Source organism: Notolepis coatsorum (assembly GCF_963971535.1).
Source record: "Notolepis coatsorum genome assembly, chromosome: 6".
Lineage (NCBI taxonomy): Eukaryota > Metazoa > Chordata > Actinopteri > Aulopiformes > Paralepididae > Notolepis > Notolepis coatsorum.
The window spans coordinates 53,748,556-53,892,734 of NC_140170.1; the positions used below are offsets into that span (position 1 = coordinate 53,748,556).

General features: G+C 45.6%; 2 protein-coding genes and 1 pseudogene across 3 annotated transcripts in view; all 3 read right to left on the reverse strand.

The window, feature by feature from the left end:
• Positions 1–26,450: 26,450 nt before the first annotated feature.
• Positions 26,451–103,840, reverse strand: LOC311229488 (uncharacterized protein CFAP97D2; the record flags this gene model as incomplete). The annotated part of the gene is made up of 4 exons (XM_084315566.1): positions 26,451–26,673; positions 37,944–38,062; positions 41,356–41,436; positions 103,748–103,840. The coding sequence occupies 4 exons, from the start codon at positions 103,838–103,840 to the stop codon at positions 26,451–26,453; spliced, it is 516 nt and encodes a 171-aa protein (XP_084171692.1).
• LOC311230676 (tripartite motif-containing protein 16-like) lies at positions 57,891–66,294 on the reverse strand (annotated as a pseudogene). The gene is made up of 3 exons: positions 65,914–66,294; positions 59,346–59,426; positions 57,891–58,865 (listed from the first exon to the last, which is right to left on the reverse strand). The product of its transcript is annotated as a tripartite motif-containing protein 16-like (transcript).
• Positions 103,841–127,729: 23,889 nt separating the features above from the next.
• The window catches only part of LOC311230101 (kelch-like protein 25), a 120,072-nt gene continuing 103,622 nt past the window's right edge, over positions 127,730–144,179 (reverse strand). The window contains 1 exon segment of the mRNA XM_084316258.1: positions 127,730–132,870. The gene's annotated coding sequence lies outside the window, so the exon portion shown is untranslated.

Below are 144,179 nucleotides of genomic sequence, written 5' to 3' on the forward strand. Positions count from 1 at the left end.
ATACAACCACAGTCTGACACCGTTGGCCACTGAGCAACTCCACTGGAGCAGTTGGGTGGTTAAGTGCCTTGCTCAAGGGCACTTCAGCGGTTGGTGTTAGGGGGATGGGAGAGAGTTATGAATTCACTTCCCCAGCCCAGATTTTTCCTGCCAGTCCCGGGGATCGAACCGGCGACCTTCCGGTCACAAACCCTCTTCTCTAACCTTTAGGCCACCGCTGCCCCTACTGAACTGCAGAAAAGGCACAATGAACTGCCGTTATTAAGCTACTTTGATCAGTGTTGGGACAACCCCTCATTCTATAAAAACAATGCAAAACACAGAAAAAGGCATTTTATTTTGACAATAGGCCCTTTAAACAGGATTTAGACAGTTCTCTGTATCTCAGCTGACATCTTGCATCCCACCACCACCCCATTCTCCAGCTTAACTTTCACAATACTAATTATTACAACAACAACAACAACAACAACAACAACAACAACAACAACAACAACAACAACAACAACAACAACATCAACAACAACAAAGGGGTGGGGGTGGGTCTCTGGCCAAAGGGTGATGCCACCCTTCAGGTACATCCTTATCACACACAGGGTTGATGCCACCCTGCTGCCTACAAGCCAAACCTTTAACTAATCCTACTTCATAACCATCATCAGCATCCAATCACAATCAGTCATCTGATAGTGGATTTACATTACTTGACAAAATAATGCACATGTAACTCAAAGGTCATGTAAATCATTTTTATTGTCTTTGAATTTTTGCAATCAAAAAAGGTGTGTGTGTGTTCTCTCACCCATGTCAAAAAAACATTATACTGAAATGTACTTTCTGAAAGTATACTAAAGTTGTATTGAATTGAAACCACTTAAGCCCTAGCCATATTTTCTGAAAATCTGCCTAAAGATACATACCTACGTAAATGGAAGATTGCTCCACTTCTACAAGGTCCATTTGCATGTTTTAGGGACATCTATGGATCTCAGGGAATGTATTCCCAGTGTCAGAAATATTGTGTCTGTTAGGCTGGAGTAAATTGTAATGAACCAAAGGAGAATATCAATTCTATTTATTTTATTTTAATTCTTTATATTTGACGGTGAATAACACCATGCTAAAAATTACCAGCCATGAAAAACTAGCCACTGAGCTCATTCAGTACCTTCTTGAGATCACGTGTACAATCTAAGCAAATGAATAAAGGGAAGATGATTAAACAGAAGGTTTTGTAGATACAGTACATCCGGACAGATGCAATTTGAAATATTATTATAGAATATCAGGCCTATAAATTACCTTATTATAGCCAAGTTGCACATCTATGGATCGGGCCAAATCTACTCTTTCCAATGGCCGAGTTCAATCTGGATTTAGTATCACCAGGCGTGCAGCAAGAACCGTCAATGAAATCTACTGTAAATACAGTTACTTTTTTATTATGAGATTCCTCCGCCATTTTGAATCGGATTGCAAGCACGTTTTTCGCTAGACGTTCACAGAAAGGTAGATAAACTAACTGCGTTCTAATTTATGCAAATAACATTCAGTTTTGTGGTAGATAATCCCAAATTTTTTTATAAATAATAATATCCACAAGTTGGCTTGAGCTGGGTAGTGTCGTTTTTTCGAAATTCGAACGCCATTCAAAACCTCTGGGTCTCCTCTCCTCATAATGACTACAAACAAAATGGCAGCACGCATTCAAAATGGTTGATATTCTCTAGATTCTGAATACATTCCCAAAACTAATATTTGACTAATAACACTTTAACCTATTGGTAAACAAACGTATTGCTAAAAATATACACTATGACTGCTGTTTTGACAGGGTTAGGGTCTTTACTCTTGGCTACATTTGGACGTGATGTCATTTGCGGTCCGCCGACAGACCACTCGGGCTAAAGAGGTTGTTGTACTTAGTGTGTTAAAATTTAGGATGTACTCAAATAAATAGAAATTGTACTTTTGAAGTATTGCTTATTGCTACTTTTGCTTACCAAAATAGTCCACTAAGTTTACTTAAGTACAACGTAGGTTTGGTAAACATCCTGGTTACTTATACTACACTCACAGCATATTACTAAATATAGCCTATGCTTCGAGTTAGTACATGAAAGCACATAGTAAGTACCTAAAATACATAGCAAGTATATACTCTCAGAAGAGTATGGGTAGAGATATAATTTTTTTTTATCCACTTTTTCTCCCCATTTTTTTAATTTTCTCCCCACCCACCGGCTTTCCCCCATGCATACAATTGTGTTAGTATGACGGCCGGCCGGCCGGTAGCAACGCCGAGAGCTGGGCTCGAGCCCAGCATCTCCTGCGTTAGTGGCGAGCGCCTTGCCCACTGCGCCACTCTGCCTCCCCGGGTAGAAATATACTTTTAACACAAAGAAATACTTTCAGTATGGAAAAATGTACAAATCTTTTACTTGGGCAGATTCATGTGTGTGTGTGTGTGTGTGTGTGTGTGTGTGTGTGTGTGTGTGTGTGTGTGTGTGTGTGTGTGTGTGTGTGTGTGTGTGTGTGTGTGTGTGTGTGTGTGTGTGTGTGTGTGTGTGTGTGTGTGTGTGTGTGTGTGTGTGTGTGTGTGTGTGTGTGTGTGTGTGTGTGTGTGTCACGCTCATTCATCTTTCTCAGAGTCCTGGTCTTCCTCCTCTGGGTCAGCGCTGGTCTCACCGCTGGTCTCACTGAGCTGGCTGCTGCTGTCGGAGGAGGTCTGGTCTCCTCTGCCGTCTCCAGAGGCAAACTGCACCCTCCTCTTGGACCCCTGCAGGGAGAGAGCTGTTACTGCACCCTCCTCTTGGACCCCTGCAGGCAGAGAGCTGTTACTGCACCTTGCACCCTCCTCTTGGACCCCTGCAGACAGCAAGCTGTTTATCATGCTATTCAAACTGCGCCCCCCTCTTGGACCCCTGCAGGCAGAGAGCTGTAACTGCACCTTCCTCTTGGACCCCTGCAGGCAGAGAGCTGTTACTGCACCCTCCTCTTGGACCCCTGCAGACAGGAAGCTGTTTATCATGTTATTCCGACCAGTAGGTCTGTTCTCAGCTACATTAGAGGAATACATAGCAATCCCTGTTGCTCCTTAGCTACATTCTTTCATCTACATCATTTCATTGAGATGTAATTAACACAAGGATTCAGTGTCCCCTAATGACATCACTGGTGGCCATATCCAAACTCATTAAAACTCCCAATAACTGTCAAACTAAATGAATGTGTGCAAAACAGTTTAGAGCCTTGGGATATGTGTGAGATTGTGTGTAACAATAACAATAACAATAACAATAACAATAACAACAATAATAATAATAATAATAATAATAATAATAATAATAATAATAATAATAATAATAATAATAATAATAATAATAATAATAATAATAATAATAATAATAATAATAATAATAACAACAATAATAATAATAATAATAATAATAATAATAATAATAATAATAATAATAATAATAATAATAATAATAATAATAATAATAATAATAATAATAATAATAATAATAATAATAATAATAATAATAATAATAATAATAATAATAAATAATAATAATAATAAATAATAATAATAATCAGGAGATCATTATCATATCATAAACCTAGAGATAATCTAGGTTTATTTCACACTATAACTAAATGAAAGACAGGGGAACACTGCAATGACAGCAACACAGTTTCCCCCTGACAGCGTTCACAAGCAGAAAAAAACATTAAATTTTTTTGAATGACAGCTAGTCTTCCTGGGGCTCAGAATACAATTAGTAATACAATTTAAATAAGGACAGAAATATAACGTTTTGTTATAGTCATAAGTAATTATTTACGTATCATATCGGCAAAAGTCCAAAACAAACACAGCAACAAAGGAGTTGATCCAACAATCATTGCTGTCGCTGGCATAAAACAATGTTTTATAGTTAGAGTTGAGTTAGTTTTAACATTTTCTTAACGGTTAAGACATAAAGGTAGGGTTAAGGTTAGTCTTCCATCCCAAGCAGGGGAACTTAAAAGTTTTCTGAAAACCTAAAAAGTAGTATTTTCTTAATATGTAAAATTATGTACTTATTTGTAATGTATACGCATGTTACATATTCTATACAATATGTAAATATATTACTTATGGCTATAACATAACGTACATTACGTACCTTTTTTCCTGTGGTTGATTAGTACTTTATTTACATAATTTAAGCAAGCTTGGACTGCTCTGTCAAGTAGGCCTATATTATTGCTGTTGGTCGAAAACCTTGTTTGTCTTTTCGGTAGCACTTTATAATAACACCCTGTTATAATACATTTATAAGATATTTGTAGATAATGAACTAATCATGAACAAACCATTTATATACATTCATAAATGATTATTAAATCATTTATAACTATATTTGTATAACATTTACAGATTAGTTCTACATTATTTATAACTCGTTATCAACATTGTTTCTACTTGATTTGTTCATCATTAAATAATGTTGTTTAATGTGTAGTAACACATTTGTAGATGCTTTGAAAAATGGATATGAAAAAACGACTATACTGTATCTCCATTTATTTTTCATGTTCAACAAATTATTTGTTAAGACATTCATACAATATCTATAAATCATTTGCAAATGCTATTGTGTGCCCTAATCTGAAGTGAAGCCTATTCATCATTAACAAATGTCTAATACAGTTAATTATTAGTTTGCTTTTTCATCACGTTACAAATGTTGTAGACAGCTTTCGGATACAGTTACACCCTTCTTTGTGACATCAAACAGTGACAGAATTAGGACTAAAGATAAATGCAATTTTATTAACATATAAAATACATGTGCATGACATATAGTGTAACATGGGGGGGCACTAGGACCCAGGAGTACCCTGGCCAGGTAGAGTATCTAGAGAGGAAGTCTCACGCGAGTGAGACTTGACGTCACGTGTGTTGCCGTCTGTTTGAATGGAAGCACGATACATGCAGAACCAAGTTATCCGTGCTGCTCCTGCCCCACGCTTTTAATAAGGTATGAGCAGGTTAAACACCTTTTTTGTTGGTAAATCTATTCCATCATTTCCGACCTACAAACAACTCTTATATGTTGTGTAGACGTACTTGATGTGGTGGGCGCTAACGTTACATTTGTTCCTAATGTGTGCTCAGTGCTCAGTATATTGCGGTATGTGATGATGACACGACACACAAGAGTAATAATTATTTGTATTTTCAGGCTGTATCGGCGCCTATACAGTCTGAAAATACAAATAATTATTACCCTCATGTTCATCAAACATGAAAACATGTAACATGAAGGTATTGTAGAACGTTATAGCCATATCATAATTTGAGTTCACACAACGGAACGGTTCACATAACATAATTTTGTATAAAAGAAAAGTAGCATACAAAAAAACAAACTAAACACATCCTATAGTAGAGGATGCAGTCAGGAGCTGCTTTCTATTGTAGTAGGCCTATTATTTTATACGAGCACGTCTCCTGGCATTCTTCTGCGCAAAGTCCAACACTCTTTAAATCTAGACTGCGCGTGTGTCGGCTCTCAATACTAGAAACGTTAATAATAATAATAATAGCTTCATTTTATATAGCGCCTTTCAAAAGACCCAAGGTCGCTTTACATAGGGGGGGAAATAACAAAAGTAACAAACATAATGGACAGACACAACATAATTTTGTGCTAGCTGTTCGGTAATTTCTTATCTGCCATAGAACTTATGGCGCGTTATGCGCACAATTTAAACCATGTACTAAAAAATTTACGGATTAGATTCCAATTCCAATGTAACCTGTAGCCTACTCATACTGGTTATGGCGAATAAAACGTTCTATTATTCTAACCTGTCTGGGCGCAGTGGCGGCTGCTGGATGCTTCGCCACTAGGGGCGCTATACCAAACATTTTGCAAACATGTACAAGGCACGCATTGGCGAATATTATCACCATTGCCATCGATCAATATATGATCACAGTCAGTCAAATGCAACCACGTTTCCAATAGCCCAACACAAACACGCACAGCTCTCTCTCTCTCTCTCTCTCTCTCTCTCTCTCTCTCTCTCTCTCTCTCTCTCTCTCTCTCTCTCTCTCTCTCTCTCTCGCTCTCTCTCTCTCCCTCTCTCTCTCTCTCTCCCTCTCTCTCTCTCTCTCTCTCTCTCTCTCTCTCTCTCCTCTCTCGCTCTCTCTCTCTCAGATCGATTCAATAAGAAACACATATGTATATATTGTCATTTTAAACAAGTTACCATTCATTGTCTGAGTGGTTATGCTCTACCCACGGCGAAATTAGAGAGAGAGAGAGAGAGAGAGAGAGAGAGAGAGAGAGAGAGAGAGAGAGAGAGAGAGAGGGGGAGAGAGAGAGAGAGTGAGAGAGAGAGAGCGAGAGAGAGAGAGAGAGAGAGAGAGAGAGAGAGAGAGAGAGAGAGAGAGAGAGAGAGCGAGAGAGAGAGAGAGAGAGAGAGCGAGAGAGAGAGAGAGAGAGAGAGAGAGAGAGAGAGAGAGGGGGAGAGAGAGAGAGAGAGAGCGAGGGGGAGAGAGAGAGAGAGCGAGAGAGAGAGAGCAAGAGAGAGACCGAATTAACTCACTGTTTACGTGGTCCACTCACTGTTGTCCCGACTCCCCAGACTGTTGATGTATATCAAGCCGGAGGGCTTGATAAAGTGTATAATCCGCTGTTGATGATGTATATCCAGTCCACTGTCCAGACTGCCATATAGCTTGTTAGCTGTTAGCAGTTAGCACCACACAACAAGTAGTTTGATTTCTTTGTCCATTTCCGCGTCGAACAGACTGCAAACTACCTGGCGTTCTATCGCCATGCTCTAAGACAAACTCTAACCTTAACCAACTTTGAAAGAGTGCCTAAGCTTAACCGTCGAAAGAACTTGCAGTCACGCTCTAAGACAAATAGCTCGCATCTCAGTCACAACAACACAACTATGATCTCTACCACCAAGCTAGAATTGGAACATAGAAATTGGATTCGGCCAATCAGAGATCGTCTCCGCGAAATGCTGCTACGGAAAAAAAAACTGACGTCAGCCAATCAGAGAGCGTCTCCGCGAAATGCGGCTACAGAAATTCTTGACGCTGCTGCCTAGACCGCTTCAAATCGCGCCCGGATTCCAACATAATAGTCATATTTCAACGCACAACGCGTTACGCACTGATTGGCTGCTACGGATACAGCGATCACACAGTGACGCGCACTCAGAGCGCTATCGCGTCTAGCCCGGGCCAAAAAAAAAAAAAAAAGTGAGTCACTTCCTGTTCAGGAAAACGAGTATTTATTATTTTATTTATTAACGTTATATTGTGCATTGGAAACACAAACATACTTAAAATGAGTAAATATTATTCATTTTAAACATGTTTATATTATTTATAGGGCTATAAAACAAAAAACTAAAAAATAATTTTTCTTGTTCTTATCTCATATAACCAGGGCAGGGCCTGAGGGGGGGCGGCCGCCACTGTCTGGGCGGCTGTAGCGTGGATGGTGTCCTGACAGGGATGTCTGTCTGCTGTCTGCCTAGACTCAGAGCTGACCGGGGGGTTGCTAGCGGTGGCCGGGCTGGGTGGGGAGCTTACTACCGATGCATCTTCAGTAACGATAGAGTCAGTCTACCTCTGCTGCCTGCTGGAACAATGATGTTATTTTTGGTAGCTTTGCCGTCTCCTGTTCGGCTTTCGCTCTCATCTTGTTTTTCTGAGCACCGCTCGGGTATTTGCGCTTCATTTTTACCGGCGCTTCCCGCTTTGTTTTGAACGCTGCCCTGCCTGCCAATGAACATTAGTTATCAGCCGGCTAGCCGTATCGCAGGTGAGCAAATAATTCGACAGCGTACACATGACGCAACAGGGATGGGGTGCTTAGCAACATAGCAGGGAGGGGGGGGGGGCCCGCCCTCTGCGCCCTGTTCCTGCTTTAGTACGAAAACTAAGATGATAGCCTACAGTGGGGGCGGGGCCCCCTAAACTCCGGGGCTCCCCCGCACCGCGGGGGGTGTGGGGGTCTGCCCTATGCCACTGGTTACACTATATGTCATGCACATGTATTTTATATGTTAATAAAATTGCATTTATCTATAGTCCTAATTCTGTCACTGTTTGATGTCACAAAGAAGGGTGTATCCGAAAGCTGTCTACAACATTTGTAACAGGTGATGAAAAAGTTAACAAATAATTAATTGTATTAGACATTTGTTAACGATGAATAGGCTTCACTTCAGATTAGGGCACACAATAGCATCTGCAAATGATTTATAGATGTTTTATGAATGTCTTAACAAATCATTTGTTGAACATGAACAAATAAATGGAGATACAGTAGTCGTATTTTCATATCCATTTTTCAAAGCGTCTACAAATGTGTTACTACACATTAAACAACATTATTTAATGATGAACAAATCAAGTACAAACAATGTTTATAATGAGTTATAAATAATGTAGAACTAATTTGTAAATGTTATACAAATATAGTTATAAATGATTTAATAATAAATTACGAATGTATATAAATGATTTGTTCATGATTAGTTCATTATCTACAAATACCTTATAAATGTATTATAACAGGGTGTTATTATAAAGTGCTACCGTCTTTTCTTTTGTCAATGTGATTTTATTAAAGTTTTAGACGTTACCTTATAGGGCTGACCCCTATTAATCAATTAGTCGACTAATCGGTCGAAAGGGGCCGTTGTCGACTGGCCAACCTCTTAGTCAAATATAATAAAAAAAAAAAAAAAAAAAAAAAATTATAATTTTTTTCAAAAGAAAATAGGCATAGAAGCGTGGCTAACGCTAATGGCACGCATACCAGAGGCTAACTGCCTAAGAAAACAGGCACAGAGGCACTGAAAGAGGATTTCACCCATCTAATGAACACACTATACTAGACAAATATCAAGATGTATCCATCAGTGGGCCAATTGCATGCTTTTGCAGAGGACAAGAAGCCTTCAGTCGACTCCTTCAGACATTAAGCACCCCCACAGCCCAAATGGAATGATAAAAAAAATAATAATAATTAAAAAAAAATTAAAAAATTAAAAATATTATATATATATTTTTTTTTTAAGTCGACCAATAGTCGACTAACGGCAAATTTTGGCCAATCCTAGTCGACCATCCAAATCCTTAGTCGGGGACAGCCCTACAACCTTATAATTGTTTACCACCAGTAGCCTACTTAGCCGAAATAACATGGCAGCGTTAGCTGTTTGACTGATGCAGTTAGCCTAGCAGAAACAACAGATAACACAAACTGTTGCTTCGGCACTCTCACTTTTATTTTTTTATTTTTACTTTTTCTCTTACCTTTGTCGGGGAGTAAACTACACAACTGACTGCTGCTGTAACGTGTCCCTCAAAAGTATGTAGCAGTCTGGAAAATATGGTATATTATTCAGAACTGCTGACTGTGTTTATATCCCTTTTTGTACACAAAGACATTCTAACTAGTGTCATTGATTCACACGAGCAATGACACAAACGTCCCCTTCCGAAGAGCATTGGAATACGGATTATAAATGACAGTACTGATTCATTTTCTACAATGCGTCTCCCCTTGTGACTGGCAGGCGGGACCTGCAGGGGGCAGTAGCAGGCAGAGAGTGGCGGAGAGAGCTGGGAGATGATAAAGGGAGGAGTCCAGCGGAAGTCGCTCTCTTCGGCAGTGAACTTGACAACGAGTAGTCGCAGCTAATGGGGCTCTGGATAGCCATGTTGCTGACGTTATGCCAGGGGGCCCCGTAAGAGGACAACGGGTGATAACGAGTACTGGCTAGTGGACACGATATCCTAGCAGTACCAGCGGTATTATATGAACAATGAGTGCAGAGCCAGGCACTAGCAATCGAGTTATAGCAGTTACAGTGTGCGGTATAGGTAACGTGCGGTTAAACAATTATCCAAGTCTTTAAGTACAGAGTTATAGTAGCTACAGTGTGCGGTATAGAGCGCGCGCCCCAGGACGAACGTGGGCCAACAACCAGTCTGCTCCGGCTGACTTCGACCAGACCTGCGACCGGCTGCCTGCGTTCAGCCTGCCCCGGAGGACTTCACTCAGATCTGCACCAGGCTGCCTGCGGCCGACGGGAGTTCCGCCCATCCAACAGGGGTCACCATCACTCAGTACATGCTCTCAGCCGGCGCTGCCTCTCTGCCTAGCTCCGCCTGCTGACATCCTCGCGAGAGCGTTCGACGCCATCTTGCCTCGCGGACAACAGTGGAGTGGCGAGGTGGCCATTTCGGATGAGTACAAATGAGCATTGATGCTCCCGATTCCATATACAGTACACAGTGTGGTGCAGCCCGCGGGCGAAAGTAACGTTGCTACTACCAGTTCATAGGGGTACCCCGAACAATATATGCCGGCATTAAGATAGGACTTTATAGGTATTTTGTGGGCTCACTCTTTTATTTCATTCCTTTTCTTTGAGCGTGATAAGGCGTGTATTTCATAAATAATTCCCGTTCATCCTCAAGGACGACCCCGCCCGAATGGCACCAGGAGACGCCGTCCAGGGACTTCTGGGCATGAACATGTGCTCGGTGGGGTAGACGGCCTGTTCCGAGGAATCAAGGGGATGCGCCTGGCGAGCCGAAGACGGGTCGACGCTAGGAGCATCGCCATCCGCCGTATCGTCACCACCATGGCCCAAGAGGCCCGAGAGTGTGCCACCCCGGGAAGTATGGGATACGTCAAAGTGGCCGGCTGAGAGCCAGTGGTTATTCCCCCACACAGCGAAGTGATCGTCTCAGGCCGCTGCGAGACGACAGTGGGGACGCGACGCCCCGTGATGCTAGAGAACACGCCAAGTGCGAACCTGCCCCCCGGAATGCTGGTGGCAAACGTGGTGACCTACGCTCGACAGGGAAGAGTGCCGGTGCGGGTGTTGAACCCGACCAACGTTGAGATGGTGCTCAGACCCAGGTCTAGGCTGGCGGAGCTCCACTGCCCCCGTCAAGTGCGACCTAAGGAGAGGGTGACCGTGGAGGAAGTAGACGGAGGCGTCCGAGTGACGGCGATTGAGGCTCGAGACAGCCCACCCGAAGTAGAGCTGTACGGGAGAGTCCGAGGACTGGCCGTGCCCGTGCAGGCGAATCTGCAAGATCTCACGCCGGCCCAAGTGAGCCGACTAAATCAAGTGCTGGAGAAACACAAGGCGGTGTTCTCCGTGGACGACGGAGACTACGGTTACACTACCACGGTCACTCACTACGTCCCCACCGGCAACGCGTCCCCGGTCAAGCAACGGCATCGCCGAATACCGCCTCACGTGTTTCAGGAGGTGAAGCGGCACGTACAAGACCTGGTGGACCAGGGGGTGCTAGTAGAGAGCTGCAGCCCGTGGGCGTCACCGGCCGTGATCGTCATAAAGAAAGGCGGCTCCGTGCGGTTCTGCTGTGACTACCGCCGCCTCAATAACGTGACGCACCGAGATGCCTACCCCCTACCTCGCATTGAGGAGTCCCTAGACGCCTTGGGGCAGGCCAAGATCTTCTCCTCACTCGACCTCATCGCTGGCTACTTCCAAGTGGCGGTGAAAGAAGAGGATCAAGAGAAAACAGCCGTCACGACGCCCTTCGGCCTCTATCAGTGGACCCGCATGCCCTTCGGCTTGTGTAACGCACCCGCAACCTTCCAGCGGTTGATGACCGCCGTGCTGGGAGACCTGGCCTTCGACGTCCTACTCGTCTACTTGGACGACGTCTTGGTGTTCGCCCGGGACTTCGAGGATCTACGAGACCCAACACGAAGATGGAGGACACTACGGAGGGCAAGGGACAGTGGACCTGATGAGGCGAAGTTATTACTGGATCGGGATGGCAGAAGAGGTGAAGAAATGGGTGCAGCAATGCAAGCGATGCGCATTAGCCCGGGACGTGTTTCCTAAAGCTCAGGCCCTGATGACCTTGCCATGTGCACTCCTCAAGCCCATGTCCATCCCATTGCCGTTGTGTCCTTGGGCAAGACACTTAACCTACTTGCCTCGTATGATTGTGTATGCATGTGAATGAATGTTGGTGGTGGTCGGAGGGGCCGTAGGCGTTGATTATTCGCCACGCTTCCGTGAGTCTGCCTCAGGGCAGCTCTGGCTGCAATTGTAGCTTACCACCACCGGTATGACTGTGTATGAACGAATAATGGACTCTGTGAAGCGCTCTGAGTCAGAGAAGAGCGCTATATAAATCCAATCCATTATTATTATTATTATTATGACCTGCACCAACGTGACAGCCCCCATGGAGGTCCTTGCTATGGACTTTACCGTGTTGGAGAGATCAGTGGGTGGCTATGAGAACGTACTGGTGCTGACCGACATGTTCACCAGATTCACTATTGCCGTACCGACCAAAGATCAGACGGCGAAGACCACCGCCGCCGCCATCATCAAGCATTGGTTCGTGTACTATGGTTGCCCTGCCCGACTCCATGCCGACCAAGGGCGTAATTTCGAGTCGAGCGTCATCAAGGAACTCTGCCGACTGTACGGAATCTCCAAGAGCCGCACCACGCCGTACCATCCCCAGGGGAATGGGCAATGCGAGAGGTTCAATCGGACGATGCACGACATGCTGCAGAGTCTGCCCGCAGAGAAGAAGCGAGACTGGAAAGAGCACCTACCCGAGTTGGTACTCACGTACAATTGCCATGTGCACTCCTCCACGGGGTACTCCCCCTTCTACCTGCTCTTCGGGAGGGACGCTAGGATGCCCCGGGATGTCCTGGGGGGCAGAGACGTCATTGAGGAGGGGGCGGCGGACCTAGACGAGTGGGTGCAGAGTCACCATGAGCGACTAAAGGCCGCCGCGGAGGCCGCTGAGGCCACGGCGAAGCAGGCGTCCCATCGACGCAAGAGAATTTACGACAGGAAGAGCAGAGGTGCACTCCTGCGGGCCGGAGACCGGGTCCTGATACGCGACCACCGAATCCGGGGCCGTAATAAGATACAAGACAAGTGGGAGCCTACGTCATATGTGGTGGTTAAGCAGAGCCACGAAGGGACGCCCGTGTTCACGGTCAGGCCCGAAGCAGGGGGCCCTGAGAGGACCGTGCATCGAGACCAGCTCAACACCTGTCCGTTTCCAGCCTCCGACCCAGAAGCAAGGGTGAGGGCCCCTCGACAGACTCCTGTGGCGCTGCGGAGCTCGTCCGAGTCAGACAGTGGAGATGCGTTCGGGTGCCGCCGAGAACCGCATCCTAGGGCGTGTAACCACCCCAGGCCCGTGCGGGACGCCCCGGAAGAGGCAGCGAACGCTGGGTCCGACGCGGAGTCGACCCCGTCGGGAGGAGACGGGGAGGAAGGCGGAGACGGAGTTGCAGAGGAGGCCGCGGGCGGTCCACCGATGGCCCCGGAGGGCGAGGCCGTGGTACATGACCCGCCGACGGACACTGAAGAATCCGACACGGAGTCGGAGGCGGGGGAGGTGGAACCCCCCAGAGTGGAGCCCGCTCTGCCCCAGAGGAGCCCCAGAGGAGCACCAGAGGTCGGCTACCCGCTCGGTATCGTCAGGACTATGTGCTCAAGAGCGTGTTCGCGGAACAGTGTGTCCAACTTCTGAAGGAGTGTGTAAAACTGTTGGCATAATGTGTAATTGTCAACCGATGTGTGAAACTGTTGGTCTCAGGACCGTTGTCATGCATGCGTGTGTTTTGTTGTTAACTTGCAGAGGACTTAGCAAGTTCAAAGTGGGGGGAAATGTAGCAGTCTGGAAAATATGGTATATTATTCAGAACTGCTGACTGTGTTTATATCCCTTTTTGTACACAAAGACATTCTAACTAGTGTCATTGATTCACACAAGCAATGACACAAACATCCCCTTCCGAAGAGCATTGGAATACGGATTATAAATGACAGTACTGATTCATATTCTACAATGCGCCTCCCCTTGTGACTGGCAGGCAGGACCTGCAGGGGGCAGTAGCAGGCAGAGAGAGGCGGAGAGAGCTGGGAGATGATAAAGGGAGGAGTCCAGCGGAAGTCGCTCTCTTCGGCAGTGAACTTGACAACGAGTAGTCGCAGCTAACGGGGCTCTGGATAGCCCTGTTGCTGACGTTATGCCAGGGGGCCCCGTAAGAGGACAACGGGTGATAACGAGTACTGGCTAGTGGACACGATATCCTAGCAGTACCAGCGGTATTATATGAACAATGAGTGCAGAGCCAGGCACTAGCAATCGAGTTATAGCAGTTACAGTGTGCGGTATAGGTAACGTGCGGTTAAACAATTATCCAAGTCTTTAAGTACCGAGTTATAGTAGCTACAGTATAGAGCGCACGCCCCAGGACGAACGTGGGCCAACAACCAGTCTGCTCCGGCTGACTTCGACCAGACCTGCGACCGGCTGCCTGCGTTCAGCCTGCCCCGGAGGACTTCACTCAGATCTGCACCAGGCTGCCTGCGGCCGACGGGAGTTCCGCCCATCCAACAGGGGTCGCCATCACTCAGTACATGCTCTCAGCCGGCGCTGCCTCTCTGCCTAGCTCCGCCTGCTGACATCCTCGCGAGAGCGTTCGACACCATCTTGCCTCCCGGACAACAGTGGAGTGGCGAGGCGGCCATTTCGGATGAGTACAAATGAGCATTGATGCTCCCGATTCCATATACAGTACACAGTGTGGTGCAGCCCGCGGGCGAAAGTAACGTTGCTACTACCAGTTCATAGGGGTACCCCGAACAATATATGCCGGCATTAAGATAGGACTTTATAGGTATTTTGTGGGCTCACTCTTTTATTTCATTCCTTTTCTTTGAGCGTGATAAGGCGTGTATTTCATAAATAATTCCCGTTCAGTGAATCCCTTTATTCTCTTCCCTATGCTCCCCCTTCCTTCCCCATATTCTCAACCGGGGACAGTATGAGTGTAATTCCTTAGAGAAGGTAAATACTGTGTTCCGCCCAGACGTGGGCAGCGTTTAGTCTGGGTACCTGAGAGCACTTGGTGCCTGGGTGTAATACGATAATTGATTCATGCCATTGATTCATGCCATTGATTCATGCCAGTGTAATTATTGTATGGATACCCATGGTGCAGTAATCACCAGACGTAGCATTGTTGTAACTAGGCTGAGTTACAATACATTCATCCAGAACGGGAGCACTGTGTGCGTGTCTTTTATTATTCCTAACCCTAACTTTAACCCTTTGATGCGGGTAATATATTTAACCTTAACCCCTTCCTATTCTACCTTCCATTTCTATTGTAAGGTTTCTGGTGTCACTAAGGGAGGGTACTGCTTGCGGGGGGAACCAAGTTATTTCTCTACCATCCGGTCATTAGGTGTGGGAGGGCAAAAGAGACAATCGTGGAGGGTGAGGGTGTGTTGGGGAGTACTGCTGACTGCTCCAGAGAGAGGGAGGAAGACCAGAGTACCGGACCAGGTTTGTAAATCCTGGGCCTCATACATCCCCACTGCCAGCCTCCAGTTGACGCTCCGGACCCCAAAGACAGAGGTGCAGCTGGCCAGAGTGCTACTGTGTCTCGCTACCTATTGACCGCACACCACAGTTCCCACGAAGCAGGGATAATCCACCCTGCTACAAGTAGATAGGTGATGTAACACATATCCTCTGTTTCACCCACAGTAAACATAACATTACTTAGGCCTTTCTAAGTTATATTTTCCAACATGTTATGGCACCAAACAAGACTCTGGCAGTTAATAAGTTGACTTTTGAGTGTCAACAAATGATTGTTAAAGGAAAGAAAGAAAAAAAAAAGAAAAAAAAGGAATCAAGTGAAATGTATGTTTTTTGTTATTGTTATTTTTTTATTTATATATATTTTTTATTTTATATATATATATATACATTTTCACACGTTTATTTTGAAGGCTAAACAGCTCTCTAAAAGTTTACTATTAGTAGCTTATTATTCTATGTGGACATAAGCCATCTGTACTGTAGTACTGCCAATGCTTAACGGTTCACACTTGATCTATGTTTGATGTTCATGTTTGATTTTTCTTGTACCAAAAGATCGCAAAGCTGGTCGTATCGGCAGGTTAGCCGACAAGCTATCTAGTAGGCTGGTTGGCTGTGCTAGCTGTATAACTGAGCCAGTTAACCTAGAATGGACTATCGATGACGATGACACTCGGAAACTGTTAGACTTCCACTTCTTGTCCTGGTGGGTGAGTAGGCTACATAAACACGAACACTATATAACCTTTTGTGCCATCCACAATAAGCATACAACCGTATAATTGTTTACCACCAGTAGCCTACTTAGCCGACAGGCTAAATAACATGGCAGCGTTAGCTGTTTGACTGATGCAGTTAGCCTAGCAGAAACAACAGATAACACGAACTGTTGCTTCGGCACTTTTATTTTTATTTTTACTTTTTCTCTTACCTTTGTCGGGGAGTAAACTACACAACTGACTGCTGCTGTAACGTGTCCCTCAACGTAGATAGGTGATGTAACACATATCCTCTGTTTCACCCACAGTAAACATAACATTACTGAGGCCTTTCTAAGTTATATTTTCCAACATGTTATGGCACCAAACAAGACTCTGGCAGTTAATCAGTTGACTTTGGACTGGAGTGTCAACAAATGATTGTTAAAAAAAAAAAAAAAAAAAAAAAAATGAAATGTATATGTTTTTTTTGTTATTATTATTATTTTTATATATATATATACATTTTCACACGTTTATTTTGAAGGCTAAACAGCTCTCTAAAAGTTTACCAAAAGTTTACCATTAGTAGCTTACTATTCTATGTGGACATAAGCCATCTGTACTGTAGTACTGCCAATGCTTAACGGTTCACACTTGATTTATGTTTGATGTTTATGTTTGATTTTTCTTGTACCAATGGTCACACACCTCAGGTAGTATAGAGTGGAGTGTAGCCACTGAGAAGGAAGTCTGCTTTTTACCTGGCTGTTTGCGTTTTAGTTTGCAGACGACCAGGTGGGATGCAGCTTAATCTCCGGATAGGAGAAGTTATAGTAGTGGGGGGGAGGGGGGAGGGAATGGGGGATTGTGTTGTTTTTTGTTTTTCTTTTCATTCGACTCGCTCTGTTTTATTTTTGTTTTTACGCTCACGCTCGGTACTCAATAGAACCTTAACAAGTGAATATGCATCTATTATAGTTTTCTACTACAAACGAATTACATTCAATCAGACTGCATCCTTTTTAGACTATGGCTAATTTGAATATCCTGATCTGGAATACAGGGGGTCTCAATATACCGCATAAACGCACAAGTGTACTAACGTGGCTAAAAAGGAAGCAAGTGGATCTGGCTTTACTAAGTGAAACGCATCTTTTATTGGCGGATAACGCAAAATTTGTTATGGTTTGTAACCGACCTCAAACGCAACGGCACAGACAGGAAGTTCAGAGTTAGCCAAATGCTAGGGCGTATTTATTTACAAAGTCAAAAGAAGGATAAGGTACAATAATCAAACAAACAGGGAGACTGCCTTCGGCAGAGTCATCTGCCGCTCTGCAGAATCCTCCTGGTGATAGTGGTGGGGAATTGGCATGTGACGTTGTAGCGGCTCTGCAGATACTCCCAGCAGATAGTGGTGGGGAATTGGCATGTGACGTTGTAGCGGCTCTGCAGATACTCCCAGCTTTCACTCAAGGTGGAAAACGGAGAGAGAGAGAGAGATATCAGAAACAGTCCAACGAAACACAGAGGCAGTGTGGTTCCCTCCTTCCTAGCTGGGTCCAGAACCAATTGACAGTGACAGTCTTCAGTGTTCCCCACAACACACAATTTAGCTGAGTTAGTGCAACAAAACGAAGTCTTCAGTGTCTCTTCCAAACACACAATCAGAATAATCCAGAACCAATTGATAGTGACAGTCTACAGTGTTCCCCATAACACACAACTTAGCTGAGTCAGTGCAAACAAAACGAAGTCTTCAGTGTCTCTTCAATACACACAATCAGAATAATCCAGAGGGGTTTGGTTCCACTCACCCAAGCGCAACGCGTAAAGCGGGCAAAACGAGGCGCAGCTCCAAATGGGGAACAAGGTTCTCAACAGCGTCTCTCCACAGAAAGGTCCTGGAGAGAGAGTAGACCAGGAACAGCAACGGGGAAAAAGCAGGCAAATGCAGTTGTATTCCAGAACGACCCGACAACGATAGAAGGAAGGTCCCGGTATATAAAGCCCTCTGGGGAGCTAATCACAAACTATGACAGCTGCGTGATGAAAGTGGCAATCGTTCAAAAAGCGTGCGGCGGGGAATGCACCAATCAGCACCATACCTCAGGAGAGCGTGTGGCGGGGAACCAACCAAACCTCACAAAATTGGCAAATAAATGTTATCATAACATAAGTTCTTCTTCTTTTAGCACCAAGGCCCAAGGGGTAGCCTTAATAGCGAAGAACATTTTGAATATTAAACTGTTAGATGTGTGGTCTGATGCAAATGGTCGAATCACTATCGCTAAAATAGAATGCTCTAACCGGAAAATTGCGCTTTGCATACGCCCCTAATTTGTATGACGCTAACTTTTATGCTGTACTAACTTCAGCTATGTTGAAACTACCTGATTACTCTTTAATAGTAGGAGCTGATTTTAATGCAGTTTGGGATCCATTGATCGATAGATCCAATCACGCGGAAAACTCTGATCAGAAGCAAGCTACCACAGCCCTACAGGCCTGGTCTAAGGACACAGGGGTAATTGATATGTGGCGTTCGCTCAACCCATCCGCGAGGGATTACTCCTTCTTCTCGTCGAGACATAAGACCTCTTCCAGAATTGATTATGTTTTTTCTTCCCCACATCTCTTTGATAGCTTTGATGTTGACTTATTGCCCATAGCACTTTCAGACCACAAAGGTATCCTCCTCAAAGGTTCACTCAGTAAAATAACATCCTGTGCCCCTAGATGGCGTTTTAACTCAACACTTCTGAAAAACGGAGAGTTTAACTTGCAATTTAAAGAGAAGCTCACTGAATTCCTACAGTTTAATGTTGGCTCTGTACAGGACCTCCGAATTCTATGGAATTTGGTTAAGGGTTTTATCAGAAGTAACACTACTCTCTTTGCATCTCCGCAAGGGACGTCTCTCCAAGCTAGAGGAACTGGAAAAGCTTCAAGCCATGTTGATCTCTTCCTTGCAGCACAACTACTCTAGTCGACTGGAGCTTCAAATTAAGGTAGTGAAAAAAGAGATTAACTCCATTTTAAGACAACAATCTGAATTTCAGATGCACAGAACAAGACAGCACTACTACTTTTACGCCTCCAGGCCTAGTCACCTACTAGCTATGAAGATACGTGCCAGTGAGCAATTTGCGGATATCCCTTCCATTAAGAACCAACAGGGGGAGGTAACCACCAACCCCAAAAAGATTAATAATACATTTCGCTCTTTTTATTCCAACCTGTACAAGTCAGAGGTGGTCTTTGATCATACCAAGCTGGAGGATTTTCTTGATCAAATCAACCTACCACAGATCTCAGAAGATAGTGCTAGGTTGTTAGCGGCACCTATCACGCTGGTTGAACTTAGAGAGGCGATTGCGGATATGCAACGGGGCAAGGCTCCCGGATGGGACGGCATTCCACCGGAACTCTATCTTGCATTCTGGGATTTACTCTGTCCCTTATTACTCTCAATGATCTTACACTCAATCAAAGAGGGCAATTTTTCTAGAGATGTCAATATGGCGCTTATATCTGTTTTACTCAATAAGGATAAGGACCCCACCGAATGTGGCAGCTACAGGCCCCTAAGTCTCCTCGGAGCTGATCTTAAGCTATATACCAAGGTTCTAGCCACCAGACTTCAAAAGCACATGACATCTCTAGTTCACCCTGATCAGACCGGCTTCATAAGAGGCCGCCTGGTTACTGACAACATCAGACGGTTACTGCACGTGATTAATGCCAGCAAGGATATTGCAGCCCCTACAGCGGTCATGTCCTTGGACGCAATGAAGGCATTTGACAGATTGGAGTGGTCTTACTTATGGGCAGTTCTCAGAAGGATGGGGTTGGGTGAGGGTTTCATTCATATGATCAAAGTTCTATACACTGAGCCATACGTGCACGAGCACTGAATAAATTCCACAAATGTACCTTTAATACCAGTATTCGTCTGACCACACCCCTCGTTAGCTTACCTTCATAAGCAGGTGTGTGGTCACCTGCTCTCCTCCTTCTCGCTTTCACCACAAGGAAGTGCCTCGGTAGTACCCCACTTGACGTGTTGTTAGTTGAAAAGAGTTGTGACGAGTTTACATTGTGCTTAGTTTTTTCTTCTCTCATATCTGTTATAAGGAAAAAGCTAAGTCATAATGTCTTTTTCGGAGAGTAGACCTACTCTTCACCTGTGGTTCTCCATTCCCGCCTCCGTCGTGCGTTTTGGTGCTGGGCTGCTGCCACTTTCGTGGTTGCCGACCCAGCCCAGGAGGCAGCCGATGGGTAGTTTGCCTCTCCAAGGAGCCGAGGCGTCGGCCATGATCTTAACGGGAAAGTTCTGTTCGCCACTCTTCTCTGTCTCGCGCTCTTCTAGACAGGGTTGTCCTCTTAGTCCCGGACTCTTCGCTTTATCCCTCGAACCTCTAGCTCAATACATAAGACAATCCCAAATTATATCTCCTATTTCAATTCAGGGCACACATCACCATATTAGCTTATACGCAGATGATGTACTCCTGTTTATGCAAAATCCCTCCGTCTCTCTACCTCATCTGCTCGGCGTGATAGATGAATTTGGCAGCCTGTCCGGCTTTAAGATCAACTGGCCAAAATCTGCTTTTCTTCCACTTAATGAGCCTGCAAAGGCTACCATCCTACCGGCAAACATACTTATGGTGGAGCACTTTAAATGTCTCGGGATTGAAATATTCCCCACTATTAGCCAGACGGTAAGGTATAATTACTCCAGTTTGGGTGACAGGATTACGAATGACTTTAACAGATGGTCCAAATAAAAAAATCCATTACAGGCCCGTGTGTCAATAATTAAAATGAATATTTTACCCAGAATTAACTTTATCAGCTCCATGCTCCCGTTACCTCCTCCTGTTGGTTACTGGCAGAAATTGCACTCTGCCTCGTATAAATTCGTTTGGAACAATAAACGCCCGCGCTTGAAGAGATCAACTGCCCAAAGGAGTAAACTCAATGGGGGCTTAGCATTTCCAGACTTTAAATATTATTTTCAAGCTTTCTCTCTGAGACCTTTGATCACTTGGTTTGACGCTCAAGCAGCTGTATCTTGGCGACCATTGGAGGAGAAGTTGGTGTCCCCATATAGACTTCAGGATATTGTGTATAACATATCAATTAAACAATGTAAATTACGATTTGGCCCTCTAATCACACATGTGATCCAAACTTGGCGTGACACTCAGAAAGTGGGTACAAACCGCCATCAATGGCACACGCATTCCCCTCTATTTAATAACAATCTTCTCCTTATTGGACAACAACCTATTAGGTACCCTAGATGGGAACAGAAAGGCATCCACACATTGGGGGATATCTTCGATAACTCTGGTCTCCGCTCTTTCCAGGATATATCCAACGGATATGATCTCCCCGGAACCTCCTTTTTCTTTTATTTACAAATAAGAGCAGATCTGAAGCAGGGCCGTAGCCAGGGTTTAGAAATTAGGGAGGTCCATTTATTTTTTTTGGCCCAGACCGGCCCACTATAATCGGTCGGACACCACCCAGCCAGGGTTTAGAAATTAGGGAGGTCAATTTTTTTGTATACAAACTTTATTATCTAGAGATCAACTTAAGGTCAGTCACTCACAAAGTAATTTACAGGACGTGGGGGCACTTACTGGTGAGTGGCCTAAAGAGTGCACCAAAGCCCTGTGGTCTCTTATGCATTTATAATTTGGTGAATGGGCAAAATGCATACCAAAATGAGTTATACAACCCAACCTATTCATTCAAAATGCATTATCTATAATAAAAAGTCACCCGTTGTTGGTAAAAAATAATTTTACTGAAGTAACATATTTCTCCACGTGATTTGATTTGATTTGAAATCTTTATTTCGAACATGCAATGAATACAAACAAACAATAACAAAAGCAAAACACAACTCAATCTAAAATCAATGGTATGCTTGTTTGTTTGGGTAGTTTGACCCGCCGGCCACTAGGGGGCAGCGTCTCATTAGTAGTGCTGATCAGCTTAGGTGACGGTCACTCGCGATGCTGACCAAATAACGTTATCATTCATATTATTATCGACATCACCATGGCAGAGATGGCACACACAAACTACCTCAGGTTCCTCTTCCAACTCACTGTCCCTCCTCTGCCCTGCTGCCTCTGCCTGGCTGGTAGTGGCTATCTGAGGCTTTTGAACTTGTTGCACTATTATTGTGGATGATGATGTTGAAGCAGCAAACATGTCTGTAATTTTATTACATTTTTCAGCATCCACCTCTAGATTTCTGAATTTTTTCCCCCCCGCAATTTCTCTGCACCCCCTTTGCGCTTCTTCTGTTTCTCCATATTTCTCTCTTTTCCGCATCTGTTCACGAGAAACAGGTGAGAGAGGGGGGGGGGCTTATTAAGAGATGTGATTGGGCCGCTTGGGAGGCGGGCCAGCATAATGGGCCGCTGGGACAGGCTAGTGGGCCGGTCGTTGACCAAACAGCCCACGCGCAGGCTTGTCAGTCACTGCTGTTCTGCTCGCGCATGCTTTGAAAGCAAAGCCACCTGCATGTCCCCTGCCTGGGCAGAAGCGACCAAATAGTGCTGTAGCAATGCAGGGGGGAGTACCTTTGCCAAACATCAGACATTACCGGACATTTTCAACTCCCGAGTGTACATTTATATTGTGATATTTCTATAAAAAATTCAAAAATTCAAAAATTCAAAAAATATTTTCTTTTTTTCATTATTTTTATTTTTTTGTTACAAATAGTTACCGAGGTCCGGACCTCTGTGACCTCATAGCTGGCTACGGCCATGCTCTGAAGGCTCATGGCGTGCCATGGGATGCTCCACTAGTGCATCACCGCTTTCACAAATTATTTTATGACAAAGAGACATCGAGAGGCTTCGTTTCTGACTTTTATCGCCATTTACTCATGACCTCGTATAAAGAGCTCCCCCTGGATACGATTTGGAGAAAGGATGTCCCGGAGTTGGATGTAGATTTTGATTGGGATGCAGTCTGGGAAAATGTTCGGTTATCCTCACACAACCCAGATCACCAACAGATTCATCTACATTTTATTCACAGGACTTATTTAACCCCTAGACGATTGAATTCAATGGGTCTCAGACCTGACTCTCTATGTACCTTGTGTCCAAATGGCAACACAGGTACATTTATGCATATGTACTGGGAATGCCCTCCTGTTTTTTGGGAAAATGTTACATATCAGCTCTCAGACATTTTCTCTCTAACCATACCTGTATCTCCTTCTGTATTATTATTGAATGATCTCTCTCAATTACCGACCTCTATACAGGTGAAAAAACTCATTTTGGCCGGCCTCACAGCCGCAAATTTTTTTATTGCCTCACGTTAGTTTCACCCAGACAGACTCTGTCCAAAGGTATGGTTTCTCACCTACCTTGACGTGATCTATTTGGAGATCCACGGCACGTGTTATAGGGGTTAGGGAATCTGATATCGCAATTTGGTTGGCTGCAGTGGCAAAGTTGAGGGAACGCATATAAGTTTGGACATTTTTGTTTTGATTCTTGTTTTTTGCTGAGTGGTGTATTGTGAGTGTGACTCATGTTGAGGTCCTGGGGTGAGCGGGGGGAGGGGGGGGGGAGAGAACGAGCGAGTGTCCATGTAGGATGATCACTGTACAGTTTGTATCAGTTGTTGTCTTGTCATGTGGTGTTGAGTTATTGTCTTGAGAAGTCTTTTTATGTATTGTTGTTGTTGTATTGTGATATGTTTTGTTTCATGTTGGAAAAAAAGAAAATAAAAATATTTGATCAAAAAATAATAATAATAATAATTAATTCATTAAAGAAAAGGCATCATCGGTCACTACAGTGACATTTTGTGTTAATAATGAATAACACCATATGCTATAAAACATAGCAGAACATGACATGTGAAGAGGCACAAAAAAAAAAAAAATAAAAAAAAGAGTAGGCACATAGAGAGAGAGAGAGAGAGAGAGAGAGAGAGAGAGAGAGAGAGAGAGAGAGAGAGAGAGAGAGAGAGAGAGAGAGAGAGAGGGGGGAGAGTGCAGTGCAGATAAAGTACCACACATAGTAAAAGTTACAGAAAAAGGCATTACCAGGGCGGCTGGGTGGCGCAGTGGGCAAGGCGCTCGCCACCAACTCAGGAGATACTGGTATCGAGCCCAGCTCTCGGCGTTGCTTCCGGCTTGGCCGGCCGTCGTACTAACACAATTGGCAGTGTTAGAGGGTGGGAAAGCCGGTGGGTGGGTCCTGGTCGTTATAAACAGCGACTCCTACAGTTCGGTCGGGGCGCCTGCTCAGCGAGGAAAAGGATCAAAGGGGGGTAGTGTGATCCTTCCACACGTTACACCCTCTCAGTGAGAGTCCGCACTGCCAGGTGAAAAGAAGCGGTTGATTGGCTACACATGTGTCGGAGGAAGCATGTGATAGCCTCCACTCTCCCAGACCGACTGTAGGGGGTAGGTGCCACTGCGCAGGGGAATTGGCATAACGACATTGGGATGGGAGAAAAACGGAGGAAAAACGAGGGGGGAAAAGATAATAATAAAAAAATAAAAAAAGGCATTACCGGTCACTACAGTGACCTTTTGTGTTGACGAATAACACCATATGTTATAAAACATAGCAGAACACGACATATGGAGGGACATGGGAAGAAAAGAAAGTAGGCACATGCAGGCCTTCATAACAGAGCAAAAAAATTAATATTCATTTCTAAATAATAATAATAATGCAGGACCTGTCGCAGAGGTCTTTATTCGGCATGCAACGACACTCAAAAAACTTTGTTTTTAACACACACGCATGCATTTTGCATTGTCTTTTAGGATCGCGATACTCCTCTGCGCTTAACCCATCCCGTCGTCCTTCCCCCCAAGGGCCACCGGGAGCAGACGAGGGCTGTGGCGTGAGCCACGCCCACAGGGACCATCCAAGTGCTCCTGCCCGTCTTCGTCACGGACACGACAGCGATCTGTTGTTGTGCATGTTTTTCCATTGGGTTTCTCTTATCGGGGGGGGGGGGGGGGGGGGGCTTGCGGGCACGGGGAGAACATGAAAACTCCACACAGAAAGGCCTGGGAGATACCCCACCTGGGTACCTGGCATCACGGAAACTTGGTCCCCAAGCGGGAATCGAACCCTGGACCTTCTTGCTGTGAGGCGACAGTGTTACCACTACGCCACCGTGCCGCTATAGTCTATATATATTGAATTAGGAACTGCTTTAGATAATTAAAGTAAATACATTTGAAAACAAAAAGCAACCAATGAAAATGTCTTCTGATTTGAATTTCCTTATTTCCTTATGGATAGCAGCAGTCTGTGTATCCATCTTTGCTCCAAGGGTTTCAATTGCCGACATAATCTTCGACCTTGTGGAAAGTGCGTCAGTCCCAGGCAACTCTTGGCTAACGTCAGCAGCCGTAGCATTAGCATGGCTACCCTTGACTCTGGTTTTGTCACGAGACATCGTCGTTTAGTGCATAAACCTTCGCAGAGCTCAGGACTTCACAACCTCACATGTCGAGCGCTAACCCAGAAGTCTCATGTTTGTCTTTGAGTGGAATTGAAAGTTGACTTGGTTCTCTGTTTGGAGCAGGTTTACCTGAAGGACCGTGAACCCATTCAAACCCCAGTGCAGCATATTGAGAGGTTTTCACCCTACAGTGGGGCTGTACAAAATGTCATTTTTAACATTCAAAGCTTCTATTGAAGTATTCGAACCAAGCTTCCAATGTCTGTCGTCATATTTTATGACGTAATCCAAAAAATATATATATATATAATTTTTTTATCCTCAAACTAAATCCTCAATTTGAATAAAGTGATTAATCTGATTAAATTTGTCATTTTTTTTTTATTAAATCAACTTTCTTTAATGAATATAACTCATCACTTTCGTCAACATAAATAATCCAATAAGGGCACGGTTGGTACGAAAGTGATTGTGACGTCTTGATGGAGCGCCGAGTGCCAACCGGATGCAGATAGGCTACATCATTTATGGTAAATGTTTTATTTAAATTTTGATGACTAGTCATATACTATAATACTATAATATTAGTGTAGCCTAATCTTTATCTGCAACTGTGAAGAAAACCCCCATTGGTTTAAACAGAATGAATAGACACATAAAAATATATATACAAAAAAAAGATATATAATATTATATCTTTAAATTTTTTTTATTAAAAATAAAAAATTCGAATGTTGATTTAGAATTCGAATGTCAACATTATGAACGAAGATTCGAAGCTTCAAACTATTCGGTCCAGCCCTACCCTACAGTGACCTCATACCACTGCTTTCTGGACCTGGTACCTGTGCATTGGCGCCGCCCCGCGGGTAGCAGGCGATGTCATCCCGCCTGCGCTCCAGCCGCTCCCAGTCGCCCAGCCACAGCTGCCGGCGGTGCTGGGACTCCCGGGCCGTGATGCGCTGGTAGATGGCCTGGTTCTGACGGGTCACCTGGAGCAGCTCCCCCCGCCGCTTCTCAGCGTTCAGGCTACAGACAGAGAGTTTACAGATGAGGTCCATTCTGAAGCTGGCTGGGATCTTAGTATTCAAACGAAGTATACACACTAAAAACACACCTGTTTACACTTACCTTCACGCAACACGGCCCTGCTCCCAAGTAGCCCACCCCCTGACTCTTTTCTTTTAAGCCACTAATCCCGTTGTTTTTGTTTTTGTTAATATTTACATTTACATTTAGTGTCATAATCACAGCAAGAGCGTTCTTCACTCCTCACTTTCACCACATGCCCTCCTCACTCCTCTTCATCCTCCCTTCCATCCACCACAGAAGCCTCACGCCCATATATGGTCAGCACCCCTTCACCCCCTGTCACTCAACTCAGCTGCACCTCATCCCCTGATTTGCACGCTGCCAGGCACCTCACTCCTCACAGCTGTATCCCATCCCCTGTTGATGAAGACCCTACTTCTACCGGATGACGCTAACCAGAAGTCGTCGTGGTGTTAGTATCATTACCTAGGTATGGCGCCTCAGTCCGAAGACCTGCTAGACATCCCTGTGTGATTATTCCCTGTTCTAACTTTCCTCTCGTGCCCAGGACCTCCGTGCCAGCGTGCCCCTGTCTGGACCCCCTGGAGCTTACCAAGGAGTTCCTGCTCCCTCTCTCGACACGGCCCCGTGTCTTCCGTCCGCAGTAGCACTGGAGTGCACCTGCTCCCCTTACCCCAAGAACATTCCCAATTCATATCTGTTGTACATTTCTGGATGTAACTCTTGCCTACTTGGGAATACTATTAAACAACCTGAAACGCTCCATTCTCCCCTCTCCTGTGTTCAGCGATTGGGCTCTGCTTAAAACCCATTCTCACAGAACACCACGACCAATGATGTCAGAACCAGCTACACTCGAGATCGAGGAATGGAGGACGTTTCAGAGGCAATCCGTGAGTATTATCAACGGCCAGACTGCTCGAGTAGACCAACTCGCCCACTCAATAGAGGCCGTCACTGCTCAGCTTACCGCTCTCACACTCGGCTCCGCGGAGCGAGACAGACAATACAGCCGTTTCGAGGCATACGTCACGGCTCAGCAAGCCCCGCCAGACTCCCCACCCACTGCTGCGATTCCCCTGCACAGAGAGCTCCACGTCCCCGCGCCGGAGCGTTATGACGGGAGCGTCTCCAAATGTCGAGCCTTTATCTTTCAGTGTCCGTTAGTTTTCGGGAAACAGTCACACACTTTCCAAAGCGAGAGGTCTAAAATCGCTTACCTGTCGGCCCTGCTCACGGGTGCTGCGCTAGAATGGGCAACCGCTCTCCACTTCAATAATTCTCCCCTCTGCGAGTCATATTCCGCATATATTGACGACATGAAAGTCTTCGACCACCCTCCGGGGGGCTTGGATAGAGCCGCCGGTTTATTCACGATCCGCCAGGGAAGTCGCAGTGTGAGCGAATACGCAATCGATTTCCATATCCTGGCAGCCGGCTCCGACTGGGGTGACACGCCACTGCGAGGGGCTTTCCGCCAAGGCCTGAGCGACGTTTTAAAAGATGAACTGGCGACTAAAGAAAACCAGATTCCCTAGACGAGCTAATCCATTCAGCCAGGGAACTGGACATGCGCCTCCGTGAATGCCGCCAAGAGAGGGCTAGCGCTGCTCACCCACCTGTGCCCAGCTCAACTCGCTCTCCCCGCGCCGTCCGCGCTGAAAGTAGTTCCCCCGAGCCCATGGACCTAGACTGGTCGCGCCTTCCTCCCAACGAATGGCATCACAGGCTCGCTACGGGGGCATGTTTATACTGCGGCCAACTCGGTCACTCCGTTTCCTCATGTTCGATTCGCCCAAACGACGGAGCTCGGCAGTGGGCGTCTGTTCGAGCCTTGATATTGCTCCCAGCTCCGGTCCAAACATGCAATTCAGTGCCACGCTGTGTCTCAATGGTCAATCACTCCCGCTGTCCACCCTGGTCGACTCAGGTGCCGACGAGAATCTCATCGACGCTGGGGTTGTTTCCCACTACCACATCGCTACCGACACCCTGCCAATACCCTGTGACGCTCGCGGATTAAACGGGAAGCTGCTCACGCAAATAACTCGCCACACCGTACACCTCCGCCTCCTATTATCAGGAAACCATAGCGAGAGTATTCGTTTTCATGTCACTGTCATGTACACAGGTCTGATGACCACATAGAATAATAACTGGAGCGGGCTGCACATGAAAACCAGCCCCTCTCAGTAGATGCTTTTAAGCACAATCCCGGGCAGGTAAGAAAGCAACACACAAAATGTTTTCCAAATGGTAAATAATATTTATTGAAGCGGGGATTTAAACCCACAACAATATCCGATCAGGGAAAAGGGTAGGGGAGAACAAACAAGGTATACAGACAGACAAACAAACACTTAGCAAAAATGTCAACGTGTCATTCATAGGACACAACAACCATCAAATGGATTAATCCACACCAAGTGGTAAATGGCACAAGGCCACACAATATCGCTCCACAGATACAGCTAGGTAAGAAGGGCAACCTCCCCACTCCACTCTGGAACGTGGCAGTGATTCAAATGAGGCGCCCTGTGTGTGTGACATCTTCCAGGCTATATCCACTCATCCCAACTGACTGCCCACAGGTGCACCAAGCAGGTGCAATCAGCTCAATCAGGGAGATGAGTGGCATCTGGGAAAGGGAGAAAGAAAAACAGGATTAGAAGATGACACATCACACAAACAAAATAACATAACGCATATTAAATATACTAATCTGATGTTACATGGTGTTAAAAATATGGCAATAATGATAATGAACAACCCACGTACGTGACAGTCACCAACTCTCCCCACAATCCCATTGTCCTTGGCATGCCATGGCTCAAACTACACAACCCCGTCATGGCCTACTGGCTTGGTGACTAGCTGGAGCGCTCACTGTCACGTATCCTGCCTGCAATCAGCTCGGCCACCACTAGGGGTCGCTGGTTCCCACCTTCCCAACAAACCTATTGACCTGTCTGATATTCCTCCTGTCTACCATGCTTTAGAGGCTGTATTTAGCAAACAACAGGCTCTCTCCCTACCTCCTCATCGCCAATACGACTGTGCTATTGACCTACTCCCAGGAGCACCGCTCCTCGCTAGTCGCCTGTTCAACCTCTCACGCCCAGAGAGGGAGTCAATGGAGAAGTACGTCCACGAGTCCTTGGCCTCAGGCATTATCACCCCCTCCTCCTCTCCTGTCGGCGCAGGGATCTTCTTTGTCTCCAAGAAGGTTCGTTCCCTTCGTCCCTGTATCGACTATCGGGGTCTCAACAACATCACAGTCAAGAACAAGTACCCCCTGCCTTTGATTAACTCTGCTTTTGAGCCCCTGCAAGGTGCCACCATCTTCACGAAGCTGGACCAAAGGAATGCCTATCACCTTGTCCGCATCTGGGAAGGGGACGAATGGAAGACGGCCTTTAAGACCCCGCTCGGTCACTTCGAGTACAAGGTAATGCCCTTTGGGCTAACCAACGCCCCTGCTGTCTTTCAGGCCCTCGTCAATGACGTTGTCCGCGAGGTCCTTAACCGCTCCGTTTTTGTTTATTTGGATTACATTCCGATTTTTTCCCGCTCCATGGAGGAGCACGTCCAGCACGTCCGCCGGGTCCTCCAAGGCCTTCTGGAGAACAAGCTGTTCGTCAAGGCGGAGAAGTGTGAGTTCCACATCTCCTCCATCGGGTTTCTCGGCTACATCATCGAGGGCAGCAAGATCCGGGCGGACACCGAGAAGATTAAGGCGGTGTCCCCGTCCCACCAATGTCAAGCAGCTCCAACGCTTCCTGGGGTTTGCTAACTTCTACCGGCGCTTCATCAGGGACTACAGCCGGGTCGCTGCACCCCTCACCCAACTCACCTCGCCTTCCGTGCCCTTCATCTGGTCTGACAGAGTGGACTCCGCCTTCGCCGAGCTGCGCCGGCGCTTCACCACCGCACCCATCCTCGTCCAGCCGGACGCGTCCTGCCAGTTCGTGGTGGAGGTGGACGCCTCTTGTACCGGAGTAGGGGCGGTCCTTTCCCAACGCTCCGTCCTTGACCAGAAGCTGCACCCCTGCGCCTTCTTCTCGCCCTGCCTGACCCCAGCTGAGGTCAACTATGACATCGGAAACCTGGAGCTCCTGGCAGTCAAACGAGCCCTGGAGGAATGGAGGCATTGGCTGGAAGGCTCAGAGATCCTCTTCCTGGTTTGGACGGACCACAAGAACCTCGCCTACATCCAGACGGCCAAGCGCCTGAACTCCCGCCAGGCCCGCTGGGCGCTGTTCTTTGCCAGGTTTAACTTCACCCTTACCTACAGGCCTGGCTCCAAGAACACCAAGCCGGACGCTCTCTCCCGGCAGTTTGTCCCCGAAGAGGGTCCCGCACGCCCCGACACCATTCTCTCCTCCTCCTGCTTGGTGGCCGACGCCACCTGGGAGATCCAGTCCATCGTCAGGGAGGCTCAGCGTGCCCAGCCGGACCCGGGTAACGGTCCACCTAACCGGCTTTTTGTCCCTGACCTTGTCTGCTCCCAGGTGCTCCAGTGGGTTCACGCTTCCTGGTTCGCCTGTCACCCTGGGATCGACCGTAGCCTGTCCCTGCTGAAACGGCATTTCTGGTGGGTCTCCATGAGGAGACACCCACGCCTTTGTCCTTGCATGCACCGTCTGTGCTTGTGGAAAGGCCTCCCATCGACCACCCGCCGGTCTCCTCCGTCTGCTCCCTGTTCCCGGTCGGCCCTGGTCACACGTCGCCCTGGACTTCGTCACCGGCCTTCCTCCCTCACACGGTAACACAGCTATCCTCACTATTGTTGACCGTTTCTCGAAGGCTGTGCACTTTGTTGCTCTCCCCAAACTCCCCTCTGCTTCAGAGACCGCGGACCTGATGGTGCTCCACGTCTTCCGCCTCCACGGGATCCCGGTGGACATCGTCTCCGACAAGAGCCCTCAATTTGTTTCCCAGGTCTGGAGGGCCTTCTGCCAGGCTCTGGGGGCCACGGTCAGTCTCTCCTCCGGGTACCACCCACAGACCAACGGCCAGTCGGAGTGGGCTAACCAGGACCTGGGATGCGCCCTCCGCTGCGTGACAGCCCGGGACACCTCCGGCCAGAGCACTTTCCTGCCGTGGATCGAGTATACCCACAACTCTCTGTCAGCCACAGGTCAGTCCCCCTTTGAGTCCTCTTTGGGCTACCAACCCCCGCTGTTCCCTGCCCAGGAGGAGGAGATTGCTGTTCCGTCGGTGCAGGACCACCTTCGCCGCTGCAGGAGGATTTGGGAGGACACGAGGGCCGCGCTTCTCTGCTCCACGGACCAGAACCGTCGCTTCGCCGACCGCCACCGGACCCCGGCTCCCGACTATCAACCAGGTCAGATGGTATGGCTCTCGTCTCGGGACCTGCCGCTCAAATCTGTTTCCCGTAAACTAACCCCCCGTTTCGTTGGTCCCTACAAAATTCTGTCCTTCATCAACCCCTGTGTCGTCAGACTCCAGCTCCCCACCCATTTGCGGATTCACCCCTCCTTCCATGTCTCCCAGCTGAAGCCGGTGGTCTCCAGCCCCCTGTCTCCCCCTGCGCCGGAGCCTCCCCCTCCGCTGGTCATCAACGACCACCCGGCCTACATTGTCCGGGAGTTGCTGGACGTGCAGCGCCGCGGCCGCGGCTGCCAGTACCTGGTCGACTGGGAGGGCTACGGCCCAGAGGAGCGCAGCTGGATCTCCCGCCAGAAGATCCTGAACCTGGACCTCGTCCGGGATTTCCATCGGGCCAACCCTGACAAGCCTGGGCCGCCAGGAGGCGCCCGTAGAGGGGGGGGTCCTGTCATAATCACAGCAAGAGCGTTCTTCACTCCTCCTCATTCCCCCCTCACTTTCACCACACGCCCTCCTCACTCCTCTTCATCCTCCCTTCCATCCACCACGGAAGCCTCACGCCCATATATGGTCAGCACCCCTTCACCCCCTGTCACTCAACTCAGCTGCACCTCATTCCCTGATTCGCACGCTGTCAGGCACCTCACTCCTCATAGCTGTCCCTACACTCAGTCACGGTCGCTGCGATCCACGGACACTGGTCAGCTCTCCATCCCCCGAACCAGACTGCGGACGTTCGGGGACAGAGCTTTCAGTGTGGCAGCTCCCACCCTCTGGAACTCCCTCCCCGCAGAACTCCGCACCACCCCAACTCTGGACTCATTTAAAAAACTGCTCAAAACCCACCTCTTCAACCTGGCCTTCAACCCCTAACTTTCTCACTTTATATGTATGTGTTGTGTCTGTCCACTATGTTTGTTGACTTGTTATCTCCCCCCCCCCCCCCCCCCCCTTATGTAAAGCGACCTTGGGTCCTCTGAAAGGCGCTATATAAAACGAAGTATTATTATTATTATTATTATTATCCCATCCCCTGTTGATGAAGACGCTACTTCTACCGGACGACGCTGACCAGAAGTCATCGTGGTGTTAGCTCCGGATAATCTTCGGCACGAAGACAGAGTCGCACCGCTATCGGCCGAATAGACAGGCACTTAGGCCGCACCGAGAGAGCACACAGCTGAGTGTTTTGCGAAGGTGATGGCCAAGAAGAACGCGGTCTTCAAGACAGCAGATCCAATGGCGCCTGCTCAAGAGGGTCAAACGGGGCCTCCGACAACCGGCCCAGGACCAGTTGGAGGTCCCACTCGGAGACAGAAAACGTTCCACAGGCTAGAGACGCAGAGCGCCAAGCAGGAATGTTCCACGAGAGGGTGGCTGAACAATGTTCCGCCCCCACACTCGACCATACGCCACTCCCCAGCGTAAGCCGCGGTAGAGGACGGAGCGTGCGCGTACCGGATAGCATTAACCACAGAATAGTCAAGACGCATCCCCACCAGATTCACACTGTCAGCAGCCAAGCCTAGAGGCTGCCCCAGAACAGGAGGCAGAACAGAGTTCCGCGTGCCTGAGAGAGGGCCCGCGGTGACCACGGAACAGGCCACGGCGGGGCCACCAAGAGCTGAATCAGGGCCGGGGACCACACAGCTGAGCCCCAGCCCGGCGCGACCAGGACCAAGTCCTGCGCTCCCGACGTACCCGCCCCAACAGCTGAGCTATCAGGTGTAAGGGGGGGAATGCGTACAGAATCCCGGACGGCCACGGAATCGGTCCCAGACCTGCCCGACTATGTCTGGACGTAATCCCCACTTGTCAGAGTGAGGACCGCCCGCGACATCACACCTGCACTCACATTCACCCTGCCGGAGATGTGGAGAGCCCTCAGGCAGAGCAGATGGAGAACGCCCATAACCAGAGCCCGACCGCCGCCCGGTGCAGACGGCGGGAGCGCACTCCACCCTGTCTGACAATATACGACGCTGACGTCGTGTTGTCCGTCCTGACCAAAACATGCTTGCCCACCACAAGGTGGTCGAGCCGTTTGAAGGACTGCCTTCAATTCCAACACATTGAATGTAGCGCAGACCGCACAGCATGGCAGCTGCCCCCTACTGCGTTGGCCCGACACGTCCCCCCCCCCATCCCATGAGGGAGGCGTTGGTGAAGACTGTGACGTGTGACAGCCTGCTGCCCACGGGGACCCCGCAGGTGAGGGCACCAGACCCTCCCCAGAAGACGAGGTCCCCCAGTACTGACATGGGAACCTTCAGCCGCTTCCATATGTCTCACACCGGGTCCATTTCCATACTGGAAAAAACCACCTCTGCATCCTCCTCATGAAAAGGAGGCCAAGAGGGACCCCAGCAGCAGGCGCATCACGGACAGCGCCGTAACCGTCCTAGGACGGAACCTCCCGAGCGCGCAGAGAATCCAACCACTCGCCGCCGCTCCGAGAGGGATGCCCATATAGACCTTGAGCTTAGAAAAAGCCCAAGTACTCCACCCGTTGACTGGGAAGAGGAGAACTCTACTTCCAGTCTACAGCAAAACCCAGGCTGGTGAGACACCACCTGCCTGGTATGAGACCTGGCGATCTACCCTGACCGGCCAAAGGACCAGAACGTCATCCAGGGCAGAATACAATTCGTAACCCCCGACGACGCAGAGGCCCAGCGCGGTCTCCACGCACTTGGTGAAGATGCGGGGAGCCAGAGAGTAGCCGAACGGCAGCCTCTGGTACCCGTACGCTAAGCCCTGCAAAGGAAGCGTAGGTAAGCCCAGGATGGAAGATCGGGATGCGAACACGCATCCTACAGGTCTGAACCAGTCCCCCACCTGACAGTGTATAATAGGCGGGAGACGGTCAACATTCTGAACCTTCCATGGGACAGGTCCAGTATGGGTCTGACAACCCCCCCCCCCCCGATTTCTCGGGCACCAGAGAATACCGGGAGGAAACGCCACGCATCGCGTCCTCCTTTGGACCACGACGATGGCTTGCTTCGCCAACAGAGATTGGATCTCGTCGGCCAGAGCTGTCACTGCTGTTGACCCTGACAATAGGGTCTGTACCAAACCTGAAAACGGAGGGTGGGGTTGTGAAAACTGCAACACAAGTCCCCGCCTTAGCGTTCTCTCCATCCACCTCGACATATGGCACTGCTGTAGCCATATGTGATGATAAACCCAAGCGCACCCGCCGCCACTTGGCGCTGGTCCGCCAGGAACCGTAGATAGGCGGCCCGGTCCCACCCGCTGTGCGTTGCCAACCCTGGACTCGCCAACTGCGTGAGCAGGGTGTCTCGTTATCGCACCCTGACACTACCAACAAGGCAATCGCACCCAAGGGGGGACCCCGACAGAAAGGGACGGTTTGATACGGGGGAAGCTGACATCACACTGGGTGACAAAAGCTCCCCCACTGAACACCTCCCCGGCATGGATTGCTGAGGAACTGTTCTACAGCTGGACATGCAAGGCGTGAGGTCCCCACACTGCCCGATAGGGTGGGTTCCTACACACCGTAGCCCTGCAGTGATATTACAACCACCCAAATCATGTGCGCCTGACTGACCGGCTGACTGACGGTCTTCCTGCTGTGGGAGGCACTAACGTGATACCCGGCCTGGCGAGGGCGGAGCTGGGGGAACTCGCGCTGTGACCCCCTGGGCCTCAAGTTCCCCCGCTGACAACCTTCGTCGTTGACAGACACAACACCAGGCTCACCAAACACAGATGCAGAACGTGTGGCGTGGGAGCCGCTTGACGGCACAGCATACTCACGGACAGACCCAGGCCTAGCCAGCAACTGGGTGTCAGCCCCTGTCCCCATGAGAAGCGAAACGTGGGGCCCCTCGTGCTTCACTGAAGGCACGCGGCCCGCAGCCAAAGGGAGCAAATCAGAGCTTGTATCCCGCTGGTGTTGGGGGGGGGGAGTGACCGGAGAGCTAGCTAGACACAGCTAGACGGCAACGTTTTTTTAGGGCATGCTCATCTAATGTAGCCGATCCCTCGGCCGCCAAGGCTGTCGGCCTTGTGATCACCTGTTGTCTTTGTGTCCAGGGTACCTCAGGCGGGGGAAACATGGGCGCTGGTTGGGGGCCTCGCCACAGCCGCTGGCGAGGCCGTGCCCTCACCTCTGGCTGCACGGTGTGAGGCGGTGTGGGGCCTAGGTCAAATACCGCCCACGCTCCTTTGGAAAGACCAAAGTCCCTCTGCGGAGAGGGGAGCCGTGAGGAGGGAAAACAACTTCTCTCCTCCTCAAGGGGAGACTGATCCAACCGAAGATGTCTGTAAACAAGCGTTGACAGCATCCTAGCCCTTCCTGCGGTTATAGCTTGCGGCTAGGTCTAAAGCTAATAACCTCAAAATCTTGCGCGATGTTTCGACGTCGGCTGGCCCTAAGGCCCCACCACCCGACACCATTTTTGACAGAAAAAACAGCAATTCAAACAATGTTGCTAGTCGCTGGTAATTCTATACCGCGGCGGTATAGGCTTTAACAGCCCACCAGCCATCTGCCGGGCCGACTCGCCTCATGGCGTCGGCCGGGCGGGACACTGTTCCACCATGTCAGAGGCAAAGGACTGATGCCACCTGCTTCACAAGCACGGAGCACCAGTGGTGGCTGCAGACAAAAGACTACTACTAGTGAAGCACTGCCTCACTAGTAGGAATGCAGCAACATCCACTGTGGTGTGCACCCATGAAGGGGTAAATGAATAAATGAATGAAAACTCCACTAACACACTGCAGAATGGGCTAGCCCATACACACAATTGTTAAGGGGATGCAGACCAGAGAAAAACACCAGTCCCGCACACAATTCATAGATTCACAAAAAGCACACCAGCCCTGGGCCTCAGCACATCCACCCATGAAAATGGTAAAAAAGTCCCCGCTAAACCCCCAACATTAGACACCGATTGACCGTCAGCATGAATGGTTAAGAGGAGGGAAGACCTTTTACTAAAGACAGCCCTCGGCGGGGAACAAAGAACGGAGACCCAGCATTGTAGCATTAGCATTAGCTGCGCGCACTAGGATAGTTGGGAAAACACCCAAAACAGAGTCATGACGACCATGTTTTCCCAAATATCCTGCCCCTCGCGCCAATACATCACACGGCTGTCTCACGGGACAACGAGCAGTATTACTCATGCTAGTATCAATGCCTGACAACGCAGGCCTACCTGTGCGCGACATAGCTCGACTGCTAACCGTCGCGCGATGTCCCTTAGTCCGCTGTCACGAGATGAGGAACCCCAGGACAGGCCCGATGCGCTGGTAGGATGTGCCGAGAAGATTCCAGGGGCTGGTGAACCTCCGGCGAAAACCCAACATTGTGTAATTTCTTCCTGCGTTTCATAACAACTAGTTCACGGAGTGCACTGCACCGTCCGTGTTGGAAACAAAAAAGAGGAAGGTAGAGTATGACCATGTCCGGTGTCATATAGTAGGACCCGGGGGGCGTGGCCTGGTCACGTGCATGTGAGTGCAATTGTTTGTTCGTGAGCACAGTAGGTGCTAGGAGATAAGAGATATCTCATAATGGCAAAGAGCGAGACGCGATGACCAGTATGATAATATAACTACATCTGATAACTACATCTGATAACTACATCTGATAACTACATCACTGATAACTACATCTGATAACTACATCTGATAACTACATCTGATAACTACATCTGATAACTACATCACTGATAACTACATCACTGATAACTACATCACTGATAAATACATCTGATAATAACTACATCTGATAACTACATCACTGATAACTACATCTGATAACTACATCTGATAACTACATCACTGATAACTACATCTGATAACTACATCTGATAACTACATCACTACATAACTAAATAACTGTGTAGTTGTACCTCCTCTCCAGGTAGTAGTTGCTGTGGTCCACCAGGCCCTTGGAGCGCACAATGTCCGACAGCTTGGAGGAGAGAAGCCGGTTGTCTCTCTCGATGGTGGCGAGTCGCTCATCCTGCAGCTGATGGATGGAAATGGATACTTAAATGAAGCGCTGGTGCAGAGGTGGAAACAGAACTTAAATGACAGTTAAATAAACACATACTATTGTTGCTGCATCTTCTCACCAGGTTCCAATACAATTCAACAAGCATGTCCTTTTCCAAAACAGGAAGCTCACAGTATAATCAGATGTGTCTTCATTATGTTCTACACACGTGAATGCTTTCAAGCTCCGCCCCCTGGCAGCCCATTCAAACTCAGCCACTTCTGAAAGTTGCTCTGTTGTTTCTTTTATTAGCGATATCCATTCATTTTCATCCATCCAGCCTGATGTTATCGTTGGGAATGGATTTGAGCTCGCAAAAGGGCAAATACCGCCGCCTACGCCTTCCAGCTGGTATTGCACTCCATTGGGAATGGTGTAGTTGAAAGTTGCTCTGTTGTTTCTTTTATTAGCAATATCCATTCATTTTCATCCATCCAGCCTGATGTTATCGTTGGGAATGGATTTGAGCTAGCAAAAGGGCAAATACCGCCGCCTACACCTTCCAGCTGGTATTGCACTCCATTGGGAATGGTGTAGTTTCTTTTCTGGGCGGGGTTTAAATACTCAGGCGAGGTAGGCCTCAACAACGATGGCATGGAACATTAACCCCGCCCGCCCGTCATTGTGTAACGGTCGGTAATGTGGTACGGACCTCCACGAGCAGTATTTGGAATGGCGATCAGATAATTGGATTATTTATTTTGCATTACATCAGATACAAGGTAAGAACACTATATATAAATATGATCGTTGATCTGATATTTATTTCTACCCCAATCAACGCTGTCTCTGCGTGTGTGTGTATGTGTGTGGCTGTGTGCCGTTGGGTGCAGGACGTGGGGGGGGCGCCGCGCTCCAGGGCTGTTTTCATTCTTGCATGAGGAAGGATAATAATGATGATCTAGCGTTGATTTCAGGAAGATTCGATAATCAGGCAAAAAATTACAACGTGTTTAGTGTATTCCACTAAAGGGCTATTATTGTGTCTTTTCCTGGAATTACTAAGAATCACCAAAACTATCCTCATATTCAAAATGGTATAAAACGGAAAGGTACCAATAAAAAAACAATCCGTTTTATACATGTTCACTGGAAGCAACTCACTGATAATCGACGGGTGTATTAGACCCAAAGCTATAATTTAAGATATATTTTAAGCACTCGCAAATCTCTCAGTCCCCCCATTGATTAAATCGGTGGCGTTCTAGCGCCCTCTCGCGAATTAAGCGATGGCGCTGAATGAGTTAATGCCCGGTCCATCAATAACAAGGCCCTCATTGTAAATGAATTCATAATGGATAGGATAGTAGATACTGTATGCACTGCCCTATAGTAGTACGTACAGTACATACAGTACACACATCTTAGCGTGACATCTTAAGGCCGCCACAGAGTCGGGTGTGAGCGGACCAGACTCCACAGAGGCGTTGCGTACCGGCGTCACACAAAAGGCTGCTTGGCGTGTTGGTTGACATCGACCTGCATTAAATGTAGTAAACTGGCATGAGAAATGTAGGAGATTGGTAAGCGGAACATTACAATAATTCACCCACGGAACGATGTGTTGGGGATAAGGGTTCCGCACGGACAATTATGTTTGTTACTTTCCTGTCGGCAAACGAGTTCCTGTTAGCTAGCAAGTAGCAAGTAAACAGAGTTGACGTTGAAGTTGAATAAACGTTTAGCAAGATTTTATTTTGCAAACTACATTTTGTGTCGTCGTTTTTAGTCAACAACATTGCATGAATAATTTCATCACGTTAGTGTCACATGATCTCCATTAACGTGACGTCTCGTTTTCGTCAGGGGAAACAGCTTCGTTGACGACCATATTTAAATGTTACTTGTATGGGAGTCGAACCCGGGTCGGCCGTGTTGCACCGTAGTTGTAACTGAGGGGTTACAAAACCCTGACTGTATTAAAGATTGTGATAGATTAAACCACTGCTAGGTATGTACTTTAATTACTGGCCAGACAGTACATCGAATATATATGGTGGACACTCATAATAACACGGCATTGACAAAGAAATAGTATTTGAGGGTATTTTATTATTATGCAACATTAGGTTACAGAATGAGAATTAGGGTCGCGCTTGTATGGCGAAGAATATGCATAAAGTCAGTCAGTAGCATGAGTCACTGGGAATAGAATGATTCCTACGATGGGTACTAAGCTGACGCCACCTGGCGTATAATAGCAATTATAGAAGGCAACGCTGGTACCGCCTGGAGACACTGGGTTCCTCCCAGAGGTGTAAGGTCTGGAGGATAGAGGAATGTTCGGATACTCAGTCTGATTCAATGAAGAATAAGGGGGTTCACGTACAGAAGCCAGTCCTTGTAAATCCAACGATCAGCAACAAAAGCAATAACTGTAATCCAATGCTCGATAGCAAACGATGATAGCCAGCCAGCCTCGGTCCATGAGGCCAGCCCGAATGTAAATCCTCACGAGGTTAAATCCCAAACGACAGTGGAAATTAACGATGCTCTTCTCCGGGTAACACGTTCCACAATCAATATAATCCAACCAGTAATGGTTCTGCAATCGCCGCCGCTGGTTCTCCTGTGCACATGTCCAGCAGGTTCTCCGACTAGGCCTCCTCGTGTGCTGGTACTAAGGTATTTAGTCCACGCGCACTGGCTAAGGTCCACTAGCTAACACGAACGAACCGCTGGGTAATGCTACACACGAACGAACTGTGGTTGGCACGATATACAATAAATGAACGACTATTCACTTCACATTAAACTAGGTCACACTTGACGTTACTGCATTAAACTCTGACACTTTACTATTCAATTCGCACGTGGTTCTCAACGCTCTGTTAGACGCACTGCTGTTCACTTCACTGTTACCGAACACAGACAGACTTTAGACGAATTGCTGCTGTGCGCACCTGCGCCGTATATATACTTAAGTGATTATCTAGTCCCAAACCTCAGTTCTTGTCTGGAATCAATACGCTGTCTCCGGGCATGTTACGACATGCCTGGGCTTGTCTTTGAACCTGACTTTGGGGGCTTGCGGGCTGGCGCCTACGGGCGTTATCCAATAAGGAGAGTGAATATTACTATGGTTCGAACGCAGGTCTAAAGGGATATACCGTGTATATATAAATAATATACAATGTATATAAAACAATAAATGTCGATTCTCAGCTTTAATCTGGCCCTTCACAACAGTAGTGCTGTATGCGGTGCGCCACTCGGGAGCCCCTGATGACCATATTTAGTCATCATTAACACTGGGCTCTACCCACCTGGAGCTTCTTGAGATTCAGCTGCACATGAGCCGGCGTCGTCATGCCCTTTGTGTCCACCAGGGGCAGTGCTGTGTTCACCTTGAGGAGGAAATACAGGTTAGCTATCAAATCAAATCAAATCACATTTATTTGTAACGCCCGACATGGGCCGGACACATCTTCTTTAAACAAGTCAAGAAGAAACATCACAATAAATCAAGAACAAAACAAAAACACCATAAAGTCCAAATATTTTTTTTAAATAAAAAAAATAAATGAATGCAACAACCAGACATACCCCACGCGAAGGTAAGGAAAAACTCACTAACACCCATCACTCTGGATCATGACTATCAGTCACAGTTATGGTATTCCTGTGACTTCCTGTGACACCCAAAGAACTTCCTGTGACCAGTGTTGTAGTCGAGTCACTAAATCTCGAGTCCGAGTCGAGTCTCGACTCCCCGGTGTTCGAGTCCGAGTCGGATCCTTTGAATGAAATGAGAATGTAAACAAACACGGCGTCACGTTAGTAAGTATCACTGCGTTGCGTGAAATCACTGACTGCGCCCCGAGAGGAGTGGTTTGGCAAAAAATTGTTCAGAGTATATTTGCTTAGAAAACGTAATTGTCTAATTCAATTATATTTTATTTCTCGATGTGGTAAATACACAGGTCACAACATGTTTACAGGAACGTTTTGGAGTTGTATTTGGAGTGTATTTCATGACTGTAGGGCACTGTAGGGAACGTCAGGGTACAGGTCTGACCCACTTCCAGTGATGAAGCTAAGCTACGCTAACAGAGCGGCTGTTCCCTAAGCCTAATGCACGCACAGAGAAGAAAGGGGTATGTATCTTCTTGTCTAACTCCAGGGAAGATGGCAAATAAGCTAATTTCCCAAAATGTTGGCGTTTTCCTTTAACACCAAGAAAACAGTGTGTATGATGTTCACAAAGTCACCAGTAGAGGTCACTCACTCTAATGTGTTTCTGGGAGAGGCGGAGCTGGATATTGTAAATGAGTTCAAGTATCTTGGGGTCACATTGGACTCTACATTGACCTTCAAAAGTCATGTGAAGAAAGTAACACAGTCAAGTTTAACATCGAAAACTTCAGGCAGATCAGGCCCTGCCTGCCAGTTAATGCTGCAAAGATGTTTCTGCATTCAATGATTTTATCACACATTGAGTACTGTTTTATCAACTGTCTCTTTCATATGTCACTACTCTTACACGAATAGAATTACTCTACAAAAAAGCCATAAAAGTATTTGATAGTAAACCAAATTCATTTCATCACTGTAATATCTTAGAAAAACATAACATGCTAAGTTTCGAGAATTTCCAAGTTTTCAAATATACTTGCTTCATGTACAAGGTTCTGCATGGACTTGCCCCTCCCCCATTGAATGAGTTCAGCCAACAAAAAGGAGACACTGGCATTACCACCAGGGCCATCAGTAGAGGGGACTGTAAGGTGCCTTTTCGGTATACTACCTTTGTTAAAACTGTGTTCTCTGTTAAAGGTGGTAACTACTGGAATACAGGGGCGTTTTTAGGGTTAGAAAACATTGGGGGCTTCAGCCCGGGGGCTTTTTTTTTTTAAACACAGAAATACGCAATTTTAGAGTAATTGGAGATGAATTGTTAGGGTTTGACACCGACCCCAAACGCAACGACACAAGAGAGTAGGATACAGAGTTGCCAAAAACAAGGGCTTGTTTATTAAGACTAAATTAACAGCACAGACTGGGAAGAGTTCAAACAAAGACTGGAATACAAGCAAGGATGAATGTTGCTGCTCTGCAGCTTCTCCCGGGATGGTAGTCAGGGGAAGCAGACGCTGACGTCAGAGCCGCTCTGCAGACTTCTCTCGGCAGAATCTCCGAGGTGGTTGCGGGACCGAGAGAGAGAGAGGGAGCGAGTTAACTCAGAGTGCAGGTGGAACAGAGCAGGAGATCAGGAGAGGTGACTTGTACCCGAAAACAGAGTTATCCAAGTGACTGAATCTTCGGTGTAAATACACACTGTGAGTAACGTTCCAAACACAATCCCAAGTGATAGATATCTTCGGTGCAAAATAAACACTGTGAGCGAAGTCCCAAAAATACAAATCCAATGTGATAATATCTTCGGTGTGTAAACACACAGTGGGAGATGTTAGGCCAAAATATTATCCCAATGAAACAATCCAAAAAAGGCTAAACGCTGGGTGAGTGACTGTCTGATAAAAAGCTGGAAATCTTCAGTGTTATAAAAACACACGAAAAACGGAATTGGATCAAAGACAGTCATAAAAAACTCACCCAGGCGTTGTGCGTAAAGAGCGTTGGAAACAGAATGGAGCGAGCGCGTCGCCTCGGGGAAAGGGTGTCCAAGAGGAAAGCTTCTTGAATATCCTGGAGGCAAAGCACAGGGAAACAACAGCAGGCAGCAGGAACGGCGAATGCAACAGAAATATCAAAACGATCCAACAAAACTTGAATGGGGAAACGGGGTATAAATAATCAGGGAATGCTTAATTGACAAGCAGTGACAGCTGAGGGATGTGATTGACAAGCGTGTGGTTGGGGGAGCACCAATCAACGACGTCTATGGGAAGAAGCGTGTGAATAGGGGAATGCAATGATTAACAGAAAACTAAAGGAAAACAGAGCGAGTAGGCTTAAAGGAACAGAGCGAGTGGGAGAGCAGCGGACCAATCATCACAGTACTTCAAGAAGCCTGTGGTGGGGAAAGAACCAAACCTTACAGTACCCCCCCCCTCCACGGGAGCCACCCGGCGACCCACTCGGCCCCGGCCTGCCCGGACGGGACCCAAGGAAGCCGGCGATCAGGGGCACTGGAGAGGGGGACAAAGACAGAGGCTCGGAGAGGGGGACCGGAGACGTGGACAGAGGACCGGCGAGGGAGGCCGGAGACGGGGACTGGGACCCGACAGCGGAGGCCGGGCACGGGGACTGGGGCCCGACAGCGGAGGCCGGGCACAGGGACAGAGAACCGGCGAGGGAGGCCGGAGACGGGGACTGGGGCCCGACAGCGGAGGCCGGGCACGGGGACAGAGGACCGGCGAGGGAGGCCGGAGACGGGGACTGGGACCCGGTGAGGGGGCTGGACGGCACCCGAAGACACCGGGCACGACAGGAGGGGCTCCACCCCTTGATGGTACCGGAGGACCAGGCGACGTGGGGCTCGTGCAGCGCGAGCCAGGGCCTGCCCAGGACCACAGGGACAAGAGGAGAGCTGGTGACGAAAAACTGGAGCCTCTCAACGTGGTCACCAGCAACGGTGAGAAGGACTGGACAGGTGCGTTGAGTGACGTCAGCCAGGCGGCGATGACCCATTGCGAAGACCTCCAAGGGCCTCTCGAGGTCCTCAAGTGGAATGTTGGCCCGGGTGGCAAACCCAACGTCCATGAAACTCCCATCAGCACCAGAGTCCATGAGTGCACCCACCGTCGCCCGCTGGTCCGCCCAGGCTAGGGTGACGTCCGCCAGACGGTTGGGTGGTGCACGGGTGGGGGAACAGGAAAGACGGCTCACCAGGATCTCCCGGGGTCCCGGCGAGCCTGGTCCTCTTGGCCGGGCATGGCAATTGGAGACACGGTGTCCATCCCGGCCACAGTAGAGGCAACGGCCGGAGAAGAGCCTGGACTCCCGTTCGGCCGGGCTAAGGCGGTTGCGTCCCAGCTGCATGGGTTCCTCCTCGGTGACGGTTCGGGAGGGAACAAACCCACCAGTCACGGAGGGGGCAGGGCGGTCAGCACTGTAGAGGCGGCCGCCGGGAAAGGGAGCCCCTGAGCGGAGGTCGATGGCACAGTCGTAAGGCCGGCGAGGCGGAAAGACCTGAGCCCTGGACTCCCTGAAAACCCCCTCGAGGTTGTGGTACTCGGGGGGTACGTCTGGGGTACTGAAAACCTCCTCGAGGTCGTGGTCCTCGGGGGGTACGTCTGGGGTACTGAAATCCTCCTCGAGGTCGTGGTCCTCGGGGGGTACGTCTGGGGGTCCCCGTCGGGTTCTCTCACGTCTTCTCTCCTGGAGGCGTCCGTCGATGCGAATGGCGAGGCTGAACAGGTCCTCGAGGGAGTTAGGCTCCTCCCGGGTCGCGAGCTGGTCCTTGACTGCGTCACTGAGCCCCCTCATGAAGGTTAGGCGAAGTGCTGGGTCGCTCCAACCACTCTCCACCGCCGCCAGTCGAAACTCCAGGACGTAGTCAGTTACCCCGCCGCTCCCCTGTCGGAAGGTACCCAACCGGGCTCCAGGGTCCAGACCACGGGCTGGATGGTGGAACACCCTGCGGAGCTCAGCCACGAAGTCTGGATAGGAGAAAACAAAATCTGCATCCATTGCCCAGGAGGAAGTGACCCACTGGGCAGCCCGGCCTGAAAGCAAGTTTGTCATATAGGCCACTTGGGCCCCTCTAGAAGTGAATCGACTTGGTTGATGACGGAAAACCAACTCACATTGCATGAAGAATGTGGCACACTCCTCGGGATTGCCGTCGAACAGCCGTGGGACGGAGAGACGGGGTTCCCGAGGTGCGGGATCGGGAAGCGTGGGAACTGCTGGGGCTGCGGGGAATGCTCCTGAAGGAAGTGAGGGAAGTAAAGCGTTAACGGTGTCGCACAGCGTGTGAAGCTGAACGAGAATACCAGATTGTTGTCCTGCCAGAGCGGCCAGGGACCCTTGAATAAGCTGGACCTGCTCCCTGAGTTCCAGTACAGCTGCCACAGCCGCATCTAGCTGTAGGCTGTGTTCCCTGGCTGACTCTAACTGGACTGCCGCTGCTGTGCTGACTCTCTTGCGGGCGCAGACCGCGCAGGCCAGTACGAACTCCTTGACGTCGCTCCTCATGGTGGGCCACCAGAATCGACGAGCCAGGAAGGAGAACGTGCGATGAACGCCCGGGTGGCAGGCGAACCGGCTGGTATGGCCCCACTGGAGGACCCGGGACCGGACTGAGTTGGGGACAAAGAGACGATGAACCGGTACATTGCCTGGAGCGCGATGGAAGCGTAGGGCACGCCTTACCACCCCCTCGATGCCCAAGGTGATGACTCTCTCTGTGTCGGCTGGGGTCGTCATATGGGTTGGATCGTAATGTTAGGGTTTGACACCGACCCCAAACGCAACGACACAAGAGAGTAGGATACAGAGTTGCCAAAAACAAGGGCTTGTTTATTAAGACTAAATTAACAGCACAGACTGGGAAGAGTTCAAACAAAGACTGGAATACAAGCAAGGATGAATGTTGCTGCTCTGCAGCTTCTCCCGGGATGGTAGTCAGGGGAAGCAGACGCTGACGTCAGAGCCGCTCTGCAGACTTCTCTTGGCAGAATCTCCGAGGTGGTTGCGGGACCGAGAGAGAGAGAGGGAGCGAGTTAACTCAGAGTGCAGGTGGAACAGAGCAGGAGATCAGGAGAGGTGACTTGTACCCGAAAACAGAGTTATCCAAGTGACTGAATCTTCGGTGTAAATACACACTGTGAGTAACGTTCCAAACACAATCCCAAGTGATAGATATCTTCGGTGCAAAATAAACACTGTGAGCGAAGTCCCAAAAATACAAATCCAATGTGATAATATCTTCGGTGTGTAAACACACAGTGGGAGATGTTAGGCCAAAATATTATCCCAATGAAACAATCCAAAAAAGGCTAAACGCTGGGTGAGTGACTGTCTGATAAAAAGCTGGAAATCTTCAGTGTTATAAAAACACACGAAAAACGGAATTGGATCAAAGACAGTCATAAAAACTCACCCAGGCGTTGTGCGTAAAGAGCGTTGGAAACAGAATGGAGCGAGCGCGTCGCCTCGGGGAAAGGGTGTCCAAGAGGAAAGCTTCTTGAATATCCTGGAGGCAAAGCACAGGGAAACAACAGCAGGCAGCAGGAACGGCGAATGCAACAGAAATATCAAAACGATCCAACAAAACTTGAATGGGGAAACGGGGTATAAATAATCAGGGAATGCTTAATTGACAAGCAGTGACAGCTGAGGGATGTGATTGACAAGCGTGTGGTTGGGGGAGCACCAATCAACGACGTCTATGGGAAGAAGCGTGTGAATAGGGGAATGCAATGATTAACAGAAAACTAAAGGAAAACAGAGCGAGTAGGCTTAAAGGAACAGAGCGAGTGGGAGAGCAGCGGACCAATCATCACAGTACTTCAAGAAGCCTGTGGTGGGGAAAGAACCAAACCTTACATGAATACTGATTAACTAGAATCATTAGAGGTTCTCAAAGTGAGGTCCAGGTCCATGAGAGGGATCTGGGCAGTCCCCATAGAAAATTCAAAGTTAACAGGACCAAACAGGGGCGTAGCTGGGGGGGGGGGGGTAGCTTAGGATGATTCCAAGGGCCCAGCACTGGGGGGGGCCCAACATTTTTTTTTTTTTTTTTTTTCACTAGACATCACTCAGGTGTATTATTGATGCTCTCATTGATACTATGTTTGTTTCTGAAGTGTGTGTGTGTGTGTGTGTGTGTGTGTGTGTGTGTGTGTGTGTGTGTGTGTGTGTGTGTGTGTGTGTGTGTGTGTGTGTGTGTGTGTGTGTGTGTGTGTGTGTGTGTGTGTGTGTGTGTGTGTGTGTGTGTGTGTGTGTGTGAGATATATAGAGAGAGAGGGGGGGCTTTGGTAGACTATTGCATTGGTCCATTCATTGAAGATGAACGCAATGCGACATCCTTTACTAGGCTCACCCACCAACAGTGCAGGTGCTGAACTGCTGATCCGAATGTATAGGTAAAAACCATATTATGCGTTTTCATCAATAAAAAAATTGCCAAAAAAATTCCGCTCGCGCGCTCGAATTCACTGGGGGCCTACAAAAAAAAATTCATGGGGCCCAGAATCTGGAGCTACACCCCTGGGACCAAATCATCAGTTTCTTATTTATTTATTTATTTAGCCAGATAAAACATTGATCTGGTCCAAGAAGCACCAACAGGAGTACAAATATATATATATATATATATATATATATATATATATATATATATATATATATATATATATATATATATACATATATACATATACTGTACATACATACACATATACACCAATAACAAAATAAAAACACAGTTAAGAATCATACACATAAGCAAATAAACAAACAAACAAACAAACATATGCACAGCCTATGTACAAAATAAATAAACAGTTCATCTCTAGTCTTTACAGTTTTCTTCAATTGCATAAACACTCAAATCAAAAGTATTACACAATTATCAAAACCTTACACTCAAGGAGCAAAATATAGGCCCAGATTTGCACCCCTACAATGTCAGCCTCACTTTTTGCAAAACAATACACACAGTGATTTGCAAAACACTAAACACACTTGCATTACATTAGACACAGAATGTCAAATTACCACACATATGAGCCAATTGGTTAAACACAGCCATCAGATGCACAAACACACCATTGCTTAATTGTAGATACACAATCAGGTTTAAGCACTATAAAAATGCAGCAGGTGAGTTCACCTGTCTTCAACTAAAATGGAAGGAGAGTGAAGTACTGTACACAGAGAACGTGAAAATATACAATACATTCACCAAACACTACACAAGACAACCAATGATGCATACTGATGAAAATATAAATGTTCTCCCATTTTCCCAAATCAGTCAACATGTCAACATGGAGAATCACAACAAAAAATGATCTTGCCAGATCCAGCTAGGCAAAGAGATAATGTCTAGTATTTTCTGTTTAAATTTTATCAAAAAAAAATTGTGTTACTGTAATTTTAACCTGTACTGGATACAGTATTTTATGTTTGTCTGATATTTGCTGAGCTTACAGTGTATGCACATAGTAGCATGAAAACTTGGACATGTATTGTTGTGATTCTCCATGTTGAAATGTTGACTGATTTGGTTATATGGAGAGAACATTTATATTTTCATCAGTCTGCATCATTGATTTGGGTATATGGAGAGAAAATGTTATTTTTTTCATCAGTCTGCATCATTGATTTGGGTATATGTAGATAAATAAATTATATTTTCATCAGTCTACAGCATTGGTCTTGTGTAGTGTTTGGTGAATTTATTGTATATTTGCACATTCTCTGCGTACTTCACTTACAGTACTCTAATCACTGAGAAGTAGAATTGCTAAATGTGTTTTAGGTTAAGCACGGCAGTGTGTGTAACTGGTTCAAACAGAATTAAGTCATATGAAATGTGTGTTTCATATGGTAACAAAATTAGTGTATGGTTTTGACAAGTGTTTAATTTAGCAAAGGATCTGAGGTGTTCTGATAATTGTGTGTGTGATTGTGCTAATTGTGTGTTTTGAAACACCGGGCCCCGTTTTCAAAATCATGCTTAGGCAATCGAAAAAAAACTGTATGTGTTTCATTATATACATATGTTTCAGTCTTCTCACAAAAAAAATATTCGATTTTTGGGTATTTTCCTGCCTTTGGTCCGCTTTGCATTCACATCTCAAATGAACCGCAGCAGGGTTCACTTGCAAGAGTGAATGAGCTTTCACACCACTCCAAACCAACCGGACTATCCGAGGTTCGATTAAAGCTTATTATAGGACACTGGACATGGGTATGGATGGCTCAAGGTGCTGCTGCGTTAAAGTGCACATCTTCAATATCTGTACTATTTAAAAGCACAGTGCAGGACACACTCAAAGGTTATCGCACCTCAGAGATGGCAGTGGACATGTATGACAGGACAAAGGCCATATGTAATGGCCTTTGGATTGAGGAACATACTACCAGCCAAAGGAGGAAGCAGAAAAGGATGGACGAGTATGTAGTTGAGTCATCTTGTGGCACAAGCTCAGACCTCAGCTCAGGAGATCAGCTGAGACAGAGACTGTTCTATCCAGTCGTCGACAGAATGCTGCAAGAGCTTGAGAGCAGGTTCTCATGAGTTGGATAACAACTTATGAGAGGCATACAGGCATGTTATCCAGCCTCAGACCAGTTTCTCTCAGTGGAATTGCTGCAACCCCTCGCCACACATTACAATATCCAACTATTGCCAGAGGAGATCACAGTTGCAAAGTGTTTCCTGGTCAGGACAGGCAGAGATGCAGTTCCTACTATCCAAAGTGTCTTTTCCCTCCTGGATGATAATAATAATAATAATAATAATAATAATAATAATAATAATAATAATAATAATAATAATAATAATAATAATAATAATAATAATAATAATAATAATAATAATAATAATAATAATAATAATAATAATAATAATAATAATAATAATGCATTTGATTTATAAAGCGCCTTTCAGGACACTTAAAAAAAGTCCACAAATCGGTGAATGAAAAAATTATAGGATCAAATGAAAACTACTTACTAAAAATGTTTAAAAGTACTAAAAACCAACAAAAAATACCAAACACTAACAAACATTCAGCACAGACAATGGGGATGCTGACATCTAAAAAAAAAAAAAAAAAAAGTAAAAAATTTTAAGATTTTTTTTTTTTAGATCCGGGGCTAGGAGAAAAAGCCCCGGAAGCCCAGGGCTAACAACGCCACTGCTGGAATAGCCTACCAGTTGTAATTAGAGAGTGCCCCACATACTCCATGTTCAAGACCCATCTTAAACTGCATCTTAAGGCAAACCAGAACTGTGATAATTTTGTATCTGATTTAGTTTATGTAACTTGTTTCTTGTTTTATTGTTGTTTTTATCATTGACTGTCACAATGCTTTTACCCTAAGCAGGCTATTTATTTATTTATTTATTGAAAGAGTTTTGAGAAGGTTTCGGTGTGGTATGGAAGAGTAGACCCCACATGCAGAGAGAGAAGAGGCTGAGACGACGGATGAAAGTGAACAGGCTTTTACTGAGCAGATTCGACAAGGATACATGTTACAAATGGTAGCAAAAACAAAAGCGAACTGCAAAACCCGGAAACAAACTATACACAGCAAAGCTGGCAAAAAGGTGGACTAAGAGAGGAACGGACTCACAGGGAATACAGGTGACAAAAAGTGAGTATGTGACCAAACCTGCATGCTACCATGTCCTCCCTCCTCACTCCCCCCCCCCACCCCCCCCTCCCTCATCTTTCTCTGCCGAAGACTTTGCGATCTTCTTTGAGGAAAAAGTGGAGAACATCCGCAGCTCCTTCTCCCAACCCCCACCCATTCCAAATGCTGAATCGAGAACCTCATCCTTCACTCTGTCATCTTTCTCTCCCATTACAGAAGCCGAGACCCTGACACTGGTAACGTCGAACCGTCCGACTACATGCCAGCTGGACCGGCTACCCTCACCACTCCTCCAGACCATAGCACCAGACATCCTCCCATTCCTAACTGCAACCATCAACTCCTCACTCAACTCGGGGGTGGTCCCCACCTCCCTAAAACAAGCCAGAGTCACGCCCCTCATAAAAAAACCATCCCTAAACCCTACCGTCATAGGCAACTACCGTCCTGTCTCTCTTCTCTCCTTCCTTTCTAAAACTCTTGAACGTGCTGTATCCAACCAACTTACTGCTTATCTCTTACAGAATGACCTCCTAGACCCTAATCAGTCAGGCTTCAGGACTGGTCACTCCACAGAGACAGCCCTCATTGCGGTCACAGAGGCACTTCACTTAGCAAAAGCGAAAGGCCTCTCCTCTGTCCTGATTCTCCTAGATCTATCTGCAGCCTTCGACACAGTCAACCACCAGATCCTCCTCGCGGCCCTCGCAGGAATGGGAGTGGCTGGCTCTGCGCTGACATGGCTGTCATCATACCTCAATGACCGCTCCTACCAAGTGTCATGGAGAGGGACTCTGTCGGCCACCCGCCCCCTGCGGACAAGTGTCCCCCAGGGCTCGGTTTTAGGACCCGTTCTCTTCTCCCTCTACACTAAATCACTGGGTAACATTATCACGTCTCATGGCTTCTCCTACCATTGTTATGCCGACGATACTCAACTCTTCCTCTCCTTCCCTCCCTCAGATATCCTCGTCTCTGAGCGGATCTCGGCCTGTCTGTCCGACATCTCCGCCTGGATGACGACCAACCACCTCAAACTGAACCTAAGCAAAACAGAATTGCTCCACCTGCCGGCCAAATCCTCCCCCCTGACCGACCTTTCCATCACAGTCGAGAATGCAGCTGTGACCGCGTCCCCGACCGCCAATAACCTTGGTGTTGTCCTCGATGACCAGTTGAACTTCTCTGCTCACATCGCAGCGACAACCAGAACCTGCCGATTCCTCCTGAGCAACGTCAGAATCAAGTCTAAACAATTCGGCTAGCTAACGTTAGCCATTAGAAAAGAACGCTAGCCTAGCCACAAGCTAGCGGCAACATTCATTCATTTACACTAACACAGTGCACATGCAAATATTATCTGCAGGCTGCATTAGCAGCCAGCAGCCAATGTGATACATTACATTGTGTTTATATGTGACATAGCCAAGTTAACAACGTTTCATTAAATCCCTTAATCAAGTCTAAACAATTCGGCTAGCTAACGTTAGCCATTAGCAAAGAACGCTAGCCTAGCCACAAGCTAGCGGCAACATTCATTAATTTACACTAACACAGTGCACATGCAAATATTATCTGCAGGCTGCATTAGCAGCCAGCCGCCAACGTGATACATTACATTGTGTTTATGTGTGACATAGCCAAGTTAACAACATTGTTCTCTAAACAGTTAGCTAACGTTAGCATCCAGGCTAATCAGGCTTTCGTTTTACAAACACTACAACTTACTTTTTTCTGATCCAGGTGCATAAGTCCACTTCTTCATGTTGCTCAGTTGCTGGTTTATACTTCGGTCCTAATGTTGGCGCAAAGTTTAATTTAGCCTACTGTGTGTTGTTACAGCTGTACTGTAAACTACTAGCTACAATTTAGCTTGCCTTCACAGTCCAAGATGGCACGTTCACGTCAACTACAACTACACTAGTCTTCAACTGAGATAAAAAAAAAATATATATATATCATCCAGTGCACAACAATAAGTGAACAAATGAATAAAGATCTTAAAATATGAATGATTATATTAGGCAAATTAATGTTCTTCTTCAGGCAAAATGCACACATGAGATGATGGAACACAACTTTGACTAGAACACTGACGCCAGTCCATCTGCAGTTCTGCATGTATTTTACTAATTAAAAAAAAATAATATATATATATATATATATGTAAATTAATAATAATTATGAATTATGAATTATGAGTGAATTTGTGTTTCACGTGTTGTCATAGAGAAACCTCCACTGATACCTTGTCTTATAGGGACTGCTACCTTATCATTTAATTGAGCCGTGATTAACACAACAAAAGGATTCAGTGTCCCCGATGACATTACTGGTTGCCATATTCAAACTCATTTAATCTCAATAGCTGTCAAACTAAATGAATATTTGCAAAACTGTTTTTGGATGTGTGCGAGATTATTTGTCAAATAAATTGCCACTGTTTTTTGGTGAAGTGCCCCTTTAACCTAATCAGATGGCAGCGTTCCAGCTAATTTTGCAATGTAAAAACCATATCTGCATCATGTCATTGTGTCTTTACCAGCACAGCACCAGGTGTACTGGGACAACATCGGAGAGGTGCCTGCTAATGAAGGCAAGCTAGAGTCTAATGATTGTATGGTGAATAGCGCCATCTTGTGTCCAATCTGCCACCAGTTTATACTGTAAATCAGTGAGAGTTGCCAAGTGTTACAATGGCCCGTCCAAAGATCTCTCATCATTGTATTGACTATAGGGCTTAAACCACTAGACCTTGTATTCAAGATCCTTATATTTAATGGTTATCGTGTGCAGTATCACAATTAATACAACCATAACAACACATCATTCACCAACCCAATATACAGATTACAAAACATACATTAAAAACTAAAAATCTCTAGAAAAAATCTAGTACATTTACAAAACAACAGTGGAGGCTGCTGACCAAATTTTTAGGTGAAGCACAAATTATTATATTATATATTAAATTATATTTTTTAAACATCCCCAACGCTGCAACAACCCATCCTCCCAGGTGTCAGGCTCCTCATTCGCTTCCATTCATTTTGGGGACCATGTTTAAATATCATACTTCTGAAGTATAAACAAACTATACTGCTGTGACGATTTCAATAAAACAGACCATTCTGAGTCAATGGTATGCAAAACTGTACATTGGAATATCTAACACGGTTACCACCTTCCTCTGCACGAGGCCACAGATGGGTTTTATGTAACACAAGGACAATGAATGAATGAATGAATGAATGAGTGAATGAATGAATGAATGAATGAATGAATGAATGAATGAATGAATGAATGAATGAATGAATGAATGAAATGAATGAATGAAAACTTTATATAACAGATTGCAGAATGGGTACAATACAGTACGGCTCAATACACACAATTGTTAAGGGGATGCAGACCAGAGAAAGACTTTCGTCTCGTTTACATCAGGGTCCCCCATTTTCAATTCATCATAGCATGACATACAGATACAGTACTGCTACATCTATATATGACATACAGAGATATAGACAGTACTGCTACATCCAGACATTTATGACATACCAGATCTACAAATATACATTACTGTTTAAGAGTACAACGCCTGTCATATAGACCTATAGCATTGGAAACTCTGATTAACACTTTCAGCGCCACGCCTGGTTTTCCGTTTTACCGCTTGAATGCCACCATCGGCGCCAATGTTCAAGTCAAGTCAAGTCAAGAGTTTTAATTGTCACGGCATACAGGTATACAATGAAATGCGGGTGGTCTTGCCCGCAACGATGTGCAATACAGTGGTACATATAATAGAATCAAAGGAAGAAACAACATTGTGCAGTAACAGGTAGCAGGTAACATGGAGTGACATCTCGGTATCTGTACATAGTTATTTACAGAGCATGTGTGACATGCTAGTTAGCTTTGGTAGTGCAATACACTGTTCCTGTTATTCTAATTTAAAGTGTCCTTTCCTTTGGCCATAAGTGTGCGTGTGTGCGACATGAGTTAACGTTAATATCGCCTAATCTATGTTTTAAATTATGGCTATGTGTCTAATCTGCCCATCGCATTATCAAAGACTATTTTCCAGTCAGTGCTGTGAAGGCAGATTGTTTTTTTATCGCGTCGTTGCCGTTTCAGAGCAGTTAGAAAAGCCCCCGTTTTGATATAAAAAACAGCTCATTCTGGAGCATTCTATGAAAATCGTCTTTTAGTGGAATATTCCACAACGTTGATATTCGTCGGCCTTTTTATGAATCGTTTTCAAATAAACGCTAGATGATCAATATTATACGTGCACGCACGCACATTACGGCCGCGCACTGATAATCGCTCCGTTGATTTCCTCACGGACTTTTACAGTGAAACCGAAAGAAGACATTTCACAAAACAGCTTATAACTTCATCAAACTTACTCTGATTATCCTACCACTGATAACATAGAGTCCTTACCTGACATCAGATGGTATCCAACTGGTATATTCCAATTCCTGATCACCATTCGAAAAAATCGATACGTGTATGGATCCAACGCGATACAGTAGAACTCCATGATCCGCAGGGATCTGAGGCTCCAGAATGAACTCTAGTAACCCCGGCTGGATCAGTGAACTGGAAAATGTGGAGTACCGGATTTTTTTCCCCATTCATTTTCATTGAGTCCATTCCAAAATCACTTATGTCATCTGGGAGACGACAGGGGGCGCTTTTTTCCACAGTGATCGCCGGCGCCCCTCGGCTATACTCGGGTAGGCTCGGGTGATGCAATAATTTTTCAGATCGCAAAAAAAAAATAATAATAATAATTCCGAGAAATCTCGTGAGTGGCATGCAACCACCTATAAAAAAAACAGAGAAATCTCGTGAGTGGCACTGAAAGTGTTAAGGAGAGGGAGAGGAGAGGAGAGGAGAGGAGAGGAGAGGAGAGGAGAGGAGAGGAGAGGAGAGGAGAGGAGAGGAGAGGAGAGAGGAGGAGTGTTACAGTAACGTTACACAAACTGACAAAGCCAAGACACTTACCCATAAAGACGGTATCTCGATCGATCTTTCATTAATCCCATGGAAAATGTAAACAATAGCCATGTGCATCGCGAGCCAGCTTGTTACATCAAATTGATGTTTGGCTTTTGTCTCCCGAGTGAAGTTAGAACTACACTACTGTTACGGACACGTATTGTTCTCTAAACAATTCGGCCGGCTAACGTTAGCTCACGTTAGCGTCCAGGCTAAGCAGGCTTTCGTTTTATAAACACAAATTTTTTCTGATCCAGATGCATAAGTCCACTTCTTCATGTTGCTCAGTTGCTGGTTTATACTTCGGTCCTAATGTTGGCGCAAAGTTTAATTTAGCCTGCCCTACTGTGTTGTTACAGCTGTACAGCTTACTAAACTACTAGCGATCTGCCTAGTGCCTACACAGTCAAAACAGTCCAGCTGCAGGTCCGTTTAAAATATATATTGTATAAAAGTATGCTGTACAACTAATAAAGAAACTTGAGAAACTTGAGATTGGCCCCAGCTAAACCTAACCTACGGACCTGCAGCTGGACCCGTTTTGACTGTGCAATGCAGCACTCTGATTGGATTTGAAGGTTGTCAATCATTCAACATCTGTGTATTGGACTTCAAGGCTGTCAATCATTCAATCCACCATTCAATGGCAAGAGTTTAAATGCACAGACCGTGCTTAGATGACGTTAATAGCCTATTTTGATTGGCTATTATTTATTATTTATTTAATCCTGGGTCAACCTGTGCAGCCATCTGCACGAATATTTACTGCAGTCATTACTGCAATGCAGGCCTGCTCATAGCTGTACATTTTGGCCATTTTTGAAAAAAAAAAATTCACTGGCATTTTTTGTACAGAGGAAAATATTTATAATAAAAAAAAAAAAAAATCATAATTAAAAAAAAGAATATATATATATATATATATATATATATATATATATATATATATAATATATATATATATATATATATGTAAATTAATAATAATTATGAATTATGAGTGAATTTGTGTTTCACGTGTTGTCATAGAGAAACCTCCACTGCAAAACAATGAGCTTCTAGATAGACAGTAGGATCTATCAAATATAAAATATCCACACGGGTCCTTCTGGGTTTAGATGTCCACGTTTATTTAGTAAGAATAAAAGAACAAAAGACAAAATGCACAAGATTCAATGAATGGTCATTCTTCCTAAGCGAAGAGACAGACCCAAATCCCACAGTAATGACCAAAATAACCGAAGGTGATCAAATACAAATACAATGGTTGCATATTGTTGTCCAACCTACCCAGAGTATGAAAATAAAGATTTTGACTTCCCCACATACAAAAGGAACAGAGGTATTGAAGATGGGAATCAAACATGTGAATATGCAAATATCCAATCAAACTAACTTTACCCCGGTAGGCTATAAACTGTGTCCCTCAGGACAATGATAGAGTGACTGAGTGAATGTAACTCCTAATTACCTCATCTTTCACAACTCAGCATCTTCAAGATCAATTTAAATCCAAAACCCTGGGTAGAGGAGCTGTGAATGTCACTGATCTCTACTTCAGCTCACAAAACTCAGCCTCCCCAAAGTAATCTAACCTAAGTCCAGGATAGAGAGGCTGAGTGAATGTGGTGTTGACTCTGTGCAGGAGGGTCATGGTGTCAGAGACGCTGTAGAAGGACAGAGTACCTGCCCTGTGATCCAGGTACACTCCTATTCTGGAGGACCGGGGGCCCGGTACTCTTATGCTCTTGTTATTGTGGAGGAAGATGTAATCACCTGGAGGACTGCGATATAAAGCCCAGGATTTAGAATTTTATCCAAATCCACTGTCCACCCCGGTGCCTGTTCTACTAATGTCTTTGTAGGAGGCTGCTACACGAACCCCTCTACCTCCACTCCACTCCACCTCCCAGTAACAGCGTCCAGTCAGACCTTCTCTACCCAGAACCTGAAACCATTCAATAAATCTTTCTGTGTGTTTAGGATATGACTGCTTTTGCTGCATATATGTTGCTTTTCTGTTCCCCTCAGACAAAGACAGACGTGTGTGTGTTGTGTTTGGGTCCAGTGTGATCTGAGAGGAATATTGTAAGAAGTCAGCTCTGGTCTTGGGCTCTGGTGGCAGTAAAACATTAACTGCATTCACTGTTGTTGAGATTCTGGGCCACTGCTCTTTCAGAACGTCCTCTAGTTTGTCTCTCAGCTCAGACACAACCTCAGTCACATCTGCAAAGTACAGGAGGGGAAGGACACCGATGCTGGGTGAGTCTGTAGACTCACTGGGACTGGAGAGGGGGGGGTGACTCTGTAGAAAGTGGATGTGGTCCTCTGTGTGTGAGAGCTGCTCCAGCTCAGTGTCTCTCCTCCTCAGGTCCGCTATCTCCTGCTCCAGTCTCTTCTGCAGTTCTTCAGCCTGAATCACTGTGGTCCTCTGTTGGGCTCTGATGACCTTCTTCAGCTCAGAGCGCCTCGTCTCCAAGGAGCGTATCAGCTCAGTAAAGATTATCTCACTGTCCTCCACTGCTTTATCAGCAGGGCGATTGAGAGAATCAACAGCCTGTTGGGCCTCTTTGAGTCGCTTCTCTCTCTCCTGGACTTTCTGCTGACAAGAGCAGGTGTTCTCCAACTTCTCCTGAAGCCGTGTGGAGGCTTTGACCAGCTTGTGTTGCTTTAACGGAGCTACAGTATAATGAGGCTGGATGTGAGTTTCACAGAAAGAGGTCAGACATACCAGGCAGGACTCGAGGGCTTTCCGCTTTCTCCCAGTGCAGAAATCACAGGCCACATCTCCAGGTCCAGCATAACAGTGATCAGGAGGAGCATCTTGGAGTCATGTCTTCATTAGTTGTTCTATCACTTCAGCCAGCATGTTCCTTTTCTTCACAACGGGCCTCGGATTAAAAGTCTCCCTGCACTGGGGACATGTGTAGATCCCCCTCTGATCATCGTGATCCCAGCAGTCTGTAATACAGCCCATACAGTAGCTGTGTCCACAGGGAATAGTTACCGGATCCTTCAGTAGATCCAGACACAGAGAACAGCAGCACTGGTCCCGGTACAGATCAACTCCTTGCTGCGCCATTTTATTCTACAAAGAGCCAGTTTCAAGATGATGCACAATGAGATCTTCTTCTTCTTCTTCTTCTTCTTCTTCTTCTTCTTCTTTAGAATTTCCAGCAGTGTAGACGCATCGTGGCAATGAGATCTTTGTTGAATATATACTGTACACAAATGTTCTAGCATGTTCTATTATGACATCATACTGTGAAATCACAAATGTTCTAGAATGTTCTATTATGACATCATACTGTGACGACATCATACTGTGACATCACAAATGTTCTAGAATTGTCTATTATGACATCATACTGTGACATCACAAATGTTCTATTATGACACCATACTGTGACATCACAAATGTTCTAGAATGGTCTATTATGACATCATACTGTGACATCACAACGGAACATGTTTGAGTTCCATTTGAATAATATAAATAATGTTTGGTAAGGCTGTCCCCGAAGCCTGTTTTTGGGATTCAAACTTCGTCAGGGTTCTTCGAACGGACATTCGAACCTTCGTTTTTAATAAAAAAATGTAAATAAAAAAAATAGACAATTAGACAAATAGACAAAAAATACACAATTCCGCGCGGGGAAATTGTGAAAGTGTGGGTGACGGCTGTGCACCGCCAGCCAACAGGAGAGGGTCTGTATTGTCTCTATGACAAACGGTTCAAAAGATACAAAAAAGGGGCGCGGCCTAAGGACGTGGTCAATATAGACCAATGAAAGAGGATATCCCTACTGAGTACAATGGTACAACCCGCAAGTCTCTACGACAAACGGTTCAATTTAGAGGAGAGTCTAACTTCAAGAAACAGGCTGTTCATTCAACAATGTATGTATATGTAGACACCTGAATATGTCTAACAATAATTCAATGTGTCTAACTCTAATTCCTTGTACTCTACTGTGCTCACTGCTGTGTTCAGGATAACGTTGTGTAAACTCACTGACCCGGCTGATTCTCCACCTCCTAACATTGACATTTAATAGGGGGACATGACACTGGACTGCCGCCAGGGGTAGCTTGTGCGACGTTGGGCAGGGGGGACAACAGGTGAAGAAGTGGCTGGCTGAAAGTGGAACTCTTACAGCGGGACTTCCTCTTCATCGTTTTTCCACAGAAGCAAGCAGACGCGTAGAGCTGGAGCTCTAAACACTAAAGACACGCGGAATACGACCCCCGTCACGGTGCGGGTTAGTAATGTCGTATGCGATAGTTTCGCTTTCCAGTTAGTGCTTAGGGTACGTTTTGAACAAAGCAGAAGACGTTCTACTGCCGGAGGGTGCTGTGGATACTGCACGCGTTGCGTTTTAGCTAAAGTATAGGCGGAAGGCTAGAGGGTCGCACTGACCCACAGCTTAGCTTCAAGTATAGGCCTAGTAGCACAGTTAGCTCGCGTGTCGCTCCACCTCTCCCAGCCCCGCAGCGGACGCCGCAACAGACGTCGCCGGACCGCACCAGCCTCCAGCTTCGCCTGCCTAACATCAGCCCAGCCCGCCCCTTGCTATCACAGGTGACAACCACGGGACCGCTCAACGGCCATCTCACCACACGGACATTTGGTGTGAGAGCAGGCCAGCACTCGGTGGGTACACTCAAGCCAGGTACAGTTAGCGCTCCGAGCGCTGGAACTTTATCTGCGAACATTCTCCTTTTCGAGAGCGTGCCCTTTAAGGGCGAAGAGAATAGATACTTTGAACTGACACTAGTACCAGTGATTAGGGGCGCCCCGACGTTTGTTATATTGGGGAATGTCGGCTTAAATAGGACCTTTGTTTAGAGTGTCAGGCCTGGGCCCACTGTATTTTGGTTAGATGTGTTGTGCGGTAAAGGTGTGCAGACCGCACGTGTGTTTAATAATAATGAATCCCATTGAGTAGCTCGCGGAGCTCGCCAGTACTGTCTCTCTCTCTCTCTCTCTCTCTCTCTCTCTCTCTCTCTCTCTCTCTCTCTCTCTCTCTCTCTCTCTCTCTCTCTCTCTCTCTCTCTCTCTCTCTCTCCCCCCCCTGCGGATGAGTGTAAAGCATATTAACCATTTTACTTGTGAGATCTAAGTGCTATGCATCGTGCCTTGTGTTAAATATATGCTAACCTATACAAAAGAGAGGCGTACAAATGGGAGCACTGTGTGCGTGTCCGTTAATGTGTATTCTTGTTTAACCCCTTTCCTTTTGGGTAATGTACGTTATTGTTTAACCCCTTCTTACCCACGGCCTATGCATCATTGGGACAGGTCTCTGCTCGTCAACAAGGAAAGGTACTGCTTTGGGGAGAAAGTATATCATCCATCACTACTGCCACCGGGTGTGGGAAGTATTAGGGGAAGTGTGGGTGTGTGGGGAATTACTGAGAGTCTCCCTGGAGGGCAAGAAGGACCAGCGCATCACCCCTAGGTTAGTAAACCCTAGGCCCCACCCGCTCCCTCTGCTAAAGCTCCACTCTAATACTCCTGCACTACAGTCAGTCGGGGACTCAGCCGGACTCAGATCTGCTGCGTTCCCACTACCTGGTGACAGTGTACAGCTACTCTCATAAAATAGGGATAATCCACCCTGCTACATATATTTCAGTTTGTGGAGTGAATATGAGTTGCATAAGATAATAGAGTGTGGAGGTATACTGAATACTGTCTATCTGTATGTCATGTATGTCATTATATGTTATGGTGAATTGAAAATGGGGGACCCTGATGTAAACAAGACGAAAGTCTTTCTCCGGTCTGCATCCCCTTAACAATTGTGTGTAATTGAGCTGTACTGTACTGTACCCATTCTGCAATCTGTTAATAAAGTTTTCAATCAATCAATCACTCAATCAATCAGCACCTCTGTCCCTGCCTGTGGGGAGGTCCACATCTTTATTTTCATACTCAACAATCAACAACCGGGGACATTGGATCCTTGTGTTAATTACAGCACCATGATGTAGATGAAATAGCAAGCAATACCTACCTTGTCTTATAGGGACTGCTACCTTGTCATTTAATTGAGCTGTGATTAACACAACAAAGGGATTCAGTGTCCCCGATGACATTACTGGTTGCCATATTCAAACTCATTTAATCTCAATAGCTGTCAAGCTAAATTAATATTTGCAAAACTGTTTTTGGATGTGTGCGAGATTATTTGTAAAATAAATTGCCACTCTTTTTTGGTGAAGTGCCCCTTTAACTTAATCAGATGGCAGCGTTCCAGCAAATTTTGCAATGTAAAAACCATATCCCTGTTTCTTGTACCTGGTTCAACTAAGTCGATCAAGATGTCATTATCCAGCTTCAGTTAACCCGATGTTTGAAGCCGGGATTTTCCTGTTCCTCGAAGGTGGATTCAGTCTCGTTAACTCAAGCCAGACTTGCGACCCAGGCTAAATGCGCGCGGCCGCTTCAGTTGAAAAGCCAGCACGTATCGATAGCAGAGAATCTGATTCTCTAGCGGCATTGATTGATTAATTGATTTAGAACTTTATTAACATATTGCAGTACGGCTCAATCGCCTCGCCGACAAGTTAAATGCGTTATCTATAGGCTAATTTCAAGTCCCTCATTACCTCAATCAATCAGATTATATTTCTTTAAACTTGCCTGCTGGATTGAATAATCAAATGAGATCTTGCTAGCGAAAATAATTAGTAAAACTGTTATACAGAATAACGATACGGCTCCCTTACCCATTGATTGATGTATGGTCGATCTTTTACTTATCTTCTCTGTGGTCTAACGGGTTGTTCTTTTGACTTTCACGCAGACGACCGGGGTTCGAGACCCAGTCGTCTCCTTCTTTTTGCAATATAGGAATAATTCAATTTGGTGCACGTTGAGAGCTATATAAAGAATGACATCCTCAATGCATGTAGATTTATAATATTTTAACTTAAAACTATGCTACCTTTGCGTATAATCATTAATATTATATTCCAAACATTTATATTGGAAAGACGGGGTTTCGAACCCCGGTCGCCAGGTTGCCAGGATTGAGCACTACCGCTGAGCCACTGTGCCAGATGGGATAAATTCATTGTTTATACATTAATGAACGAGAGACCCGTGTTTAGAATATTCTTTGTTTTGAATGAAGTTTTATCTCTTTATCCTCATTCATTAATGTGACGTCAACGGCTCATTCAATTTCTCAAATCCGTCAAACAGCGCATCTCATCAGACATCTTAATCCCAGTTACAATTAAAATAACCACATAATGTGTACATCGCACGAGCGAGCGCCACGGTATATATAACGTGCATTATTTAGGACAAAGTGAATTTAGTATCAGCATTTTGGGTATATTTTACATTTCAAAAGCCCCCTCTGGAAGAATGGAGCACAAAAACGTAATTCAGAATGGTATAATGCAGATCGTAGACTGTGGGAATAATTTCAGGAAACGGGCTGTCACTTCTTTGCGGGGGCGTGGCGATGGTTCAGGCTAACTTGAACTTAAACTCTGCTTTCGACCAGGCTCAAACTTTTGGATCTGTTGTCATGGTGATTTGGAAAATCCAGGTACGGGGAACCGGAAAGTCCGGCTAACTCAGTTATCCAGTTAAAGTTATCCGGCTAACTCAGTTATCCAGGTACGAGGAACGGGGCCCAGCATCATGTCATTGTGTCTTTACCAGCACAGCACCAGGTGTACTGGGACAACATCGGAGAGGTGCCTGCTAATGAAGGCAAGCTAGAGTCTAATGATTGTATGGTGAATAGCGCCATCTAGTGTCCAATCTGCCACCAGTTTATACTGTAAATCAGTGAGAGTTGCCATGTGTTACAATGGCCGTCCAAAGATCTCTCATCATTGTATTGACTATAGGGCTTAAACCACTAGACCTTGTATTCAAGATCCTTATATTTAATTGGTTATCGTGTGCAGTATCACAATTAATACAACCATAACAACACATCATTCACCAACCCAATATACAGATTACAAAACATACATTAAAAACTAAAAATCTCTAGAAAATCTAGTACATTTACGAAAACAATGAGTTTCTAGATAGACAGTAGGATCTAGCAAATATAAAATATCCACATGGTCCTTCTGGGTTTAGATGTCCACGTTTATTTAGTAAGAATAAAAGAACAAAAGACAAAATGCACAAGATTCAATGAATGGTCATTATTCCTAAGAGAAGAGACAGACCCAAATCCCACAGTAATGACCAAAATAAACAAAGGTGATCAAATACAAATACAATGGTTGCATATTGTTGTCCAACCTACCCAGAGTATGAAAATAAAGATTTTGACTTCCCCACATACAAAAGGAACAGAGGTATTGAAGATGGAAATCAAACATGTGAATATGCAAATATCCAATCAAACTAACTTTACCCCGGTAGGCTATAAACTGTGTCCCTCAGGACAATGATAGAGTGACTGAGTGAATGTAACTCCTAATTACCTCATCTTTCACAACTCAGCATCTTCAAGATCAATTTAAATCCAAAACCCTGGGTAGAGGAGCTGTGAATGTCACTGATCTCTACTTCAGCTCACAAAACTCAGCCTCCCCAAAGTAATCTAACCTAAGTCCAGGATAGAGAGGCTGAGTGAATGTGGTGTTGACTCTGTGCAGGAGGGTCATGGTGTCAGAGACGCTGTAGAAGGACAGAGTACCTGCCCTGTGATCCAGGTACACTCCTATTCTGGAGGACCGGGGGCCCGGTACTCTTATGCTCTTGTTATTGTGGAGGAAGATGTAATCACCTGGAGGACTGCGATATCAAGCCCAGGATTTAGAATTTAATCCAAATCCACTGTCCACCCCGGTGCCTGTTCTACTCATGTCTTTGTAGGAGGCTGCTACACAAACCCCTCTACCTCCACTCCACTCCACCTCCCAGTAACAGCGTCCAGTCAGACCTTCTATACCCAGAACCTGAAACCATTAGGATATGACTGCTTTTGCTGCATATATGTTGCTTTTCTGTTCCCCTCAGACAAAGACAGACGTGTGTGTGTTGTGTTTGGGTCCAGTGTGATCTGAGAGGAATATTGTAAGAAGTCAGCTCTGGTCTTGGGCTCTGGTGGCAGTAAAACATTAATAACTGCATTCACTGTTGTTGAGATTCTGGACCACTGCTCTTTCAGAACGTCCTGTAGTTTGTCTCTCAGCTCAGACACGACCTCAGTCACATCTACAAAGTACAGGAGGGGAAGGACACCGATGCTGGGTGAGTCTATAGACTCACTGGGACTGGAGAGGGGGGGGTGACTCTGTAGAAAGTGGATGTGGTCCTCTGTGTGTGAGAGCTGCTCCAGCTCAGTGTCTCTCCTCCTCAGGTCCGCTATCTCCTGCTCCAGTCTCTTTTGCAGTTCTTCAGCCTGAGTCACTGTGGTCCTCTGTTGGGCTCTAATGACCTTCTTCAGCTCAAAGCGCCTCGTCTCCAAGGAGCGTATCAGCTCAGTAAAGATTCTCTCACTGTCCTCCACTGCTTTATCAGCAGAGCGATTGAGAGAATCAACAGCCTGTTGGGCCTCTTTGAGTCGCTTCTCTCTCTCCTGGACTTTCTGCTGACGAGAGCAGGTGTTCTCCAACTTCTCCTGAAGCCGTGTGGAGGCTTTGACCAGCTTGTGTTGCTTTAACGGAGCTACAGTATAATGAGGCTGGAGGTGAGTTTCACAGAAAGAGGTCAGACATACCAGGCAGGACTCGAGGGCTTTTCGCTTTCTCCCAGTGCAGAAATCACAGGCCACATCTCCAGGTCCAGCATAACAGTGATCAGGAGGAGCATCTTGGAGTCCTGTCTTCATTAGTTGTTCTATCACTTCAGCCAGCATGTTCCTTTTCTTCACAACAGGCCTCGGATTAAAAGTCTCCCTGCACTGGGGACATGTGTAGATCCCTTTCTGATCATCGTGATCCCAGCAGTCTGTAATACAGCCCATACAGTAGCTGTGTCCACAGGGAATAGTTACCGGATCCTTCAGTAGATCCAGACAGAGAGAACAGCAGCACTGGTCCCGGTACAGATCAACTCCTTGCTGCGCCATTTTATTCTACAAAGACAACGTTTTGTTTTCTCAGGAAGAGTGAACTCTGATCGTGTGGGTGGGAGGTGCTTCCTGGTTGTAGCTGTCCAGGGGAGGAGTCGCTTTAAAGAGGCAGTGTGTGGTGCTGAGAGACGGGAGTCTGAGGCGGTGTCACGAAGCCGAAGGTAACCCCTTTAATATTCATCAGCACAACTACAAGATACAACACATTACTAGAAAGCTAAACAGAATGCCTGCCACCGCTTAATAAGAATGTTAGAGGTTCTAGAAGGTACTACTATGACATCATCACCAACGTTCCAGCATGTACTACTATGACATCATCACCAACGTTCCAGCATGTCCTACTATGACATCATCACCAACGGTCCAGCATGTTCGGGCGGAACTAATGTTCTAGAATGTTCTGCCATGACATCATCACAAACGTTCCAGAATGTTCGGGCGGTACTAATGTTCTAGAATGTTCCAACAATATTTCCGTGGGTGAATTATGTACCATTACAATCACTACACAGTGTCTATTTTACTGTGATTCATAGATAGATGTTTTTACATAGTTCAGGACTTTCTCTCATCATCAACTGTTTACTTTGTCAAGTAAAACTACTAAAACTCACAAGCACAAAGAGAGACAATGGAAAATGGTATACATACTCAATAAAACACGTTGTCTCTCTCTCACAAACATTTTCTCTCTCTTTCATTTACACTTCTCTCTCTCTTGCTCTCTCTCTCATTATGAAATGATAATGCAATGAAAACCTATAAAGCCTGCCTATGATTACAGTTGTTAAAAGGATATCTAGAGAATAACTTGATGTTACCAAATATGCATTAGTAAATAGGTAGAAACGTTAGGTCCCTCCATGACAACAGTCTGGGCTAGACTGCATCCCTAGCAACGGTCAGACATCGTTCTTATATCTAAACTGTTGGCCCCTATTTTCAAGATGAGCTGGTCTGAGTCACACGGCCTTTGATCAACAGGTTTTAATCAACATCAATCAAGGGGTAGGGTATAGGGGGTAGGGTGTAGGGTGTGCCCTTTTGTTGCTTGAGCTTCTGCCCCCCAACATGTACACAGTCCTCTTGACTATATCCACTAATGTGAACATTAGAATATAGTCGTGCAGGCATGCAGAGCCTACCTACTGTGTGTGTGTGTGTGTGTGTGTGTGTGTGCGTGTGTGTGTGTGTGCGCGCGTTTGTGTGTGTGTGTGTTTGTGAGCGTGTGTGTGTGAGCATGTGTGTGTGAGTGTGTATGTGTGTGTGTGTGAGCATGTGTGTGTGTGAGTGTGTGTGTGTGTGTGTGTGTGTGTGTGTGTGTGTGTGTGTGTGTGTGTGTGTGTGTGTGTGTGTGTGTGTGTGTGTGTGTGTGTGTGTGTGTGTGTGTGTGTGTGTGTGTGTGTGTGTGTGTGTGTGTGTGTGTGTGTGTGTGTGTGTGTGAGTGAGTGAGTGAGTGTGTGTGTGTGTGTGGCGTCTGCATGTCTGATTAAATCATTTGCATTTGGCTCCTTCGAGGTGCGGGGATGACCAGTTTAACCTGTTTAACCTACTATCACTACTTTTGGGAATGTAAGTGTTTATCCAGGTTCTGGGGCCAAGTGGCACTTGAGTTAAGCGACATTTTCAAGGTGAAAATTAAGAAGGATCCGGGAGCTTTCTTACTGGGACTCCCATCAAAAGAAATTAATTTGACACCCTTACAATTCAAACTATTTGATAAACTTCTACTTTCAGCCCGGAAATGCATTCTGATAAACTGGATTAAGGATAAGCCTCCATCTATACAAATGTGGTATAGAGAGATCTTCGGTGTGCTACCCCATGAAAGACTCTGTGCAATGCATAGAGGCAACGACGCTTCCTTTCAGGAGGTGTGGGCCCCATTATTAGACTATTTTCCTGCTGAAATTTCTTGGATCCTTCTAAAGGCCCAGTGCCCCATTGTATGGACAGACTTAGGATAGAAAAAAAATATATATGTATGTCTACATGTGAACGGGCTCGAGGCAAGTGCAATACTGTACAGTGCCTGTCTTGGTTTGCTTTCCTTTTGGCTTGTTTTTCTTTTTGATTTGTTTTTGCCTGCTTATGATGGCATAGATGAACTGGAGGACCCCCCCCCCCCCCCCCTTTGTCCCAATGTGTGTTTTTGTAATGTAAGTAACTGTACGTGAACAATTAAATTAAAAAGAAAACCTGTTGAGTGGATGTTCTGGGTGAGACAGCTGGGGGCCGTGTGTTCTCAATAAACAAATTGGTCTGGGTCTGTTTGGCCTTACACATTAGTAACTAGATCATGCTATAATAATTTGCTGTTAACACATTGGGGACGAAGCGCGGATATCTCCGTGTTTCGATTCCACCCGCTGTGGACAGAAGGACGGATATATCCGTGGCAAGTTGTTTTGGCTTTTATTCCATTTTAATAACCTATTCAAGGTCGCCGAGCTGCACTGCAGATGTACCCTACTCTTTGAATTCACGAAAGTGCAATACCGGCCAGATCCTCTTAGGGGCGCTATCGCAATAATAGAGTGTTCCCTGTGGCAGAAGTTGTCTTTTTTTTTTTGGATCTCTAATGTAGTTTTCTACTCATCTGAAGCGATAACTATTGTCTGTTCCACGGAATACCTTTTGGAGCGCGGATTTCACTATGCAATAAGGGGATTTATCATCAGCCAATGGACATATCGATCTACCAGATGGCGATCGATAACGGGGAAATGCTCAGGGGGATCCAACCGGCTCATGGTAAGATCTTTTTCACGTAAAGTACAACCCGATCGGGCATTGTTTTGATAGCCATCCAGGCTAATTAGACGAACACGGTTATTGGTAATCAATAATAAGAAACGACATCCCCCGCCCCCCCCCCCCCTTTCATGCATACATGCTTGAGGATCGTGCCGATCATATGCAGTTTGAGTTTTAACTGTAGCATCTGTATAACGGAAATGCCATTGGATATAACGTTAGTAGCTATTAGCCCTTTATCTAGCCTTCCAGGAAATATACTAGACCAAATGCCGTATAACGCTTATATTCATGGCGCTATAAAATGAGAACGTATTGATGATTTTTTTTTCTCTTTAAGACATTTTGAAGGGACGGTTCATGGACTCAATTGACAATGAGAATGGACAGATAGCAATACTATAAAGTATAGATTTAGCTCTACAAACAGCCCCACGTCTGTTTACATTTGCTGGTCCTCTAGAGATTTATTAGACTCATCCCAGTGGCCGCGATTGTGTTAATGTCTCATAACCATCAAAAATATACTACAGTATCCACATTACAGCAGGCTGCCTGTGACCACAGAAGAAGAGCACTATGTGCAGCGTTGCATTGTGGGACTCCTCACATGACCCACATGATGTCAGCTTTATGAACAGATAGAAAGTCTCTGTTTGCGGACGACTCAGCCCTGCTGGTCTCTGACAAGAACAAGTTACAGGTTGAAAAAGCCCTCAGCTCGGAACTAGGCAAAATCTGCATATGGCTCGCCGACAACAAACTATCATTACACATGAGCAAAACAGAGTCCATTCTCTTCGGTTCAAATAACAAACTCAGCAAGACCGACGGCTTCTCAGTTACAGTGGGTGACAATATTGTCACAAGGAAAGATGAAATTACAATATTGTCACAAGGAAAGATGAAATTACCTACCTGGGTTCCATCCTAGAGGCTAATCTTACCTGTGACAAAATGGCATCCAATGTAATAAAAAAAAGTCAACCAACGAACTCGATTCTTGTACCGGATCTCCTCTCTGGTAAACAAGAATACCCTGAAGACTCTGGCAGGAGCACTCATTCAAGGGTACTACGACTATGCTTGCACCTCATGGTACCAAAGCACCTCAAAGGCACTAAAAACCAAATTACAAACATCTCAAAACAAACTAGTCAGACTACTGCTTGACCTGACTCCTAGAACCCACCTCACCCCTGCACACTTTGCCAACCTAGGATGGCTTAGAGTAGACGACAGAGTACAGCAACTTGCAATGGGCCTGGTCTACAAGATACACTACGCGACCAAGGTACCCATGTACATGTCAAAATACTTCCCAAAGGTCAGTGAATACCATGATCACAACACCAGAGGGAGCTCCACAAATCATGTTAAACCCAGATTCGGTTCAAACAAGGGACTAAACACGTTTCGCAATTATGCCACATCAATGTGGAACGCCCTACCCAAAGCTGTAAAGGAATGTGAATCACTACCCACCTTCAAAAACACTCTAAAAAAACACCTACGGGAGACTGCAATTCAAAACTGGCCCCTACAAATGTCCTAACCCAGTTGTACAATAAAGACCAAGCATGGCTTTGTCAGTATTCCAATGTACCCCCCCCCCCCCACCTCCAATGTACGGCGGCACGGTGGTGTAGTGGTTAACACTGTCGCCTCACAGCAAGAAGGTCCAGGGTTCGATTCCGGCTTGGGGACCAGGTTTCCATGATCCCAGGTACCCAGGTGGGGTATCTTCCAGGCCTTTCTGTGTGGAGTTTGCATGTTCTCCCCGTGCTCGCAAGGGTTTCCCCCCCGATAAGATAAACCCAATGGAAAAACATGCACAACAACAGATCGCTAATGCTGTGGCGTCCTTGACGAAGACGGGCAGGAGCACTTGGATTGGTCCCCTGGCGCGGCCCTCGCCGACGCCTGTCTGCTCCCAGCTGCCCTTGGGGGGAAGGACGACGGGATGGGTTAATCGCAGAGATGAATCGCATCTGCGATCCTACAAAGAACAATGCATGCGTGTGTGTTCCTGTGTGTGTGTGTAACCGTGTGTGCTAACCGCTAAACATTGAGGATAGTTGCATGCCAATTAAAGACCTCTGAACAGGTCCTGCATTATTATTATTACCTACCCAACCTCCTCCAATGTACAGTTTCTATGTCAAATGTAGGTCAGTATTCCAATGTACAGTGTCCCCCCCCCTACCCAACCCCCCCCCCCCCCCCCACCTCCAATGTACAGCCCCACCCCACCTACCCAACCTCCCCCAATGCACAGTTTCTATGTCAAATGTATATACACTCTTTTTCTGGATTTTTTTAGTATCACAAACAGTACTGTATTTGAAAATCTGGTATGTCATAAATGTATAGATGTAGCAGTACTGTCTATCTGTATGTTGTGTATGTCATATGATGAATTGAAAATGGAGGACCCTGATGGAAACAAGACGAAAGTCTTTCTCAGGTCTGCATCCTCTTAACAATTGTATGTATTGAGCTGTACTGTACTGTACCCATTCTGCAATCTGTTAATAAACTTTTCAATCAATCAATCAATCAAAACCACACCTACCCAACCTCCTCCAATGTACAGTTTCTACGTCAAATGTATATACACTCTTTTTCTGGACACTTTTTGTATCACAAACAATACTGTATTTGCAAATCTGGTACGTCATAAATGTATAGATGTAGCAGTACTGTCTATCTGTATGTTGTGTATGTCATATTATGATGAATTGAAAATGGGGGACCCTGATGTAAACAAGACGAAAGTCTTTCTCTGGTCTGCATCCCCTTAACAAGTGTATGTATTGAGCTGTACTGTACTGTACCCATTCTGCAATCTGTTAATACACTTTCAATCAATCAATCAATCAATCAATCAATCAATCAATCAATCAATCAATCAATCAATCAATCAATCAATCAATCTTTTCCCAGAGGATCATGTAATCTCCATTTTGTATTGCTAACACACCAGCTTTCTAACTGACATGACCTGCCACTGTAGAATTGTAGTACCTGTACATGTTTCATTAGTAATGCAGCCCGATCAGTTACTCCCTGTAGAGACAACTAGAGTCAACTGTCTTGTCTTGTCAGGTTATAACATTCCACCTAGTTGCTCCTAGATGACCTAGATCATGGTCCTCTGTGTTACAGCGACACATAGGATGCTGCACACGACCTCATCAGAAAACATAAACAGAGTACTAATCGACCACAGGAAAAAAGGTACATAATGTACGTTATGTTATAGCCATAAGTAATATATTTACATATTGTCCAAAACAAGCTCTGCAACCAGGAGTTGAACCAACAATCATTGCAGTCGCAGGCGAGTGCTCTCACCAATATCTACAGTAACTATGATTATAGTTAGTGCTCTCACCACTATCTACAGTAACTATGATTATAGTTAGTGCTCTCACCACTATCTACAGTAACTATGATTATAGTTAGTGCTCTCACCAATATCTACAGTAACTATGATTATAGTTAGTGCTCTCACCACTATCTACTGTAACTATGATTATAGTTAGTGCTCTCACCACTATCTACAGTAACTATGATTATAGTTAGTGCTCTCACCAATATCTACAGTAACTATGATTATAGTTAGTGCTCTCACCACTATCTACAGTAACTATGATTATAGTTAGTGCTCTCACCACTATCTACAGTAACTATGATTATAGTTAGTGCTCTCACCAATATCTACTGTAACTATGATTATAGTTAGTGCTCTCACCACTATCTACAGTAACTATGATTATAGTTAGTGTTCTCACCACTATCTACAGTAACTATGATTATAGTTAGTGCTCTCACCACTATCTACAGTAACTATGATTATAGTTAGTGCTCTCACCAATATCTACAGTAACTATGATTATAGTTAGTGCTCTCACCACTATCTACAGTAACTATGATTATAGTTAGTGCTCTCACCAATATCTACAGTAACTATGATTATAGTTAGTGTTCTCACCAATATCTACTGTAACTATGATTATAGTTAGTGCTCTCACCACTATCTACAGTAACTATGATTATAGTTAGTGCTCTCACCACTATCTACAGTAACTATGATTATGACACATGCCTTCTCTACTTGAACGACCACATCAAACAAGAGGTGGACGCGGGCAAATACTGCGGCATGGTCATGCTGGACCTACAAAAGGCCTTCGACACTGTCAATCACACCATTCTGATTGACAAGCTAAAAGCAATTGGTTTTGATAGTTTATCAGTGAGCTGGATACAATCCTACCTGGAGGGGAGGGAACAGATGGTGGAAGTAAACGGTACCCTATCCCCCCCCCTCACAGTGAGCTGTGGTGTTCCACAAGGAAGCATACTAGGACCGCTACTATTCCTAATTTATGCAAATGACATGTCGTCAGCTTGTGACTGCAACTTGTTCCTGTTTGCGGACGACTCAGCCCTGCTGGTCTCTGACAAGAACAAGTTACAGGTTGAAAAAGCCCTCAGCTCGGAACTAGGCAAAATCTGCATATGGCTCGCCGACAACAAACTATCATTACACATGGGCAAAACAGAGTCCATTCTCTTCGGTTCAAATAACAAACTCAGCAAGACCGACGGCTTCTCGGTTACAGTGGGTGACAATATTATCACAAGGAAAGATGAAATTACCTACCTGGGTTCCATCCTAGAGGCTAATCTTTCCTGTGACAAAATGGCATCCAATGTAATAAAAAAAGTCAACCAACGAACGCGATTCTTGTACCGGATCTCCTCTCTGGTAAACAAGAATACCCTGAAGACTCTAGCAGGAGCACTCATTCAAGGGTACTACGACTATGCTTGCACCTCATGGTACCAAAGCACCTCAAAGGCACTAAAAAACAAATTACAAACATCTCAAAACAAGCTAGTCAGACTACTACTTGACCTGACTCCTAGAACCCACCTCACCCCTGCCCACTTTGACAACCTAGGATGGCTTAGAGTAGACGACAGAGTACAGCAACTTGCAATGGGCCTGGTCTACAAGATACACTACGCGACCAAGGTACCCATGTACATGTCAAAATACTTCCCAAAGGTCAGTGAATACCACGATCACAACACCAGAGGGAGCTCCACAAATCATGTAAAACCCAGATTCGGCTCAAACAAGGGACTAAACACGTTTCGCAATTATGCCACATCAATGTGGAACGCCCTGCCTAAAGCTGTAAAGGAATGTGAATCACTACCCACCTTCAAAAACACTCTCAAAAAACACCTACGTGAGACTGCAATTCGAAACTGGCCCCTACAAATGTCCTAACCTAGTTGTACAGTAAATGACCAAGTAAGGCTTTGTCAATATTCCAATGTACAGTGTAAAATGTGTGTGTGTCCCCTACCCAACCCCCCCCCCCCCCCCCCCACCTCCAATGTACAGCCCTCACCCAACCCCACCCCACCAACCTCCTCCAATGTACAGTTTCTACGCCAAATGTATATACACTCCTTTTCTGGACACTTTTGTATCACAAACAGTACTGTTTTTGCAAATCTGATATGTCATAAATGTATAGATGTAGCAGTACTGTCTATCTGTATGTCATGTATGTCATATATGTTATGATGAATTGAAAATGGGGGACCCTGGTGTAAACAAGACGAAAGTCTTTCTCTGGTCTGCATCCCCTTAACAATTGTATGTATTGAGATGTACTGTACTGTACCCATTCTGCAATCTGTTAATAAACTTTTCAATCAATCAATCAATAGTTAGTGCTCTCACCACTATCTACAGTAACTATGATTATAGTTAGTGGTCTCACCACTATCTACAGTAACTATGATTATAGTTAGTGCTCTCACCAATATCTACTGTAACTATGATTATATTTAGTGTCTCACCAATATCTACAGTAACTATGATTATAGTTAGTGCTCGCACCAATATCTACAGTAACTATGATTATAGTTAGTGCTCTCACCAATATCTACAGTAACTATGATTATAGTTAGTGCTCTCACCACTATCTACAGTAACTATGATTATAGTTAGTGCTCTCACCAATATCTACAGTAACTATGATTATAGTTAGTGCTCTCACCACTATCTACAGTAACTATGATTATAGTTAGTGCTCTCACCAATATCTACAGTAACTATGATTATAGTTAGTGTTCTCACCAATATCTACTGTAACTCTGATTATAGTTAGTGCTCTCACCACTATCTACAGTAACTATGATTATAGTTAGTGCTCTCACCACTATCTACAGTAACTTTGATTATAGTTAGTGCTCTCACCACTATCTACAGTAACTATGATTATAGTTAGTGCTCTCACCAATATCTACTGTAACTATGATTATAGCTAGTGCTCTCACCACTATCTACAGTAACTATGATTATAGTTAGTGCTCTCACCACTATCTACAGTAACTATGATTATAGTTAGTGCTCTCACCACTATCTACAGTAACTATGATTATAGTTAGTGCTCTCACCAATATCTACAGTAACTATGATTATAGTTAGTGCTCTCACCACTATCTACAGTAACTATGATTATAGTTAGTGCTCTCACCACTATCTACAGTAACTATGGTTATAGTTAGTGCTCTCACCAATATCTACAGTAACTATGATTATAGTTAGTGCTCTCACCAATATCTACAGTAACTATGATTATAGTTAGTGCTCTCACCACTATCTACAGTAACTATGATTATAGTTAGTGCTCTCACCAATAGCTACAGTAACTATGATTATAGTTAGTGTTCTCACCAATATCTACTATAACTATGATTATAGTTAGTGCTCTCACCACTATCTACAGCAGGGGTGTCAAACTCATTTTCACAGAGGGCCACATCAGCATTATGGTTGCCCTCAAAGGGCAAAGACCATATAAATGTTAATGTAATGTAAAATAAATGTAGAAACATTTACATATTGTTAAACATGTTGTTTTTGTATTTATTACTTATTCAAGTTATACATATTGCATTCGCATTTGCATAAATGTAAAAATATATGTTAGCTTATGTTATTTTAACAAATAATTTTAGTTTATCAGAACCCCATATTACTCCATCAATCAATGATCAAACCATTCAAGTAAATAACAAAGAAGAATATCATCAAATACAAGCTATGACATTAAGTTTGTTCAAAACCTTTTTGTCACAGTCAAGAGGGGCAGAACTAACAACTGTGAGCTGCAAAGAACACGTGGGACAGATGTAGCAGATGTTACAAAAACAAATGGCTGCACACAACCTTGCAGAGGCCATACATCCAACTAATGGAAGATAGTTTAATTAACTTTAATTAACAGATTGCAGAATGGGTACAGTACAGTACAGCTCAATACACACAATTGTTAAGGGGATGCAGACCAGAGAAAGACTTTCGACTTGTTTACATCAGGGTCCCCCATTTTCAATTCGTAATGAAATTGCTATTATGTGTCTGCATGAACACACAACTGTAACTGTACTCAAAAATAACAAAATAAGGGTTGTCTCAGTTCACAACTATATTGGTCAAGTTTTGGGTGGGACTTGTTTGCGTCCCTACAGCTTCTTATTCAATTGAGCGAGATGCTCGGTTATGTCACACAGCCAGTTTGCATCTGACAGTTCAGACAATATTTCTTCAACCCTTTGTTACCTATTCCGCCTGGATCTTTTTTGTATTTTGGGCTGTAAAATTGTCAAAGAATGTCTGAGGAGTAAGTGCTTTTGGCTTTTTTCCTTTGTTACCTCAGATGTTCAACATACATGTATGTGTAAGAATGTGTAATAACTAAGGCTGTCAAAGTTAAAGCTTTATTAACGCATTAACCCACAATTATTTTAACACTGCTATTTTTTAACCCAATATTAATGTAAAAAAAAAAAAAAAAAAAAAATGTTTACCTGAGCTCTTGGGGGGCCACATCAAATGACGTGGCGGGCCGGATTTGGCCCGCGGGCCGTGAGTTTGACACCTATGAGCTAGACTGTCTGCAGGGATCAAAGCCAGTCCCGTCAGACAGCAGACTGCTCCACTTGGCACACAACTGTAACTGTACTCAAAAATAACAAAATAGGGGTTGTCTCAGTTCACAACTATATTGGTCAAGTTTTGGGTGGGACTTGTTTGCGTTCCTACAGCTTCTTATTCAATTGAGCGAGATGCTCGGTTATGTCACACAGCCAGTTTGCATCTGACAGTTCAGACAATATTTCTTCAACCCTTTGTTACCTATTCCGCCTGGATCTTTTTTCTATTTTGGGCTGTAAAATTGTCAAAGAATGTCTGAGGAGTAAGTGCTTTTGGCTTTTTTCCTTTGTTACTTCATCAATACCTCAGATGTTCAACATACATGTATGTGTAAGAATGTGTAATAACTAAGGCTGTCAAAGTTAAAGCTTTATTAACGCATTAACCAACAATTATTTTAACACTGCTATTTTTTAACCCAATATTAATGTAATTTTTTTTTTTTTTTTACCTGAGCTCTTGGGGGGCCACATCAAATGACGTGGCGGGCCGCATTTGGCCCGCGGGCCGTGAGTTTGACACCTATGGTCTACAGTAACTATGATTATAGTTAGTGCTCTCACCACTATCTACAGTAACTATGATTATAGTTAGTGCTCTCACCAATATCTACTGTAACTATGATTATAGTTAGTGCACTCACCAATATCTACAGTAACTATGATTATATTTAGTGCTCTAACCAATATCTACAGTAACTATGATTATAGTTAGTGCTCTCACCACTATCTACTGTAACTATGATTATAGTTATAGCTCTCACCACTATATACTGTAACTATGATTATAGTTAGTGCTCTCACCACTATCTACAGTAACTATGATTATAGTTAGTGCTCGCACCAATATCTACAGTAACTATGATTATAGTTAGTGCTCTCACCAATATCTACAGTAACTATGATTATAGTTAGTGTTCTCACCAATATCTACTGTAACTCTGATTATAGTTAGTGCTCTCACCACTATCTACAGTAACTATGATTATAGTTAGTGCTCTCACCACTATCTACAGTAACTTTGATTATAGTTAGTGCTCTCACCACTATCTACAGTAACTATGATTATAGTTAGTGCTCTCACCAATATCTACTGTAACTATTATTATAGCTAGTGCTCTCACCACTATCTACAGTAACTATGATTATAGTTAGTGCTCTCACCACTATCTACAGTAACTATGATTATAGTTAGTGCTCTCACCAATATCTACTGTAACTATGATTATAGTTAGTGCTCTCAGCACTATCTACTGTAACTATGATTATAGTTAGTGCTCTCACCACTATCTACAGTAGCTATGATTATAGTTAGTGCTCTCACCACTATCTACAGTAACTATGATTATAGTTAGTGCTCTCACCACTATCTACAGTAACTATGATTATAGTTAGTGCTCTCACCACTATCTACAGTAACTATGATTATAGTTAGTGCTCTCACCAATATCTACAGTAACTATGATTATAGTTAGTGCTCTCACCAATATCTACTGTAACTATGATTATAGTTAGTGTCTCACCAATATCTACAGTAACTATGATTATAGTTAGTGCTCTCACCAATATCTACAGTAACTATGATTATAGTTAGTGCTCTCACCAATATCTACAGTAACTATGATTATAGTTAGTGCTCTCACCACTATCTACAGTAACTATGATTATAGTTAGTGCTCTCACCAATATCTACAGTAACTATGATTATAGTTAGTGCTCTCACCACTATCTACAGTAACTATGATTATAGTTAGTGCTCTCACCAATATCTACAGTAACTATGATTATAGTTAGTCTTCTCACCAATATCTACTGTAACTCTGATTATAGTTAGTGCTCTCACCACTATCTACAGTAACTATGCTTATAGTTAGTGCTCTCACCACTATCTACAGTAACTTTGATTATAGTTAGTGCTCTCACCACTATCTACAGTAACTATGATTATAGTTAGTGCTCTCACCAATATCTACTGTAACTATGATTATAGCTAGTGCTCTCACCACTATCTACAGTAACTATGATTATAGTTAGTGCTCTCACCACTATCTACAGTAACTATGATTATAGTTAGTGCTCTCACCAATATCTACTGTAACTATGATTATAGTTAGTGCTCTCACCAATATCTACTGTAACTATGATTATAGTTAGTGCTCTCACCAATATCTACAGTAACTATGATTATAGTTAGTGCTCTCACCAATATCTACTGTAACTATGATTATAGTTAGTGCTCTCACCACTATCTACTGTAACTATGATTATAGTTAGTGCTCTCACCAATATCTACAGTAACTATGATTATAGTTAGTGTTCTCACCAATATCTACTGTAACTATGATTATAGTTAGTGCTCTCATCAATATCTACAGTAACTATGATTATAGTTAGTGTTCTTACCAATATCTACAGTAACTATGATTATAGTTAGTGTTCTCACCAATATCTACAGTAACTATGATTATAGTTAGTGTTCTGACCAATATCTACTGTAACTATGATTCTAGTTAGTGCTCTCACCAATATATACAGTAACTATGATTATAGTTAGTGCTCTCACCAATATCTACTGTAACTATGATTATAGTTAGTGCCCTCACCACTATCTACTGTAACTATGATTATAGTTAGTGATCTCACCACTATCTACAGTAACTATGATTATAGTTAGTGCTCTCACCACTATCTACAGTAACTATGATTATAGTTAGTGCTCTCACCACTATCTACAGTAACTATGATTATAGTTAGTGCTCTCACCACTATCTACTGTAACTATGATTATAGTTAGTGCTCTCACCACTATCTACAGTAACTATGATTATAGTTAGTGCTCTCACCAATATCTACAGTAACTATGATTATAGTTAGTGCTCTCACCACTATCTACAGTAACTATGATTATAGTTAGTGCTCTCACCACTATCTACAGTAACTATGATTATAGTTAGTGCCCTCACCAATATCTACAGTAACTATGATTATAGTTAGTGCTCTTACCACTATCTACTGTAACTATGATTATAGTTAGTGTTCTCACCAATATCTACAGTAACTATGATTATAGTTAGTGCTCTCACCACTATCTACAGTAACTATGATTATAGTTAGTGCTCTCACCACTATCTACTGTAACTATGATTATAGTTAGTGCTCTCACCACTATCTACAGTAACTATGATTATAGTTAGTGCTCTCACCAATATCTACAGTAACTATGATTATAGTTAGTGCTCTCACCACTATCTACAGTAACTATGATTATAGTTAGTGCTCTCACCACTATCTACAGTAACTATGATTATAGTTAGTGCCCTCACCAATATCTACAGTAACTATGATTATAGTTAGTGCTCTTACCACTATCTACTGTAACTATGATTATAGTTAGTGTTCTCACCAATATCTACAGTAACTATGATTATAGTTAGTGCTCTCACCAATATCTACAGTAACTATGATTATAGTTAGTGCTCTCACCAATATCTACTGTAACTATGATTATAGTTAGTGCTCTCACCACTATCTACAGTAACTATGATTATAGTTAGTGTTCTCACCACTATCTACAGTAACTATGATTATAGTTAGTGCTCTCACCACTATCTACAGTAACTATGATTATAGTTAGTGCTCTCACCAATATCTACAGTAACTATGATTATAGTTAGTGCTCTCACCACTATCTACAGTAACTATGATTATAGTTAGTGCTCTCACCAATATCTACAGTAACTATGATTATAGTTAGTGTTCTCACCAATATCTACTGTAACTATGATTATAGTTAGTGCTCTCACCACTATCTACAGTAACTATGATTATAGTTAGTGCTCTCACCACTATCTACAGTAACTATGATTATATTTAGTGCTCTCACCTCTATCTACTGTAACTATGATTATAGTTAGTGCTCTCACCACTATCTACAGTAACTATGATTATAGTTAGTGCTCTCACCAATATCTACTGTAACTATGATTATAGTTAGTGTCTCACCAATATCTACAGTAACTATGATTATAGTTAGTGCTCTCACCAATATCTACAGTAACTATGATTATAGTTAGTGCTCTCACCAATATCTACAGTAACTATGATTATAGTTAGTGCTCTCACCACTATCTACAGTAACTATGATTATAGTTAGTGCTCTCACCAATATCTACAGTAACTATGATTATAGTTAGTGCTCTCACCACTATCTACAGTAACTATGATTATAGTTAGTGCTCTCACCAATATCTACAGTAACTATGATTATAGTTAGTGTTCTCACCAATATCTACTGTAACTCTGATTATAGTTAGTGCTCTCACCACTATCTACAGTAACTATGATTATAGTTAGTGCTCTCACCACTATCTACAGTAACTTTGATTATAGTTAGTGCTCTCACCACTATCTACAGTAACTATGATTATAGTTAGTGCTCTCACCACTATCTACAGTAACTATGATTATAGTTAGTGCTCTCACCAATATCTACAGTAACTATGATTATAGTTAGTGCTCTCACCAATATCTACAGTAACTATGATTATAGTTAGTGCTCTCACCACTATCTACAGTAACTATGATTATAGTTAGTGCTCTCACCACTATCTACAGTAACTATGATTATAGTTAGTGCTCTCACCACTATCTACAGTAACTATGATTATAGTTAGTGCTCTCACCACTATCTACAGTAACTATGATTATACTTAGTGCTCTCACCACTATCTACAGTAACTATGATTATAGTTAGTGCTCTCACCAATATCTACTGTAACTATGATTATAGTTAGTGTCTCACCAATATCTACAGTAACTATGATTATAGTTAGTGCTCTCACCAATATCTACAGTAACTATGATTATAGTTAGTGCTCTTACCAATATCTACAGTAACTATGATTATAGTTAGTGCTCTCACCACTATCTACAGTAACTATGATTATAGTTAGTGCTCTCACCAATATCTACAGTAACTTTGATTATAGTTAGTGCTCTCACCACTATCTACAGTAACTATGATTATAGTTAGTGCTCTCACCAATATCTACAGTAACTATGATTATAGTTAGTGTTCTCACCAATATCTACTGTAAATATGATTATAGTTAGTGCTCTCACCTCTATCTACTGTAACTATGATTATAGTTAGTGCTCTCACCAATATCTACAGTAACTATGATTATAGTTAGTGCTCTCACCACTATCTACAGTAACTATGATTATAGTTAGTGCTCTCACCAATATCTACAGTAACTATGATTATAATTAGTGTTCTCACCAATATCTACTGTAACTATGATTATAGTTAGTGCTCTCACCACTATCTACAGTAACTATAATTATAGTTAGTGCTCTCACCACTATCTACAGTAACTATGATTATAGTTAGTGCTCTCACCACTATCTACAGTAACTATGATTATAGTTAGTGCTCTCACCAATATCTACTGTAACTATGATTATAGTTAGTGTCTCACCAATATCTACAGTAACTATGATTATAGTTAGTGCTCTCACCAATATCTACAGTAACTATGATTATAGTTAGTGCTCTCACCAATATCTACAGTAACTATGATTATAGTTAGTGCTCTCACCACTATCTACAGTAACTATGATTATAGTTAGTGCTCTCACCAATATCTACAGTAACTATGATTATAGTTAGTGCTCTCACCACTATCTACAGTAACTATGATTATAGTTAGTGCTCTCACCAATATCTACAGTAACTATGATTATAGTTAGTGTTCTCACCAATATCTACTGTAACTCTGATTATAGTTAGTGCTCTCACCACTATCTACAGTAACTATGATTATAGTTAGTGCTCTCACCACTATCTACAGTAGCTATGATTATAGTTAGTGCTCTCACCAATATCTACTGTAACTATGATTATAGCTAGTGCTCTCACCACTATCTACAGTAACTATGATTATAGTTAGTGCTCTCACCACTATCTACAGTAACTATGATTATAGTTAGTGCTCTCACCAATATCTACTGTAACTATGATTATAGTTAGTGCTCTCACCACTATCTACTGTAACTATGATTATAGTTAGTGCTCTCACCAATATCTACAGTAACTATGATTATAGTTAGTGCTCTCACCACTATCTACAGTAACTATGATTATAGTTAGTGCTATCACCACTATCTACAGTAACTATGATTATAGTTAGTGCTCTCACCAATATCTACTGTAACTATGATTATAGTTAGTGTTCTCACCAATATCTACAGTAACTATGATTTTTTTTTTTTTTTTTTATTGCAAAACAAAATTATTAAAAGTCAGTACTCAACACACAATACATAATGAAACTAACAATTAAGATGGTTAAAATGACATGCAAGCACAGAAACAGAAAGCAAAAAAAATATATAATAATACTTTACCGTATACAGTGTATATCCAACGAAATTACCAATTATACCAATGTCTTATACAGGATATACCCCTAATACCTGTTATCTAAAACCCTACACACATATGCTCCAGCTCGAACCCCCCCCCCCTCCCGGACCCCTCTTTGGATAGTACCTCCATTATCCCTCGCTCCTAACCAGACACTACCATTATAAGCTAGCTTTTATTCTCTCCACCACTTCTAACCACATTGACATTTTGGATTCATCGAGACCCAGAATTCTTGCTGTAGATATTTCTTGATAAATCACATCGAGATATGTAAGAAAACAAACTTTCCGGCCACATTTTTTCCGGTTGAAACCAGCGTGATGCGATCAGCTTTTTAGCTACTGTGATACCCGATAAAACCAATCTCTTTAGCTGTGGATTTACTGCAAACTCAAAAACATCATTCAATAGTAATACAGAGGGGTGTGCTGGTATATTCCAAGATACGAGTTTTGATAATTGTTGGGTCACATCTTTCCAGAATGCCTTAACTGGTGGGCAGTTGTGTGCCCTTGATTACGATTGGTTCTATGGATTGGGATTGTCTTATATATTGTGCTAAAGGCTCTAATGATAGATCGAATAGTCCGGGACTAAGAGGGCAACCCTGTCTGGCTGAGCGTGATACCGGAAAGATTTTGGAGATGATTGTACCTGTTGTAATCATGGCCGATGGGTCTTTGTATAATACTTTAATCATATCAATGAATCCTTTTCCTAACCCCATCCTTTCTAATACTGCCCATAGATACGACCATTCCAGCCTGTCAAAGGCTTTCATAGCATCCAGGGACAGCATCGCCTTAGGTATGGTGTCGTCCTTGTCTGCATCTAGTACGTGCAGTATTCGTCTTATGTTATCAGTGATCAGGCGACCTCTTATGAAGCCAGTTTGGTCCGGATGAACTAAAGACGTCATATGCTTTTGTAATCTGATGGCTAATACCTTAGAGTACAGTTTGATATCGGTTCCGAGGAGACTTAAGGGTCTGTAACTACCGCACTCGGTGGGGTCTTTGTCTTTTTTGAGAAGGACTGATATGAGTGCAATATTGTCGTTTTTATGGAAGTTCCCCTCCTTGACTGAGTATAAGATCATATTTAGTAATAAGGGTCCAATTATGTCCCAACAAGAAAGGTACATTTCTGGTGGGATACCGTCTCTTCCAGGAGCCTTACCACTTTGCATTTCGGATATGGCCTTCTTGAGTTCCTCTAGTGTGATCTGTGTTTCTAACTGTTTAGCGTCATCCTCTGAAAGTTTAGGGAGAATAATTTGATTAAGATATGTGTCCATTTTGTTTTGATCGAAGGTCGTTTCTGATTTATATAAGTCGGAGTAGAATTCTTTGAATGTATCGTTTATTATTTTGGGGTCTGTTTCAAGTACTTGTTGTGCTCTAATGGTAGTTATATCTGCAAATTTTGCATTAATTCTTAATCGCATGGCTAATAGGTGACTAGGTTTAGAACCTTGGGAGTACTGCTGTTGTCTTGTGCTGCGTATTTGTATTTCCGATTGTTGTCTGTATATGGCATTGATCTCTATTTTTAGTACGTTAACTTGATTTTTTAGTCTAGTTGAGTTGTTGTATTTTAAAGAATTAAATAACGCTGAGTAAAGCGTTTCCAGTTCAGACAGTTTTGTGCATTGATTCTTGCGCATTTTGGAGGAAAAGCTATCAGTGAAATCCTTGATCATTCCCTTTACCGACATCCATATTATTCTGGGGTCTTGCACCGAGATTGCATTCTCCCGTAGGAATACTATAAGAGCTTCTTTGAGTTGTGTAATGAATTCCTTGTTATTAAGCAGCATCGAATTAAAACGCCATCTTGGGGCTCGGGAAGATAGTATACCAAATGTTCCTTTTAGAAATAAATAACAGTGATCTGATAGTGCATTGGGTATCATTTCCACTTCATATTTATCAAATAGTCTCGGGGATGCAAAGACATAATCTATTCTGGATAATGTGTTATGTCTCGCCGATCGACAAGAGTACTTTCGGGTCGTGGGATTAAGTGAACGCCATAAGTCATTTACACCTGTAATCTTCGACCAATCCTTTAATGCTTTAGATGAATTCTTTTGTTCGCTGGAAAAGGCGAGGTAAGATTTGTCCATCCTTGGATTCCAAATGGCATTAAAATCTGCACCTATTATAAATGAGTAATCGGGAAGGTTTAACATTGCATTGGTTAGTGTAGAGAAGAAACCCTCTTTGTACAAATTTGGGGCATATACCGCTGCCAACGCTATTTTCCTGTTATTGTGTACAATCCTAGCTATAGTTATACGCCCATCTGCATCCGACCATACTCCCTTTAATTCAATATTTAACTTACGTCTAACGACTATGGCTACACCTCGAGTTCTCGTACCAAAAGAAGAGTGACTAATATTATGATATGTGTTATCCGCTAACGTATCTATGTCTTCCTCTAAAATGTGCGTTTCGCTTAGTAGAGCCACGTCCACATGTTCTTTTTTCATCAGTGTGAGCACGCTTTTGCGTTTGTGTTGTTTATTTATCCCACCAGTGTTCCATATCATTATATTCAAACTAGCCATAATCTATACATGTTTTTGTGTAGTTTTTGGTAATGCTTCTGGAGTGCGAAGCTACAATAGATGTACATCCAATTATTGAGGTCCCGTTGAGAGCCGAGCTTAAAAACATATATATATACAAATAAACATCCCCTTTTTTCCCCTCTCCCAGAGAGTCGTACAGGCCTGTGTTCCATAAACACATCCTCCGCGTATGACTCCCTCCCTTAGGCCACCGGATTGCCCAAACTGAGCTTTGTAATCCTAATCTTCCTATGCTAATTGCCATAGGATCTAACATTTTCATTCTAATTCAATAGAATGTCGCTTTTGGTCTTGCGCCTTCCCTTACTGTAATGAAATATTATGAAAAATGAAAAAAAAATAATATACCTTCATTGATATATTCATTTGAACCTTCTACTAACTTATGTAGGAAACATCAGAAAAAGGAAAAGATTGTAGAGAAACACTAACACCTTAATATGAAGAACAATGGGAAAGAACAATGTAAGATAAAAAAGAAAAAAAGGAGTGAGAGCTAAAATAAAACTCAACGTGGAGAAACCACTAGAACAGAATTGAATAAATAGATAAAAGAGAAAAACAGAGACTTTTGGAGCTACATTGTGCCAATCTCTACATCAGTGGAGTGATTATTTAAATTATTAGAATAACCTTGTTGTGCTCATACATTTAGGTGTGGCTGATTTTTTTTAATTTTTTTTTAAGTAACTATGATTATAGTTAGTGCTCTCACCACTATCTACAGTAACTATGATTATAGTTAGTGTTCTCACCAATATCTACAGTAACTATGATTATAGTTAGTGTTCTCACCAATATCTACTGTAACTATGATTATAGTTAGTGCTCTCACCAATATCTACAGTAACTATGATTATAGTTAGTGCTCTCACCAATATCTACTGTAACTATGATTATAGTTAGTGCTCTCACCACTATCTACTGTAACTATGATTATAGTTAGTGATCTCACCACTATCTACAGTAACTATGATTATAGTTAGTGCTCTCACCACTATCTACTGTAACTATGATTATAGTTAGTGCTCTCACCACTATCTACAGTAACTATGATTATAGTTAGTGCTCTCACCACTATCTACTGTAACTATGATTATAGTTAGTGCTCTCACCACTATCTACAGTAACTATGATTATAGTTAGTGCTCTCACCACTATCTACTGTAACTATGATTATAGTTAGTGCTCTCACCACTATCTACAGTAACTATGATTATAGTTAGTGCTCTCACCAATATCTACAGTAACTATGATTATAGTTAGTGCTCTCACCACTATCTACAGTAACTATGATTATAGTTAGTGCTCTCACCACTATCTACAGTAACTATGATTATAGTTAGTGCTCTCACCAATATCTACAGTAACTATGATTATAGTTAGTGCTCTTACCACTATCTACTGTAACTATGATTATAGTTAGTGTTCTCACCAATATCTACAGTAACTATGATTATAGTTAGTGCTCTCACCAATATCTACAGTAACTATGATTATAGTTAGTGCTCTCACCACTATCTACAGTAACTATGATTATAGTTAGTGCTCTCACCACTATCTACAGTAACTATGATTATAGTTAGTGCTCTCACCAATATCTACAGTAACTATGATTATAGTTAGTGTTCTTACCAATATCTACTGTAACTATGATTATAGTTAGTGCTCTCACCACTATCTACAGTAACTATGATTATAGTTAGTGCTCTCACCACTATCTACTGTAACTATGATTATAGTTAGTGCTCTCACCACTATCTACAGTAACTATGATTATAGCTAGTGCTCTCACCACTATCTACTGTAACTATGATTATAGTTAGTGCTCTCACCACTATCTACTGTAACTATGATTATAGTTAGTGCTCTCACCAATATCTACAGTAACTATGATTATAGTTAGTGCTCTCACCACTGTCTACTGTAACTATGATTATAGTTAGTGCTCTCACCACTATCTACTGTAACTATGATTATACTTAGTGCTCTCACCACTATCTACAGTAAATATGATTATAGTTAGTGCTCTCACCAGTATCTACAGTAACTATGATTATAGTTAGTGCTCTCACCACTATCTACTGTAACTATGATTATAGTTAGTGCTCTCACCACTATCTACTGTAACTATGATTATAGTTAGTGCTCTCACCACTGTCTACTGTAACTATGAGTATAGTTAGTGCTCTCACCACTGTCTACTGTAACTATGATTATAGTTAGTGCTCTCACCACTGTCTACTGTAACTATGATTATAGTTAGTGCTCTCACCTCTATCTACAGTAACTATGATTATAGTTAGTGCTCTCACCTCTATCTACAGTAAATATGATTATAGTTAGTGCTCTCACCTCTATCTACTGTAACTATGATTATAGTTAGTGCTCTCACCACTATCTACAGTAACTATGATTATAGTTAGTGCTCTCACCACTATCTACAGTAACTATGATTATAGTTAGTGCTCTCACCACTATCTACTGTAACTATGATTATAGTTAGTGCTCTCACCTCTATCTACAATAACTATGATTATAGTTAGTGCTCTCACCTCTATCTACAGTAACTATGATTATAGTTAGTGCTCTCACCACTATCTACTGTAACTATGATTATAGTTAGTGCTCTCACCACTATCTACAGTAACTATGATTATAGTTAGTGCTCTCACCATTATCTACTGTAACTATGATTATAGTTAGTGCTCTCACCACTATCTACTGTAACTATGATTATAGTTAGTGCTATCACCTCTATCTACAGTAACTATGATTATAGTTAGTGCTCTCACCTCTATCTACAGTAACTATGATTATAGTTAGTGCTCTCACCACTATCTACTGTAACTATGATTATAGTTAGTGCTCTCACCACTATCTACAGTAACTATGATTATAGTTAGTGCTCTCACCACTGTCTACTGTAACTATGATTATAGTTAGTGCTCTCACCTCTATCTACTGTAACTATGATTATAGTTAGTGCTCTCACCACTATCTACTGTAACTATGATTATAGTTAGTGCTCTCACCACTATCTACAGTAACTATGATTATAGTTAGTGCTCTCACCACTGTCTACTGTAACTATGATTATAGTTAGTGCTCTCACCTCTATCTACAGTAACTATGATTATAGTTAGTGCTCTCACCACTATCTACTGTAACTGTAACTGAGGGGTTACAAAACCCTGACTGTATTAAAGATTGTGATATATTAAACCACTGCTAGTTATGTACTTCAACTACTGGCCAAACAGTACATCAAACATTGATGGTGAACACTCACAAGAACACGGCATTGACACAGAAATACTATTGGAGGGTAATTTATTATTATTAGGCAACGTTAGGTTACAGATTGAGAATTAGGGTCGCGCTTGTATGGCGAAGAATATACGTAAAGTCAGTCAAGAGCATAAGTCACTAAGGATAGTAGGAATACTATGATGGGTCTAAGCTGACGCCACCTGTTGTATAGTAGCAATTATATAGGGCAACAACGGTACCAACTGGAGACAATGGGTAGAGGAATGTTCGGGTACTCCGTCTGAGTCAACGAGGAATAAAGAGGCTCCAGGTACAGGAGTCGGTGCTTGTACTCCCTTGATCAGCAGACAAAAGCAATAGTTGTAATCCAAGATGCTCGACAGCATTGACGACAGCTAGCCAGCCCCTTCCACGAGGCAGGCCCGAGTGGTAATCCTCACGAGGTTAAATCCCAAACGACAGTGGAAATCAACGGTGCTCTTCTCCGGTAGTCACAGTCCCAAAGCAATATAATCCAACCAGGAATGGTTGTGCAATCGCCGGTGCCAATTCTCCTGTGTACATGTCCAACGGTTCTCGCCTAGGACTCCTCGGGTGTGGGCAACGTATTTAGGCCACACAGCCTGGATAAGTGCACTAGCTAAAGACACGACGAACCGATGGGTAATGCTACACACGGAAGAACTGTGGCCGCACGATATACAATAAATGATCGACTATTACTTCAGATTAGATTAAGTCGAACTCAACGTTACTGCATTAAACTCTGACACTTTAACATTCTATTCGCACGCGGTTCTCAATGCTCTATTTAGATGCAAGGTTGCTCACTTCACTGCATGTTGACTCGTGGTGAAGGGTTTGAACTAGTTACTGCTGTTTACACCTGCGCCGTATTTATACTTAAGTGAATATCTAGTCCCAACCTCAGTTCTTGTCTCGTATTACTACGCAGACTCTGGGCATGTTCTGACATGCCTGGAGTTGTCTTTGAACTTGCCGTTGGGGGCTTGCGCGTTGGCGCCTGGGGCGCTGTCCAATAGGAGAGCGAATATTACTCTGGTCTGTACGCAGGTAAAGGGATATTCCGTGTATATCTATAAATAATATACAAGGTATATCAAACGATACATATATATATTCAGTTTAATCTGGCCCTTCACAACAGCCGCCTCCTAATTAGTCCGCACCTAATTAGTTAAAAGGAAGACAGATTAATAGTCCTGTCAACTGCTCAATGTCTGTTGTGGGGAGAAGGGCAATCTACAAAGTCAGTGGGTCATGATCGTCATCAAGGGAGTCAGGGAGCCTCGGCAATTCTATCAGCCTCGCCACGGGTCGGGTGTAGGTCCGTCCCTGGACAATAACTTCTGCCGCTCTGACCTTTCCGTCTGCACCAGTGATCACTTTGCTTACGCGGCCGGCCGGCCACATAGCTCGGGGTAGTGACTGGTCTATGACTGGTAGTGACTGGCGGGTTTGGAGAGACGGTAGGTAGTGGAGGAGGAAACTGTTCCAAAACTTGTCAGCCAATACTTGACTGTACCTCCACATTCTTCGGCCGTTCGATTCTTCGGGTCTGTACACCGTCTGTGGGAGCGCGGGGTCCAGCCGCCCCATCAAGAGAGTGTTGGGGGTGACTGGGTCGACATCTGCTACATCACTTGAGACGTAACCGAGGGGCTTTGAGTTCAATACTCCCTCGATCTCTGTGAGGACTGTCGTGAGGACTTCTTCAGCCACGGTCTGGGCCCCAAGCACGGCGTACAGAGCTGTCTTTATGGAACGTACTTCTCTTTCCCAGGTTCCCCCGAAGTGAGGGGCGTTCGGGGGGTTAGACTGGAAGTCGATCTGAGAAGGAGCAAGGTGGGTCTTAAGTTCTGGACCCATGGCTTGGAAGCTCTCTCTCAGCTCTCTTTCTCCGCCTTTGAAGTTTGTCCCGTGATCAGACAACAACATAGACGGTTTTCCTCTTCGCGCTGTGAATCTCCGGAAGGCCATGAGGAATGAGTCCGTACTCATGGTCGGAAGGAGTTCTATGTGTATTGCTCGGGTGGTCATGCACTTGAATACAATGCCCCACCTCTTCTCAGTCCCTCTTCCTTTCTTCACGTAGAGCGGGCCGAAGCAGTCCACGCCAGTGGAGTGAAAGGGCTTATCGCAGAGTCGGAGGCGACAGGGAGGCAGGTCTGCCATCATGGGTATACTGGGCTGTGCTCGCCACTTGCGACAGTCTAGACAGGTCCGCTGGAAGCGTCGTACTGCTTCTCTTCCTTGCAGTATCCAATAGCGACGTCGGATCTCAGCGAAGACTCTCTCTGCCCCAGCGTGGTGCACATCCTCGTCGTATTTCTTTATGATGAGCTCAGTGACTTTGTGTCGGCTGTTGAGGACTATAGGAAACGTGACGTCATCCGTTAAGTCCGGGGCCCGTCTCAGACGACCACCCACCCTGATGAGGCCATGGGTGTCGCGCTCGGGGGCCAAGTGGAGCAGTCTGCTGTCTGACGGGACTGGCTTTGTTCCCTGCAGGCAGTCTAGCTCGTCGGGGAACGAGTCTCTTTGGGCTCGCTGTAGCAGAAGGAGTTCTGCCTCTTCGTAGTTAGCTGCGTTAATGTCGGTAGTGGGGGGAACCTCAGGGTGGTGCCACAGGAATGTCTTTAACTGCGCACTCTCAAAGGTGGGGCAGTCGTCTATGTTAGGGTCAGTGGGGACTGGGGTGTGCGTCAACCCACAGAACATAGATTTCTTGATCTCTGCCTCCTCTTGACTAGCCTCCCGAGGGGTGGGGTTAAGCCACTCTTCTTCCGGGAGCTTGAGGAACTCAGGACCGTCACTGTAGATATTGTGACGTGTGAGGTCATCTAGGGACATCCCCCGTGTGATGACATCTGCTGGGTTCTGTTTCGTGTCCACGTACCTCCAGCACGCTGATCCTGTTAGGTCTTGGATCTCTGTGATTCTGACTCCCACGAAGACCTTGTATCTACAAGAATCGGACTGGATCCATGTGAGTACGGTCATGGAGTCTGACCACAAGATTGTTCTTTGCACCGGGATGGTGAGTTCACGTTGGATTAACGTGGCGAGTTGCGCGCCTACCAGAGCTGCGCAGAGCTCTAGACGCTGGATCGATTGTTGCTTGCGGGGGGCTATCCTTGAGCGAGCCAGGATGAAGGCTGTGTGTATTTCTCCTCCCTCCTCTCGGGCCCACAAGTAAGCCACCGAGTCGTAGGCCACTTCTGAGGCGTCGCTGAAGACGTGCAGGTCCATCTGGCACGTCTCCAGCCGCACTGTGGGTGGGAAGTAGCTTCGGCGTATGTTCACATTTTGGAGCAAGTTGAGTTCTCTCTCCCACTCTCTCCAGGTGGAAGCGAGGTGGTCGGGTATGGGGTCGTCCCAGCCCTGTTCCTTGTCCCACAGCTCTCGTACAATCATTTTCGCCCGGGTGGTGTAAGGTAGGATACACCCCAGCGGGTCGTATTGCCTTGCGAGTGTTCTGTATACGCTCCGTCTGGTGGTCGGTAAAGGGGTCGACCTTCCCTGCTCCGTGGTCAGGGGTGTGTATTTGTAATGGAGCGAGTCTGTTTTGAAGTGCCAGACTAGGCCCAATGTCATTTCTTGTGCTTCACCTGGGATGGTCGCCATCCAGGTCTCGCTGCTTGCTGCCTTTGTCTCTGGGGAGAGGCTGCGAAGTACTTGAGGGTCACTGCTGGCCCACTGCCGGAGATCAAAGCCGCCTTTGATCAGTGAGGCGCGGTGCTTGAGTAGGAGGGCTTCGGCTTCTTCTGGCGTCGAGACGCTTTGCAGACAGTTGTCCACGTAGAAACTCCTCTCTACACTTTGTCTGACCTCCTCGTCAGCTTCAGGGTCTTCTGTCACATGTTTTTGCAGTGCGAACGTAGCACAGCATGGGCTGCATGTGGTTCCGAAGGGGAGGACCTCCCATTGGTAGATGGATGGTTGCTCATCTTTGATCCTCTCTCTCCATAGGAACCGCAGCAAGGGCTTGTCCTCCTCCACTAGTCGCACCTGCAGGAACATCCCTTTGATGTCGCCGCTGATGGCCACCTTGTCTTGGCGGAAACGTAGTAGCACGCCGAGGAGAGAGGGGCCGAGTGTTGGGCCGGGAAAGAGTTCTTTATTCAGATTCTGTAGTCCGATCTGGTAGCTGCAGTTGAATACGATGCGATCCTTGCCGTTGTGGTGGACCTTGTGGTGGGGCACGTACCATGATTCGATCGTCTGGTCGGCCTCTTGAATGTCAATTTTCTTTATGTGTCCCGCTGTAATCAGCTTGTCGATCTCAGCGCGGTACACAGTGGCTTGAGTGGGGTCTTTGGCTAGACGCCGCTCGGTGTTCAGTAGATATCGCTCTGTCGCTTCTTTTGAGGCGTGGAGGGTGGGCATACCCTCTCGCCTCAAGAGTGGAGTTGCGTATCTCATCACTCCCTTGACCTCGACTCTCTTTGTCCTCTGCTCGAGGAGGGTTATGGCATAAGTGTCTTCCTTTGAACGAATACGTTTCTTTTCATTCTTAAAGGGCATCGCGTCTAATGTCCATAGCCTCTCGACGTGCTGTAAGAGGGTGGTGTCTTCATCGTTTATCCTTGAGTGGAGGCAGCGAGTGGCTGTCGGTCGGTTGGAAGACCCGGAGAGGGGGCCTTGTAGTGTCCAACCCAGGCGGGTCTCGACCGCTGCTGGACAGCCTCTGGGCCCGATGTGGACCCGGTCCGTTGGGACGATGAGGTGTGCGTGGTCGGATCCTATGAGCAGGGTCGGGGTGGCGTCGTCGATGAGCGGTATAGGTAGTTGACGTAGGTGCACGTATTTTTCCATCAGCTTTGGGATGGGGTAGGTGTACTGTGACAGGCCTATGTCGTGGCTGGTGAAGGCGTTAGTAATTCTATACTGCTTCTCGGGCTGCCCGACCGCTGCTATCGTGAAGGAGACATTTTCACCCTTTATGGTCTTCAGGTCTCTTCTAATGGTACGGATTGTCATTGTTTCTTCGCTCCCCCGCAGACCCAGCCGGGCTGCGGCGGATGCGAGGAGGAGAGTCTTTTCTGACCCATCGTCTAGGACGGCGTAAGTGTCCATGACCTTGTCCTCGTAGCTTAATATCACTCGGACCACCTTCAAGAGCACTCGGGAGCTCCCGCTCTTCGCAGGGTCTATATACATGACGTTCACTCTCGAGCTGCTTGGGGGTACGGGTTTCTTCTTGTTGCTGTCGTGTAGGACCTCCAAGTGGGCGCCGTCGCACTTGCTGCATTTCTTCTTTAAACGGCACTCAGCTGCCATATGGCTGCGCGTGCAGCGGAAGCAGCGGCGGTTGGCTTTGATCCACTGACTCACCTCGTCAGCGGTCATCTTCTTGAAAGTGTCACATTGAGACAGCCAATGTTCCTTTTCACAGTACTGGCATACAATCTTCCACTTCCCCTTGGTCGGGGGGGTGCTGTGGTTCTTGTGCTGCGGCACTGACTCGGCCTGGTACATAACGGTCACTGACCGGCGGTTATCGTTAGATCTCCGAGGTCCATCTCTTGGGCTAGATCCACTCCACACGAACGTGTCCAGTCGTAGGCTGTTAACTTCCCTTGCGAGGAAGGCGGCCAGGTCTAGGAGGGATGGCTCGGTGGTCTCTCTGCCGCCAAAAACGCTCTTGGCGGGCTGGAGGGAGCTTCTCCAGTATTCGCTCCACATTTGAATTTGCATATAGTTCATATCTCCCCTTCTCCTTTTGGGACCCCAGCATCCCTACTAGGGATTGTACCTTGATAGAGAGGTCATCCAGTGCTCTATTGTCTTTGGCTGGGGGGAGGCGGTCGATATCCCTTATTTCTTGGATCACGTAATCCCATATGCGTCCATAACGCTGGTCTAGGGCCACTAGAGCCGCGGAGTATGGGGTGCTTGAGTTGGAATATGCCAGCGCTATGTTATGCGCTCTGGGCACCTTGAGATGCTTGAGGAGGATGGCATATTTGTACGACTCGTCGGGGACGTCGGACATCATAGTCTCCAAGCACATGCGTAATTCCGTGTACTGTGCTCTGTCCTCGCGCGTAAAGTCTGGGAACGTCGGTGTGCCAAGGTACGATGCCATGGATGGCTGGCACATTGGTGAGCGTAGGGGAAGAGGCCTCCTGGGCGGGTCTCCCCGTACGTGTGGTCGTGGGTTAGTACTTGGTGGGTACCAGAGGCCGGGTCCCCAGGTGCTGTTCCTCGGTGCTGACTGTACGTCAAACTCACCCGTGAGTTGGGTCGGGGGTTTGTAGTGCAGTGACTCGAGGCTGAAGTCGGGGCTGTACTGGGCCTCCTGGTCCAGAGTACGTTGCTGCTGGTGGGCTTGACATTCCTCCTCTTCCTCTTCTAGGTCCTGGAGTCTTCTAGTCAGTCTCTCGGCGACGTAGGCCGGTTCTTCCCGGTGGCTGGGTCTTGTATGGACTGGTCGGGGAGGGGGGTCGGAGACGTAGACAGGTTCCTCCTGTTGGCCGGGTCCCGGGTCGCTTTGTCGGGTAGGGGAAGGTGCCCTAGACCCTTGCCGTGATGATCTCCGGGAGCTCCGTGCGGAGAGAGGGGGTGTCGCCCTGGCAATCAATTGTTCTATCATCTGCGCCTGCAGCCGGTCGTGCTCTGCTTCGCGCTGGGCATTGGCGCGGTCTCGTTCAATGTTCTCTTCCGTCTGAAGGCGCCTCTCCTCCAGTCTTATGCGGTCGTCTTCACTCCTTTGTTGCGCCTGGAAGCGCTCTCGTTCAGTTGCAGAGTGTTCGCGTTCACTAAGGGCTTGCACTTGGAGTTGCGCGTGAAGGCGCTCTCGTTCCGCTGCAGAGTGTTCGCGCTCGCTTGCTTGTTGCGCCTGGAGACGCTCTCGTTGTTCGCGCTCGCTCGTCTGTTGAGCCTGGAGGCGCTCGCGTTCCATGGCAGAGTGTTCGCGCTCACTTAATTGTTGCGCCCGGAGGCGCTCTCGTTCCACGGCAGAGTGTTCGCGCTCACTAAGGGCTTGCGCTTGGAGTTGCGCGTGGAGGCGCTCTCTTTCCGTGGCGGAGTGTTCGCGCTCACTAAGCGCCTTTGCTTGAAGCCGATCGCGTTCGGTGGAGGCTGTCAGTGTGGCGATCAAGGCTTGCGCCAGTATCTGGTCCGCCTCGCTGGGGGATGACACTGACGGAGGTGATCGGGTGCTGACAGGGCTCGTTGGAGATCTGTTCTCCTGGCGCACCCCGAGGTCCATCTCCTGGGCGCGTTTCTCTTCTCTTGGTTGTGTGTCAGGTTCTATCCCTGGAGCGCTTTCTTTATCCTGGAGCGCTCCGGGGTCTATCCCGGTGACGCTGTCTGGAGGTATAGTCATGTCATGTCCCACCTGTTCCCCCCCGTGAGCTGAGTCAGTTTCGTTTGAACCCACTGGGGTCTCTACTGACAGGGTCGCCAAGTCGATAGGATTTGACATGCTTTGACTATCCGCTTTATCCGTATTTAACGTCTGTTTAGATAAGCTAGGGGGTAGAACGACAGCGAATTCCTCCAGATAGGGAGGTGGCTGATGTTTGCGCTGCGGGCGTTCTAGCTTGGGAGAGCCGCTTGGGGAGTGTTCACCGCTGGCCATGGTTAATATTAATATTATATTAAATATTACACTGATACCATCCGGCTCGAAGGACCAATTGTAACTGAGGGGTTACAAAACCCTGACTGTATTAAAGATTATTAAACCACTGCTAGTTATGTACTTCAACTACTGGCCAAACAGTACATCAAACATTGATGGTGAACACTCACAAGAACACGGCATTGACACAGAAATACTATTGGAGGGTAATTTATTATTATTAGGCAACGTTAGGTTACAGATTGAGAATTAGGGTCGCGCTTGTATGGCGAAGAATATACGTAAAGTCAGTCAAGAGCATAAGTCACTAAGGATAGTAGGAATACTATGATGGGTCTAAGCTGACGCCACCTGTTGTATAGTAGCAATTATATAGGGCAACAACGGTACCAACTGGAGACAATGGGTAGAGGAATGTTCGGGTACTCCGTCTGAGTCAACGAGGAATAAAGAGGCTCCAGGTACAGGAGTCGGTGCTTGTACTCCCTTGATCAGCAGACAAAAGCAATAGTTGTAATCCAAGATGCTCGACAGCATTGACGACAGCTAGCCAGCCCCTTCCACGAGGCAGGCCCGAGTGGTAATCCTCACGAGGTTAAATCCCAAACGACAGTGGAAATCAACGGTGCTCTTCTCCGGTAGTCACAGTCCCAAAGCAATATAATCCAACCAGGAATGGTTCTGCAATCGCCGGTGCCAATTCTCCTGTGTACATGTCCAACGGTTCTCGCCTAGGACTCCTCGGGTGTGGGCAACGTATTTAGGCCACACAGCCTGGATAAGTGCACTAGCTAAAGACACGACGAACCGATGGGTAATGCTACACACGGAAGAACTGTGGCCGCACGATATACAATAAATGATCGACTATTACTTCACATTAGATTAAGTCGAACTCAACGTTACTGCATTAAACTCTGACACTTTAACATTCTATTCGCACGCGGTTCTCAATGCTCTATTTAGATGCAAGGTTGCTCACTTCACTGCACGTTGACTCGTGGTGAAGGGTTTGAACTAGTTACTGCTGTTTACACCTGCGCCATATTTATACTTAAGTGAATATCTAGTCCCAACCTCAGTTCTTGTCTCGTATTACTACGCAGACTCTGGGCATGTTCTGACATGCCTGGAGTTGTCTTTGAACTTGCCGTTGGGGGCTTGCGCGTTGGCGCCTGGGGCGCTGTCCAATAGGAGAGCGAATATTACTCTGGTCTGTACGCAGGTAAAGGGATATTCCGTGTATATATATAAATAATATACAAGGTATATCAAACGATACATATATATATTCAGTTTAATCTGGCCCTTCACAACAGTAACTATGATTATAGTTAGTGCTCTCACCACTGTCTACTGTAACTATGATTATAGTTAGTGCTCTCACCTCTATCTACAGTAACTATGATTATAGTTAGTGCTCTCACCACTGTCTACTGTAACTATGATTATAGTTAGTGCTCTCACCACTGTCTACTGTAACTATGATTACAGTTAGTGCTCTCACCTCTATCTACTGTAACTATGATTATAGTTAGTGCGCTCACCACTATCTACTGTAACTATGATTATAGTTAGTGCTCTCACCACTGTCTACTGTAACTATGATTATAGTTAGTGCTCTCACCTCTATCTACTGTAACTATGATTATAGTTAGTGCTCTCACCACTATCTACAGTAACTATGATTATAGTTAGTGCTCTCACCACTATCTACTGTAACTATGATTATAGTTAGTGCTCTCACCACTATCTACAGTAACTATGATTATAGTTAGTGCTCTCACCACTATCTACTGTAACTATGATTATAGTTAGTGCTCTCACCTCTATCTACAGTAACTATGATTATAGTTAGTGCTCTCACCTCTATCTACAGTAACTATGATTATAGTTAGTGCTCTCACCACTATCTACTGTAACTATGATTATAGTTAGTGCTCTCACCTCTATCTACAGTACAGTGGAGGTTTCTCTATGACAACACGTGAAACACAAATTCACTCATAATTCATAATTATTATTCATTTACATATATATATACATTTATTTTATTTATATATATATAAAACATTTTTTTTTTAATTATTATTATTTTATATTTTTTTATTAGAAAAGTGTTCCTCTGTAAAAAAAATTCAGTGAATTTTTTCTTTTAAAAAAATTGCCAAAATTGACAGCTCTGAGCAGGCCTGCACTGCAGTAATGACTGCAGTAATTATTCGTGAAGAAAACTTCACAGGTGTGACCCAATGTTATATAAATAATAAATAACAGCCAATCGAAATAGGCTATTAACTTCGTCTAAGCACGGTCTGTGCAGTTAAACTCTTGCCATTGAATGGAGGATTGAATGATTGACAGCCCTTGCCATCCAATACATGGAGGTTGAATATGATTGGCAGCCTTGCAAATCCAATCAGAGATTGCTGCATTGCAAAGTCAAAAACGGGTCCATCTGCAGGTTAGGTTTAGCTCTGGCCAATCTCAAGTTTCTCAAGTTTCTTTATTAGTTGTCATACAGAAGTACAGAATACTTTTATACAAAATGTAACAGAAATAAGCATTTTGTATAAAAGTATTCTGTACTTCTGTATGACAACTAATAAAGAAACTTGAGAAACTTGAGATTGGCCAGAGCTAAACCTAACCTCCGACCCTGCAGATGGACCCATTTTGACTGTTTGAAAGAGCAAGGAAGTAGTTTAGTTGTTGTTTAGTAGAAGTAAGCTGTACAGCTATAACAAGTAAAGTCAGGCTAAATTAAACTTTGCGCCAACATTAGGACCGAAGTATAAACCAGCAACTGAGCAACATGAAGAAGTGGACTTATGCATCTGGATCAGAAAAAACGTTGTGGATGAAAAAGTAAGTAGGCTAGTGTTTGTAAAAGCTTGTATGCTAACAGTAGCTAGCCAGCTTAGCCTACATCACAATGATAATCACCAAGCTAACTTACTGTACACACTGTAGGGCTGGGCAATTAATCAAAACAGAATCGCGATATCGATTCATAGACCTATGCAATCTCATTTCTAAGTTATGACAATTTTTTTTTATTAAAAAAACGTTTTTTTTTTTTTTTTACTTTTTAAATTATTTTATCTGGGTTGAACATGATTTGTGGAACTCCCTCTGGTGTTGTGGTCGTGGTATTCACTGACCTTTGGGAAGTATTTCGACATGCACATGGGTATCTTAGTGGTGTAGTGTATCTTGTAGACCAGGCAAGTTGCTGTACTCTGTTGTCTACTCTAAGCCATCCTAGGTTGTCAAAGTGGGCAGGGGTGAGGTGGGTTTTAGGAGTAAGGTCAAGCAGTAGTCTGACCAGTTTGTTTTGTGATGTTTGTAATCTTGTTTTTAGTGCCTTTGAGGTGCTTTGGTACCATGAGGTGCAAGCATAGTCGTAGTACCCTTGAATGAGTGCTCCTGTTAGAGTCTTCAAGGTATTCTTGTTTACCAGAGAGGAGATCCGGTACAAGAATCTAGTTCGTTGGTTGACTTAGTTTTATTACATTGGATCCCATTTTGTCACAGGAATGATTTGCCTCTATAGGATGGAACCCAGGTAGGGAATTTCATCTTTCCTTTTAAGATAAGATAAGATATTCCTTTATTGATCCCCTTGGGGAAATTCAGGCATCATAGCAGCATGGGGGGAGGGGGGAGGGGGGGTACAGGTAGTGAAAACAACACAAGCAGTGTAAACAAATAGGTCAATATAATTTACTATCTAACTAACTGAAATATATTTTCACAGTGTCACATAAGGTGCAGTATGCATAAGGTAGTGTTATAATTTACTATCTAACTAACTGAAATATACATTATTCACAGTATCACAGTATCCACATAAGGTGCAGTATGCCTAAGGTAGTGTAAGTTGTCCTCCTTGGGTTCCTATAAGTCCCAGGTCGATGTCTGGCAGCAGTTGCTGCCCACTGTTGTGGAGCCTGATGGCCACTGGTATGAAGGACTGTCCGAGGCGGTTAGTTGAGTGTCGGGGGGGTATGAGTCTGTGGCTTCCTTGTCACCTTCACCTAATATGTTTTGATCTGGTCAGGTGCGCTGTCACCTAAAATGTTTTGATCTGATCAGGTGCGCTGTCACCTAAAATGTTTTGATCTGATCAGGTTCAAGTTCAAATTCAAGTTCTTTAATAGTTGTCATACAGAAGTACAGAATACTTTCATACAAAATGCTTCTTACTGTTACGCTCCAGAGACTGTGCTAGACACGATAGTATCAAATAACATAATAACATAATATAGCATGAATTTAGAAGAAGAAAATGAGGTCACAGTGTTCGGTATAGACATATGTACAATGTTCTGAGTTACCATATAATATACAATACACAATACTATGCAGTGTACTAATGTACAGTACTATCTAGTGCAAAGCAGAAATGGGATGAGGTACAATTTTAGGTACAATTTACAGTAAGGTGTACGAGTTGTAGTGCAATCCTTCATCCATAAATATAAAGTGTGGGGAGTGGGTGCTACAGTGTGTTTGTTTAAAGTGGGTGTGTGCTATAAGTGTGTGGAGTGGGTGCTACAGTGTGTTTGTTTAAAGTGAGTGTGTGCGTGTGGATGTGTGTGCTATGTGCGTTTGGTGGTTGTTGTTGTGTAGTGTTCATTCATTGTTCGTTTAGCAGCCTGATGGCCTGGGGATAGAAGCTTCTTCTGAGTCTTTCTGTGCTCGCCTTGAGACTCCTGTATCGCTTGCCTGACCGCAGCAGTTCAAAGAGGCAGTTGTTCGGGTGACTGGAGTCTTTAATGATTCTCTTAGCCTTGCCCTTGCAACGCTTGTAGTAAATGTTCTGGAGGGTGGGGAGCCCCCCTCCAATTGTGCGTTCGGCTGAACGTGTCACTCTTTGTAGTCTGCTTTGGTCTTGTGCAGTGCTATTCCCAAACCAGGAGGTGATGTTGCCGGTCAAGATGCTCTCTATTGTACATGAGTAGAAGTTCTTAAGGATCTTCTGGCTGACTTGGAACTTCGCTGTCACCTAATATGTTTTGATCTGGTCAGGTGGGCTGTCACCTAATATGATTTCATCTGGTCAGGTGCGCTGTCACCTAATATGATTTCATCTGGTCAGGTGCGCTGTCACCTAATGTTAATATGTTTTCATCTGTGTCCACTGACCACTGACACACAGTGGGGGATGTTTTAAAAATATAATTTTATATATAATATAATATAATAATTTGTGCTTCACCTAAAAATTTGGTCAGCAGCCTCCACTGCTACAGTAACTATGATTATAGTTAGTGCTCTCACCACTATCTACTGTAACTATGATTATAGTTAGTGCTCTCACCACTGTCTACTGTAACTATGATTATAGTTAGTGCTCTCACCACTATCTACTGTAACTATGATTATAGTTAGTGCTCTCACCACTGTCTACTGTAACTATGATTATAGTTAGTGCTCTCACCACTATCTACAGTAACTATGATTATAGTTAGTGCTCTCACCACTATCTACTGTAACTATGATTATAGTTAGTGCGCTCACCTCTATCTACAGTAACTATGATTATAGTTAGTGCTCTCACCACTATCTACTGTAACTATGATTATAGTTAGTGCTCTCACCACTATCTACTGTAACTATGATTATAGTTAGTGCTCTCACCACTGTCTACTGTAACTATGATTATAGTTAGTGCTCTCACCACTATCTACTGTAACTATGATTATAGTTAGTGCTCTCACCTCTATCTACTGTAACTATGATTATAGTTAGTGCTCTCACCACTATCTACAGTAACTATGATTATAGTTAGTGCTCTCACCACTATCTACAGTAACTATGATTATAGTTAGTGCTCTCACCTCTATCTACTGTAACTATGATTATAGTTAGTGCTCTCACCTCTATCTACAGTAACTATGATTATAGTTAGTGCTCTCACCACTATCTACTGTAACTATGATTATAGTTAGTGCTCTCACCTCTATCTACTGTAACTATGATTATAGTTAGTGCTCTCACCACTATCTACAGTAACTATGATTATAGTTAGTGCTCTCACCACTATCTACAGTAACTATGATTATAGTTAGTGCTCTCACCTCTATCTACTGTAACTATGATTATAGTTAGTGCTCTCACCTCTATCTACAGTAACTATGATTATAGTTAGTGCTCTCACCACTATCTACTGTAACTATGATTATAGTTAGTGCTCTCACCACTATCTACTGTAACTATGATTATAGTTAGTGCTCTCACCTCTATCTACAGTAACTATGATTATAGTTAGTGCTCTCACCACTGTCTACTGTAACTATGATTATAGTTAGTGCTCTCACCACTGTCTACTGTAACTATGATTATAGTTAGTGTTCTCACCACTGTCTACTGTAACTATGATTATAGTTAGTGCTCTCACCACTGTCTACTGTAACTATGATTATAGTTAGTGCTCTCACCACTATCTACAGTAACTATGATTATAGTTAGTGCTCTCACCACTATCTACAGTGTAATCGCAGCAGGGTTCGAATCCGGACCGGTGACCTATGCTGCATGTCCTCCCCATCTTCACCCAACTTTCCTCTCTCACCTTGTCCCTGTGGTTCATATCTTAGACACAGACACATGAAACACAAACACAGACTCTCACCTTGTCCCTGTGGTCCTCATATCTCGTCTGGTCCCATCGTTTCTGCAGATACTTGTTTGTTGTCGGCTTCATCGGCTGGTACGCCTTGTGCATGTTTCCTCTGCAGGCTGAGGGCTTCCTGGCACCACAGGACTGTATACAAACACAACCTCTGTCTCTGTCTCTGTCTCTGTCTCTGTCTCTCTCCGTCTCTGTCTCTGTCTCTGTCCCTCTCTCTCTCTCTCTCTCTCTCTCTCTCTCTCTCTCTCTCTCTCTCTCTCTCTCTCTCTCTCTCACACACACACGGAGTGCGCTCCTCAGTTACCTGTCTCTAATGCAGCCAGATATCATGTCAATGAATTATTAGTGAGCTGACTCACACACACACACACACACACACACACACACACACACACACACACACACGCTCGCTTGCTCGCACGCACGCACGCACGCACGCACACACACACACACACACACACATGCTCACACACACACACATACACACTCACACACACATGCTCACACACACACGCTCACAAACACACACACACACAAACGCGCACACACACACGCACACACACACACACACAGTAGGTAGGCTCTGCATGCCTGCACGACTATATTCTAATGTTCACATTAGTGGATATAGTCAAGAGGACTGTGTACATGTTGGGGGGCAGAAGCGCAAGCAACAAAAGGGCACACCCTACCCCCTATACCCTACCCCCTACACCTACACCCTACCCCCTACACATACACCCTACACCTACACCCTATACCTACATCCTACCCCCTACTCCCTAACCCCCACACCCTACGCCCTACACCTACACCCACACCCCTACACCTACACCCTATACCTACACCCTACCCCCTAACCCCCACCCCCTACACCTACCCCCTAACCCCCACCCTATACCTACACCTACCCCCTAACCCCCTACTCCCTACACCTCAGCTAGATCCCATTCACACTATTTTAATCCCCTCAGCCTTCACAGAATCCCCATTGAAACTGGGTACAAGATACAGGATACAAGATACTTTAATGCCACACAACGATGGTTGGTGGTAATTGTTTGCGGTACAGTTTGTTAAAAGCACTGGGACATCAACATGAAACATCAGACATCAAACGCCCCCCTCCCATCTCCCAATCCCCACAATAAATACATATATTGTGGTGACTCACTTATCACGCACAATTGGTGCAGACATTCACTGGACTTGAGGAGCGGAGTGGGTGCTCCTTTAAGCCTGGGGATTCTGGGAACGGGGTGGGTATTTGGTAACCTATATGATGTCACCTGTCAGCTGTCAGCTGGCTGCTGTCACTTTCGAGTAGTAAAGTTAACGTCTCTGCACTCTGTTGGATGTATGTAATTTATGTTGGGAAGTAAAAGGAAAGACTCGACTACCATCTCCCGTTTCATCCTTTCTTGCGTTCCCACATTGGTGACCTGAAGTACGTGAGTGATTATTACATCATGACGGACGGAGAAGTGAACATTATCTACGCCGCTGCAATTAAGTTACCCGACTTCTGGCATCACAGCCCCCGACCCTGGTTTCAACACATTGAAGCTCAGTTCGAGTTGAGAGGAATAACACAGGATGTTACTAAATATTATCATGTGGTAGCAGCATTGGATGCCCAGACGACGGCCCGCGTTATGGGGCTGCTGGAAGCTCCGCCAGCTGCCGGAAAATATGACGCTATCAAGGCATTCCTTTTGCAATTATTTGAGCTGTCGGAAATTGAAAAGGCGGATCGTCTATTGTCACTCAGCGGCCTCGGCCTCGGAGACGGCAAGCCGTCCAAACTGATGGACAGGACGCTGTCCGTTTTGGGCTCGGCAGATCCCTCTTTTTTATTTAAACATGTTTTCATGCGTCAGCTTCCAGCGCCTGTGCGCACCGCGCTGGCCAGCTCTCCCGTCTCCTTCACTAAGGACTACCGCGCGCTGGCTGCCGAAGCGGACAGGATTTATCTCGCCAACCGGCAGCAGTTTGTGCATGCGCTGCTTCCAGCCTACCACCCACCTACCCACCTAGTGGACGCTGCGGACGCCGCTGCAGTGACTGCCCGTCGCCAGGGTAACAGTGGATGGTGTTATTTTCATAACCGGTTTGGCGCCAGGGCCAAACAGTGTCGCCCACCGTGCAATTACAGTGACCAGGGAAACGCCAGGGCCAATGCTCATTAACAGCCATGAGCGTTGGCGGAGGCAGCAGGCTGCTATTTATTAAGGACACCTTATTTGGCCGGCGACTACTAGTCGACTCGGGTGCGCAACGAAGCATCCTGCCTGCTACAGCTGTGGACACTATGGCTGGGGGCCACGGTCCCCCCATGGACGCTGCTAATGGCACGCCTATACGTACCTACGGAACCCGGTATGTAGAGGTGTGTTTTGGCGGGCGCCGTTTCGAGTGGGAGTTTGTCATGGCCGCTGTGTCAGTTCCTCTCCTGGACGCGGACTTCCTGTGTGCGTTCAGGCTGCTAGTGGACATTACAAACTGTCTAATTGATGCTGTCTCCTTTGCTACCTACCCGTGCACGCTGGGAGGGCCAGGGACACTAGGTCTGTCCAACATGCTTGCTGCCGGGGATGTATATCAGCGCCTCCTAGCGGAGCACTATATAGCCACTGTCGGTCGCCCGGTCTATGCACGCACTCGGCGCCTTGACCCAGCTAAGCTCTCCATTGCCAGGGAGGAATTTGCAACCATGGAACGCCTTGGAATTGTGCGCCGTTCTGACAGTCCGTGCGCCTCCCCCCTGCATATGGTCACTAAGGCTGATGGTGGGTGGCGTCCCTGTGGCGATTTCCGACGCCTAAACAACGCCAGGACCCCGGACCGGTACCCCGTTCCGCATATACAGGACTTCTCCGCCCACCTGGCGGGGACCACCATCTTTTCCAAGGTGGACTTGGTGCGGGGATACCACCAGGTACCAGTTCACCCACGGGACGTTCCCAAACGGCGGTCATCACTCCTTTTGGCCTGTTCGAGTTTCTGCGGATGCTCTTTGGCCTCAAGGGGGCGGCACAGACTTTCCAGCGACAGATGGACTTGGTGCTGCGGGATATGGCATTCATGTTCGTATACTTGGATGACATTCTCGTAGCCAGCACGTCTGCAGAGGAGCACCTGACACATCTCAGGCAGTTGTTTGAGCGGCTCAGTGCACATGGGCTCATTGTTAACCCCGCCAAGTGCCAGTTCGGCCGGTCGTCTATCGATTTCCTCAGGCACAGGGTCTCAGCAGAGGGAGCCGTTCCGCTCCCTGCCAGGGTGGACGCCGTTGCCAGCTTTCCACGCCCCCGCACCGTGAAGTCCCTGCAGGAGTTCCTAGGCATGGTGAACTTCTACAACAGGTTCATTCCCCCTGCTGCTCACCTCATGCGCCCCTTGTATGAGGCCCTGTGTGGTAAGGACCCCAAGGCCGAGGTGGACTGGTCCCTGTGTACCGACAACGTTTTTTTGGGCGCTAAAACTGCACTGGCCAATGCCGCATTACTGGCACACCCATTTCCTACCGCCCCTATCACCCTCACAACTGACACCTCAGACTACGCAGTGGGGGCAGTGTACGAACAGTGGGTGGGGGGGGGGGCTGGCAACCGCTTGCTTTCTTCAGTCGCCAGCTGTGGGATAATGAAAGAAAGTACAGCACCTTTGACCGGGAGCTCCTAGGCCTCTTCCTGGCCATCAGGCACTTCAGATTCCTGCTGGAGGGCCGACGGTTTACTGCCTTCGTGGACCACAAGCCACTCACCTTCGCCATGGCCAAGGCCACCGAGCCGTGGTCAGGGCGCCAGCAGCGCCAACTCTCCGCCATCTCCGAGTTTACCATGGACATACGGCATGTCGCAGGCAAGGACAACTACGTCGCTGACTGCCTCTCCCGGACGGTGGTGGGGGCTGTCCACTTGGGACTGGACTACGCTGCCATGGCTTCCGACCAGGCCACTGACAAGGACATGCAGGCCTACCGAACAGCCGACACTGGGCTAAGGTTAGAGGATGTGCAGTTTGGTATTGCCAACACCACGCTCCTCTGCGACGTCTCCACCGGTCAGCCCCGTCCAATGGTTCACGCTGGCTGTCGGCGGCAGGTATTCGAAGCCATCCATGGCCTGTCGCACCCGGGGGTGAAGGCGTCAACTAAGCTGGTCGGTGCTAAATTCGTCTGGCATGGCCTCAGGAAGGACATCGCAGCCTGGGCCGGCTCCTGCGTGGCGTGCCAGCGTGCAAAGATACAACGTCACACCAAAGCCCCCTTGGCACCGTTTCTCGTGCCGGAGAGGCGCTTTGACCATGTCAATGTGGACCTGGTGGGTCCCCTGCCCCCCTCCCACGGGTTCACTCACCTCCTCACCATGGTGGACAGAACCACTAGGTAGCCGGAGGTGGTCCCGCTGGCATCGACCACATCTGCCGAGGTGGCCCGGGCGTTCATTGGGTCCTGGGTAGCCCGTTTTGGCACACCATCTGATCTCACATCCGACCGGGGCCCACAGTTTACGTCCGGGCTCTGGACTGCAGTCGCCGAGGGCCTGGGAGTGAAGCTCGACCGCACCACAGCCTACAACCCACAGGGCAACGGCTTCTGTGAACGGTTTCACCGATCTATGAAGGCTGCTCTGCGGGCCAGCCTTACGGACGGCAACTGGGTCGACCGGCTTCCCTTGGTCATGCTTGGCCTGCGCTCCGCCCCCAAAGAATACCTGCAGGCCTCGGCTGCTGAGCTGGTGTACGGACAGCCGCTGCGAGTCCCGGGGGAGTTCCTCCCGGATGCCGAGGCTCTCTGTTCGGTCACCTCATCTCGGACTGTGCTCAGGGATGGCACCGGTGCCTTCACCCCAGTCCCAACTTGGGGGGGCCTGTGTGGTGACTCACTTATCACGCACAATTGGTGCAGACATTCACTGGACTTAAGGAGCGGAGTGGGTGCTCCTTTAAGCCTGGGGATTCTGGGAACAGGGTGGGTATTTGGTAACCTATATGATGTCACCTGTCAGCTGTCAGCTGGCTGCTGTCACTTTCGAGTAGTAGCGTTAACGTCTCTGCACTCTGTTGGATGTATGTAATTTATGTTGGGAAGTAAAAGGAAAGACTCGACTACCGTCTCCCGTTTCATCCTTTCTTGCGTTCCCACAATATACATAAATACATACAGGACAGTCACATGTGACAGTGTCAGTGACGGATGCTTGCCTTGTCTGTGCAAAGGGGGGCGGGCCTGGGTGTTGTATTTCTCACATGACAAAGTGAATCCAATCTATAAATGATACAGGTCAAGTTCAGGACAGAACAGCCTCAACCTGTAGGCTGGAGCAAGACACAAAAACAACCCACAATGCAATGTGGTATGTATGTGTAGCAGGGTGGATTATCCCTACTTTATGAGAGTAGATGTACACTGTCACCAGGTAGTGGGAACGCAGCAGATCTGGGTCCGGCTGAGTCCCCGACTGTAGTGCAGGAGTATTAGAATGGAGATTTAGCAGAGGGAGTGGATGGGGCCTAGGATTTACTAACCTAGGGGTGATGCGCTGGTCCTTCTTGCTCTCCAGGGCGACTCGCAGTAATTCCCCACACACCCACACTTCCCCTAATACTTCCCGCACCCTCCCACACCCGGTAGCAGTAGTGATCGAAAGCTGTTTCTGCCCAAAGCAGTACCTTAGGCATATATTTACACAAGGCACAAGAATCAAAGCTCTTTCCACACTGGTCACCATACAGTAATGGAACCCGTCCCTTTAAGGGTTGAAACACTGGGCACCTAGTGCTCTCACTCTACGGCAATGAATAAAGTTCTTCCCACACTGGTCAAGATACAGTAATGGAACCCGTCCCTTTAAGGGTTTAAATACCTGTTCATTCCCCCGTAGGTGGGGAGAGAGGGGAGGAAGAAGGAGAGGGGTACTGGAGCTACTCAATGGGATTTTATAAAGGAACACACGTTATCACACCACATTTAACCAAAAGACAGTGGGCCCACGTTGAAAACAAAAGTCCTATCTATAGCCGGCTTCCCCAAAATAATAAACGTCGGGGCGCCCCTAATCACTGCTACCAGTGTCGGTTCAAAGTACTGATTCTCTTCGCCCTTAAAGGGCACGCTCCGCACAAAGAGAATGTCTACTGATAAAGTTCCAGCACTCGGAGCGCTCACTGTAACTGGCTTGAGTGTACTTAACCAAGGGCTGGCCCGCTCTCACCACCGAACGTCCGTGTGGTGAGATGGCCGTTGAGAAATCCTGTGATAGCAGGAGGCGGGGCTGGGTTGACGTTAGGCAGGTGACTGCTGGAAGTCAACGGCTCGGAGGGGCTGGAGGTGCGTGCAGTGCAGCGACATCCGTTGAGGGGTCCGCTGCTGGGCTGGAGAGGTGGGGCGACACGCTAAACTGTGGTGCTAGGCCTAACTGAAGCTAAGCTGTGGGTCGGGACGACCTCCTGTCCTGTCGCCTATACTTTAACTAAAACGCAACGTGTACAATATCTACAACACTCTTCGGCAGTAGCACGTCTGCTTCTTTGTTCACAATGTCTCTTTAGCATTAACTGGAAGCTAAGCTATCGCATATTTCATTACTAACCCGCCTCGCGACTGGGTTCATATTCCGCGTGCTTAATGTCTGGAGCTCCAGCTCCAAGCGACCTCTTGCTTCTCTGGAAAACGATGAAGAGGAAGTTCCGCCGCAGGCGCCGCACCCTGAGCCCATCCTTCTTCACCTGTGTCTCCCCTGCCCAACGTCGCCACCAGCTCCCCCTGGCGGTACCTGTATCATGTCCCACTATTAAGTGTCAATGTTAGGATATGGAGGATCAAGAGGGGTCAGCAAGTTACACAACGTCATCGTGAACACAGTAGAATGCAAGGAATTAAAGTTAGACACATTGAATTAGACATATTCAGGTGTATGTGATCCCGGAACAGCGTATTGACCGCGCGGGACACTATGTTTACATTTACATTTAGTCATTTAGCTGATGCTTTTATCCAAAGCGACTTACAAGTTTTGTACAACAAGACAGCAGGAAGGGTACAACTCTATCAGCTGAGTAACAATATTCATCAAAGTGTTGAGTGCTACAGTGTAGGTTAGTTTATTAGGACAAGTGCATGACAGTAAGGTTAGTTAGGGTTAGATATTTTATTTTTTATTTGTATTTTTTTTTCATTTCAGATAATGATTGAAGAAGTGCATCTTTAGTCGACGGCGAAAGACTGGTCAGGTTTCGGCTGTCCTAACTGTGGTGGGAAGTTCATTCCACCATTGTGGGGCAAGGACCGAGAATAGGCGACTTCTCTTTGATGACCCTCCCGGAGCTCAGATAGGAGTGGGTCTGAGGCGGCCAGAAGATGCAGAGCCTAGGGGTCTTGAGGGTGTGTAGTTAGAGACCATTGACCGGAAGTAGGCGGGAGCCGTTCCCTTCACTGCACGATATGCCAGGTGGAGGGCCTTGAAGCGGATTTGTGCGGCAATGGGGAGCCAGTGCAGGTCCCTGAGGAGTGGGGTGACATGGGCTGACTTTGGTAGGTTTGAGATCAGGCGGGCCGCTGCGTTCTACAGGTTTACAAGTACCAGTGGCGGCTCTGCCACTAGGGGCGCAAGGGCGCCGCCCCCCCTTCAGGCCCTGCCTGGTTATATGAGAGTAGAACAAGAAAACGTATCTTTTTGTTTTTTGTTTTATAGCCCTATAAATAATATAAACATGTTTAAAATGAATAATATTTACTAATTTTAAGTATGTTTGTATTTTCCAATGCACAATATAACGTTATTATCTCAAATAAAAAAACACTCGTTTTCCTGAGCAGGAAGTGACATCACGTTTTTTTTATTTTTTCGTATTTCTCGGCCCGGGCTAGACGCGATATCGCTCTGAGTGCGCGTCACAGTTTGATCGCTGTATCCGTCACAGCCAATCAGTGCATAACGCATTGTGCGTTGAAATATGACTATTATGTTGGAATCCGGGCGCGATTTGAAGCGGTCTAGCCAGTAGCGTCAAGAATGTCTGTAGCCGCATTTCGCGGAAATGCTCTCTGATTGGCCGACGCCAGTATTTTTTTCCGTAGCAGAATTTCACAGAGACGATCTCTGATTGGCCGAATCCAATTTCTAATGTTCCAATTCTAGCTTATTCCAATTCTAGCTTATTCCTAGGTTGGTGATGCAGGCAGCTGTTTGTCTTAGAGCGTGCCGTGCCCGTGACTGCAAGTTCTTTAGACTGTTAAGCTTAGGCACTCTTAAAAAGTTGGTTAAGGTTAGAGTTTGTCTTAGAGCATGGCGATAGAACGCCAGGTAGTTTGCAGTCTGTTCGAGCGGAAATGGACAAAGGAATGAAGTACTTGTGTTGTGTGGTGCTTCTGCTAACAAGCTAACACTTGGCTAACAAGCTATATGGCGGATGCAGTCTGGACACAGTGGACAGTGGTCTGGAATTAAACATCAACAGTGGATTATACACTTTATCAAGGCAAGCCCTGGACGTGTCAACTAAACAGTGAGTCTCTCTCTCTCGCTCTCTCTCTCTCTCTCTGGTTAACGTTAACGTTTGTAAATAGTTTTTTTTAGGAGCAGTACTGTTAGGCTACTGCTGGCCATTCATGAAGCGAGACATTGCTGATTGTTTATTTATTTTATAACACAAGACTATGACTACCAACTGCCTAGCCAGCCGTGTATCAATCTTGGATGCAATAATAACGTTACCACACTGACTGTGTCGATGGCTCATTGATTTAACTACTGCAGCTCTCTCGGATTGAAAATACGTGGATTATGGCTTGTTCAATATCGTCTATGTTTGAATGAATGAATGAATGAAAACTTTATTAACAGATTGCAGAATGGGTACAATACAGTACGGCTCAATACACACAATTGTTAAGGGGATGCAGACCAGAGAAAGACGTTTGTCTTGTTTACATCAGGGTCCCAGATTTTCGATTCATATCGATAGTTTAATAGCTAGCCTTGGCTCGTTTAACAATATGCAAAATATGTGTACAGCCCTGTACTCATACTGAAGTTATTCTTGGTATATAATAGGTCTGATTGTGTAACGAATCGATTCCACGTCGCGCTGTGTGTGAGAGAGAGAAGGAGAGAGGGAGAGATCTGCCTGTGTTTGGAGACAGGGCGAGTTTTGTTTCTAACTTTTCTATTTATATATTGTTGTGAATTAGAGTCTAGACTATACTTTATTTGACTGGTTGTGTGTTGTTGTAGTAACAGCTGAGCGACTCGTTCATAAGAGCCGATTCATTGCCGTGAGCGTGAGTCGAATCGCTCACGTCTTGCCATGAGTCTGTTGCGTGGTACTACCGTACTGTACATGTTTGCAAAATGTTTGGTATAGCGCCCCTAGTGGCGAAGCACCCACCGGCCGCCACTGACAAATACTGCAGACCCTGGATTAGTTTTGCATAAAACGCCTGTCGATTGCATAGCCAAAGTAATTTGAGATTTATTCTTGAACCACTTATAGCACAACAAATGGATGTAATGCATACAAACACCTGTACATAGCTCCTCATGACCGTATTGTGGACATTGTGTCTGATGTGGTACAAAACATCTCACCATCTAGTGCAGCAATGTACAAGCATACTAGAGTGCTACCAGAATGGTTTGGTTTTACCAATGATGTCTTTGCTAACATCCCAAATACACCTGATGTTGTTTTTGTTGACACCAGCCACAAGGAGGTGCTGGTCATAGAAGTAGGCTGTGCCTTTGACCTGTACATGGACCAGGCTTTCCGGGACAAGTATATAAAATACCAACCATTGCTCGATGTGATAACCAGCCTTGGGTACAAGTGTTGATAGTGTACTTGTGTTCTGAAGTCTCGGCCATGTATATAAATGCACCATGGTTTGAGAATTGCTGCAATGTCAAAGAGAAAAGTCGAACAAATGGCCAAATATTGCTCTGTCTCAGCTATTATTGGCAGCTTAGCCGCGTGGAGAAGGAGGTGCTATGTGTCCCTTAAGTGTTCAGTGCTGCTTGGCCCGATATATTTGATTCCCTGTTTATGTAATATAATTTGTGGAACCAAATAAAGTATTCAAATGTGTTACTATATATATAATGTGTGTGTGTGTGTGTGTGTGTGTGTGTGTAAGGTAAGGTAAGGTAAGGTACATTTTATTTGTATAGCGCTTTTCCAGATTAAAATCACAAAGTGCTTTACAGGCAGTAAAAGGTTAATCAGAATAGAATAATCACACATGTTACATCACATACAAGATTGTAGAATACTTCAAAATAAATTAATTAAAATATAATCACATATACACACATGTTATACCACATACATGATCAATTAAAAGCCTGACTGTATACGAAGGTTTTTAGACCTTGTTTAAAAGACTCCATACTAATAGCAGACCTGGTTTCATAAGGTAGCTGATTCCATAGCTTGGGTGCTACGACTGAAAAAGCCTGGTCACCCTTGGTTTTTAGTTTGGTCCATGGGACGACGAGCTCTCCTTGGTCGGAGGAGCGGAGAGTCCTATTTGGGCAGTAAGGGGTTATAAGCTCAGCAATGTAGCTTGGGGCTTCACCTTTTAAAGCCTTGTAGGTGGTGAGCGCAATTTTAAAATCAATCCTGTATTTTACAGGTAGCCAATGTAGTGTGGCTAATACAGGGGTAATGTGTTCTCTGCGTTTGGTTCTGGTTAACAATCTGGCGGCCGCATTCTGAATGATTTTAAGTTTAGCCAAAGCTGCTTTGTCAAGGCAAGTGAACAGAGAATTACAGTAGTCAATTCGTGAAGAAATAAAAACATGGATAACCTGTTCAAGACAGTGATATGGGATATTGGGGCGTAATTTTGCAATATTTCTTAGTTGGAAAAAACAAGACCGGGTTAGTGACTTTAGGTGGTCATTAAAATTTAGAAACTGATCAAAGATGACCCCCAGATTTCTTGAGCTTGGCTTCAGGTAAGCGGCTAGTGGACCAAGTGCAGTTACAACATCAACTTTTTGTGTGTCTGTCCCGAAGTATAGTAACTCTGTTTTTCCCTTATTCAGCTGTAAGAAATTACTATCCATCCATGAATTGATCTTGGAAAAACAATCAACAAGAGCTGACAGCTTATTTTGGGGTTTAAAAGAAAAATAAAACTGGCTGTCGTCAGCATAAAAATGATAGCAAATGTCTTTACATGAGCTGATAAGCTGTCCAAGGTGTGTGTGTGTGTGTGTGTTTGTGTGTTTGTGTGTGTGTGTGTGTGTGTGTGTGTGTTGGAGAGTATAATGTACTCTGGAGGTTAATGTCTCTTATTGATCTCATGTCTGCAGTCGTCAGCTCTTAATAACAGATGAGCTGAACTCATACACTCCAGCCAGTCATGTGTGCGTGTGTGTGTGTGTGTGTGTGTGTGTGTGTGTGTGACCGTGTGTTTGTATGTGTGTGTGTGTGTGTGTGTCTGCGTACGTATCTGTGTGTGTGTCTGTCTATGTGTGAGACGCATATACCACATACACAAAGTGCGGTCCTTTGTGAATATATACCTTACTGCCCAACCATCACTTATTGATGAATGAATGAATGAATGAAAACTTTATTTAACAGATTGCAGAATGGGTACAATACAGTACGGCTCAATACACACAATTGTTAAGGGCATGCAGACCAGAGAAAGACGTTTGTCTTGTTTACATCAGGGCCCCCCATTTTCAATTCATAGTGACATTTATGACATACACAACATACATGACATTGTGACATTTATGGCATAGGGACATACATGACATACAGGTATATAGTACTGTTACATTTGTGATATGATGTGCAAATATACAGTACTATTACCCATAGATCCTGACAGAGAGTATATACATATGATGGGGAGTAGACTGTACATTAGGAGGGGGTGGGTGGTTGGGAGAGAAATATACATACGGTGGGGAGAGAATATATACATACGGTGGGGAGGAGACTGTACATTAGGAGGGGGTGGGTGGGTGGGAGAGAAATATACATACGGTGGGGAGAGAATATATACATACGGTGGGGAGGAGACTGTCTATTAGGAGGGGGTGGGGGGGTTTGGACATTTACGGTGGCCAGTTTCGAATTGCAGCCTCCCGTAGGTGCTCTTTTAGAGCGGTTTTGAATGTGGGTAGGGATTCACATTCCTTTACAGCTTTGGGTAGGGCGTTCCACATTGATGATGTGGCATAATTGCGAAACGTGTTTAGTCCCTTGTTTGAGCCGAATCTGGGTTTAACATGATTTGTTGAGCTTCCTCTGGTGTTGTGGTCGTGGTATTCACTGACCTTTGGGAAGTATTTTGACATGTACATGGGTACCTTAGTCGTATAGTGTATCTTGTAGACCAGGCCCATTGCAAGTTGCTGTACTCTGTCGTCTACTCTAAGCCATCCTAGGTAGTCAAAGTGGGCAGGGGTGAGGTGGGTTCTAGGAGTAAGGTCAAGTAGTAGTCTGACCAGTTAAAATGTTGTGATGTTTGTCAGATTCTGCCGAGTTCTGAGCTGAGGGTCAACCTGTAACTTGTTCTTGTCAGAGACCAGCAGGGCTGAGTCGTCTGCGAACAAGAACAAGTTGCAGTCTTAAGATGACGACATGTCATTTGCATAAGTTTCAAGTTTCTTTAATAGTTGTCATACAGAAGTACAGAATACTTTCATACAAAATGCTTCTTACTGTTACGCTCCAGAGACTGTGCTAGACAAGATAGTATCAAATAACATAGTATAGCATGTAATTTAGAAGAAGAAAATGAGGTCACAGTGTTCGGTATAGACATATGTACAATGTTCTGAGTTACCATATAATATACAGTACTATATAGTGCAAAGCAGAAATGGGATGAGGTACAATTTAGGTACAATTTACAGTAAGGTGTACGAGTTGTAGTGCAATCCTTCATCAATAAATATAAAGTGTGGGGAGTGGGTGCTACAGTGTGTTTGTTTAAAGTGGGTGTGTGCTATAAAGTGTGTGGAGTGGGTGCTACAGTGTGTTTGTTTAAAGTGAGTGTGTGCGTGTGGATGTGTGTGCTATGTGCGTTTGGTGGTTGTTGTTGTGTAGTGTTCATTGTTCGTTTAGCAGCCTGATGGCCTGGGGATAGAAGCTTCTTCTGAGTCTTTCTGTGCTCGCCTTGAGACTCCGGTATCGCTTGCCTGACCGCAGCAGTTCAAAGAGGCAGTTGTTCGGGTGACTGGAGTCTTTAATGATTCTCTTAGCCTTGCCCTTGCAACGCTTGTTGTAAATGTTCTGGAGGGTGGGGAGCCCCCCTCCAATTGTGCGTTCGGCTGAACGTGTCACTCTTTGTAGTCTGCTTCGGTCTTGTGCAGTGCTATTCCCAAACCAGGAGGTGATGTTGCCGGTCAAGATGCTCTCTATTGTACATAAATTAGGAACAGTAGCGGTCCTAGTATGCTTCCTTGTGGAACACCACAGCTCACTGTGAGGGGGGGGGGGTAGAGTACTGTTTACCTCCACCATCTGTTCTCTCCCCTCAAGGTAGGATTGCATCCAGCTCACTGATAAACCAATAGCTTTTAGCTTGTCAATCAGAATGGAGTGATTGACAGTGTCGAAGGCCTTTTGTAGGTCCAGCATGACCATGCCGCAGTATTTGCCCGCATCCACCACTTGTTTGATGTGGTCGTTCAAATAGAGAAGGCATGTGTCAGTGGAGTGGGATGTTCTGAAGCCAGATTGGAATTCGTAGATTAGATTTTTTTCCGCAAGGTACTTTTCGACCTGTTCGTAGACAATTTTTCCCATGACTTTCGAGATGGAGGTAAGAATAGAAACAGGGCGGTAGTTGCCTGGGTCTAATTTGCTGCCCTTTTTGTGCAGAGGGGTCACTCTCGCAATTTTGAAGTCCTTGGGGACGTGTCCCTGTTTTATGGAGAGGTTTATTATGCGTGTGATGCTGCGTCTCTGAGGAATTTGGAGGGGATGTTGTCATGGCCAGTGGCCTTGTTAGGTTGGAGGGCGCTCAGTTTTTTGAGTACCTCATCGGTTGTTACCATTTCCAGTTTGAAGTCGTCTTTGCGGACCCCTAGGTTTTTGTAGTATGCTACTATGTGTTCTACCCCATAATGCCCTGAGTGGGAGGGTAGTTTGTTTACCAGTGTTGTGGCTATGTTTGTGAAAAAAAAAATTAAGTAATTGGCTACATCCAGCTTGTCTGTGATGAGCGTGTTGTCCGTCTTTATGTTTATGTTTGAGAATCTGGTTTTAATTTTTTTTACTGCAGCCTAGTTGATTATTGAGTAATTTCCAAAGTTCACATGGTTTGTTTTTGTTTTCCTCAGTTTTGTCATTGATGAATTTTTTTGTGTGGTTTTGATCATGGAGTTTACGTCATTTCTTCTGATCCCATGTCGTCAGCTCTTAATAACAGATGACCTCATACACTCCCAGCCAATCATCTGTGTGTATGTGTGTGTGTGTTTATTTAAAGGGAGGGGAGAATTGGGTGGGTTTCAGCTGTCCTGACTATGGTGGGAAGTTCATTCTGTTCCTCTCTGAGCTGTTCTGTTCCTCTCTGATCTGTTCTGTTCCTCTCTGTTCTGTTCCTCTCTGATCTGTTCTGTTCCTCTGTTCTGTTCTGTTCCTCTCTGATCTGTTCTGTTCCTCTCTGTTCTGTTCCTCTCTGAGCTGTTCTGTTCCTCTCTGATCTGTTCCTCTCTGTTCCTCTCTGAGCTGTTCTGTTCCTCTCTGATCTGTTCTGTTCCTCTCTGTTCTGTTCCTCTCTGAGCTGTTCTGTTCCTCTCTGATCTGTTCCTCTCTGAGCTGTTCTGTTCCTCTCTGTTCTGTTCCTCTCTGATCTGTTCTGTTCCTCTCTGTTCCTCTCTGTTCTGTTCCTCTCTGATCTGTTCTGTTCCTCTCTGATCTGTTCCTCTCTGATCTGTTCCTCTCTGTTCTGTTTCTCTCTGATCTGTTCTGTTCCTCTCTGATCTGTTCTGTTCCTCTCTGTTCTGTTCTGTTCCTCTCTGATCTGTTCCTCTCTGTTCTGTTCCTCTCTGTTCTGTTCCTCTCTGATCTGTTCCTCTCTGTTCTGTTCCTCTCTGTTCTGTTCCTCTCTGTTCTGTTCCTCTCTGTTCTGTTCTGTTCCTCTCTGTTCTGTTCCTCTCTGTTCTGATCTGTTCTGTTCCTCTCTGTTCTGTTCCTCTCTGATCTGTTCTTCTCTGTTCTGTTCCTCTCTGTTCTGTTCCTCTCTGATCTGTTCCTCTCTGTTCTGTTCCTCTCTGATCTGTTCTGTTCCTCTCTGATCTGTTCTGTTCCTCTCTGTTCTGTTCCTCTCTGATCTGTTCTGTTCCTCTCTGTTCTGTTCATCTCTGATCTGTTCTGTTCCTCTCTGATCTGTTCTTCTCTGTTCCTCTCTGTTCTGTTCCTCTCTGTTCTGTTCCTCTCTGTTCTGATCTGTTCCTCTCTGTTCTGTTCCTCTCTGTTCTGTTCCTCTCTGTTCTGATCTGTTCTGTTCCTCTCTGATCTGTTCCTCTCTGATCTGTTCTGTTCCTCTCTGATCTGTTCTGTTCCTCTCTGTTCTGATCTGTTTCTCTCTGTTCTGTTCCTCTCTGTTCTGTTCCTCTCTGTTCTGTTTCTCTCTGTTCTGTTCCTCTCTGTTCTGTTCCTCTCTGATCTGTTCCTCTCTGATCTGTTCTGTTCCTCTCTGATCTGTTCTGTTCCTCTCTGTTCTGATCTGTTTCTCTCTGTTCTGTTCCTCTCTGTTCTGTTCCTCTCTGTTCTGTTCCTCTCTGTTCTGTTCCTCTCTGTTCTGTTCCTCTCTGATCTGTTCCTCTCTGATCTGTTCTGTTCCTCTCTGATCTGTTCCTCTCTGATCTGTTCTGTTCCTCTCTGATCTGTTCCTCTCTGTTCTGATCTGTTCCTCTCTGTTCTGTTCCTCTCTGATCTGTTCTGTTCCTCTCTGTTCTGTTCCTCTCTGATCTGTTCCTCTCTGTTCTGTTCCTCTCTGTTCTGTTCCTCTCTGTTCTGATCTGTTCCTCTCTGATCTGTTCTGTTCCTCTCTGTTCTGTTCCTCTCTGAGCTGTTCTGTTCCTCTCTGTTCTGTTCCTCTCTGATCTGTTCCTCTCTGTTCTGTTCCTCTCTGTTCTGATCTGTTCCTCTCTGTTCTGTTCCTCTCTGTTCTGTTCCTCTCTGATCTGTTCCTCTCTGAGCTGTTCTGTTCCTCTCTGATCTGTTCCTCTCTGTTCTGTTCCTCTCTGTTCTGTTCCTCTCTGATCTGTTCTTCTCTGTTCTGTTCCTCTCTGATCTGATCTGTTCCTCTCTGTTCCGTTCCTCTCTGATCTGTTCTGTTCCTCTCTGTTCTGTTCCTCTCTGTTCTGTTCCTCTCTGTTCCTCTCTGTTCTGTTCCTCTCTGTTCTGTTCCTCTCTGTTCCTCTCTGTTCTGTTCCTCTCTGTTCTGATCTGTTCTGTTCCTCTCTGATCTGTTCCTCTCTGATCTGTTCTGTTCCTCTCTGATCTGTTCTGTTCCTCTCTGTTCTGTTCCTCTCTGTTCTGTTTCTCTCTGTTCTGTTCTGTTCCTCTCTGTTCTGTTCCTCTCTGTTCTGATCTGTTTCTCTCTGTTCTGTTCTGTTCCTCTCTGTTCTGTTCCTCTCTGTTCTGTTTCTCTCTGTTCTGTTCTGTTCCTCTCTGTTCTGTTCCTCTCTGATCTGTTCCTCTCTGATCTGTTCCTCTCTGATCTGTTCTGTTCCTCTCTGATCTGTTCTGTTCCTCTCTGTTCTGTTCCTCTCTGATCTGTTCTGTTCCTCTCTGATCTGTTCCTCTCTGTTCTGTTCTGTTCCTCTCTGTTCTGTTCCTCTCTGTTCTGATCTGTTCCTCTCTGATCTGTTCTGTTCCTCTCTGTTCTGTTCCTCTCTGATCTGTTCCTCTCTGATCTGTTCCTCTCTGATCTGTTATGTTCCTCTCTGAGCTGTTCTGTTCCTCTCTGTTCTGTTCCTCTCTGTTCTGATCTGTTCCTCTCTGTTCTGTTCCTCTCTGTTCTGTTCCTCTCTGATCTGTTCCTCTCTGAGCTGTTCTGTTCCTCTCTGATCTGTTCCTCTCTGTTCTGTTCCTCTCTGTTCTGTTCCTCTCTGATCTGTTCTGTTCCTCTCTGTTCTGTCCCTCTCTGTTCTGATCTGTTCCTCTCTGAGCTGTTCTGTTCCTCTCTGTTCTGTTCCTCTCTGAGCTGTTCCTCTCTGAGCTGTTCTGTTCCTCTCTGTTCTGTTCCTCTCTGATCTGTTCCTCTCTGATCTGTTCTGTTCCTCTGTTCTGTTCCTCTCTGATCTGTTCCTCTCTGATCTGTTCTGTTCCTCTCTGATCTGTTCCTCTCTGATCTGTTCTGTTCCTCTGTTCTGTTCCTCTCTGATCTGTTCTGTTCCTCTCTGATCTGTTCCTCTCTGATCTGATCCTCTCTGATCTGTTCCTCTCTGATCTGTTCTGTTCCTCTCTGATCTGTTCCTCTCTGATCTGTTCTGTTCCTCTCTGTTCTGTTCCTCTCTGATCTGTTCCTCTCTGATCTGATCCTCTCTGATCTGTTCCTCTCTGATCTGTTCCTCTCTGATCTGTTCCTCTCTGATCTGTTCTGTTCCTCTCTGATCTGATCCTCTCTGATCTGTTCCTCTCTGATCTGTTCTGTTCCTCTCTGATCTGTTCCTCTCTGATTTGTTCTGTTCCTCTCTGATCTGATCTGTTCCTCTCTGATCTGATCCTCTCTCATCTGTTCAGAACCTCTCCTCCACTATCTTCCTGTATGGAAGGTCAGTTGAACAGAGAACAGAAGGTGAGATACTGAGTGGTTTGGACTTTTCATACGAGAAGAATCTCCTCTCCAGTCTTGATGTGACAACAGTTACCGTCTTAAGAACACCACGTTCCGTTCAGACACCACAGAGGTTATTATGGTCTGTATTATTTTTAGTTTGTTTTTCTGTGTTTCCAGAGTGTCTTTGATGTGACAACAAGGAGATCAAACACTTGTTCTTCTTCTATTGTTTTATTTTAGTCGTTTAACAGGAAGTTGTGTCAGAGAGGTTTGAATTGTAGAGCTAAAAACAGAACCAGGTCCCAACAGGCAATGTCTGTGTGAAGGTAAATAGACTTTCACTGGAGAGAGAGAGAGAGAGAGAGAGAGAGAGAGAGAGAGAGAGAGAGAGAATGAGAGAGAGAGGAGGGAGAGAGAGAGACAGAGAGAGAGGAGGGAGAGAGAGAGACAGAGAGAGAGAGGGAGAGACAGAAACATTACGTTTTCTTAGTAGCAGTTACCTCTCATGGCCACAGGGAGGTGCCATTGTGTGAAGGTTAGATAGTGGTGCTTTAAATCATGAATAACTTCAGTTTATAATAAACGACTCAATACCTGCTGGGGGATTAAGACTGAGCAGGGGGGGGGGGGAGAGAGAGAGAGAGAGAGAGAGAGAGAGAGAGAGAGAGAGAGAGAGAGAGAGAGAGAGAGAGAGAGAGAGAGAGAGAGAGAGAGAGAGAGAGAGAGAGAGAGAGAGAGAGAGAGAGAGAGAGAGAGAGGATAGAGGACACACACACACACACAATACATCTTGATACAACATATATCTTCTGCGTGCCTAGGCACAATTGACAATCAAATGTATACAGTCAGCCCCTCCTCCCCCACAGTACACACTGTGTCTCAGCCCCCAGGGGATGTGAGGGGAGCTTCATCCTGGGTGTGTTCAGGAGACGGCTGTGGGTCTGCCACAGTTTAGCTGACCTGCAGGAATATGATCTGTTGGTCCTACTGATCCAGGACCTGTGTTGTTATCTCTGCCTCAGGTCGGAGTACATGTATATATATATCTCTGAGACAGCATATGAGGGGAGAGAAGAGGAGAGGAGAGGAGAGGAGAGGAGAGGAGAGGAGAGGGGAGGGGAGAGGAGAGGAGGGGAGAGGAGAGGAGAGGAGAGGAGAGGAGAGGAGAGGAGAGGAGAGGAGAGGAGAGGAGAGGGGAGGGGAGAGGAGAGGAGATGGGAGAGGAGAGGAGGGGAGAGGAGAGGAGAGGAGAGGAGATGAGAGATAGGAGAGAAAGAAAGAGGAAAGGAGAGGAGAGATGAGAGTAGACAGGATATGAGAGGAGGAGAGGGGAGAGAGGGAGAGGAGAGAAGAGAATGAGATGAGATAAGGTAAGAAAGAGAGGAGAGTAGATGAGATGAGAGGAGGACAGGAGATGAGAGAGGAGAGGAGGACAGGAGAGGAGAGAGGAGGACAGGAGAGGAGAGAGGAGAGGAGGACAGGAGAGGAGAGAGGAGGACATGAGAGGAGAGAGGACAGGGGGACATGAGAGGAAAGGGATAGGAGAGGGATAGGAGAGAGAGATGAGATGAGAGGGAGAGGGATAGCAGAGGAGATGGAGGGGAGAGGAGAAGAGGAGAGAGAGGAGAAGAGAAGATAGGATGGGAGAGGAGAGTGACAGGAGAGAAGAGAGGACAGGGGGAGAGGAGAGAGATGAGGAGAGGAGAGGAAAGGAGAGATGTGTCAGGAAGCTATCTGTATTGAGGGTCTCCTGCTGTGCTGCTGAGCTCCTCTGCTTAAAAAACAAAATTTAAAGTTCGAGTTCCTTCTGAAATCCCTCTTTTCTAGAGAAACTACTTTACATGCTGCTGACAGAACGACATCAAAGCTGCTGAGCTGCCAGGAGAACAGTCCTTCTAGGAGCTGCCCAGTACAACCACAGTCTGACACTGTTGACCACAAGGAGCTGCCCAGTACAACCAGTCTGACACTGTTGACCACTAGGAGCTGCCCAGTACAACCACAGTCTGGCACTGTTGACCACTAGGAGCTGCCCAGTACAACCACAGTCTGACACTGTTGACCACTAGGAGCTGCCCAGTACAACCACAGTCTGACACTGGTGACCACTAGGAGCTGCCCAGTACAACCACAGTCTGACACTGTTGACCACAAGGAGCTGCCCAGTACAACCACAGTCTGACACTGTTGACCACAAGGAGCTGCCCAGTACAACCACAGTCTGACACTGTTGACCACTAGGAGCTGCCCAGTACAACCACAGTCTGACACTGTTGACCACTAGGAGCTTCCCAGTACAACCACAGTCTGATACTGTTGACCACTAGGAGCTGCCCAGTACAACCACAGTCTGACACTGTTGACCCCAAGGAGCTGCCCAGTACAACCACAGTCTGACACTGTTGACCACTAGGAGCTGCCCAGTACAACCAGTCTAACACTGTTGGCCACTAGGAGCTGCCCAGTACAACAATAGTCTGACACTGTTGACCACTAGGAGCTGCCCAGTACAACCACAGTCTGACACTGTTGACCACTAGGAGCTGCCCAGTACAACCACAGTCTGACACTGTTGACCACTAGGAGCTGCCCAGTACAACCACAGTCTGATACTGTTGACCACTAGGAGCTGCCCAGTACAACCACAGTCTGACACTGTTGACCACTAGGATCTGCCCAGTACAACCACAGTCTGACACTGTTGACCACTAGGAGCTGCCCAGTACAACCACAGTCTGACACTGTTGACCACTAGGAGCTGCCCAGTACAACCACAGTCTGACTCTGTTGACCACTAGGAGCTGCCCAGTACAACCACAGTCTGACTCTGTTGACCACTAGGAGCTGCCCAGTACAACCACAGTCTGACACTGATGACCACTAGGAGCTGCCCAGTACAACCACAGTCTGACACTGTTGACCACTAGGAGCTGCCCAGTACAACCACAGTCTGACACTGTTGACCACTAGGAGCTGCCCAGTACAACCACAGTCTGACACTGTTGACCACTAGGAGCTGCCCAGTACAACCACAGTCTGACACTATTGACCACTAGGAGCTGCCCAGTACAACCACAGTCTGACACTGTTGACCCCAAGGAGCTGCCCAGTACAACCACAGTCTGACACTGTTGACCACTAGGAGCTGCCCAGTACAACCACAGTCTGAGACTGTTGACCACAAGGAGCTGCCCAGTACAACCACAGTCTGACACTGTTGACCACTAGGAGCTGCCCAGTACAACCACAGTCTGACACTGTTGACCACAAGGAGCTGCCCAGTACAACCACAGTCTGACACTGTTGACCACAAGGAGCTGCCCAGTACAACCACAGTCTGACACTGTTGACCACTAGGAGCTGCCCAGTACAACCACAGTCTGACACTGTTGACCACAAGGAGCTGCCCAGTACAACCAGTCTAACACTGTTGGCCACTAGGAGCTGCCCAGTACAACCATAGTCTGACACTGTTGACCACTAGGAGCTGCCCAGTACAACCACAGTCTGACACTGTTGACCACAAGGAGCTGCCCAGTACAACCACAGTCTGACACTGTTGACCACTAGGAGCTGCCCAGTACAACCACAGTCTGACACTGTTGACCACTAGGAGCTGCCCAGTACAACCAGTCTAACACTGTTGGCCACTAGGAGCTGCCCAGTACAACCATAGTCTGACACTGTTGACCACTAGGAGCTGCCCAGTACAACCACAGTCTGACACTGTTGACCACTAGGAGCTGCCCAGTACAACCACAGTCTGACACTGGTGACCACTAGGAGCTGCCCAGTACAACCACAGTCTGACACTGTTGACCACAAGGAGCTGCCCAGTACAACCACAGTCTGACACTGTTGACCACTAGGAGCTGCCCAGTACAACCACAGTCTGACACTGTTGACCACTAGGAGCTGCCCAGTACAACCACAGTCTGACTCTGTTGACCACTAGGAGCTGCCCAGTACAACCACAGTCTGACTCTGTTGACCACTAGGAGCTGCCCAGTACAACCACAGTCTGACACTGATGACCACTAGGAGCTGCCCAGTACAACCACAGTCTGACACTGTTGACCACTAGGAGCTGCCCAGTACAACCACAGTCTGACACTGTTGACCACTAGGAGCTGCCCAGTACAACCACAGTCTGACACTGTTGACCACTAGGAGCTGCCCAGTACAACCAGTCTAACACTGATGACCACTAGGAGCCGCCCAGTACAACCACAATCTGACACTGTTGACCACTAGGAGCTGCCCAGTACAACCACAGTCTGACACTGTTGACCACTAGGAGCTGCCCAGTACAACCACAGTCTGACACTGTTGACCACTAGGAGCTGCCCAGTACAACCACAGTCTGACACTGTTGACCACAAGGAGCTGCCCAGTACAACCACAGTCTGACACTGTTGACCACTAGGAGCTGCCCAGTACAACCACAGTCTGACACTGTTGACCACTAGGAGCTGCCCAGTACAACCACAGTCTGACACTGTTGACCACTAGGAGCTGCCCAGTACAACCACAGTCTGATACTGTTGACCACTAGGAGCTGCCCAGTACAACCACAGTCTGACACTGTTGACCCCAAGGAGCTGCCCAGTACAACCACAGTCTGACACTGTTGACCACAAGGAGCTGCCCAGTACAACCAGTCTGATACTGTTGACCACTAGGAGCTGCCCAGTACAACCACAGTCTGACACTGTTGACCCCAAGGAGCTGCCCAGTACAACCACAGTCTGACACTGTTGACCACTAGGAGCTGCCCAGTACAACCACAGTCTGACACTGTTGACCACTAGGAGCTGTCCAGTACAACCACAGTCTGACACTGTTGACCACAAGGAGCTGCCCAGTACAACCACAGTCTGACACTGTTGACCACTAGGAGCTGCCCAGTACAACCACAGTCTGACACTGTTGACCACTAGGAGCTGCCCAGTACAACCTCAGTCTGACACTGTTGACCACTAGGAGCTGCCCAGTACAACCACAGTCTGATACTGTTGACCACTAGGAGCTGCCCAGTACAACCACAGTCTGACACTGTTGACCACTAGGAGCTGCCCAGTACAACCACAGTCTGACACTGTTGACCACTAGGAGCTGCCCAGTACAACCACAGTCTGACCCTGTTGACCACTATAGGAGCTGCCCAGTACAACCACAGTCTGACACTGTTGACCACTAGGAGCTGCCCAGTACAACCAGTCTGACACTGTTGACCGCTAGGAGCTGCCCAGTACAACCACAGTCTGACACTGTTGACCACTAGGAGCTGCCCAGTACAACCACAGTCTGACACTGTTGACCACTAGGAGCTGCCCAGTACAACCACAGTCTGACACTGTTGACCACTAGGAGCTGCCCAGTACAACCTCAGTCTGACACTGTTGACCACAAGGAGCTGCCCAGTACAACCACAGTCTGACACTGTTGAACACTAGGAGCTGCCCAGTACAACCACAGTCTGACACTGTTGACCACTAGGAGCTGCCCAGTACAACCACAGTCTGACACTGTTGACCACAAGGAGCTGCCCAGTACAACCACAGTCTGACATTGTTGACCACTAGGAGCTGCCCAGTACAACCACAGTCTGACACTGTTGACCACTAGGAGCTGCCCAGTACAACCAGTCTGACACTGTTGACCACTAGGAGCTGCCCTGATAATGGTTTATAATGTGGTGATAATGGTTTATAATGTGACTGGGTTTATAATGTGGTGATAATGGTTTATATTGTGGTGATAATGGTTTATATTGTGGTGATAATGGTTTATAATGTGGTGATAATGGTTTATAATGTGGTGATAATGGTTTATAATGTGACTGGGTTTATAATGTGGTGATAATGGTTTATATTGTAGTGATAATTGTTTATAATGTGGTGATAATGGTTTATATTGTGGTGTGACTGGGTTTATAATATATTGTGGTGATAATGGTTTATAATGTGGTGATAATGGTTTATATTGTGGTGATAATGGTTTATATTGTGGTGATAATGGTTTATATTGTGGTGTGACTGGGTTTATAATATATTGTGGTGATAATGGTTCATAATGTGATGTGACTGGGTTCATAATATATTGTGGTGATAATGGTTTGTAATAGGTTTATAATGTGTTGTTGTGAATAGGTTTCATGATGAGGATCAAGTTCAAACACAAATCACCAGAATTATTTTGAGGTATTCAACTGACTGCAACGGTATTTAATTTGCATCCCATACTTCATAGTTTCCTGAACCAACCAATACCTTGCTGTGAGGGACTGAATAGTTGCCATTCTAACAGTGTGTTCTATCAAACAGGGTTAATACATTGAAATGATACGTAATACATTTAGCGTTAGTCACTGGGCTCCTAGCTGCATGCTGGTGGCGTTGGGAAACAGTTTGTTTTCAAAGGCATCGTGAGGAATCAGTAGTACAGCATCAGCATATAAACACTACTGTTAAGAACTGTAGCTGAACACGTGTGGTTTACAGTGCCCCCCCCCCCCCCCTCACACATACACACACACACATTCCGACCCTCACACACAAACACACACTCCCCCCTCACACACACACTCCCCCCTCACACACACACCGCTCCAGCACCCACCATTAGAAGATTTGTAGGGGAAACTGCATCAATCATACAGACATGTTGAATCTCTTTAATCATACAGATCAATCTTCAATCTGTAGGACTTGAATTTCAGTGAAAAAGTTAAAAACCCAACTGACAGGGATAACCAAAATCAAAACTAACATTTTCTAATTATATTATTATATTTTTTGTCAGAAATTAGATTTAAAGAGAGAGTGGATGTGATTGGTCATTTCAGTCCTGTTTTGTGAGACGTTGCAAGCAGCAAATGTTAGCACTGGTTAGCATTATGTTAGCATCAGCGTCCTAACTATTCCCACACGAGTTTAGCTCAAAACCTCGACCCATACTGCGACGAACTGCCGAGGCCTCCGATACCGTGCTGTGATTGGCTGAGATGCTCTCCACACTGGCTCAGACAGTGGCTCAGGGGGTAGAGCAGTCGTCTGGCAATCCGGAGGTTCCCGGTTCGATTCCCGCTCCCCCCTGGGCAGCGTGTCGATGTGTCCTTGAGCAAGACACTTAACCCCTAATCGTTCCCGATGAGCAGGTTGGCACCTTGCATGGTCGCCTCCGCCGTCGGTGTGAATGTGTGAGTGAATGTGTAAAATGTGAGTAACAAATTGTAAAGCACTTTGGATAAAAGCGCTATATAAAAAAGCAGCCATTTACCATTTACCTCTCTCTACTGGTCCTCAGCTTCAAGCTGTTGGCTAGAAGCTAACGTTATGCTAGCCAGCCTTATTCTGGCTAGTCTTCTACGGTTGGAAATCAGTGAATGATAATAAGACAAAATGTTTGTTAAAATAGCTAACTAGCAGTGTTAATTTCATCAGCTATTTTTTATTTTAGTCTTAGTCATGTCTCAAATACTCTTTTTCGTTTATCATATTTAGTCACCTTTATCCATTTTTCGTTTAGTCAAGTTTTAGTCAACTACAGGTCTGAGCATTTTAGTTCGAGTCTTTTTTGTTTAGTCTCGCCACTCAGTTACAGCCTCATAAGTTGGCGTGAGCTTTTTCTAAACAAAAAAAGCTAACGTTAGTGCTAGCTGTTTAGACTTATGTAAGCTATTTAATGTGTTCTATTGTGGTGGATCAACATAATTCACCCACGGAACTATGTGTTGGGGATAAGGGTTCTGCACGGACAATATTGTTTGTTACTTTCCTGTCGGCAAACAAGTTTCTGTTAGCTAGCAAGAGTGTTGACGTTGAAGTCGATGTTGAATAAACGTTTAGCGTTGTCTTTCAACACCCCGCCTCCGACTTCTATTATTCGGCGCTACGCTATGTTATTATTGATGCTGACGTTATTAGGTGGAGTTGCGTGCCCTCTTGGGGTTTTGTTTTGGGGAAGAGTGGGGCGCGCGCCTGTGACAGGTCTGTTGTTGTGGAGTGCAAAGAGGAAGAAGGTGAATAAAACTGTTATGTTGATTATCAGATATCAATTCTGATAATCAATTTTATTTGACTATAGATTGAAAGTATATGCAGACTATTCCTCGGTTACATTGAGACCCTGTTGCGCCGCCATTGTTCCATTAAACCCATGCCGTGTGCAGTTACTGCTATCTAGAATGCTGGCTAAGAACAAATAACGCGGTGAGGAAATTTATCAAAGCGCTTGCGCCGCACACACAGGAAACAGAAATGCTGCACTAATAATAACATGAATTATTCTAAAAGTTATAATTATTTTGTCTCGTCTTAACACTTTGGCTGCCATGAAACGTGTTTAGACGTCATTGCCGGCCATGCTCAAGTTGCCGGAGGACGCTGTACAGCGTCCTTATATCAATATTTCAAAAATCTGCGATCGGATTCATATGTCCCCTCCGCTGGCCTGAGATCCACCAGGAGGACCCACTGAGCTCTCTGGCGGTTCAGGAGCGCCATCTGGTGGCCGATCGGCGCAATCGCTTAAACAGGAAGTGGCATAGAGGTTGTGCTGGACGTCCGTATTACTTCCGGGCACTCGCTATAGGTCCCGGCATTCTAGCTCGTCACAATACACAGTGATCGATTGCCAATAACTCGATAAACAACATGATTTGGACGTATATACCATTATACAAGCTGGAGATGGACCGGGTAAATCTACATCCCATAATGATAAGATTTCTACTCTACGATGATCGCCCAACGGCGCGCGGAGACTGGGGTGAGTTTTAGCGTGTAACGTTACCGTCTTCGATACTAACTGCTATTATCAACATTTGACCCACATTAGATGATTGGTATAACGCTGCCCACGGAATTATAAACGCCCCCTAGCCCATCCGGTCAACATCAGATGACGTGTAGTAACTTCTAGAAGTACGTCTAGTTGGAATTTTTTATATCGCGCTGATTGCCATAAAACTGTATTGCATCATCAATATAATGCATTTGGGGCTATAGATCACGTTCTGGAGAAAGCTGCAGAAAGAGATGAAAACATACTTATACATTAGACCATACTTTACTATGAATATGTGAATGAAAAAGTTTAACGTTGCTACACAATGAACAATACATATAGGACTTTGAATGGGCCCTAATAATGGCAATGTAGCAATAGAATTTAAAAAGTTATAGCCATGCAAAGAAGGGGTACTTCTCCATAGACAAATAGAGCCGGCAACCTATGGTATATCATGAATTTAACCCAAGGCAACCAAAGTGTTAATTAATGAGGCTATTATTATTATCATTATTTTTTTGCAACAAGTTAGCCCTCTCATAAATAGCACATATAAATGAATAACTAACTTGAACTAATTTAATAGGATTGAAGTGATATTTGGCTTAAAAAATCGTCGCCTGGCAAAAAAGAAAGAAAAGAAAAGCCTGACGATGTGCATTGGGCTGCGGCTCTCCGACGCCTTATTTTCTGGGTCCCGGCCTGAAAAGTTTGGGAACCCCTGCACTAGTGTAACGTTAGCTTCATCATCAGTGCTACTGACATGGTCCACTGACTGACAGCCTCGTGTAAAACAGCAAGAAACTTTCATACGTTCCTTATAAAACAGACACAAATACAAAAACGAGGAATGAAAGTCCCTATTATTAGCCTAATGAAATATTGTCAAAAATGTGGGAATGTTTTCATATTTTTAAATAGGCCAAGGAATAATGTAGCTACTAGCGGCAACAACGCTAACGTTAGCTCCACAGTCAGCCAGGACTCGACAACCAGTAAAAGCACAAAACCCATCCGCAGGTGGCGCTGTGAGGCCAGGCGTCACAACACGCAATGAACGATGCGGGCGGGATTTGGAGCTAGGAATAGTTAGGATGCTTAGCATCATGTTAACATCATGTTGGCACTAGTTTAGCATCATGTTAGCACTAGTTAGCATTATGTTAGCACTAGTTAGCATCATGTTAGCACTAGTTAGCATCATGTTAGCACTAGTTAGCATCATGTTAGCACTAGTTTAGCATCATGTTAGCACTAGTTAGCATTATGTTAGCACTAGTTAGCATCATGTTAGCACTAGTTAGCATCATGTTAGCACTAGTTAGCATCATGTTAGCACTAGTTAGCATTATGTTAGCACTAGTTTAGCATCATGTTAGCACTAGTTAGCATTATGTTAGCACTAGTTTAGCATCATGTTAGCACTAGTTAGCATTATGTTAGCATCATGTTAGCACTAGTTTAGCATTATGTTGGCACTAGTTTAGCATTATGTTAGCACTAGTTTAGCATTATGTTAGCACTAGTTTAGCATTATGTTAGCACTAGTTTAGCATTATGTTAGCACTAGTTTAACCTTCGGATGAGACGCTAAACCGAGGTCCTGACTGAATTTGGTCGTTAAAGAACACAGGACGCCTATCGTTCCTGGCCAAATTCCCAATCAGGTCTCTGACATCAAGGCCACCTAATCATCCCTTCCCCTTAATTGGCTGATATCAATCCCTGTCTCCTGAGCCGTTCAGCCATTGTGTAGTGTGATGTGTGCCTGGTGCTAGTGTATGGTAGTAATTGTGTAGTGTGATGTGTGCCGGGTGCCAGTGTATGGCAGCCATTGAGCCTGCATAGCCCAAGGTTGGGTGCTACCAGTGGTGGTGAAGGAGGCAATTGCCACCCTACATTGTAAAGCGCTTTGAGTGTCTAGAAAAACGCTATATAAATGCAAGTAATTATTATTATTATTATTATGTTACTGCTACCTAGCACCATGATAAGTATGCTAGTGGAAGTCAATGGGGACATGAAGCATTCTGACTTCTGTTGCTAAGGAATATTCATACTCAGGATGTCGGAGAAAGGTCCTCAGATTTTGTGACTGAACTTGAGTAGTTAATGGTAGGTAGCGGGTGTTTTCATCTGGAATGTATCTGTTCCAGTATACATATGAACCAGTATACATATACATACACAGTACAATTGGTATGCTGTACACACCGTGGCAGCTTCTATTATCAGTATGACCGGTCAAGTCAGGAATTCAGCCTCAAAACAGTAAAAATCACTCAGTAAAAACGCTCTTTAAAAATGTCTGCGTGGCGTGTGATCCGTCCCGCGCATAAAGTCCAGAAGCATCGTCTCTTTGTGCTGATTGGAAAGGAGAGGCTTTGTCAGCAGCCAACGGCGTTCGTCACAGACCAGTCGAGTCCAGTCTTTTGATTGGCTTGACGATTGGCAGTTGTTGTTTTTTAAGTGTTGGTCCCATTAGGTTGAGACACGCCCTTTGGCTTCGGCTGCTGACCTGGTGACCTTAAGACAGAAATCTCCAGTGGACTACACACTCCTGAGAGAGAGAGAGAGAGAGAGAGAGAGAGAGAGAGAGAGAGAGAGAGAGAGAGAGAGAGAGAGAGAGAGAGAGAGAGAGAGAGAGAGAGAGAGCAGATGGGGGGGGGGGGGTTAGAAAGAGATAGAGAGGGGGGGTAGATAGAGAGGAGAGAGAGGGGGATAGAAAGAGTTTGCTAGTTAGTCAATTAGTCAGAATCAGAATCAGAAAGGTCTTTATTGCCAAGTAGTTTTCATGCACACAGGACCTCCGCAAACAGACTTCTTATCAGTGCTGATGGAATCGTTTCCATCTTCCTGAAGGAGGCTGTTACAACAACAACCCTGTCTGTCAAGCACTCTTTCATTACAGTAAACGCACATAAAGCTGTCGTCTGTAACAGGAAGCAGACACTCAACCTGCTCCGTTGCACAGATAAGACAGCGTTGGAATGTCAAGTGTGTTTACGACTCTCGCACTGCAAACTCACAGAGAGAAGAGGAACAAACACGCTCTTTAATCTGATCTGAACCTTCTCAACGTATCCTGTATGTTGACGTGTTTTCATACTTTGAATGTAGCAATAACTGTGTTTTTGTTTTGATATTTGTCTTATTCTCAGTCTATTCAAGTAAGGATAGTAGTCATGTTAGGCGTCTATTGAGAAAATGTGTGACAAACAGTTTTAACCCTTTCACGACCATACTACAGAAGGGAGAGACGAGAGAGGAAAGCGCTGCGCTAAAGTAAGTCTCATTCAGCCGCGGAGGCTTAGAAACTGATGTGAGGGTTTGTGCAAAACATCACGATGTCCACGATATGTTTAAAAAGTGTATCGTTAATGAACTGTACCCGATATTTATTTAATATCGTCATATCACCCACTCCCAGTATAGAGGCTGCTAGAATGAGAACAGCACTGAAACAGAGAGGTATAGAGGCTGCTAGAATGAAAACAGGACTGAAACAGAGGTATAGAGGCTGCTAGAATGAAAACAGGACTGAAACAGAGGTATAGAGGCTGCTAGAATGAGAACAGGACTGAAACAGAGAGGTATAGAGGCTGCTAGAATGAGAACAGGACTGAAACAGAGAGGTATAGAGGCTGCTAGAATGAGAACAGGACTGAAACAGAGGTATAGAGGCTGCTAGAATGAGAACAGGACTGAAACAGAGGTATAGAGGCTGCTAGAATGAGAACAGGACTGAAACAGAGAGGTATAGAGGCTGCTAGAATGAGAACAGGACTGAAACAGAGAGGTATAGAGGCTGCTAGAATGAGAACAGGACTGAAACAGAGAGGTATAGAGGCTGCTAGAATGAGAACAGGACTGAAACAGAGAGGTATAGAGGCTGCTAGAATGACAACAGGACTGAAACAGAGAGGTATAGATGCTGCTAGAATGAGAACAGGACTGAGACAGAGGTATAGAGGCTGCTATAATGAGTACAGGACTGAAACAGAGGCATAGAGGCTGCTAGAATTAAAACAAGACTGAAACAGAGAGGTATAGAGGCTGCTAGAATGAAAACAGGACTGAAAGAGGGGTATAGAGGCTGCTAGAATGAAAACAGGACTGAAACAGAGGACTGAAAGTCTGAAACAGAGGTATAGATGCTGCTAGAATGAAAACAGGACTGAAACAGAGAGGTATAGAGGCTGCTAGAATGAAAACAGGACTGAAACAGAGGGGTATAGAGGCTGCTAGAATGAAAACAGGACTGAAACAGAGGTATAGAGGTTGCTAGAATGAGAACAGGACTGAAACAGAGGGGTATAGAGGCTGCTAGAATGAGAACAGGACTGAAACAGAGAGGTAGAGAGGCTGCTAGAATGAAAACAGGACTGAAACAGAGAGGTATAGAGGCTGCTAGAATGAGAACAGGACTGAAACAGGGGTATAGAGGCTGCTAGAATGAGAACAGGACTGAAAGAGAGAGGACTGAAACAGAGGTAGAGAGGCTGCTAGAATGAAAACAGGACTGAAACAGAGAGGACTGAAACAGAGGTAGAGAGGCTGCTAGAATGAGAACAGGACTGAAAAAGAGAGATATAGAGGCTGCTAGAATGAAAACAGGACTGAAACAGAAAGATATAGAGGCTGCTAGAATGAGAACAGGACTGAAACGGAGGTATAGATGCTGCTAGAATGAGAACAGGACTGAAACAGAGAGGTATAGAGGCTGCTAGAATGAGAACAGGACTGAAACAGAGAGGTATAGAGGCTGCTAGAATGAGAACAGGACTGAAACAGAGAGGTATAGAGGCTGCTAGAATGAGAACAGGACTGAAACAGAGAGCACTGAAACAGAGGTAGAGAGGCTGTTAGAATGAGAACAGGACTGAAACAGAGAGGTATAGAGGCTGCTAGAATGAGAACAGGACTGAAACAGAGAGGTATAGAGGCTGCTAGAATGAGAACAGGACTGAAACAGAGAGGTATAGAGGCTGCTAGAATGAGAACAGGACTGAAACAGAGAGGTATAGAGGCTGCTAGAATGAAAACAGGACTGAAACAGAGAGGACTGAAACAGAGGTAGAGAGGCTGCTAGAATGAGAACAGGACTGAAACAGAGAGGTATCGAGGCTGCTAGAATGAAAACAGGACTGAAACAGAGAGGTATAGAGGCTGCTAGAATGCAGAATCTAAGTACTGTAGTACTGTCAGCAAAAGAAAAACGTCAAAGACATGTTTTGGGGAGAGACCTATATTAACAAGTTGATAATAAGATACTTTAATATTCAGTTGTGGTGACACTTATCACGCACAATTGGTGCAGACATTCACTGGACTTGAGGAGCAGAGGAATGCTCCTTTAAGCCTGGGGATTCTGGGAACGGTGTGGGTATTTGGTGACGTATATTAGGTCACCTGTCAGCTGTCAGCTGGCTGCTGTCACTTTGAAGTAGTAACGTTAAACGCCTCTGCACTCTGTTTGATGTATGTAATTTATGTTGGGAAGTAAAGGAAAGACTCGACTACCGTCTCCCGTTTCATCCTTTCTTGCGATCCCACATTGGTGACCTGAAGTACGTGAGGAATATTACATCATGACGGACGGAGAAGTGAACATTATCTACGCCGCTGCAATCAAGTTACCCGACTTCTGGCATCACAGCCCTCGACCCTGGTTTCAACACATTGAAGCTCAGTTCGAGTTGAGAGGAATAACACAGGATGTTACGAAATATTATCATGTGGTAGCAGCATTGGATGCCCAGACGACGGCTCGCGCTATGGGGCTGCTGGAAGCCCCGCCAGCTGCCGGCAAATATGACGCTATCAAGGCATTCCTTTTGCAATTATTTGAACTGTCGGAGATTGAAAAGGCGGATCGTCTATTGTCACTTAACGGCCTCGGCGACGGCAAGCCGTCCGAACTGATGGACAGGATGCTGTCCGTTTTGGGCTCGGCAGATCCCTCTTTTTTATTTAAACATGTTTTCATGCGTCAGCTCCCAGCGCCTGTGCGCACCGCCCTGGCCAGCTCTCCCGTCTCCTTCACCAAGGACTACCGCGCGCTGGCTGCCGAAGCGGACAGGATTTATCTCGCCAACCGACAGCAGTTTGTGCATGCGCTGCTTCCAGCCTACCACCCACCTACCCACCTAGTGGACGCTGCAGACGCCGCTGCAGCAGTGACTGCCCGTCGCCAGGGTAACAGTGGATGGTGTTATTTCCATAACCGGTTTGGCGCCAGGGCCAAACAGTGTCGCCCACCGTGCAATTACAGTGACCAGGGAAACGCCAGGGCCAATGCTCATTAACAGCCATGAGCGTTGGCGGAGGCAGCAGGCTGCTATTTATTAAGGACACCTTATTTGGCCGGCGACTACTAGTCGACTCGGGCGCGCAACGAAGCATCCTGCCTGCTACAGCTGTGGACACTATGGCTGGGGGCCACGGTCCCCCCATGGACGCTGCTAATGGCACGCCTATACGTACCTACGGAACCAGGTATGTGGAGGTGTGTTTTGGCGGGCGCCGTTTCGGGTGGGAGTTTGTCATGGCCGCTGTGTCAGTTCCTCTCCTCGGCGCGGACTTCCTGTGTGCGTTCAGGCTGCTAGTGGACATTACAAACTGTCGCCTAATCGATGCTGTCTCCTTCGCTACCTACCCGTGCACGCTGGGAGGGCCAGGGACACTAGGTCTGTCCAACATGCTTGCTGCTGGGGATGTATATCAGCGCCTCCTAGCGGAGTTCCCTATCCTCACCACGCCTACATTTTCCTCAGCAGTCGCTAAGCATGGCGTGGAGCACTATATAGCCACTGTCGGTCCCCCGGTCTATGCACGTGCTCGGCGCCTTGACCCAGCTAAGCTCTCCATTGCCAGGGAGGAATTTGCAACCATGGAACGCCTTGGAATTGTGCGCCGTTCTGACAGTCCGTGGGCCTCCCCCCTGCATATGGTCACTAAGGCTGATGGTGGGTGGCGTCCCTGTGGCGATTTCCGACGCCTAAACAACGCCACGACCCCGGACCGGTACCCCGTCCCGCATATACAGGACTTCTCCGCCCACCTGGCGGGGACCACCATCTTTTCCAAGGTGGACTTGGTGCGGGGATACCACCAGGTACCAGTTCACCCACGGGACATTCCCAAGACGGCGGTCATCACTCCTTTTGGCCTGTTCGAGTTTCTGCGGATGCCCTTTGGCCTCAAGGGGGCGGCACAGACTTTCCAGCGACTGATGGACTCGGTGCTGCGGGATATGGCATTCATGTTCGTATACTTGGACGACATTCTCGTAGCCAGCACGTCTGCAGAGGAGCACCTGACACATCTCAGGCAGTTGTTTGAGCGGCTCAGTGCACATGGGCTCATTGTTAACCCCGCCAAGTGCCAGTTCGGCCGGTCGTCTATAGATTTCCTCGGGCACAGGGTCTCAGCAGAGGGAGCCGTTCCGCTCCCTGCCAGGGTGGACACCGTTGCCAGCTTTCCACGCCCCCGCACCGTGAAGTCCCTGCAGGAGTTCCTAGGCATGGTGAACTTCTACAACAGGTTCATTCCCCGTGCTGCTCACCTCATGCGCCCCTTGTATGAGGCCCTGCGTGGTAAGGACCCCAAGGCCGAGGTGGACTGGTCCCCGTGTACCGACGACGCTTTTTTGGGCGCTAAAACTGCACTGGCCAATGCCGCATTACTGGCACACCCATTTCCTACCGCCCCTATCGCCCTCACAACTGACGCCTCAGACTACGCAGTGGGGGCAGTGTACGAACAGTGGGTGGGGGGGGGGGGTGGCAACCGCTTGCTTTCTTCAGTCGCCAGCTGCGGGACAATGAAAGAAAGTACAGCACCTTTGACCGGGAGCTCCTAGGCCTCTTCCTGGCCATCAGGCACTTCAGATTCCTGCTGGAGGGCCGACGGTTTACTGCCTTTGTGGACCACAAGCCACTCACCTTCGCCATGGCCAAGGCCACCGAGCCGTGGTCAGGGCGCCAGCAGCGCCAACTCTCCGCCATCTCCGAGTTTACCACAGACTTACGGCATGTCGCAGGTAAAGACAACTACGTCGCTGACTGCCTCTCCCGGACGGTGGTGGGGGCCGTCCACTTGGGACTAGACTACGCTGCCATGGCTGCCGACCAGGCCACTGACAAGGACATGCAGGCCTACCGAACAGCCGACACTGGACTAAGGTTAGAGGATGTGCAGTTTGGTATTGCCAACACCACGCTCCTCTGCGACGTCTCCACCGGTCAGCCCCGTCCGATGGTTCCCGCTGGCTGGCGGCGGCAGGTATTCGAAGCCATCCATGGCCTGTCGCACCCGGGGGTGAAGGCGTCAACTAAGCTGGTCAGTGCTAAATTCGTCTGGCATGGCCTCAGGAAGGACATCGCAGCCTGGGCCGGCTCCTGCGTGGCGTGCCAGCGTGCAAAGATACACCGTCACACCAAAGCCCCCCTGGCACCATTTCTCGTGCCGGAGAGGCGCTTTGACCATGTCAATGTGGACCTGGTGGGTCCCCTGCCCGCCTCCCACGGGTTCACTCACCTCCTCACCATGGTGGACAGAACCACTAGGTGGCCGGAGGTGGTCCCGCTGGCATCGACCACATCCGCCGAGGTGGCCCGGGCGTTCATTGGGTCCTGGGTAGCCCGTTTTGGCACACCATCTGATCTCACATCCGACCGGGGCCCACAGTTTACGTCCGGGCTCTGGACTGCAGTCGCCGAGGGCCTGGGAGTGAAGCTCCACCGCACCACAGCCTACAACCCACAGGGCAACGGCTTGTGTGAACGGTTTCACCGCTCTATGAAGGCTGCTCTGCGGGCCAGCCTTACGGACTGCAACTGGGTCGACCGGCTTCCCTGGGTCATGCTTGGCCTGCGCTCCGCCCCCAAAGAAGACCTGCAGGCCTCGGCTGCTGAGCTGGTGTACGGACAGCCGCTGCGAGTCCCTGGGGAGTTCCTCCCGGATGCCGAGGCTCCCTGGTCGGTCACCTCATCTCGGACTGTGCTCAGGGATGGCGCCGGTGCTTTCACCCCAGTCCCAACTTCCCAGCACTGCCTCCCGCAGTCCTACATGCCTAGGGATCTGCAGTCAGCCAGGTATGTTTTCATTCGCCATGACAGCCACCGTACTCCTCTGCAGCCCCCTTACGACGGCCCTTTTCGCGTCCTGGAGGCGGGGCCTAAGAACTTCATGGTGGACATTGGAGGAAGGTCAGAGCGGGTATCGGTCGACCGGCTCAAGCCTGCCCATTTGGACCTAGACAGGCCAGTTGAACTGGCCCGGCCCCCGCGGCGTGGACGACCCCCTGCCCGGCCCCTGCCAACTGCTTTTCCCTCTAGTCACCTCATATCTCCTGAATCCCCCCCACACGCCCCACACGCCCCAATCCCCACCTCTACCCCTGCACGGGTGATACGGACTCGTTTTGGGCGCCTGATCCGCCCCCCGCCTCGTTGACTGTGGATGATCTTTTGGGGGGGTTATTGTGAATTCTGGGGGGGCCGGTGTGGTGACACTTATCACGCACAATTGGTGCAGACATTCACTGGACTTGAGGAGCAGAGGAATGCTCCTTTAAGCCTGGGGATTCTGGGAACGGTGTGGGTATTTGGTGACGTATATTAGGTCACCTGTCAGCTGTCAGCTGGCTGCTGTCACTTTGAAGTAGTAACGTTAAACGCCTCTGCACTCTGTTTGATGTATGTAATTTATGTTGGGAAGTAAAGGAAAGACTCGACTACCGTCTCCCGTTTCATCCTTTCTTGCGATCCCACACAGTATTAATATTTGGTGTACCTCCCTATTGGCTGACCTGGAACCAGCAGCTGTTTGAGTGACATGAATGTGAAAGTGAATGATATATAATAATAATAATAATAATAATAATTTTCCAAAAGAGCGAGTAGCTTGGTTGAGGTTCTGAAGGTTCTGTTCTGAAGCCGTGCAGAGCGATGCTGTGGTGCTGATCCTCTCAGCCTGGTGGAGACCCTGTTTTTATGATCAATAATTCATCAGCAAAACAAGACGCTTCGCTCAGAAACCTTTAAAACAGGACGACTGGGAACTCGACCCACATCTCTCTTTTCTTTCTTCTTTCCATCCTTTCCTGTTGTCCCTCTTCCTCTCTTCTCACAGCAACTAGAAAACAGCTTCCACAACAGAAGCAGTGTGTGTGTCTCAGTCTCTGTCTGTGGGTCTCTCTCTGTCTACCTGTCTAAAGGAACACAGTGAGGTCTGCTAGCATAGAGCTAACTGAACAGCAGTGTTGGGCAGCCATTACTTTTGGCAGTAACTAGTACTCTAATACCACGATCACAACACCAGCGGGAGCTCCACAAATCATGTTAAACCCAGATTCGGCTCAAACAAGGGACTAAACATGTTTAGCAATTATGCCACATCAATGTGGAACGCCCTACCCACAGCTGTAAAGGAATGTGAATGACTACCCACTTTCAAAACCACTCTCAAATAACACCTACGGGAGATGGCAATTCGAAACTGGCCCCTGTAAATGTCCTAACCCAACACACGAGACCCTCCTCTTGGAACCAAGTATGGTTTTGTCAATATTCCAATGTACAGTTTTGCTTGTACAGTTTCACCCACCCACCCCCCCTACCCCACCACCTCCAATGTACAGCCCCCCCCCCACCCCACCTACCCAACCTCCTCCAATGTACAGTTTCTACGTCAAATGTATATACTCTCTTTTCTAGACTCTTTTTGTATCACAAACAGTACTGTATTTGCAAATCTGGTATGTCATAAATGTATAGATGTAGCAGTACTGTCTATCTGTATGTCGTGTATGTCATATATGTTATGATGAATTGAAAATTGGGGACCCTGATGTAAACAAGACGAAAGTCTTTCTCTGGTCTGCATCCCCTTAACAAGTATTGAGCTGTACTGTACCCATTCTGCAATCTGTTAATAAAGTTTTCAATCAATCAATCAACGCATTACATTTTAAATTCAGTAACTCAATTACCGTTACTAAATGGTTCGTTACTACGTTATTTTTATGTCGATTGGTAGCGAGCTGCAGTGCGGAGACACGTTGTGGGCGTGTTTGTGTTTACTATGATGCAGCCTATTTCTACAGTGGAGTCACCCGCTTTCAGGCATCTAGTTAGCATGATACCATGTCCAGGCATCTAGTTAGCATGATACCATGTCCAGGCATCTAGTTAGCATGATACCACATGTCCAGGCATCTAGTTAGCATGATACCATATCCAGGCATCTAGTTAGCATGATACCATGTCCAGGCATCTAGTTAGCATGATACCATGTCCAGGCATCTAGTTAGCATGATACCATGTCCAGGCATCTAGTTAGCATGATACCACATGTCCAGGCATCTAGTTAGCATGATACCATGTCCAGGCATCTAGTTAGCATGATACCATGTCCAGGCATCTAGTTAGCATGATACCACATGTCCAGGCATCTAGTTAGCATGATACCATGTCCAGGCATCTAGTTAGCATGATACCATGTCCAGGCATCTAGTTAGCATGATACCATGTCCAGGCATCTAGTTAGCATGATACCACATGTCCAGGCATCTAGTTAGCATGATACCATGTCCAGGCATCTAGTTAGCATGATACCATGTCCAGGCATCTAGTTAGCATGATACCACATGTCCAGGCATCTAGTTAGCATGATACCATGTCCAGGCATCTAGTTAGCATGATACCATGTCCAGGCATCTAGTTAGCATGATACCACATATCCAGGCATCTAGTTAGCATGATACCATGCCATGTCCAGGCATCTAGTTAGCATGATACCATGTCCAGGCATCTAGTTAGCATGATACCACATGTCCAGGCATCTAGTTAGCATGATACCATGTCCAGGCATCTAGTTAGCATGATACCATGTCCAGGCATCTAGTTAGCATGATACCATGTCCAGGCATCTAGTTAGCATGATACCACATGTCCAGGCATCTAGTTAGCATGATACCATGTCCAGGCATCTAGTTAGCATGATACCATGTCCAGGCATCTAGTTAGCATGATACCATGTCCAGGCATCTAGTTAGCATGATACCACATGTCCAGGCATCTAGTTAGCATGATACCACATGTCCAGGCATCTAGTTAGCATGATACCACATGTCCAGGCATCTAGTTAGCATGATACCATGTCCAGGCATCTAGTTAGCATGATACCATGTCCAGGCATCTAGTTAGCATGATACCATGTCCAGGCATCTAGTTAGCATGATACCATGTCCAGGCATCTAGTTAGCATGATACCACATGTCCAGGCATCTAGTTAGCATGATACCACATGTCCAGGCGAAAACCTTTTCCGATTACTTGGAGAGAGAATATATTAGTATATATATATAAAAATTAAAATTAGCTAAAGAAAAGGTTTGAGGGGCAAAATGTTATATTAGCCTCCCGCAACCCTAATCACCAGCAAATTAATTTTAATTATATTCATAGGACGTACCTCACACCTACAGTAGGAAGCTGTTTGCTATGGGACTGGTGACAGACTCTGTGCACTTTGTGCGCTCTGAGGGCCACTGGCACTTATATGCATAAATTATGTCCTGGGATTACCATTTAAAAAAAAAAATCCATAACAACTAAACTCTCAAGTATTTGTAACATAACAATTCCACTCACGGCAGCAATACTACTTCTAAACGATACATCATGACTACCAGCATCCATACAACATAATAATTATTCTGGCGGGCCAGCATTGAGCTGTGGGTCGCGGCGGCCCAGGAGGTCAAGAACACAGTGTAGCGGCGGAGTGGGGGGGGGGGGGGGGGGGGGGTTTGTTGGTCCTGGGGGGTCCGGCGGTCTGGGGGGCGTCTAATGTCTTTTGTGGTGTTTGTGATGTTTTAAAAAAAATTATTTACTCTTGGTAATTTGTATTTTGTATTCATTATTATTTAATTTTAGTTAAGTTTTGATATCCTGTATTATTATTTCAAATTGTCTTGTCATTATTATTATTATTGTTGTTGAAGTGCTGTCTTGTGATGTCCTGTCTCTGTTTATTTGAACTCGACCACCATTTGGTCCGTCCACAACAAAAGCTTCCTCGGGATAACATCTCACTGGTTAAACCCCACTATGGTCGGTCTTATAACATCTTGCCAAAAGGACTACAGTTGCGAATTAGCCAGCTGGCTAAAACTGACACATTTACAGAAATGTTGATTAATGTGTACGGTCCTTTTTTAAATAAACTGAAACTACTTTACAATGCCAGAAAGCGGCATTGGCCTGTAAAAGTATAAAGGGTAGGCTAAACCTCCACTCAAACATTCATCCAGGTCTTTGCCAGTAAGCACTTTCTTTTGTTTTGATTAAGTAGGCCCACATTTGTTATCTGTGCAACATAAAACGTGGCTTTGTACATTGTTTGCTATATTTCATACTTGAGATATGAAGGGGCATTTTAACCCTTTGGTGCTAGGTTAATGAATGTACCTGAACGCTGCTGTCCCAGCTAGGTTAATGAATGTACCTGAACACTGTCCCAGCTAGGTTAATGAATGTACCTGAACGCTGCTGTCCCAGCTAGGTTAATGAATGTACCTGAACACTGTCCCAGCTAGGTTAATGAATGTACCTGAACGCTGCTGTCCCAGCTAGGTTAATGAATGTACCTGAACGCTGCTGTCCCAGCTAGGTTAATGAATGTACCTGAACACTGTCCCAGCTAGGTTAATGAATGTACCTGAACGCTGTCCCAGCTAGGTTAATGAATGTACCTGAACGCTGCTGTCCCAGCTAGGTTAATGAATGTACCTGAACACTGTCCCAGCTAGGTTAATGAATGTACCTGAACGCTGCTGTCCCAGCTAGGTTAATGAATGTA